Genomic DNA, 144179 nt, shown 5'->3' on the forward strand with positions numbered 1-144179 from the left:
TATTTAATTTTTATGTTATTTGGCTGTTTACTAATTTTAATTGTTATAAGAAATATTATATTTATAATTATCGACAAGCAAACGACAAAATGCATAAATGTTTTCTGAATACACACATCAGAAAAAGTTTTGCATCACCCCGGTTTCCAGAACTCCTGAAGATAGATGTTGACTGTGGATATTGTATCACAGACACAGTCCCTTTGACTGTTCAGAGACGTCACTAAACCCGCCCAAAGATTTAAACAAACACGCATGAGCAGCGCCTATTACACGGAGGGAGTCCGATAGCCGATCAGTTCCAGTCATTCCACCAGGAAGGAGGTTCACGGCTCGTGTTGTCTGTAGTTCAACCATGTCTGGACGGCCAATATCGCGTTCGATCGCGTCCGAATTGTTACTCTGTGCCAGGAAGGACTCTCAACAAGGGAAGTGTCCAGGCGTCTTCGAGTGAACCAAAGCGATGTTGTTCGGAGATATAGAGAGACAGGAACTGTCGATCACATGCCTCGCTCAGGCCGCCCAAGGGCTACCACTGCAGTGGATGACAGCTACCTACGGATTATGGCTCGGCGGAACCCTGACAGCAACCCCACCATGTTGAATAATGTTTTTTGTGCAGCCACAGGACGTCGTATTACTACTCAAACTGTGCGCAATAGGTTGCATGATGCGCAATTTCACTCCAGACGTCCATGGTGAGAGCCATCTTTGCAACCACGACACCATGCAGCGCGGTACAGATGGGCCCAACAACATGCTGAATGGACTGCTCAGGATTGGCATCATGTTCTCTTCAGCAATGAGTGTCACATATGCCTTCAACCAGACAATAGTCAAAGACGTGTTTGAAGGCAACCCGGTCAGGCTGAACCCCTTAGACACACTGCCCAGCGAGTGCAGCAAAGTGGAGGTTTCCTGCTGTTTTGGGATGGCATTATGTGGGGCCGACATACGTTGCTGGTGGTCATGGAAGGCGCCGTAACGGCTGTCCGATACGTGAAGGCCATCCTCCGACCGATAGTGCATTCATATCGGCAGCGCATCGCTCGACTAGAGTGGCCAGCATGTGCTCCAGACATGAGCCCTATAGAACATACCTGGGATAGATTGGAAAGGGCTGTTTATGGACGACGTGACCCACCAACCACTCTGAGGGATCTCAGCCGAATCGCCATTGAGGAGTGGGACAATCTGGACCAACAGTGCCTTGATGAACTTGTGCATAATAAGCCACGACGAACACAGTCATACGTCAATGCAAGAGGACGTGCTACTGGGTATTATAGGTACCGGCGTGTACAGCAATCTGGCCCACCACCTCTGAAGGTCTCGCTGTATGGTGGTACAACATGCAATGTGTGGTTTTCATGAGCAATAAAAAGTGCGGAAATGATTTTTATGTTGATCTCTAATCCCAATTTTCTGTGCAGGTTCCGGAACTCTCCGAACCTAGGTGATGCTAAACTTTTTTTGATGTGTGTATGTATGCCTGACGCGATTTACGAAATCCGTTATATCTGCAGTAGGGTACCCAGAATTGCTTTGCACCCGTACGCTTCGACTTGCAGACACAGGGACCCCCATTCGGCAGTAAACTTGCGTAGCGCTGAGATCTTGCTAATGTACCAAGAACGAATAGTATGAGTGCAAATTTTTTGAAAATCATAACTTTGTTATATTACCTTTCAAATGGCATGCATACGAAATGATATGACCAGTACTGAAAAAATATATATTTAAAAAACAAAAAACTTAATAGTACTCGATCTAGCGATCCACCGATTATGGAGCTCGAACTCTAACCACTTTTTGTGTGCGCGAGTGGTTTCCACAAAACGCAAGGGCTCGTCCGGTTTATGAACCCGAGACCTCCTGAATTCCAAGCAGGAGTCACCAATTGACCGCCGCCACCTCGTACTCAGAGTCGCAAAGCACCGGTACATGTTCGACATGAAAAACTTCTGTTGCGATTTTCTCGAAACTGCCTAAGTAGTACGGCTTACTATTTGCACATTACGCTGTATTAATGACAACTGAAAGTACACCAAGTTTGAAGTAAATCCGTGATCCGAATGTCGTGAGCTCCCCTTGTGAAATAGAAGTCCAGTTCCTCGGTACCTCATGTGTCTGAAACGTCTATCCGGGGGGAAGAACTGTCATAGCCCCAACGTGTGGACAACACATACGCATTAGTTGGCCGTAACTGTCGCAAAAATGACCTACGCGAGGTAGATAAATAAGGAATCACTGATCGCTCGTTAACGGTCAAGCATCACATAGACCAATGCGAAGCCTTTTCGGGACAACACTCGCCCTGCTTCTTAAAGATACCAACCCGGCAACACCAACCATGCACAGAGATTAGACAGGCGTCCGTGCTGTCACAAGCAACGAACAGGCACAATATGCCGGCGAGCTGAATTATTTTTATTACACAACTAATGTATGCTATTGAGCGCATCTGTGAGCTGTTGGATTTGCCCATACAGTCTTATTAACACAGTACGATATGCTGCATTAAACAATTTCAGCAATGCATTATATAACAACAAATACACTCCTACTTGTAGACATGCTTTCTCACCACTTGAATCAAATCATCAGGTTTAAAGAGTTAGACGTTACAATTTATCATGAATCCTTTTCTCCCGTTTCCTCATGTGTCGTTTTTGTATCGTTAGAGCAATAAGAGATCCAATTATATCCCGTCTATGACAGCGTCATTGAAAACGAAGCACAATTCGGCTAATATGAGAGTCAAACTCAGTAGCCCTGATGCTTATGCCTGATGCTGCTGAGAGGAGATCATTTTCTCCTTCTCTTGTAAGGTGGTAAACGCTTCACTTTTCATCTGATAGGCGCCCGTAATCCTTGCATGTGATGATTTTCTGTCGTAGTTTGCAATCGGCTGGACATTTATTTAAGTGAACACACTTTTAAGATAGGCTGCGTGATAATTATACCTCACACCACTTAGCTAGAAATCCAGCCTTACGAGAGTTTCAGTCTGATGAGCAAATCGCATAACCTGATGTATTTTAGCGTAACAGTTGACGAAAAACGCACATGAAAATCCGAAGCATATCCGAAACGTGTTACGCAGGTGATAAATAATTCCAGATTAGATCGATCATGACGATTAATCTTAGATATTTTATGGCAGCTTACTGGCATTAGGGCAGTGTGGTGGACCTCTAACACACAGGGGAAAAATTAATAACAGATCCCGAAACAAACTTAGAAGAATTCTTACCAGTACTGGAATCGATAGATCTTATACAAGACGACGCGAAAGCTGCGTTCAACAGTGGGAAATTCAGAGGGAACGAAAGAGGAAAAAAATATTTCAAGTCACGATAATCGCATAGGTCACAACAACGGTCGAAATAATGTTCTGCAGGACCGTAACAATGGAAAAGCGAATTGTGCGCAAAATTAAAGTAACGTCTTTAATAATAAAAGGGAGCAAAGACGGCACGATAACCGGTAGAACCCAGGTTATACGAATATGCTGACCGGTAGAACCCAGGTTATACGAATAACAATAACCATAAGCAGTGACAGCAACTGCCCCAAGATAGCCAAGGTAACCAAAACTGACATAATTCAACTCAAATACGAGAAGTGGAAGACAGTAGAAGTTGTCCATCTACGTCTTGACCGGTAAAGTAGTCTCGACCTGTTGAGGCTACAAACGTCGGTCGACGGATGGGATGGGGCGAGAAACCAATCAATTCAGTTGGTTAGACACAAGGATGGGCATGATATCAGGGATCAACTTTATTCGAGTGGTGGGAAATGTGACAGTCGGCACAATACCGTGCCACAATCAACAGTCACTAGGCCCTATATATGCAGGCAATGTATTAACTAAAATAGTGCTGGACACGGTTGCCACAGTGAATCCCCTACCAACGGAACAGAATTTGTGGAAGAGTGCGTGTGCCCACCTTTCTTGTTACTGATTGCAAGATTCTTGGATCGAAGGGCACCATATCTCAAAACGTCGATTGGCTGGTCTGGGTACCGCTTAGACTAAGAAATGTAGAGATATTGTGCACGTTCTTAGTAGTGGATTTTCTGGTTTCGGACTGTGCATTCGGGATGGAGTTTCTACGTGAAAGAGACGCAAGGATTGCTGCTTGAATATTGTCGATTTGGGGTAGAGGTAGAACTGCACAAGACTACTGAAATACCGAGCGGGGTGGCGCAGTGGTTAAACACTGGACTCGCATTCGGGAGGACGACGGTTCAATCCCGCGTCCGGCCATCCTGATTTAGGTTCTCCGTGACTTCCCTAAATCACTCCAGGCAAATGCCGGGTTGGTTCCTCTGAAAGGGCACGGCCGACTTCCTTCCCAATCCTTCCCTAATCCGATGAGATCGAGGACCACGCTGTCTGGTCTCCTTCCCCAAACCAACCAACCAACCAACTACTGAAATACATGGTAAATATTGCCTGGGGGTATACATCGAGATAATAAGTTGTGGAATGGATGATTCAAAAAGGTAGCTACCTGTATCAGTTTCTGTGACCGTTATTAAGGAGCATATAACCGGAAAATCAACGGAGTCCACATACTTAACGGATACATAATGCAAAGATTTGAAATGTGTGTTGCTGAAATATTAAAATGTATTTCACGGAAAACTCGATTTAATTCGAGGTATTAAATATCACCTGAATGTCATATCGATAGCTGTATCCTGCCGCATTCCACAATTAATAGTCCTGTAGCCATTAGGAGAACCATAAAACATAGTGTTACCTGACCTAAATCCTCACCTGTTAAATAAAGAGAATAAAAAGTTAAGTAAAAACAATAAAAAGTGGCAGATGTTGTACTTAGGTCCACTCTAATTAGCTAACATACTCCACGTTCGAGCATATCTACTGGTGTACCCTGCAACACATAAAATTAAGGCCCTTGACCCACACCAGGACTTAAAGAAGTGCTTCCAGTAAGGAAAGTTAAACGTTTATATCTGCACACGTTACAAAAAGCTAGAACCTAATGAAAACTAACCTCTAGACGCCTATGATGAGTGTATTTTTTTATGTATCATGAATGAAGAAATGAGAAGCGTTTTCACGGGAATATTTACTCTTCACTAGCACAAAGATGCATATAGAGAAAAGTATATACACTAGCGGGAAAAAAATTGCAACGCCAAAAATAATGTAGAGTAATGGACGTTCGGAATATGTTTGTCTAGGCGACATACTTAAGTGGTCAACGTTACAATATCACAGGGTAATTTGAGCACTAGATAAGCCGTTGCAAATGTGAAATACTGGTGCATTAATAACCGGTAAAAACAACCAGAATGTTGAATACAAGCATGCAACCGTGCATGAATTGTGTTGTACATGTGCCGGATGTCAGCTTGTGGGAGGGAGTTCCATGCTTGCTCCACTTGGTTGGTCAATACGTGGACGGTTAATGCTGTTAGTGGATAACGTTGGATTTTTCGAACCGAAGATGTCCCATACGTGCTCGATTGGAGACAGATTTGGTTATCCAGCAAGCCAAGGCCTCATGTCGACACTCTGTAGAGCATGTTTGGTTACTACAGCTTTATGTGGGTGAGAGGTATCTTGTTGGAAAACATCCAATGGAATGCTGTTTATGAATGGCAGCACAACAGGTCTAATCACCAGACTGACGTACAAATTTGCAGTTAGAGAGCTCCTGTTGTCATACGAAATCGCATCCCAGATCATAACTCCAGGTGTAGCTCGAGTATATCTAGCACACAGAGAGGTTGGTTGAAATGAATGAAATTAACCACAAAGATGTAAGAACAAGCTTACCAACTTTCATTTATGTCACACAACTTCTCCTTGGTGCTGGAATTTTTTTTCCGTCACTGGATTTGTAAGTAATAGATATTTAAGTATAGTATTAAATAATTACTTTCTGATGAATGAAATTAACCACCTAGATATAATTATAGATGTTAAACGTTATTTATGCTACTCCTTTGCATTTGGTATATGGGACAGTTAATGGGAGAAGTAAGGAAATGAGACCAAGAAGACATGAATAACCATGTGCATATGTGCGCGAGCAATAACCAAAATGGACTATGCATGAATATAGGGACACAACTGGTGGATGACACACAATTCTTCTTAATTTTAGTGTAAGATGTAATATTTCCTAGCAATGTATTAAGTGAACCAATTGATGTGCTGGAGCATGGGCCCTGGACATTATGTATGCGTATATTTTACTATTAGCAAATAAAAGTTTACAATAATAGTTATAGAACGAAAAGAAACTGAATCACATTAAAGGTTGGTTGGTTGACTTGGGGGAGGGGACCAAACAGTGAGGTCATCGGTCCCATCGAATGAGGGAAGGATGGGGAAGGAAGTCGGCCGTGCCCTTGCAAAGTAACCATCCAGGCATTTGCCTGAAGAGATTTAGGGAATCACGGAAACCTAAATCAGGATGGTCGGACGCGGGTTTGAACCGTCATCCTCCCGAATACATTCAAGGAATTAAGTTATTATACCTGTTTGTAAATAGTTAGGTAAAAAGATTTAATAGGTAATGGTTCTAAGTGCTACACAAAATATGAAGTTAAAATCAGTACTTTGTTGTGAGTTTTATTACGGAGCAAATTAATTTCTTTATTGTTTCTTGCTGCTGAGCAATATTTTCTTAGTAAGCTTGGCACAAGTGGGTGTGTTAGAAAACGCATGATCAAGGGACAAAGAGCAAAATACACACTTGGTAATTAACCACCGGCTGTTTGCATATTGAAAACCGGATAAGGACTTATACATTCCTGCCCTAGAGGAGAGGTGCTTAGTGTAAAGGTCTATTATGTGTTAAAGAATGATTATTTGCTTGATAAGGAATTATTTCGATGACCATAGTATAATACAGTCACATGATATTCGGGATAACAGTCTAAAGGAGATATATTGTGGGGATGTGATATCGTCTACTGGATCTCTATACGCAAATTGACAATATAAGCAAAAGCATTAGATAACTTAACTACACAAGCGGACACTCTGCTGCTACGCTATGGACGTAGTGGAAAATTTGCAGAGTGCATATGAACGGAAACAGACTGTGAACTGAACATACTTGTAAGTAGCGATGTCGGTGCTGAAGAACTTGCTACTGATGTACCAACGACAGAAGTAATGCAGTCCTCAATCACACATCGTGTGTGAGAAGAGTCGTTCTGCATGACGCATGCGAACTGAAGTACGGCGTCATTAGCAATGGGTAACTGTCGCGGGGCGACAATAAGGCTACGTGTTGACATTGTAAAGAAATAGCTGTGTGTGTCAGCCAATTGAAAAAACTGTCTAATCTGTCCAAATAATGATCGAACTGCAAGAGGCGAGCTACGTCGATGTCCTATATCTACGTGTATATCAGCCATGAGCAAAGATATACAATGATAGGTACAAAATCCGTGAAATGTTAACAGTGAACAGACAGCCACTGTTTAATAAACGGATAACTTAGATTATAAGAAACTAACTTATAGACTGCCCTTCCTTAGTCCACGTGATTATAAGTTCATATGAGTTATGATGTTTTAAAAGGCAGAAAAATTTTGTAGCCGAAACCGTAGGACACAATCATGATTACCAAAGAGTAATATATCCCATGTAACCGTAAAACAATAATTGTCTGCTGTTTTCAAAAGTACTGAGAAATTCTGTATGTAACAAAAGCAATTATAACGTAAGTTCGAAGGCCTCGTTCTTGGTTTTTCCCGGATATTCCAGCGAACTTGAACCGAATGGAGAGGCGGAGTTAAAATTTATCTGGGACGAACGAGAAATCAGATCTTACGGAATATAAAGTTCGTCTCCAAGGATGCACAACGCAAAAAGCGGTATCTGAAATAAAAATGCCTATAAAAATTCATTTCTGTATCAGTTCTTGCTGCTGAACAGTATTTTATTGCTAAGCTTGGCGCAAGTGGGTGTCGTGAAAAAATATATGTTCAAGGGTCAAACACTAAAATACTCACTTGGTTGTTAACCACAGGCTGATTGCATATTGAAAACCGGTGCCACTACTTCTCAGTCAAATAGCTCTTCAACTGGCCTCATAAGGGGTGAGTGCAACCCGTTTGCCAACGGTACTCGGCAGATCCGGACGGTGACCCATCCAAGTGCTAGCCAAGCACGATAGCAGTTAACTTCGGTTATCGGACGGGGACCGGTGTTGCCACTGCTGCAGCGCCGTTGGTAAATTTATGTATATGATATGTATAAAAAATAAGGATATATGAAAAGATATGGAAAACATGAAAAAATGTGAAAACTGTGGAAAAAATGGGAAAAATATGGAAAAATATTAAAAAAGTGGACACGAAACGCGAATACAGGATATTCTGTATTTATACAGAGGGAGTAATCGAAATAGGAGATGAGTGGCACCAAACATACACTTAGAAAAAGCGTTGTACAGGGGGGATAATTTGTTGTATGACTTTTAATGTAACCACTAGATAGACATAGAGCATTGATGGCACCATATATTTGTTTTAATAGAGGTAATATGTCACATTCTAGAGAGATACGGTGTTAAGACGAAACTACTGTATTCCCTTAGAAGTGGATCATACATGTTGTTCATTCTTTCATGACATATCACGCACTTGGAGCCACTGTTGAGAAAATCAAATTCTCTACCCTTGATAGTCGAGAATCTTGACGGCAGATATAATTTTGCAGTCCTTTCGATTAACCAGAACTGCTGCTCCAAATTTAGTAGTGACACGTCTTCTGCTCAATACTGGATGGCGCTGTTCTTTGTCGATATTGTTTCAGTTCGTATTGTGCTGAGGCCAAAACCGCATAATAATCAAAAATAAAATCGGTTTTTAACTGTCGTGAGACTGGCGCAAAACATGTTCAGTATGCTGTCCACCATTTCCGGCCGCAAGGAGAAATCGAGAAAAAGCATGTTCAACAAGAGATCGGAGTATCTCAGTCGCCATGTTCAGAATGTTTTACACAATGCGTGCCTTCAGTTAAGCCACGTTTGCAATCGAAGCACTGGACACAGAATCTTTCAGATAACCGCGCAGCCAGAAGTCTCTTAGAGTAATATCTAGTGATCTGGACATTCATGCTGTAGGGAAATGGCAGCTGATTATTCTAGCATTTCTAAAATGCCTCTGCGCCAGCTACTTCACTGGCTGTGCCATGTGCGGAGGATCCTCATCTGGCAAAAAAGTGATCCTACCCATACATCCACGCTGTTGAAGCCATGGCATGAAGTTGGTGTGCTAAGGACTCTCATATCGCTTAGCAGTAACGATACAGGTAACAGGAACCTCAAAAATATTGGCCTGTGATAAACGATGCCGTCAACCCGCACCACACAGTTACCTATGCGATTTGCGAGCGAATTTTAGGTTGCCCGTAATCTGCAATTTTGTGTATTGACATGTCCTTGGAGATGGAAATGATTTTCGTCTGCCCGCAGAATGTTCCACAGCCATTCATTGTCCACTCCCAAGAAATTCTAATGGCTCTAAGTACTATGGGACTTAACATCTGAGGTCATAAGTCCCCTAGACTTAGAACTACTTAAACCTAACTAACCTAAGGACATCACACACATCCATGCCCGAGGCAGGATTCGAACCTGCGACCGTAGCAGCAGCGCGGTTCCGGACTGAAGCACGTAGAACCGCTCGGCCACAACGGCTGGCTAAGAAATTCTAGAGCAAGTGTTTGTCTTACGGGCAGGTCAGCAAGTAGCAAGTCCTAACCATGGCTAATTTTTTATGGTTAGCAACGGAGGATGTTCGGTAAAATTTTATACAACATGCTCACAGGTATGTCCGAAGTTCGAGTAATTCCCCATGCAATGCATGTTTGTACACACCGCTCGACTCCTCCTGCAGTGCTGTGGCCACATCTTCTACTGACGCCGGATCAGTTGTTGTCTCCCTCTGCCACATTGCACTTACAAAGAACTTGTCTTTTCGAATTTCGAAACATTTTTTTCCAGACCCTTGGCAGATATGAGACCAACGTCTTCTTTCATACCCTTGAGTGTCAGGAACTTCTGCAGAGCTACTGGAGCACAGTCATCGCTCTTGTAAGGGAGCTTTACCAGACGCTCGCGATACAGCATTGAGACAGTCATGCCGAACGTCTTAGATGCCAGTAGAGGAACAATCGTGTATCTCTTGTCTTTTATTTTGCATATTCTGCCTCTTTCAGCGCTATCCAGCGGAAAAATTCAAATTTTACGTCATTCTGAGCTAACAACATCCTAAACCAAGAACGCATAAATATTCCTGTATGCAAAACAACCGGTTTCGACAGACTTTGCTGTCATCTTCAGTTCTTAAAATATCTTTTTAATATAAAACGCGTTCATTTTAAATTGGACCTCACGCCAAGATTTTTAAGTCCTGCAGTGACAGCGAAGTGCCGGCCGGAGTGGCCATGCGGTTCTAGGCGCTACAGTCTGGAGCCGAGCGACCGCTACCGTCGCAGGTTCGAATCCTGCCTCGGGCATGGATGTGTGTGATGTCCTTAGGTTAGTTAGGTTTAATTAGTTCTAAGTTTTAGGGGACTGATGACCTCAGAAGTTAAGTCGCATAGTGCTCAGAGCCATTTGAACCATTTGACAGCGAAGTCTGTCGAAACCGGTTGTTTTAAATAAAGAAATACTTATGCGGTCTTCGCTTTAGAATGCTTTCAGAATGTACGGTCGTAAGGTAAGAAGACGGCCACGTGTCACTACCGAGAGGGAAGACCATAGTGTTCGGCATACGGCTCTGGCGCATAATACTGCATCTGCAGCAGCAATTTGAGCAGCAGTTGGCACCAAAGTGACACAAAGAACTGATAAAAATCGGTTACTTCAAGGACAGATGCTGTGTAGCGTACATTGCTCTGACCCCAAACCATCGCCACTTGCGACTTCAGTGATGACAAACGAGAGCTCATTGGAGGGCTGGATGGAGGCCTGTCGTGCCTGATGAAAGCTTGTTCTGCCTCGGTGCCAGTGAGGGCTGTGCGTTGGTCAGGGGAGGCCAGTTTAGCCCGCATCTCGTGGTCGTGCGGTAGCGTTCTCGCTTCCCACTCCCGGGTTCGATTCCCGGCGGGGTCAGGGATTTTCTCTGCCTCGTGATGGCTGGGTGTTGTGTGATGTCCTTAGGTTAGTTAGGTTTAAGTAGTTCTAAGTTCTAGGGGACTCATGACCTAAGATGTTAAGTCCCATAGTGCTCAGAGCCATTTGAACCATTTTTGGAGGCCAGTTCAGGACGTGCAACCAGCCTCTCTGTATGCTAGACATACTGGACCTACACCTCGAGTTATTGTCAGAAATGCGATTTCGTATGACAGAAGGAACACTCTCCTGGTTATCCCACCCACTATAACTGCAAATTTGTACATCAGGCCGGCGATTCGACTTGCTGTGCTGCCATTCATAAACAGAATTCCAGGGGGTGTTTTCCAACAAGATACCTCTCGTCCACATACCGCTGTTGTAACCCAAAATGCTCTACAGAGTGTCAACATGTCCCTCGGCCTGCTTTATCATCAGAGCTGTCTACAAGCGGGCTCATGTGGGACGCCATCGGACGACATCTCCAGCGTCATCCACAACCAGCATTAACCGTCCCTGTAGAAACCTACCAAGTGGAACAGGCATGAAACTCCATACCGCAATTTGACGTCTGGTCCATGTACAACACAGTGCATGCACGGTTCCACGCTTGTACGCTTGCACGCTTGCATTCAACATTATGGCGGTTATACAGGTTATTAACGTACCAGCATTTCACATTTGCAATGACTTATTTCGTGCTTACATTAATCTGTGATCTTGCAATGTTACCTCGACAAATGTATTCCCGAAATTTCATTACTCTACATTAATTATTTTTCGGTGTTGAGATTTTTTTTTCCGTCAGTGTATTGTCCCTCTGAACACCCTGGACGCGTCGTACGCTACTGCGGGGGGAGGAAACGAGCGTTCGACGACCATTGCGCCGCAAGGCGTCCACCGTCACAACAGTCCTATTCATGCCAGGCAACTTTAGGAAATTACAGTCTACCTTTGGGCTGAGGCCCATTGTCGTACCGTGAACGAGGGCACTCCGTAACACGCCGTATCCGTTCTCTGTCACCATACAGAGCTACAGCCACTTGTCTAGCCGCCAAACTCATAACTAAGAGAGGCGACCAAATATACAGCTGAGGCCACCACGGATCAACATCTTCCATGGACAACAGTCACCAAAATGTCAGGAAATGTCATCGACGTCATCATCGACGGTCAACGTGTCCAGGCGCTAGTACACTCAGGGGCTTTCTTTTTTGTAATGTTAGATGCTTGTCGTCGTCATCTAAAGAAGACTATGTTCCGAGATACGACGGTGATTGTGCTGAAAGTCGCAAATGGGAAATACGTCCAGCTGACAGGCATTTGTATTGCAAGAATAACTGTCAATGGTAAAACACGTATTTACGAATTTGTCGTTTTTACAGAATGAAATCTTTATGTTATTTTCTGGTAGAACTTCTTGCAGGCATCACAAGCAGACATAGACTATAGAAGATCAGAATTTCAGACTAATGAAGCTAAGCGAGCAAGCGCATATAAAAAAATTGCTTCAGGTAGCTGTTTGCCGTTGAATACGTTGTTACTGCGCCATCATCAACAATAAAAATTCCATTCGTTATCTGAGATGTTCAGTTAAACTGTGAAGCTTTTATCGATTGCTAAAAAGCTATTCAGTTTTTCAAAACAAATCTACATGTCACCGACGATCATAAGCACTATACGTGGTCAAGGAGCACTTTGGATAACTGACTGTCACATGCAGCCACAACTCATATTTAAGGTTATGTTCATAGGGACAGCTGAGCCAGTTTGGGAGGGCGGCTTAGTGTCATCGACGAAGATCCGTGCTCCGCTACCACTAGCAACATATGAAAAAAAAACTACTTTCGAATTACCAATACGATGTGACCTGGCCAAGGAAGAACGTCAGGGTGTGATAGTCATTCTACGTCAATTTTCAAATCCGAAGTGGAGAAACGATAGACCAAGCGGCCCGTTGTAAAACACAGTATCAACACTGAGAATCATCTAACAATTAGCCAGAACTCATATAGAGTGTCGCCTGCTGAACAGCGGATAGTCCTGGAGGAAGCGGAGAAGATGCTGCAGGATGGCATCTTTGAACCTACAGAGAATCCTTGGTTCTCTTCTGTTGTCCATGTGAAAAAAAAACATGGTTCACTGCATTTTTGCATTGACTAATGACGACTGAACAAAATCACGAAGAAAGATGTCCATCCATTACCGCACATTGATGACATTCTATACTGCTTGAAAGGAGCAAAGCAATTCTCAACTACCAACATGGAGACAGCTACTGGCAAATCAAGTTTGTTGAGGCTGACTGGGGAAAATTGCTTTCATAAACTTCATGGCCAATATGAGTTTAAAGCTGTGCCATTTGCAGCCACATTCGAACGAATGATGGACAACCTGCTTCGACACCTTAAATGAACGACGTGTCTTTGCTATCTGGGTGACAGTCCCGCTTTTTTAAAGACATTTGAAGAACAGCTAAGCCACGTGACAACGGTGTTGAAGTGTGTTTAGACTGCAGGCCTCTGCCTGAATCCGAAAAATTTCCTCATCGTCGCACCTAGTGCATGGTGATGGAGTCTGTTCCAGTACAGAGAAAATAAGGGTGGTCACAGATTATTCGACTCCTTGGCGCTTTTGTGATGCGTGAATTGCGCGTTGAATGTGCCTGTATACCGGAGATTGGCAAAGGACTTTCTACGGAGGACGTCCCTTGCAAGAACTGTCGCTGAGTGACGCTAAATTTTCCTGGAACGAGGTGCATGATGGATCTTTACTTGTCATTAAGGAGGCGCTGATATCTTCTGCAGTCCTAGCGTTGTATGAAGAGCATGCTGAGACAAAACTTTAGACTGACGCTAGCAGTTATAGCATAGGTGCAGTCCTAGTGAAAATTCAGGAAGACGTTGAAAAGGTGATGGATCTTGTTTCCAAATACCCTCCAAGTCCGAGTTGAACTACTTTAAACTAAGAAAAAGTGTCTTTCAGTTTTTTTGGGCCATCAGTAAGTACCGGCCATATTTATTTGATAAACCATTCACTGCTGTGACAGATCACCATCCTCTATACTGGCTAAATAATCTTAAGGATCTGTGACGTTGACTGGTCAGATGGGCACTGAGGCGTCAGGAGTGTGGCATCACAGTGATATACAGAAACGGATGCAAATACAAGTATGCTCTCAGCCTTTCCAAATAGAATTCCAGTTAATAAACGGAACGTTGCATTAGAGGAAGTATCATGCAAATGGTTGCCTGTATTCCCATCTTATTTATGATCAGCAATCCAGAAATATTTACACCATGCTCCAACAGGTGATCACCTGAGATTCGTGTAGACTCTTCACAGAATCAGACGTAGGTTTTACTGGTCAGGTCCCTACCTATCCGTTAACACTATTTGATGAATGCACGTGCGGAAATAACCTCTGGGCGTCTGTCTGGCACCAAACCTGTCTGCAGCACCACTTTTAGACTGAATTGTGGAAATTCCCGAAGTCGACAACTGGGAATCGATGGATAATAGTCTGCACTGACAACCTCACCCGCTGTGCTGTCACGAAAGCTGTGCCGACTATCTGAATCTCCAGAACTAGCAAAATTTCTTGTAGAAGACTTCATTACGAAACACTGTGCACCCCATGTGACGATCTCTGATCGTGGAAAAGTTTTCCAGTCGAGACTAGTATCCCATCGCCAACACGATGACAACTACCTACCACCTACAGACGAATGGCAGCGCAGAATGCTTTAATAAGACATTTCGAGACGTGCTCTCGATGTATGTTGATGTCGGACAGAGAGACTGGTTTACAGTACTGCCAATCGTGATATTTGCATACAACACAACTAAAAACAGACACTACAATGTTCACACCATTCTTTCTCTTTCAACCAGACGAAACTCAGGATGGCTACATGAAACACCTCATCAGCAGGAGTGAAGAAGCATGGCACCTGGTTCGCATACGGACACTGGATGCCCAGGAGAAAGACCGAGATTGCTGTAACACCAAGTACCAGCCAGTGAGGTACAGTGAAGGACACGCATGGATTTTTACGCCTGTACGAAAATTGGGACTATCGGAAAACTTATTAAAGCACTACTTTGGGCCATATTGATGGATGTCACACATGCAGTCGAGGATTCGATCCTCCATGAAGAAGACAGAAGCAGAGAGAAGCTGCCCATGTCCTTCGTATGAACCTCGACTACAGCCCTGAGTGCAGATCAATGATGGGAGGTTGAAGGACACTAAAGACTCACTACATGATCCCGAAGCTTCGACGGTAGGGGTTACCTTCGACGTTCATTGCAGTGAAGAAGATGTGACAAACCGACCTGAACATGAGGCTCCGTCAGTGCCGCCATACAGAAGACCTTTGATAAGATATAGTTCCACTGTGCTGTAGTCGGCTCCAATGAGTACTTATGAAACAATGCGTCGCTGTTTCCTCAGAAGACGGAGAAATGCTGCGACTTGTGCTAAAAGTGTGGCATAGTGGTTCGCTTCGCTGGATTTCATGTTGCGGGTTCAAACTCAGCGATCACAAATTATTTGGTATTCAGTATTTATCGTTTCTGATATTTTTTCGAAATATGTTTGTAATTTTTCTATAAATAGCAGCACTCTCTATGCAGGACTTCAGTTCTGTTCCACTTTACGTTGGTCTCAGTAATAAACGTGCTAACAGTGACGTACTTCTTTGCCGACCCCACCTAGTTTTGAACTTGATCGTGGTTTATGAGATCTGTTGAAGTGAAAGGTAACTGTTCTTTTTTACTGTGAATAATGAAATCAAGATGATAGATCCTTCATAAAGTAAATTCAGAGTCAGCGATTTTGTTACAATTAGTAAACATGAACCAATGTTCAAGAAATGATACACCCTCAACTGGTCTACTAAGCCATTCAAAACATTCGAGCAGCTCAGGTGACGAATTGAATAATGTGTCTGCTGCAAGATTATATGTCACGATGTAGGATATATATGCAGCACATAACTAAAAAAGAAAAAAAACAGATATCCATCCACATATCTACTTGAAGAAATCATTCAGAAAGAGGGAAACAAAGCTTTTTCAAAATGGCTGTTTTCTGGTAAAATAGCTAAATGCTGGATAAATTTGTAAGAGAGGGAGGGATTTTCATTTGTGTAATGACTTCTGTCTCTGCAGGACTAGAAGAAGAAGTACCTGCAGTGGCTGACAACTGGACCGAGGTGTCTCTTCCTCTCCCTTTCTTTTTCTCTCTCTCTCTCTCTCTCTCTCTCTCTCTCTCTCTCTCTCTCTGTGTGTGTGTGTGTGTGTGTGTGTGTGAGTGTGAGTGTACGTGGGCTTACCCTCATCTTGGATTGTGGCGTCATTGCCCCTACTTGTAGGCCATCCACCCTAACAGCTGCATTTGATGTTAGTGGAATCACAAGGTTCAATACTACATTTAAGTGCTAAATGCACCATATTCGCTATAGATAAAGTCATTGTTTGGAATAACCGAAGATAACCACCTTACACGAATTATTAAAGCCTCCTTCAAAACAGAAAGTTTTTAGTAGAATTTGAAGGTCAGTACAGCCGATGGAGGGACCAGATTACCAGAGCAGTGTTTTTGCTCCTGTGTTATTTAATATTTATACCAACGTTCAATCTCTGCCTAAGGACACACGAAGTTTCTTCTGTGCTGATGATCTCACCCTCTCTTCCTGAAGTGAGACCTTTCAAGAGGTGGAATTAAACCATAACGCTGCTCTGGAGGAGTTAAAGAAACATTGGTGTAAGGAACAGTTACAACTAAATTTCAGCAAAACACAGATTTGCGCATTCCATCTGAGGTACGAATAGCCCTGAAGAGGAATGCAGCTGGAACGCAGTTTCCAGTCCAAGTATCTTGGGGTTACACTTAATTGTACATTGACTTTCAAGCAGCACTGTCTGACTGTAAAACAAGAAGCATCTGCAAGAAACCATCTGCGCACAATTACGGGAACTTCTAGGGGTGTAGCATAAAACAGTTGAAACTACAGCTCTATGTTTGTGGTACTCAGCAGGTGAACATGATAGCCCTGTCTGGTATAATCCTGACCATGATAAACAAGTCTATATCGATTTTAATGAGTTGTGTAGACTCGTTACTGAATGCCTGAAACCTACATCGCGAGATAAACTCCACTATCTGGCATTGCCTTTCCAGACATCATGAGTGAGGTAGCTGTATGCAGTACAGGTCACCATCCTCTTCCTTCAAGACCGGCGTGCAGGAAAAGTTTCATACAACACTGTTTCCGATAACACTGGTAAACAGGCGAGTTCCCTGTTAGCTTTGTGGAAGATGTGGTTTGAACACAATTACATGACACACTCGCAAAGTTTAGCTGCTGGTTTCACAGAGGAATGGCCGTGTGAGAAATTCTGAACAGACTCAAAACAGAAGGTCCCAGGTGAAAAGACAATTTGTATAAATGCGTTTATTCCACACCACCAACCCCTTGTACCCTTGGAGTTCAACGAACTACGGAGTACTTACACCAATTTAGGCTATATTCTGCAATATGTACCATTGATAACCTGATGTACGCATGCTCTGAAGCCGTATTGATTGTCAAATACTAGACTAAAGTTGCTTACGTTGTCATCTTTGACTTAATTTCTTTTATTTCAACAGTCCTTTAATGTATTATTTAAATTACGAATTAGCATTAGTTCATAAGCGACTGTGGCTGCGGAATTCAATGCCCTATACCGATGTTTCTCCTGAGAAACAAAACTGACGTTCTGCGGATTGGAACGCGGAATGTTGGATCCATTAATCAGGCAGGTAGGTTAGAAAATTTAAAAAGGGAAATGGAAAGGTTACAATTACATATTGTGGTCATTAGTCAAGTTCCGTGGCAAGTGGAACAGAACTTCTGGTCAGGTGAACACAGGGTTACAAATATAAAAACAAATAGTGATAATTCAGGAGTAGGTTTAATAATGAATAAGAAAACAGGAATGCGGGTAAGTTACTATGAACGACATAGTGAACGCATTATGTGCCCAAGACAGACGCGAAGCCCACACCCACCACTGCAGTACAAGCTTATATGCCAACTAACTCCGCAGATGATGAAGAGATTAAGGAAATGTATGATGAGATAAAATAAATTATCCAGATAGTTAAGAGAGACGAAAATTTAAAGTCATGGGTGACTGGAATTCGATAGCAATAAAATTGAAAGAAGGAAAAATTATAAGTGAATATGGACCGGGGGAAAGGAATGAAAGAGGAAACCGCCTGGTAGAATTTTTGCAAAGAGCGCTGTTTAATTATCGCTAACACCTGATTTAAGAATCATGAAAGAAGGTTGTACATATGGAAGAGACCTGGAGACACCAGAAGGTTTCAGATTGATTATATAATGGTAAGACAGAGATTTAGGAGCCAGGCTTTAAATTGTAAGATATTTCCAGGAACGGATGTGGACTGTGACCACAATTTGTTGGTTATGAGCTGTAGATTAAAAGTGAAGAAATTGAAAAGACGTAGGAGATTAAGATGACACCTGCATAAGTTGAAAGAACCAGAGGCTGCTGAGAGTTTCACAGCGGGCATTAGGACACGATCTCCAAGAACAGGGGAATAGAATACAGTAGAAGACGAATGGGTAGCTTTGAGAGATGAAATAGTGAAAGCATCAGACGAGCAAATAGATAAAAAGACAAATCCAAAAAGAAATCGTTGGATAAAACAGGAAATACTGAATTTAAATGATGGAAGCAGAAAACATATAAATGCAGTGAATGAAGGAGGTGAAAAGGAATACAAACGCCTAAAAATTGAGACTGACGGGAGGTACCAAATGGCTGAGCAGGAATGGCTAGAGGACAGATGTAAGGATATAGAAGTATGTGTCACTAGAGGAGAGATGGAGACAGCTTACAGGAAAGTTAGAGACCTTTGGAGAAAAGAGAAGCAGCTGCAAGAACAGCAAGAGCTCAGGTGAGAAAACTGAAAGATGGGGATATTTGGAGGGTCCATACAAGGCAGATAAACTTGCAGGCAATATTATAGAACGAGAGGAGGGCGTAGATGAAGATGAGATGGGAGACATGATACTGCGAGAAGAATTTGACAGAGCACTGAAAGACCTAAGTCGAAACAATGCACCTGGATTAGACGATATTCCGTCAGAACTGCTTATAACCTTGTGAGAACCGGCCTAAACAAAACCATTTCACCTAGTGTACAAGATGAGACAAGTGAAATACCCTCAGACTTCAAGAAGAATATAATAATTCCAAATCCAAAGAAAGCATGTGTTGACAAGTGTGAATATTACCGAATTATCAGTTTCATAAGTCACGGTTACAATGCTTTACAGAGGAATGGAAAACCTGGTAGAAGCCGACCTCAGTGAAGAACAGTTTTGATTCAGGAGAAATGAAGAACCATGTGATGACCTTACCACTTATGTTAGAAAGCAGATTAAAGAAACTCGAGCCGACGTTTATTGCGTTTGTAGACTTAGAGAAAGCTTTTGATAATGTATACTGAAATACTCTCTTTGAAATTTTGAAGGTGCCAGGAGTAAAGTACAGAGAACGGAAGGCTATTTACAACGAAAGTCTTGCACAGGATAAAGTATCATCGAGAGCTGCATCAAACCAGTCTTCGGACTGAAGACCACAACAGCAAACAAAATACCGATGCAGACTACGCCCCACAATACACTGAGGTGATAGAAGTCATAGGATAGCGATATGCACATACTCGTATACAGATGGCGGTAGCATCGCGTACACATCGTATAAAAGGGGGAGCATTGGTGGAGCTGTCATTTGTTCTTAGATGATTCACGTAAAAAGGTTTCCGATGTGATTATGGCCGCACGACGGGAATTAACAGACTGTGAACGCGGAGTGGTAGTTGGAGGTAGGCTCGTGGGACATTCCATTTCGGAAAACGTTAGGGAATTTAATACTACGAGATCCACAGTGTCAAGAGTGTGCCGAAAGTACGACATTTCAAGTATTACCTCTCACAATGGACAACGCAGTGGCCGAAGGACTTCACTTCACGAACAAGAGCAGCGGCGTTTGCCTACAGTTGTCAGTGCTAACAGACAAGCAACACTACCTGAAACAATTGATGTGGGATGTACGACGAACGTATCCGTTAGAACAGTGTGTTGAAATTTAGCGTTGGTTGGCTATGGGCAACAGACGACTGACGTGAGTGGCTTTGCTAACAGAACGACATCGCCTGCAGCTGCTCTCCTGGGCTCGCGACCACGTCGGCTATACCCTAGACGACTGGAGAATCGTGGCCTGGTCAGACGAGGCCCGATCTCGGTTGGTAAGAGCCGATGGTATTGTTAGAGTGTGGCGCAGACCTAGGAAAGCCATGGACCCAAGTTGTCAACAAGGTTCTGTGCAAGCTGATAGTGGCTCCACAATGGTGTGGACAATGTTTACATGGAATGAAATGGATCCTCTGATCCAACGGAACTGAATAGTGACTGGAAATGTTTATGTTCGACTACATTTTTAGACCATTTGAAGTAAGAAAACTATGGAATTATTATAGATGACAATGTGCCATGTCAGCGGACCGCAGTTATTCGCAATTGGTTTGGAGAGAATTTCGGTCAGGTCAAGCGAAGGATTCGACGACCCACGTAGCACGACATGAATCCCATCGAACATTTATGGGACATAATCAAGAGGTGATTATGTGCACAATATCCTGCAACGCAACACTTTTGCATGGCTTAATATTTGTGCAGGGGACTTCCAACGACTTGATGAGTCCATGCCACATACAGTTACTGCACTACGCCGGGCAAAAGGAGGTCCAACACGATACTGGGAGGTATCCAATGACTTTTGTCAACTCAGTGTGAAACTAATGAGTCATGGATTGGAAGTTTATGGGTAGTTACACGGATCTCAATACAGAATTGAGAGAAAATAAAATCGTCGTAAATGATATGGGTACAGAAAGGTTATTATGTAACACTCGCCAGACTGTCATGTAATTAACATTAAATTTCTTGCGCTGATACGGTGGTCGTCATCAACTACACCAAGAATTTCCCCCTCCAGTTGCGCTGTGCTTGCCATAACCAGTCGCAGACAGCAGTCTTAAACATTCCATAATTCATAAGGCGACGACCAACTGACCTCTCGCGGAAAGCTCTCTCGATGCACACGGTGAACGACATGTCCATTAGCGTTTCCTAATCCATACATGAAATGGGAATCTGTCACATCAGCATTTTGGTACACTTCCAGTTCTCTGTATCGGGAACTAAATCCATAATGAACTCTTATGTGATAGCTGAGACTGTAATAAACACTTTAACATTTGATATTTCGTGTAAGTAAGACAATGAACAAGTTTGTATGCCAAGAGAAGGAATGAGACATGTTAACGTTACCTTCGGTGAAACTGAACATTAAACACTCGTGGTGAACCGAAGATTTACAGTTTTGAACAAAATAGTTTTCAGTATTAGGCCACGTCATAATAAAACACGTAGTTGCGACCGATTTTGCAATGGTCCTCTTCAGGGCGGTTAACTGTTGGATAATGGTGAATCTCTCCCCGTAAGTACCGTCTATTTTGATCATATAATGGCTACCGACGTTACATATCTGGGCTGTTACTGGAAAATTTGAAGAGAGGTTGCTATGTTGGGGGCCAATGGTAATACCGGTTCCCATCAGATCACCGAAATTAAGCGCTGTCGGGTTAGTCTAGCACTTGGATGGATCACTGTACGGGTCTACCAAGTTTGATTATATAGTGGCTACCGACGTTACATATCTGGGCTGTTACTGGAAAATTTGAAGAGAGGTTGCTATGTTGGGGGCCAATGGTAATACCGGTTCCCATCAGATCACCGAAATTAAGCGCTGTCGGGTTAGTCTAGCACTTGGATGGATCACTGTACGGGTCTACCAAGTTCTGTTGGCAATCGGATGCACTCAGCCCATGTGAGGCCAATTGAGGAGCTACTAGTTGAGAAGTATCAGCGCCGGTCACGAAAACTGACGACGGTGGGGAGAGTCGGATGCTGATCACATGGCCCCCCGTATCCACATCCGGTGACGCCTAAGGGCTGAGGATGACACGGCAGCCGATCGGTAGAGTTGGGCCTTCAAGGCCTGTTAGGGCGGTGTTTGTTTCTTTGCCATGGAGAGGGATGGCCGTATGGTAGTCTGTTGCCTGTCTTAATCTAGTAAGTGACTGAAAGCCAACTCTAGTACTCCAGTAAAGGATTCGTAGGCAATATTATACTGGCCGCGGAAGTCTACGAACTTATGTGGAGATTTAATAGTTAACCAGGTGCTACCATGTGGATATTTTGAACATTTCAATTAAGAAGGAGTTTTATGTTGTATACTGGGAGTTTACGTTCTGTTGGTGTATATTTACCATGATTTGTTTATTACGAAGTAGAAAATGATATTTATCGTGGAAATGAAGCGAATCCGGACCTATTTCTATATGACAGACTTTACCCTTCTGTGCGTGAGAAAGTCTAGCAGTATCAATTTATTATACCCTTTATATTGCACCTTTGCGGCTGTCTTAGACGCTATATTCGCCACTTTCAGGAACATGTCTTCCACAAATGTTACGACGGCAAGGTGACAAAACCTTGATTTGGCGGTGAAATACTGAAGTTTGAGTAAAACATGTGCTTATTTTTCGATGTAGCACCCTTTTAGTCATCTACACTTTTCCCAACGTTTTTCTGGCTAATAGCTCCCAAGATTTTGCAGCCACAAAAAGAATAATTGAATTTTCAGCAAAAAAAAAAAAAAAAAAAAAAAAAAAAAAAAAAAAAAAAAACTTATTTTCGACGTAGTACGCTTTAAGGTCAATAACTTTTGTCGACATATTTTGTAACAACTAGTTTCCAACATTTTACAGTCACTAATTTCTGCAGTTGTGGGAGCAATTGGATGTTACAGGGTGCCACATATGGTGTACAGAATGAATGTTACAACATAGCCATGTGATGGCTGGGTGTTGTGTGCTGTCCTTAGGTTAGTTAGGTTTAAGTAGTTCTAAGTTCTAGGGGACTGATGACCATAGATGTTAAGTCCCATAGTGCTCAGAGCCATTTTTTTAGCAGGTGTCAGCAGATAAAGAACTCTGATGAACTGTTTTTTTCCATTTTGCAGTCCACGCTACCTCTAATTTTTCAACCAGTTTATCCAGAATGTTTACCGGTTGCAAGGTAGTCAGTCAATATGAATACGTATTACATCCGATAAAACAACGAAGATAACTTTATTGGCAGTTTAAATCTATGAGTGGGGATCAATATGTAATGCAACACATTTTTTCTGAAGGTTGGTCGGTTTTATTCAGGAATCCAACGCCATAATATTCCCCACCATTTTAGTTACAAAACCCTATCTTTGAATCAATGCGACAACCGAACGCCACCTTACTGGGAGGGCCTGTGTGCCCACATGGCAACACCCTACTAGTCGACGTCGGAGCCAACGTCTTGCTTCATCAATCACCTCCTCATCATCCACGTACTGCTTCCGCGGAGCGCGTCCTTCATTGGGTAAAACAGTTGGAAATCGCGAGGTACGAGATAAGGGCTGTAGGACGGATGAGGAAGAACACTACAGTGGAGTTTTATGAGCTCCTCTCAGGTGCGCAGACTTGTGTGAGGCCTTGTGTTGTCATGGAGAAGGGAAAGTTTGTTTACATTTTTGTGGCCACGATCACACTCCCGGAGTCACAGCCGTGTGCGGCTGGCCAGCACGCAAGACATCCGACATCGATGACGACAGCGTCTCGCCCAATGACTCACCGTGCTTTTGTGCACTGCCAGGTCTCCGTAAACATTCTGCAGGCGCCTACGAATATCTGCGATGCTCTGGCTTTCCGCCAAAAGAAACTCAACGACAGTCCGCCTGGAATACGACTCCGTTGCAGACGCCATTTGAAAGCTACGTATAGCGCTGTCACCTATCGGAACTTCATTTAACTATAGGGGCTGAAGTAGAAATATTACGGGATGCCCCACAAAAAACTTCGCATTGTTTCAATCGAAAGTGGCCGAGAAAAAAAACTGTTGCACTACGTATTGAACAGCCGTCCTACTCTAACTCTACTAGTGTTGCTACCACCACCATTCGAACAGTTTTTTAGTTTCTTGTCAGTCCGTTCGCCTGTAAGAGACGATCGCAGACGTATCGGAGGTACCTAAAAACTTGATCAAATTATTCATGATACTGTCGAATATGTATCATCGTAATCACGTTAAGGCCTTATGAACTGGAAATTCTACCTACGGCCAATGAGCAGAGTGTTTTCAGGAGCTTATGTAGCAAGCATAGTTGTAAGTCACAGTGAATCACAATGCGCTTAGTAGCACTTTGATGAACAAACAACAGGCGTGAAGGAGGGAATGTAACTGCATATTACCTGCGATCCCACCTGTGTCACTGTGTCTAGCGACGGAGTGCTGTAGTTAAGATAATTTCTCAGTAATTAGGAACGAAGTTCATACGCTACACTGAGCCAGGTTTTCTGCGTTTTCTTTATATCACTTCAACACAAAGTCGTTATGGATTCCTCAGCATGGCCACGGCCTAATCCTCCATTACTTGCTCTACACACTGTGGTGACAAAAGTCGTGGGATGGCGATATGCACATAGGGAACTGGAGGAGGAAATTAGTGCTTAACGCCCCGTCGATAACGAAGTCATTAGAGACGGAGCACAAGCTATGATTTGGAAAGGATGGGGAAGGAAATCGGCCGTGCTCTTTCAAAGTAACCATTCCAGTAGTCGCCCGAAACGATGTAGGGAAATCACGGAAAACCTAAATCAGGATGTCCGGACGCGGGTTTGAACCGTCGTCCTCCAAAATGCGAGTCCAGTGTGCTAACCACTGCGCCACCTCAGTGGATACACAGTAGGCTATCGTATCGCGTACACGAGGCATAACAGGGGAGTGCACTGGCGTAGCTGTTATCTGTACGCAGATGATTTATGCGAAAAGCTTTCCGACGGGAATTAACAGACTCTGAACGCGGAGTGGTAGCTGGAGAGAGACGCGTGAGACATTCCTTTTCGGAAATATTTTGGGAATTCAGTATCGGAGATCCATAGTGTCAACAGTGTGCCAAGAATACCACATTTCAGGCATTATCTCTCACCACAGACAACACAGTGGCCAACGGCCTATCACTTAACGACTGAGAGCTGCGGCGTTCGCGAAGAGTTATCAACATGGCACTGTGCAAGCTGGTGGCTGTTCCATGATGATGTGGGTTGTGTTTACATGGAATGAAATGGGTCGCCTGGACCAACTGAGCCGATCATTGATTGTACACGATTATGTTCGGCTACTTGGAGACTATTTGCAGCCATTCATTGACGTAATGACAATGTGCTCTGTCACCCGGCCACAATTGTTAGCGAATGGTATGAAGAACTTTCTGAACATTTCGAATGATTTGGCCACCCAGATCGCCCGAAATGAATCCCTTCGAACATTTATGAGACATAATCTGGAGGTCACTTCGTGTACAAAATCCTGTATTGGCAACACTTTCGTAATTATGGACGGCTATAGAGGCAGCATGGATACATATTTGTGCAGGGGACTTCCAACGGCTTGTTGAGTCCGTGTGACGTCGATTTGTTGGACTACGCTGGGAAAAAGGAAGTCCGACACGATAATAGGAACATCCAATGTCTTTTGTTACCTCAGAGTAATTGGTGAATAAAAGCAATTAGCCGTGAGTAACGACTTAGGTGTTCATGGGACAATAAATTCTAACAGAATGTTCTTAGCACAGGAATGAGTAGTCAGAATGATCTGCAGTGTCGGTATACGAACGTCATGAAGGCTTTGTTCAGGTGTCTCGGAATGCTAACTCTGCCTCACCTCTTCATATATTTCATCATAGAATTTGTCGTTGACAATACTGACTGATTCAGAGGAACATTTATCCAGTGACCACTAGAAAAAAATGATCTGCACCTGCATTAAATTTTCTTAAGCATTGCGCAGAAGGGTGTGCACTACACAGTAGCTTTCGTTTTCGATACGCTACCAGAAAAACTGAAAAAAACTGACTAATAAACTCAGATACTCAAATTCAAGTTGGAAGTTTTCCTGATGACAAACTCCTGTTCTGTATAGGAGTTCCTCGCAGTAGTTCTGAACTATTCTTTGTAATGTGTTGTTTATTCGTATAAATCCTCACTGTTTTCTTCGCTTTTACTAATTTTTGTTAATAAATTTTCTAATCAGCGTTCACAACAAGTAGCTTTGGCTCGGATGGTCACACGGAATTTCATAAATAAATAAATAAGTAAATAAATATCTCCCTTGCTCTCACCGAAACGTCTGTCATAGGGAGGTTGAAATGTTTGACAATCTACCTATCTTCACTTACCTAACAGCACTGTATTCGAAAAGGCAATGCTCGTGTTCATGTTTCCTGGAATGGTTCAAAAATGGTTCAAATGGCACTGAGGACTATGGGACTCAACTTCTAAGGTCATCAGTCCCCTAGAACTTAGAACTACTTAAACCTAACTAACCTAAGGACATCACACACATCCATGCCCGAGGCAGGATTCGAACCTGCGACCGTAGCGGTCGTATGGTTCCAGACTGTAGCACCTAGAACCGCTTGGACACTCCGGCCGGCTAATCCTGGAATGGAGTAAGTTCTCCACAGTGTAGTGAGAAGTGCTTCGTTCCTGGTGTTGTTATGACAAATTCAATAATTTCTTTACATAGACACATATAGACACATAAATTACATGGTGCTCTCGCGGTTACTTCATCGTGAAACTATTTTTACAGATATGAGGAAATTCTTATTTGTCAGTTGGGAAAGAAGGGTGTGAGAATAAATTACAAATAACATCGGACATGTATACATGTACTGCTTAGTTTGTATAAAGGAACGAAAATATACGCTAATTACCAACCACTTTTTCTTTCGTTAAATTGTACAGAGACCACACCGATAAGAAACGGTACCTGTAGTCACACCACGGGGGAAACAGACACAACACTTTTTAAAAATACTTAGTTCAGATATAATTTAATATCTTGGGAACGAAGTTATCCTCCAAGACATTATGTAATAACTCGACCTTTCGGCGACTTCCAACATTATCATCATTTTCGTCAGGAGCAAATCACTTTTGTGGCTGATATCATGTGTCGTTTTATAACCTATGGTGAGTGTGTGTGTGACTGGCGGACATACGAGGGGCGTTTAGTAGGTAATGAAAAACATTTTTTCTAAAAGAAGGTTGATTTTATTTTGGATTACAATACACCGTATTATTCCCCACTATTTTGGCTACGAAACCCCGTTTTTCAACATTATCTCCGTTCAGTGAGACGACATTACGCCACCTTATTGGGAGGACCTGACTGCCCCCACGATATCACTGTACTGGTCGACGTCGGAGCCGTCTTGCTGCATCGACAACCTACCCATCATCCACGCTCTGCTTCCCGCGGAATGCAACCTTCATTGCGCTAAACAAATACTCTATACGGTCTTGTGTTAGGTGGCGAGGAACCCAGCTGGCACATACCTTTGAGTACCCCGTCTGCAAGACGAGTGTGTCAGCACTATCAACGAGAGGTCCCTTTAAGCAGCGACATGTTTGACTGTGTGCGTCGATCACCTCGAATGAGAGTGTCCGCACGTTCAAATATTGCAGGAATCACAGTTGTGTACAGCCAGTCGGCACGAGGGAGACCGGACTGGTTTGCGCGACCTTTTTACGATGGTGACAGACACCTCCCTCAACGACTCACAGTGCTTTTGTTGACAGCCAGATCTCTCTAGACATTCTGCAGGCGCAACGGAATATATGCGATACTCTGGTTTCCCGCTAAAAGAAACTCAGCGACAGCTCTCTGGTTGGAATGCACCCCCATTAGAGACGCCATTTGGATGGCTACGTGTAGCGCCGCCAACTGTAGGAACTTATTGAAACTGCAGGGACTGAAGCAGGAATATTCCACGATGTCCTACACAAATTTTTACATTTTTTCAACCAAAATTCGCCGAGAAAAAAGGTGTAGTGGAACTTATTGAGTGCCCCTCGTACATGGGAATGTGGGAATCGCAGTTTGTGTGACACTCGCACGCTCACTAAATGCAGCACGCAGCCCTTCTTAAATCCTTTCTATATCCTCCATTAACTTAACTTGATGAAAGTCCTAGATCTTACGATAACACTGAAGTATTGGTCAGATGACTCAATAACGCTTCCTGAAGATTCTTCGAGTAAGTCTAAGTCATATAATATTTGACTTCCAGTTTGGAAGATTTTGTGGTCTTCCTACCGCTTCTGCCTAATTTCAGTGAATGTTCGCAGGTTACATAGTCAAACAGTATCAGGCCTTCAAAACTCCTTACGCGTCATATGTTACATGTTGAGGGCAGCTTTATTCTTTATACCAGACACTGATAATAGGCAAGTTCCACAGCATTTCACATTTGCTAATGATGTCACACAACTACACTACTGGCCACTAAAATTGCTACACCAAGAAGAAATGCTGACGATAAACGGGTATTCATTGGACAAATAGATTATACTAGAACTGACATGTGATTTTTACGCAATTTGGGTGCATAGATCCTGAGAAATCAGTATCCAGAAAAACCACCTCTGGCCGTAATAACGGCCTTGATACGCCTGGGCATTGAGTCAAACAGAGCTTGGATGGCGTGTACAGGTACAGCTGCCCATGCAGCTTCAACACGATACCACAGTTCATCAAGAGTAGTGACTGGCGTATTGTGACGAGCCAGTTGCTCGGCCACCATTGACCAGACGTTTTCAATTGGTGAGAGATCTGGAGAATGTGTTGGCCAGGGCAGCAGTCGAACATTTTCTGTATCCAGAAAGGCCCGTGCAGGACCTGCAACATGCGGTCGTGCATTATCCTGCTGAAATGTAGGGTTTCGCAGGAATAGAATGAAGGGTAGAGCCACGGGTCGTAACAATCTGAAATGTAACGTCCACTGTTCAAAGTGCCGTCAATGCGAACAAGAGGTGACCGAGGCGTGTAACCAATGGCACCCCATACCATCACGCCGGGTGATACGCCAGTATGGCGATGACGAATACACGCTTCCAATCTGCGTTCACCGCGATGTCGCCAAACACGGATGCGACCATCACGATGCTGTAAACAGAACCTGGATTCGTCCGAAAAAATGACGTTTTGCCGTTCGTGCACCCAGGTTCGTCGTTGAGACACCATCGCAGGCGCTCCTGTCTGTGATGCAGCGTCAAGAGTAACCGCAGGCATGGTCTCCGAGCTGATAGTCCATGCTGCTGCAAACGTCGTCGAACTGTTCGTGCTGATGGTTGTTGTCTTGCAAACATCCCCATCTGTTGACTCAGGGATCGAGACGTGGCTGCACGATCCGTTATTGCCATGCGGATAAGATGCCTGTCATCTCGACTGATAGTGATACGGGGCCGTTGGGATCCAGCACGGCGTTCGGTTTTACCCTCCGGAACCCACCGATTCCATATTCTGCTAACAGTCATTGGATCTCGACCAACGCGAGCAGCAATGTCGCGATACGATAAACCGCAATCGCGATAGGCTAAAATCCGACCTTTATCAAAGTCGGAAACGTGATGGTACGCATTTCTCCTCCTTACACGAGGAATCACAACAACGTTTCACCAGGCAACGCCGGTCAGCTGCTGTTTGTGTATGAGAAATCGATTGAAACCTTTCGTCATGTCAGCACGTTGTAGGTGTCTCCACCGGCGCCAACCTTGCGTGAATGATCTGAAAAGCTAATCATTTGCATATCACAGCAACTTCTTCCTGTCGGTTAAATTTCGCGTATGTAGCACGTCATCTTAGTGGTGTAACAATTTTAATGGCCAGTAGTGTATTAACAGTTTAAATAATTTTCTTCAATAGGCCACATTTTGTGACTACGGCTTTGTTTCCACATTGATATTTCACGTCGCTACAGTTACAAATAAAGCAAAACACTACAATCGCCGTCACTACTAGTATTAGTACTAATATATCTGTTAGATTTAAAACTCTTATTAGTACTACTGTTAATCACACAAGCTAAAGACATTTCCTGATGTGTCATGTAAATATGTCGTGAAGTTCTATGTTCTATTTGACACGAATAGATCAGTCCATTCTGCCATCGGATCTAGTTCTCTGCTGCACATATTTCGTTGTTAAATGCTGGTGCGGACTTGCATCAAAGGCTTCTTGGAAACCTAACCTCAGCCCTCCGGACCCTATGATGTAACAGATTTTGGGTTACAAATCACGGGTGCTTGCGGAAGTCTTTTTGATTACTTAGGAAGCGTTATTTGCTCTCTGGAAAAGCTTAGACAAAAAGGACTGCGTGTATTAGGCAGGTATTTTTGTAATCAAAATCGTTCAAATGGCTCTGAGCGCTATGGGACTTAACATCGGAGATCATTAGTCCCCTAGAACTTAGAACTACTTAAACCTAACTAACCTAAAGACATCACACACATCCATGCCCGAGGCAGGATTCGAACCTGCGACCGTTGCGGTCGCGCGGTTCCAAACTGAAGCGCCTAGAAACGCTCGGCTACTCCGTCCGGCTTTTATAATCAAACATGTTATTGTTTACTGTTAGAAATCTGAATATGATGTGTTATTACTAATAACCGCTGTCTACGATAATTTCTAAACAAATAAACCAACGACATAACAGAAACTATGATGGTCAGAATCTCTCAGCGTAAAGATTAGGTCTATTCGCAGCCAGTTATTCTGCATTTTTAAATGGTGCAATAGTCATAACCAAAGTACCCCATGCCAACAGAAATAACAATAAAGATATTTCAACATACCTGCGTCATGATGCAGTGGCCTGCTCGATGACGAGAACTGAAAAAGAGATGCAATATTTAAGATACTTGTTCTCTTATTAAAGAGTTAAAATAAACCACACAAACCTCTTCATTATGTATTAAAACTAGTTAAAGTTTTGTAAACGAAAGGTCTGATTTTAAAAATGTAAACATATTGCAGACTATAGAAATAAATACATTTTACGTGGTACGCCATCTATCCTGAAAGTAATAAAAGGGTATCTTAACTCGTTGACAGAAGGCAGAATGATCAATAGAATCAAAAGTTCATCGACGTATTAAAATGCAGTCAGTTTTTCTCACCGTCATTATCAATAGTCCAAAAGAAAATACATTTTTGAGATCTCCAGTTAGTAGATGATACATTAATTTTTGTCAAAACGTTATCGCCAAAGATTTGTACGAATAACTGAACCGACTTTTATGATGTTTCATCTTGTTTTGGGAAGCGTCAAAGCGTCAAAAGCGTCAAAGTATAAAACAATGCACAGTTGCTGACTTATAACATTTTGATAGTATTACCTCATGTATTTAACGAAGCATGTATGTAATTACACTGAGCAACACAATTAAAAGTATTAATTCTTCTAAACCCCGTAACCGTTTCCCATTGTGATGCAGAAGTATGAAATTTTGCTCAGAGGTACCTAAATCCTTCCTCTGTAATGGTGAAAAAGCTTGGCGCCTAATGAAGTTATTCTTGGGCTCGACGCTGCTTCAAATAGTGAGCTTTCAACACATGCGATCGAAACGCCAAAGCTCAGAAGTTTCTGTGAAGTGTACGATGGATTAACGATATCACATTGCCAACAAATTTAGCCACAATTGTTCCCAACGCCACTGTGGACGAGTCGCACCATAGGAAGGTCCTCCAACCCGCTCTTACCCAGATTTCACTCCTTCTTTTTACGCCTCCACGGTGAAGGTCAGAACCGCGACGCTCAGCATTGAAACCACACGGTTTTTGGCCTAGGAAAACATTCCTGTCACACCGCCGCTCAGAATCGACACGAAAAGGCCTCACGGGGTATCATAAACGGCGTCAACGAAATCACTCCTTTTCTTGTGGCTTCGAATACCTCACATTTCGTGGTCGAAAACGACAGTTCGCAGTGCGATGAGCAACAGGAAGAAGTTCTTGAGAACCTTGGACCCTGCTGACCATCCCCCCCCCCCCCTCCCCTACACCCCGGACGTTTTAACTCTTCTCTAAAGACATCGTGGGCCAGCAACCCCATTGACCGTGATCGCACTCCTTTCGAATGCAGTGCAACTAGAAGTTTTGCTAAGATGCTCGGGATGGGACCACATTAAAAACCATTCGACGAAATTTGAGCGTGATCCGAAACAGCAAAAAGTGCTTATGCATTTTCTACATCTACATCCATACTCTGCAAGCACCTGACGGTGTGTGGCGGAGGGTACTTTGAGTACCTCTATCGGTTCTTCCTTCTATTCCAGTCTCGTATTGTTCGTGGAAAGAAAGATTGTCGGTGTGCCTCTGTGTCGGCTCTAATCTCTCTGATTTTATCCTCATGGTCTCTTCTCGAGATATACGTAGGAGGGAGCAATATACTGCTTGACTCCTCGTTGAAGGTATGTTCTCGAAACTTCGACAAAAGCCCGTACCGAGCTACTGAGCGTCTCTCTTGCAGAGTCTTCCATTGGAGTTTATCATCTCCGTAACGCTTTCGTGATTATTAAATGATCCTGTAACGAAGCGCGCTGCTCTCCGTTGGATCTTCTCTATCTCTTCTATCAACCCTATCTGGTACGGATCACACACCGGTGAGCAGTATTCCAGCAGTGGGCGAACAAGTATACTGTTACCTACTTCCTTTGTTTTCGGATTGCATTCCCTCAGGATTCTTCCAATGAATCTCAGTCTGGCATCTGCTTTACCGACGATTAATTTTTTATGGTCATTCCATTTTAAATCACTCCTAATGCCTACTCCCAGATAATTTATGGAATTAACTGCTTCCAGTTGCTGACCTGCTATATTATAGCTAAGTGATAAAGGATCTTTCTTTCTATGTATTCGCAGCACATTACACTTGTCTACATTGAGATTCAATTACCATTCCCTGCACCGTGCGTCAATTCGTTGCAGATGCTCCTGCATTTCAGTACAAATTTCCATTGTTACAACCGCTCGATGTACTACAGCATCATCCGCAAAAAGCCTCAGTGAACTTCCGATGTTATCCACAAGGTCATTTATGTACATTGTAAATAGCAACGGTTCTACGACACTCCCCTGCGGCACACCTGAAGTCACTCTTACTTCAGAAGACTTCTCTCCATTGAGAATGACATGCTGCGTTCTGTTACTTACGAACTCTTCAATCCAATCACACAATTGGCCTGATAGTCCATATGCTCTTACTTTGTTCATTAAACGACTGTGGGGAACTGTATCGAACGCCTTGCGAATGTCAAGAAACACGGCGTCTAACTGGGAACCCGTGTCTATGGCCCTCTGAGTCCCGTGGCCGAATAGCGCGAGCTGGGTTTCACACGATCGTCTTTTTCGAAACCCATGCTGATTCCTACAGAGTAGATTTCTAGTCTCCAGAAAAGTCATTATACTCGAACATAATACGTGTTCCAAAATTCTACAACTGATCGACGTTAGAGATGTAGATCTATAGTTCTGCACATCTGTTCAACGTCCCTTCTTGAAAACCGGGATGACCTGTGTCCTTTTTCCAATCCTTTGGAACGCTACGCTCTTCTAGAGACCTACGGTGCACCGTTGCAAGAAGGGGGGCAAGTTCCTTCGCGTACTCTGTGTAAAATCGAACTGGTATCCCATCAGGTCCAGCTGCCTTTCCTCTTTTGAGCGATTTTAATTGTTTTCTATCCCTCTGTCATCTATTTCGATATCTACCACTTTGTCATCTGTGCGACAGTCTAGAGAAGTCCTCCTATTTGGGGGCCTTCTTTGGTGTGATCACGGAGGGCTGAGACAGTGACACATGCGTGTATAAAACGGAAAAGTGTCCATCTAAGGCCATCCAGTTTGGGAACACCCTCGTTGCCACCCACCCACCTTTGTTGGGAACTTTAAGAATGTTCCTATACGCAAACTGCAACGGAGTTCTATGCACCTGCAGGCAGGCTACGCTGCTGCTCTAGCTCCTGCTAGTAGCCACGATGAGTCGGAGGGGTGTCAAGCAATTGTCTGTCTGTAAGCGCCTAGGACTCTATCTGAGGTTGTCTCTGCACAGGTACATTTTTAAAAAGGTCAACAATGGTGGGCAGTTGGCACCAAGCGTGTTACACAACTGAGGGTCTTAGAGGGAATCTTTTCTGTGTTATTAACGCCTGTGTCAATGTCGCACCGCTCTGTGACTACACCAAAGGAGAACGTGAAACAGGAGGGTTGAAAAGCATTAGAACCCTTCGCTAATTCGGATCATGTTTCAAATTTCGTCGAATAGTTTTGAACAGCTAGTGGTTTCAGCCCGTGCATCAGAGCAAAAACTGTGGTCACATTGCAATCAAAAGGGGTGCCACCACATTCATTAGGGTTGCTGGCTTGCAGTGTCCTTAGAGAAGGATAGGATCGTCTGGAGAGATTCAGCAGCGTCAAAGGTTTTTAAGAATCCTGCCTTGTTGTTCATCACCTCTGCATCTACATCTAAATCTACATACCTAATCCACAAACCATTGTACGGCGCATGGCTGAGGTTACCACGTGCCAGTACTAGTCATTTCCTTTCCTGTTCTGCTAGCAGCTAGAGTGAGGGAAAAAGCCTCCATACAAACCCTAATTTCTCGAATCTTATCTTCATAGTTATTACGCGAAATGTACACTGGTGGTAGTAGAACTGTTCTGCTGTCGGCCTCAAATGGTGCTCCTCTAAATTGCAGCAATAGTGCCTCATGAAAAGAGCGTCTTCTTCCTTCCGGAGATTCGCATTTGAGTTCACGAAGCACCTCCGTAATACTCGCGTGTTGATTGAACCTACCGTCATGTAGCAAGCGAGAAATGATGCCCGTGATAATTGACGGCGTTGCGGGTTGCATAAAACCCATAGGTAGGGCAGCTGAATCACGCTGTATGTGGGAACCTAATCCGCATGCTTCGATCTACGTCAACATTCTCCACTGGGGCACCCTGTCAAACGCTTTCCGAAAATCTAGGAATATGGACTCCGTCTGTTGCCCTCCATCCTTGGTTTGTAGGATATCATGTGGGAAATGGGCAAGCTGAGTTTCGCATCAGCGACGCTTTCTAAATTCCAGCTGATTTGTGGACAAAAACTTTTCTGTCTGAAGAAAATTAATTATATTGGAACTCAGAATGTGCTCAAGAATTCTACAGCAAACCGGAGTTAAGGATACTGCTCTGTAATTATGGCAGTCCTCTCTTATACTTTTCTTATATCCAGCAGACACGTGCATTTTGTCCAGTTGCTTGGGATTTTGCGACTGACGAGAGATTATCTATAATTGAGAGCTAAGTAAGGGTCTAATGCTGCAGAATATTCTCTGTATAACCGAAATGGGCTTCTATCTGTATCTGCCGACTTGTTTTTTTTTTCTTCAACTCATTCACTTGCTGCCCTTCACCACGGATGCCTATTTCTACGTCCTCCACGCAGGAGTCTGTACGAGAGTCAAACGATGCAAAGTTTGTAGGATCCTCCTGCGTGAATGATTTCTTAAATGTGAAATTTAAAACTTCAGCTTTCCTTTTGCTGTCTTCTGTTGTCATTTCAGGCTGGTAGACGAATGAGTGTATAGAAGCCTTCAATCCCCTTATTAATTTTACGTATGACCAGACTTTTCTCGGGTTGTCGGCAAGATCTTTACCTAAGGCGCGACTGAAAGCTGTTCTATGCTCCGTACACAGATCTTTCTATGTACGAACGAATTTCTACTAAGTTTCACCTGTCAACATTTGCGTGTCCTTTTTTGAATCGAGAGTGCAACAATATCTGTTTCCTCAGCATTTTATGTATATGATTTTTAAACCACGGAGGGTCCTTTGCATCCTTAATACACTTACGCGGCACATACGTCTCCAGAGCGCGATTTACGAACGGTTTAAACTTTGCCGATAAAGTCTCAACGTCAGTTGTATTGGCGCTATACGTCTAAATGGGATGCTAACAACTGCTTACGTGCTTTTCCTAGGATAAATACTCTCCTAGTCTTCTTGGCGGATTCATTAACTTTAGTAAACATCGTCACAGTGATGACACTGTGGTCTTTGTTCTGACACTGTCGATAAAGCCAGGCCTGTTTGTATTTGCAAGGTCAAAAATATTTCCATTTCGTGGTGATTATCTATTCGTTCAAGACAGTTTCGGAAAACGCGTTCAAAACTACTTCACAAGACTGTCTGTCCGTACCAGCACCGGCGAATGTATAGATGTCCCAATCTATACTCGGTGGTAGACTTAAGTCACCACCAACTAATACTACATGATTTGGGTATTTCCGCGCCACGGAGCATAGACTTTGCTTAAATGATTCTACAACTGTTACAGCAAAATCAGGCGGCCGGTAAACTACACTACAAAGTGTATGAGAATCAAAGCCCCAACGAAAGGGGTGGTTTCATTGACCCCTTTAAGCCACCCTCTGAGGACTTATAGTATCGATTCTCAGCGGTGATGTCTGAAATTCTGAAATGTTTTCCTCGTCCAGCTATAAGGACACTCCGTGATTCCAAGACTGGGCGTCGCAGTTGTGACCTCTACCACGGAGGCGGCAAAGAGTAGGAGTCATATGTGGGTAAGAGTGACACGACCGCGGTGGCTTTGGGCAGAATTGTGGAGAAATTTGGTGCCAATGTGACACCACTACCCACCTTAAAAATCGCATAAACGTCTGAGCATTGGTCTTTTTTTCGCATGTGTCTATACCTCGCTATTTGAAGCAGCTCCGAGCCAGAGGGTGACGTCGCAGGGCGCCACACTTTTGCACCATTGCAGAGGAAGTTTGTGGGCATATTTGAGACACATTTCAAACTTATGCGTCGTAGTGGGAGAAAATCAGGGGTTTCGAAAAATTTATTTTTTAAATTGTGTTACACGGTGTATATGAGCAGGGCACTCCATGCATCCGAGTGAATCATCCCACAGGGCGTGCTATTAAAGCCCAATTACAGAATTCTTTAATCATAAATTTATACTCATCTTCAGATTAACAAGACATAGAAGAGGAGTGTGACGTTTACCTAGGCAATGTGTTGCACTTTTCAGTAATCTAAATATGCCAATTTCCTTAGCAAACAACCTCAAATATATCATTTGAAGAGAAGATCAAACTCCCATATAAAATTATTTTGATCAGCTTCACACACTGATAAGGGAACTGAATTTCTCAGACTCCCAGAAACTCTTACTGTCCCTTACACGTACAGAACAGCAGTAGTGTAACAAATTCCATAAGGCCCCAATGATTTGTGGCCCTTACGTAAACAAACATCATCCGTTTGTTTCGAGGTCACTCATATCCCTCCTCTCTCTAAGTACCCTACTTGCAGTCTTATCTTAATGGAAAACAAACAGCACACTTGTGCTCTCAAGTTACGTTTGTGTAAACTAAATGTCTTTGGCCCAGTTTTAGTGGCCGTATTTTAAGAGTCAAAATGGGCACCTCCCTCCCATCTCCTCAAATTGTTTCCCAGTATTCCTATCGATATTACATTGTCTATCTCATGCTGGAGAAATTGTAGTTTTTTGCCATTACGTCGTGTTACTCAGAAACGTGTCAGACAATTGCAGTTGACTCTAGGAGCTGAACAAGTGCACATAGCTGTTAAGATATGCACTTTAGAGCCATGTTTGCTGGACCTTTTTACTGGTGTTGGTTTAAGGAACCTGTCTCCAAATTTCTAAAACGTCATTCTGAAACAACCTGTATACATGCATATAAGGAACCGGCGCCTATGGCTTCGACGTTCTGTAGCGCCGTTGGATGACATTTGCGGACTCAGGTTCGTATCTTCATTTTCCTCCTCATACATCTTCTAAATCCGCTCGATGTTTGTTGTTGTGATTTTGAAACACACTGTACATGCAGGGCCTTTGGAAATCACTGTTACTAGCTTCTTGGTCTTGCAAAAGGGAATGAGTATATAATATTTTGAATAGAAATCCATATCCGAAAACGTACGGTTCCGTTCTTCGAAGGTTTCAGTTCCAGTGTGTATCATGTAACGCGTAACACTCTTTGTGTATGGGGAAGCTCGAGGTAAGGGAAGAGCTACTAGTCGGCAATATGACGAACGATTTCCGCAACGTAGCATGCCACCGACCAAACTTTTTGCCCAAGTTACGCCGCGGCTCCGAGAAACAGGTACCTTCTCAGTGAGGAGGCAGGACTGTGGTGCTTCGCGGCAACGCCGCAGTCTCGAATTTGAAGAAGATGTACTGCAATCGCATCGAAGAGAACCTGTCAACGATTAATCAAACAACTGCGCGAGTTTCGTTGTTTCCTTTCGAACTGTTACCTAATAATTGTACTGCGTCACGCCTAATTCAATTCCTGAAGCAGAAATCGATGAGTTACACACGTGAACTGAAACCGTCGTAGAACGGAAACGATTCGTTTCTGGACATGGGTTTCTCTTCAAAATATTATGTACTCACTCCCTTCTACAAATCATGGGAGTTTGTAACGGGTATTTCCGAACACACTGTATACAGGGCGAGGCAGCTAAGCGAGGCCACCCAAATATGTCGAGAATGAATAAATATATCGAGGTGTGGTTTTCACCAAGTTATAGCCGACAATATGGCGTGTTTCTTGACGTTCGCAAATAATTTTTACCGTTTATGGTGGCGGAATTACGACGCCGACTTAGTTTCTTTTCTGTCAGGACTACGTAGTTTTTTCTGTGACATTTGAAAGAAGCTTCGAAAGGCGCAAACACACTAGGCCAACTAAGGCTATCGAACGACAGTCAGCCACTGGCTGATACTTGTGTCAGTGTCTATGGGCGGCAACGAAGCGGTTGGCGTTGGTTGCGCTTCAGTCAACTGGCGGTAACATCAAAGCGCTGGCGTTTAGTTGGTGTTGGGGCACCTCCCCTATTGTCGACACCGGGTCGGATGTTCTTTGATTCAGTAACGATTTGCTGTGTCAGGACAGCCTCAAGTCGCATTCAGTATGTTTTATTGACCGGTTTTGCTCTTAGTTTACAAAAAGCCTCATTAAAAACTCTGGAATTTACAGTTTTAAGTACAGTAGTTGGCTGTTAAATTAAAGAGCGAAACCGTTCAATAAAAGATACTGAGTGCGACTTGTGGCTGTCCTGAAAAACTTGTTTTCGGCAGTCGCTGTTTCCACTGCAGGCAGTGCCTGCTCTCGCTAAGGACGTGTATTTATTGTGTTCAAAAGTACTGGAATATAGAGTGGAATATGGAGAGAGTTAAAGCTTGAAGAATTTGATTGTGAGCGGCAATGTTTGTGGGCCCTTACGACCTGCAATTACAAAAGCAAATTGAAAATGAGACACATGGAGGGAAATAAGTGATCCGTTAGAAAGGAATTTGCAAGATGTGGAAACGAAAATCGAGTCTTTTTTGACATCTTTTTGTCGTGAACGACGAAGAGATAAAACCAAAATTTGGAGTGGCCATTAATCTTTCTGCTGCAAGTACAGCTCTCCTAAAAGAGGTGTCATCTTTGGAAATTTTAGAGCCTACACAATTCAATAACAATTGGAAATATGTAGCTTTCATAGGAAACTGTCCATATTCAAAAAAATGGTTCAAATGGCTCTGAGCACTATGGGACTTAATATCTGAGGTCATCAGTCCCCTAGAACTTAGAACTACTTGAACCTAACTAACCTAAGGACATCACACACATCCATGCCCGAGGCAGGATTCGAACCTGCGACCGTAGCGGTCGCGCGGTTCCAGACTGAAGTGCCTAGAATCGCTCGGCCACCCCGGCCGGGTTGTCCATATTCCAATTCAGCTTTAAGGACAGACATTAATTTTGTCCAATCACACTGCTCCCTACTTTTTAAAAAAGAGGTCGACTACCACGGTCGTTTTATCTTCTTTTTCTGATGATGACCTTCTTGCAGTAAAATAACTCGTCTTCTTCCCTCACAATATCGGCTGGTGAAATTGTAATTAAAATGTTACTTCATAACAATAGCAAAACGGGCGCAACATCGGTAAGTTCTCAGAACCAACTGCGGTTCCACATGGCCGAATTCCTTGGCCCGGAGCTCTTCGTTTCGTGAGGCTGAGAAGTCGAACGCCGGTGCATTGGCAACCAACGTTCAGCCGAATCCAGTGTCTGTAGTTTGTTCGCCTAGTATGTACTCGCCTTAAGAGAATTTCAACGACATAACAAGTAGGGGACTTAATCGAGTCATATCGAGATAACAGCACCGCAAATCACTGTCGCGCCGTCGGGAGACGAGGTTCCACAAGCGTCTGTCCCATTATACTAAATGAAAGCGGACACGTAACTCAGGTATGGTTCTTGTGTGCACCTATGCGCTTGGAGACTATCAGTCTGTGTTATTCTGTTGTAACACTCAGATAATTTGTTCGTAAAGCTACTGCGACATTCAAAATACACAGGGTGTTTCAAAACTCGACGCAGAACATGAGAAATGGATTCCCAATATGTTGTTGTTGTTGTGGTCTTCAGTCCAGAGACTGGTTTGATGCAGCTCTCCATGCTACTCTATCCTGTGCAAGCTTCTTCATGTTCCAGTACCTACTGCAACCTACGTCCTTCTGAATCTGTTTAGTGTATTCATCTCTACGATTTTTACCCTCCACGCTGCCCTCCAATACTAAATTGGTGATCCCTTGATGCCTCAGAATATGTCCTACCAACCGATCCCTTCTTCTAGTCAAGTTATACCACAAAATTCTCTTCTCCGCAATTCTATTCAATACTTCCTCATTAGTTATGTGATCTACCCGAAGAAAAAAAACGCTATATCAACATGGGTCCGGAAATGCATGGTCACAGAGCTATTCGAGCACGTTACTGTTATGTAGTGCACATTGACAGATTATGTAGATGTACAGGATGCTTCCGTGGTGATATTACAAACTTTCAGGGATGATGGAGAGGATAACAGTTTCAATTTGAGGCAACGGACCTGGTCCGGAAACGACCACGACGAAAGTTATAAGCGAAAATCGTTCTGATAAGTCTGACTGTGAACCTCTTCTATAGCAAGCACTATGCTTCCCATATCTTGGGAGGAGCTAGTATGCACCAAAAAAAGAAAAAAATATATATCTCGTAAAAATAGGTTCTAAATTGCATAGCTTACTAGCTATGAGCACTTGTTCAGTAGAAGTGTTGTGTTTCACAGTATCAAAGATGAACAGGTGCTCATAACTCTTAAAGTGTACGCTTTAAAACCCATGTTTACTGGACATTTTTCTTGTTCTGGTCCATACTACCACCTCTCAATGTAGGGAAACCAAAGAGCTTGCAGTATAAGAGGTTCACAGTCACAGGAATCACAACGATATTCGTTTATAACGTACGACTCGGTCGTTTCCTGACCAGGGTCATTTGCCCCAAACTGATACATTTAACCCTTCCATCACCCCTGTAAGTTTCTAATATCATCACGGAATTATCCTGTATATCTACATCTACGTAATTTGTCAGTGTGTACTGCGTAACAGTAACATGCTCGAATAATTCGGTAACGATTCTGTGCCGGACACATGTTGACATAGCCTCTTTTCCTTCTTGTTATATTAGGAATCCATTTCTCAAATTTTGCCGTCGAGGTTTGATACAACTTGTACACGACAGTCGAAAAAAGTGAATATCATTTGTGGCTAATGTCGCCAAACTATTAGAGCAGCGGTGTGATTGTATCTGAAGAGTATCTAGTTCGTGCCAAACACTCACGATCTGTGTTTGGAAACATTATGCAAAAAGTTCTGGAAACTGGAAGCGTGAAGAAAGAAATACGCCAAGGAAAGAGAAGAGCAACTGATTAAAAGAAATAAAGCTAACATTTTAGTAGCATTAACACAGTGCAAATGTCACTAAGAAGCATCTCGGAAGTACAACAGGGATCAACTAAACGAATATTTTGCGAACACTACGTTCCATCGCATTTCATCGTCTTCATATTTCTACAGCTTCATCTCAATGACTTCCCAAATTGGTTGCAGTTCTCTGAATGTTATCTATGAAAACTGCAAAGTGGTGCGGCATACCTATGCAAAACTTTGTTTAAGCAAGAAAAACGTTCACAAACCATGAGCAAGTCAGTCTTTGCAATGTGCGCTAATAGTCAGTTGTAAATCCACGCTGAGTCAAAGAAGTGAATAGGAACAACGCTCTAAGCCTATCAGTTTTGGGACGTGTTTTTCAAGACACGCGTCATTGGTTTCTGTTTTATCGATGGGAATATAAATACACTCAAGTATCTCGAGTTCCTGAGATTTGCTGCTGCCTTAGTTATCGGGAGACGTTCCACTGGACATACGGCAATTAGTGTGGTACCAACATGATTGATATCCCACCCATTCCGCATATGTAATGACAAGACACTCTTCACAGAACATTTGGAGCCGGCCGAAGTGGCCGTGCGGTTAAAGGCGCTGCAGTCTGGAACCGCAAGACCGCTACGGTCGCAGGTTCGAATCCTGCCTCGGGCATGGATGTTTGTGATGTACTTAGGTTAGTTAGGTTTAACTAGTTCTAAGTTCTAGGGGACTAATGACCTTAGCAGTTGAGTCCCATAGTGCTCAGAGCCATTTTTGAACAGAACAGTTGGAGAGCATTGGAACGATCGTTCAGGAAATGGAAAATGGTATCACACTCAACATACTTAAAAGTCCTATAAATCCATCGGTGGAGAAAAATTAAAACAAGAGGGCTGTTACGAAACACCGACGACACCCAAAGGCATAAAATGCCGCAAAACACGGGCCTGTGCTGCCGTTAACTCCAGACGAAATTCAGCGTGCAGTATTGTTTCTCCAGAATCACTTAACAGCGTGTGGCAATGCTCAACCTCAACATTTTGAGCAACTGGTATGACAGCCGTGATAATATACACACGAGCACTACCTGAGTTATGTGTTTTCTTTCATTTGGTATAACAGGGCAGAAGTTTGTGGAACGCCTTCTTGTGACGGCGAGACAGTGGACTCTGTCGCTATTTTTTCGATAGTATTTGGTCGAGTCCCTTACATGTTATGTCGTTGAAGTTCTCTTAGAAGCTCTTTTAAATGCAACAGAAAAAGTATGCAGTTCCATTAGGAACAAATGAAGTCGGTGTCGTAATGCGGCGACAATAAACAATAAAAATTACTTCCGAACATCAGGAAATTTACCACATTGTCTGCTGTAACTTGGCGAAATCCGTACCTAAATATATGAACTTTTTCTGAATATATTTGGGGTGGCCTGTCTTAGCTGCCTCACTCTCTGTTTATTACAGTGGTATAATGGTAAGTAAAATGAATCGCACTAGAATAATTTGGGAAGACTCTATCGAATGAGTATGTAAAATTCTATTTTAAAATAATTTTGTCCGTAATGGGAAACAAAGTTTCGCTTTCCGCTGACAATGGGTACCGTATTAAAGACGCGACGACGAGTATTTATTTTGTATCGATTTCTGCTACAATTTGCAAAAACTGAATTGTCAGTATATACATAAACACGAGATGAAATGCATCTGACGACCTTGAGGTGGGACACACTGTATCTCTGGTCGCTGCGCTTGTGGAACTAAAATGAGGGGAACGCCATCTGCTGTAACTGGAATTTGGATTCCTAGAGTCAGGTGCAATTGTTTGAAATGTCACTGCAAACATGACGTCTCGGTAAAAATACCTTTTCTCGTACATGAGAGGAAAAATGTGATAACGATAGGAAAACTGAATAGCACTTCGCGAAGATATAAAAATCCTACTAAAGCCAAAAGAGGTCTTTATACGGCTAGGTGGGAGCACTGCTTGTAATATCTGAAAATGTGGGTTCCCACGCATGGCGTGGGGCGGTGGATGAACCCTTCAGAGACAAATAAATTGAAATTATAATTTTTCTTGATCCAACGAGTATTTTCGAGATATTTGAATGTCATCATTAAAATGAACAAATGGTCACCATTATATATGTATACACACACACACACACACACACACACACACACACACACACACACACACACACACACATATATATATATATATATATATATATATATATATATATATATAAAATTGAGGGTAATTTAGCTACCGCCACCGATCCGTTTTATGCAACCCGCACCACATCTATATCAGGAACGGTATCCAGGCAGGCGATATAACTTCCCTCTCAGAGCTCAGAGCTTTGGGGGACTGTCAACAAAGAATCATACTGTAAAAAATACAAGTGAGGACTGACCATTAGTTAGACGGTATTTTTGGACCAAGATATATCTTACGTCTCCCATATTTATCCAAGGGTCTCCAGTCTTTCTTTGTGTAACTAGCGGTGTAGTCAAAGAGGTTTTGAATGTATCAGCATGTTTATTACGTTGACAGTACTTAATCCTTCGTAAACGGTTCATAAACGATGCCTTATAATGTGTGTTTCACCAACAAAATTAACAGGGGATATAAAAGTGGGAAGTGTGGAAATAACCCAAAGAAAAGATTAGTATACAGGGTGATTTAGCTGCTCCTACAGCTGTCATTTTATGCTACCCCACATAACAGATCAATATTGTTAGCCAGTTGGCTCCGAAGATGTGAAGTACATTGTCAAAATGTAGCAGAATAACTGGTTAAATATACAAAGACATCTTAAAACTATTGTACAAATTTCCTTTATGAAACTACTTAAGCACATTAATACGGCGAGTCATATATTTGTCTTTTCTATGGGTTTATACAGGAAAGTTATTATTTTAACTCTTCCCATTTTGATATCTCTTCTTAATTTCGTTGTTTCCGATGGTGAAACACACTTCATAAGTTAACGTTAGTGAATCATTGACGAAAAATTTGACAACGACAGGAAAACTGAATAGCACTTCGCCAAGATATAAAAATCGTACTAAAGCCAAAAGAGGTCTTTATATGTAATATCTGAGCTCGTGTATCAAGAGTGCTAGATTACACTGTGTTTAAAAATGTACAGACATCCTCTTTATGTACACAAGAAAACGCGACGGCGTACAATGCGTGGCACGCTGCTGTAGATGATCTGTCTGCTGTCAGAGAATGACGAGCTTCAGTACATGGTACATCCAGCATAAAAAAGGTTACAGGAACAGTGACATCCAAAACCTGTATGACTGCACCGTTGATTACATAAAGTAATATCGGAGACACTTGGATAAGTATTGCAGAAGTGAAGTATACCTTGGTCTAAAAGTACCGCCTAACTGAGGGAACTCTGAGGACACAATGCTATGTCACGGCCATCCTGAATTCTCATTTGCTACCTCTCATGCGATAGTATAATGGTGCCATTTTTCAACAAGACAATGCTCTTCCATATATGGCACGTCTCCTTATGAACTGTCTGTGCGATGTTGAGGTATCCCTGACCAAATAGTTTTACAGGTCTCTCCGCGATAGAACATGACGATGATGTTGATGTTTGGATTGTGGGGCGCTCAACGGCGCGGTTATCAGCACCCGTACAAATTCCCAACCTCTGCTCAGTCCAATCTCGCCACTTGCATGAATGATGAGGACAACACAAACACGTAGTCACCACGAGGCAGGTGAAAGACCCCGACCCCGCCGGGAATCGAACCCAGGACCTCGTGATCCGAAAGCGAGAATGCGACCGCGAGATCACGAGCTGCGCACGTTAGAACATGTGCGGGACCAGCTCAGACATCAGCTCTCTCAGACATCAGCACTGTCCCGATGCCAGCATCAAAGACATCAAGGACCAGATACAACAGTTGCGGGTCCTCTTGCCTGAGGAGAAGATTCAGTCACTGAATTAACATCACCATCCCTTACGAGTACTTCTTTTCTTTTGGCAGGCAGTGTATTTTATAGGAGATTTAAACCGATATTTTATGTGTACCGCATACTTTAAGTAGAAACAACAAAAATCTAGTGGTGGTCTTTCCTCTTACGCTTCTCAGTTGTCATTATTTTGCTCATGATCGACTGAACCATTACTATCCAAGAGTGTTGTAAATTTGCAAAATATTGTGCCTTTATGTCAAGATAAATTAAAAATATTTTATATAGGTCGTATTGGACAGCTTCTATGAACTTTAAGAACTGCACTACACAATAAGCAGCTATACTACTTACTACGTATTTTGCTATCGATTTTGCTGAATGACAAAAATCACAAGGACAGCCGTGTATTGTATAATGCAGTTCCTAACACAAATTAAAAAGAATAAAATGTCTTAGCGTTATACAGAAAACTTCCATATCTCTACAAAAGATTGCGGAATGCATCAAGCAGTAAGAGGGGAAGTCAAAAAGTAAAGGGACTTCCGCAGTTTCTCACCGTAGGGCTAGGTAACACTGCTAGTATACAGGGCTGAAGTACTGTCGTCCGCAACAATTCTACACAACGTGTCATTCTTATTCCCGCGTTAGTCACTGTATTAAAGCAGACCGTAAAACATGGATGCTCCATTGTCGATCTGCACCAAGGAGTAAATGAGGACAGGGATTCGCTTTTGTTTGCAGAAGGAGTTAAACCTGCAAAAATTATTCGTAGAATACAAGCGCAGTATGATGACTGCTGTTTGTCGCGAAGCACGATCTCCCAACGGACAGGTCACTTAAAATGGAGGAAGAACTTCTCTATGTGTCGAGGAAAGATCGGGCAGGCCATCGACGTCAACAACTGAGGACAATTTGGAAGTCGTCGAAGATATGATGATGGAAAACAGACGAATCACAGTGGACGAAACCGCCAATACTTTACATTTCAGTCATGGTTCAGCGTATTCCATCTTACAGGACGGGCAAGGTGAGTACCGAAAGAATTATCAGTGCAGCATAAAGCGCAAAGTATGGGCATTTCTCGTAAACATTTGTACCGTTATCATCGCGAGGGACATGGATTTTTACAACAAATCGTTACTGTAGACGAAACATGGATGCATCATCACGAACTGGAAATTAAGGCTGCGAGCATGGTTTGGAAACGCCCATCATCACCAGAAGTTAAGGAATTTCAAAGTCAACCATCAGCTGGTGAGATTATGCTAACACTATTCTCGGGCATGGAAGGTGTGGTAGCCGCTCATTTCATCCCAAGAGGCGAAACTGTGAACAGCGAGAACGATTGGGATATGTTGCGAACTAAACTCAATCTTGCGATCAGATTCAAACCCTGCGGAAAACTGCGAAAAGGTGTCATCCTTCAGTAAGATAACGCTCGGCCACACACTGTCAAACGGATGGCTGAAACAATAGAGGAGTTGGGCTTCGAGGTGCTGGAACACCCGCCATACAGTCCAGACTTTGAGTCAAGCGATTTCCACACTTTTGGACCATTGAAGGAAACGCTCAAGAAGATTTGAAACCTACGCAGAAGTCACTGATCAGGCGCAAAATTGATTACAGGTGCAACCCAAAAACATTTTTTCCGACGGAATCAAAAAACTTGTGAAACACTGGACAACGTGTGTTGAAGTGCAGGGAGGTTATGTAAAAAAATAACGTATGTTTCAGTTTTCTATCATTAGAATAAATATTCGTTTTCTCAAAAGTCCCTTTACTTTTTGACTTCCCCTCATGTAAAGAAGGCGTTATGAACTAAGAATTAGTTCCCAGAAAGGTAAAGGTGACTAATAGTGTTTACTGACAAGAGCGCGGACTGTACAGCAAATAATATACGCCTGCCCGACATTAAAATGGAACTAGCAACGGTCAAGAAATTTGGTTGGCTGGTGATTCCACACACCATCATATTCGTCCTTTTCCCCTCATGTAGCAATCCAACAATTCATTCCTCTTTCCGCAGAAAATCGTGTTCTTAACAGGCAATTGGTATAACTGAGTTGTAAGAAAAAACTTTTGTCGATAAAACTTCCACTATTTTGCCTAAGGCGTTCAGACACTCATCGCTGTTCGTTCTGAACGTGTTAGCCACGTAAGTAATAGCGTGTAGAAACTTCATTTACTACTACAAATGCATATTTTTCTTCGAGAAAGTTTTTCCACTACCCATTTACACTGAAAACGTAATTTGCATCCATTGTGTGTATTGAATAATTGCTATATTTCTGTATTAATGTTTATAGCATGCAAGTGCTCCTCTAACTCAAGGCAGAGTGTTGGATGTGGGTTGGCTACGTGCTAGCCAGTCCACCAACTGGTTTCTGTTCAGATACTGATGAAATACTAACAGGAATGTCATTACGTTGATATTAGAACTAACTTAATGGAAACTGTATCTATAGCGTAAAATTTTATTATAAGCATCAGGATTCACGTCCCATCGACCAACAATAATGATCCGAGCCAAAATCAGGAAAACAGTAGAGACCACCATCAAATTTAATTGCCGTCATAGCAAACCTAAACATATGTGTTAAATCCATACGTATGTTTCAGATCATGTACTGTGTGACTCATCACGCTATAGAGCTCTCATTTGCTGCTCCGTATGCCAATGACGGTGTTCTGTGCATCACTTGAAATATATAGCCCATTCGTTGCTGTGGCTGCGTAATTGAATGATCACCAAAACTTAGTCACATTGCCTCTCAACAAAATGTTGTTTACTGGCTTACGTTTCTGATCAATAACGGAAGTGCCCTGGAATAGCTCAAAGTAATAGCTGACCATTAGTTTGTTCGTGCACTTTAGAGTTAGGTTGTTCCTATCGTATAACGTCCTAGACTTTCCTCTTATTTAACTCGCTTGAGAGTTTTCATAACAAATCCGCTTGACAATTACATCACCTAAACCAAATGTGTAACTACAGTGAAATATCTCCAACACAACACTCGAATTTGTGCGATACTGTAATCGTGTCGCACTGGAGCAGAACCACTTCTCCGTTGGTCGATTCTGTCACAAACCACATCTACGAGAATGACATTTTTTGGTTGCAATTACGAATTCAGGGATGCATAAAATGGAGGGCGTTCAGTGAGTTGGATAGGGGTACTGGCTCACGAAGTGCATATTCAGCAGGACTACACCACTTAATTATACTAAGAAATACAGCAACCATTCACTTTACGTATTTCAATATATTGTCTTTAAATTTTGGTATGAATAAAAATACATAAAAATGGCTGATTACTGTATTTCTTAAAGTAATATAATCCACAGCCACAGAGTCTAACATCCAGTAAAATGGATAAATCAATGTGTACATTTCTCTATGTGCAAAAAAATACGATCTGAGAAAAAATGAACATTAGACTGCTGTGGGTGAGAAATGAAAGAATGAAACGGCGAGAAGTCTTACCTGGCTGGGCGGAGACGAGCAGCGGCGGAAGGGTGCAAGCGCGACCGGCTTCTTCGACTGTCACCTCTCGACTGGCTAGCGCGCTGTGAGTCAGGAGCAGCTGTGTTGCCGATTTGCTTCAACATTCCCACGCAACACACTCTGCACCCCGCCTCGCGCAACGCTCGCCTGACTTGGGGTTTATGCCCAACGCTGAAATACCTTTGTATCTGTAAGTATTCAGTTGATAAAATACATGCGAAAATAATAAATAACTGACTCAAAAGCAGATAATAATTTATACAGCGATTGCAATTGACGTCCAGCGAGGTGAGTGGTGGGGGCCAGCCGTCAGCCAATCGCAGCTGCTTCTCGAGAGCTACGCGTTCGCTGTGTTTTCTGATTGGTCGCTACACGCAGAGCTTTGACAAGCGTGCCTGGCTGCTCCCTATGCGCCGCGCCGCCGCCCCCCCCCCCCCCCCCCTATTCTGTTTTCTCACCACCGTCCTCCACCAGACGCTGCAAATTGTCAACCACAAATATCAAAGTTATTTGATTCGAGCTGTGGCCTCAAACAGTAATTGGATAAAAGAAGAGAAACCAACTTAAGAACGTACATTGCCTTTGTTGCCTATGAAAATGTTATTGATGACCTAAATCGGGAGCAGCTATTAGGGCGTAATGGATAATATAACGGGATAGGCAACCTACACTTAAATAAGTGCAAATGACCATGTAATTAAGTGGTGACGTAAACTCGTAATGTTAAACCGAATGAACGTGTTTTAGTCAAGAGTGATTAATTCCACGTGTAGGGTTGTGAGCTGAAAATGAATGAAATTAAATATACTGTTCACCTCAAAATCAATAAATCTATACTCATATAATCGCCCTGTATCTTTACTCAAGCATACAAAAAGCAGGATTAAGAACGGTAAATAAAAGTCATTGTCTGACATTAAATACAGCTCTTACAAGTATACTCAATCACTATTGTTGAATAATAAGTGTGCATGCACCCAGAAATGTATTCTGTCATTTGAAATACACTGACGTGACTAGTCCATCAGACTTAAGTGATTTAAACAAACCAACCCCAAACACCTGCACACCGTCAGATTTAAATGCACACAGTGATAGGCTGGTGTGCACTCTCCATAATTGCGGTTTCAAAATCGGTCTACATCACAACTGAAATTGTTTATTATGAGAGAAATCAGAATCTGCAAAACATGTCAAATGCACTGAATGAATGGCAGGATGTGCGTCTACAGAAAAATTGTACCAAGGATGCTGAACAAATACTAAATTTACATGTCGGTAGAGTTGTGGCAAATCGGGCAAATCGCTACAATACTGGCGATATTGTATTCGCAGATGATCAATTTAGTCTACAGGAAGATGAAGACGAACTTCAAAGATCATTTTATCCGTTAAATTTCATTAGAAGAAATTAAAATCTGCAGATATCTAGGAAGATAACAAAAGTTAAGGGTTGGCAAGGAAATATTCTATCAGAACGAAAATAATGAAACACGTTCAACCTACAGAAAAAGTTTCCAGCTTTACTTAAAAAGGTTGTGAACTATCTTCTAATGACGGCGAAGAAGTGAAAGACTTCAGTATACGTGCAGAACAATTCGACCAACGCTGAAAGGTAAAGTAGAAGAAGAGATTCAGACTAAGTTTTACAGCACTATGACCGTACTGACTCTGCTCTGCGGAAATGAAAAGTGGGTAAATAAAATAAGTAAGAAACATGAAATGCTGGTATCTGAAAAGAGACTTCTGAGAGCACTAAATGGTAATTCCCCAAGGTATAGAAAACGGAATGAAGAAATTGAAAGGCAGTTAAAAATATTTTCTTCGAATATGTCACTCAGAATGGCGTAAACTGGAAATACGACGTATAGAAGATAGGCAGCAATGGATTCCCTAAACTTACACTGAATAACATCCTTATGGAAGAAAAAGCGTTGGTCGTCCCATGGAAAGATGTTCCAAAATCTGAGACTGGAAAAGACTACAAACCTACCCACGGAGTAAGTAAGTAAGTATTCAGCTATAATAAGAAACAGTAACATGAATGTTGAGTTTCCAGTTACTGATAATCACATTGAAACAGTTAACAAATCTTCAAATATTACAATTTCAACCCTAATATGAGTTACATTATACTAACAATGTCTCGTCCATACTACCGCTTCTTAATGCAGGATATTCATTTTCTCGAGAACCTCAATTCTTCAAGCTTCTGCTGTGCTTTCTTAGGTTATTTCAAAACTAATGGTCGAGTCCATCACTGGTATAAATAATAATACTTCAAAGTACAATGATAATAATACACGAAATTAGAAATTTTACGTATTGTTATTTGCATAGTCACTTTTTGACCGCTTCCTTTTGGCACAGAGTTCTATATGGTAGCGTTTGCATATTTGATGACACAGTTTACACTCACACATTGCGTTTGGTTCATGATATGACGTGTTGTTGCAAATAAGGTGGTGGAAACCATGCACTGGCATTCTGGTGATCACGTGTCTCATTTTGAAGTTTTCCTTTGTCCATGTTCGGTCAATCATAGCGCCTGTGCTGTAAAATTCTGGCGCTACGTCTTCTCCTTTTTCCTTCGATGTTTTAAGTAGACTTTCCAAAGCACTGGTATTGGATAGCATCAGGTTTGTCCGTAGGTCTTAAATGAGGAAGGGTTCCTTCGCCAGCAGGTATACAAGCCTGGATCGTGTTGTCTTGGACACTCCTATTGCTTTCTTTATATAGGTCACCTTCACTCTTTCTAATGTTTTTTACTATAAGATGTGGTCCGATAATTTCCTTGCCGTACGTCAGTATTGGGAAGATTTTGGCTCTGAATAGTGCCACTGCTGTCCCTAGGCTAAGGGATCTGATGTATTGCATTTCATGGATTGCCATTATTGCTTGCATTGCTTTCTCCGTGACATGTTTTGTGAAACATTTTGCAGTTGTTGGTGTTACGGCGTAAAGTCAGCGCCAGAACGTCAGTCGGGAACGATTAAGAAGAGAAATCCGTGAGAAGAGGTTAGCCAATCGTATGCTGACCGACCTCCGTTGAGGACGACAAAGCAGCAGCAGCGGCCCCTATGTGGAAAGGACATAAGCGCCGCGCCCGAGTGGTGACGGCCACTGCGATAGCAGCGTCAACGTTAGCCACTTCGTTAGGACTTCCTACGTAGCACTGACTTGCTGTTGTCTGTTCTGAAGCAGAATGATGAATTTGTGTGTCGTCCTTTGCTGGTGACACATAATCAAAGTTAAGTATCTCTGAACTCGTCTTATTGTAATAAAACTCATTAATACGAGTTGTTTGATTGTTTGTCAAGCGAACTGAGCATGCAGGATGCCTAGACACAACAGTTTGTACTGTGACCCCCAGGTACTTGAAGTCTGGGCCATTTCCAGTTTTATCTCCCGAATGAAGATCTTAGCTGACGCAGATGCTCTTCCTCCATTTCGGAGTACCATCATTTCTGTGTTCGCCACATTTATGTCGAAGCCGTGTCAGACACACCAATCTTCCATATCGTTTATCGCTTCTTGTAACTTTGCAGTGTCATTTGCGCCTATTCCAATAATGTCTGCATATGCATATGAGATTACACCCTCCCTTTGGGATATTCTTACAATTTATCGCGCTGCAAGGATAAATAACAGAGTGTTACATGAAGTACTAAGTCCTAAAATATTCTTCGCTATTAATTTTTCACTGTCATCAATATTTTCCTGGCTGTTCAATGAGTATTCAGTGAGTTATTTGGCACACTTCTCTTTAGTAGCAAATATATTTTCTCTATAATATTGAGAGTAAGTATAATTCTGAAGGAAGTAATCATACATTGGATGAACTATCAAAAAGAACAAATATCGCAATGGTAAATTTCTGAAGGACGAACAGCATACGTTACCTAAATGTTTCTAGGAGTTTCATTCGTTTCAATCTTCCATTATACCCTTCCTGTCGGTTTCTATAGTACATAAGAATATCACAATTTTTCACTGTCATCAATGTTTTCCTGGCTGTTCAATGAGTATTCAGTGAGTTATTTGGCACACTTCTCTTTAGTAGCAAATATATTTTCTCTATAATATTGAGAGTAAGTATAATTCTGAAGGAAGTAATCATACATTGGATGAACTATCAAAAAGAACAAATATCGCAATGGTAAATTTCTGAAGGACGAACAGCATACGTTACCTAAATGTTTCTAGGAGTTTCATTAGTTTCAATCTTCCATTATACCCTTCCTGTCGGTTTCTATAGTACATAAGAATATCACAAATTTCTTAAACATATCTCAATGGCTAGCTGATGCTCACGCTGTTGCTCAACAAGAGACAGTAAGGCGATTTGTGAAAAAATATTTTTGATGATTCTTAGCTAAACTTTCAGTGGTGTAGAACGGTGGTATCTTAGCCAAACCAGATAATTTTCTATGGGTTTTCCAATTTCCTCTTTCAGGATCTAGACTAACTTGGATTTTCAGTCGGTCGTTTGGTGCTCATATAAGAAGTAGTGCACAGATACAAATAGGGTTTAATGTCAAACCAAAATTTCTCTCATGCACGAACTATAGCTATGCTGTCGACTTGAAAAATCCACTAACTTAACATGTCAACACGTCCAGAAAAGGGTAAATTAAAGTTCATTAGAGCATGATGCAACAGTATTAATGTTGAGCTAATTGTTCGTGATGTAGTATGTTAAAATAAGGGGATTAATAGTAAGATCAGAATAAATTGACAATGAAATTGTAAATAAAAAGTTAGATGTTGACTTTACACGCCAAATTAAGGTTGGATAGAAACTGAAGGCTTTTCGACACTTATTTTCAGTTTCGTGAGTCAGGAGAAGCAAGTGACTATAATGATGGAAGTTAGGAGCTTCTTTAATATCAGAAGACTTATTTTAGTTTTTGCCAGTTGAACGCGAGGGAAAAACTAGAACATTTTTGTTTTTTGGATAGGACACTGCGCATGATTTAATGTAAACGGATTTTAATCGACTATTGAAAGAAATACTTATAAAAATTGGGAGTTCTGGAATAACTGCAGTGTCATGTGTCACTTAATTTTTGTCACAGGAGTAAAAAATTTCTGCAAGCATTTAGTGCAATTACCTACTTACTAACTGTACAAGAACGAACTTTAGAATAACGCGAACGCTATGTCTGGTGATTTCAGCCAAAAGAAGCATATAGTAGGTCAGAGTTTATTAGAAAATATACTCATAACTTTCTTTCTTAGTGAACAGCAGTGATTTTATGTGACCGTGTGGTCGAAATGGTTCAAATGGCTCTGAGCACTATGGGACTTAACAGCTGAGGTCATCAGTCCCCTAGAACTTAGAACTAATTAAACCTAACTAACCTAAGGACATCACACACGTCCATGCCCGAAGCAGGATTCGAAGCTGCGACCGTAGCGGTCGCGCGGTTCCAGACTGTAGCGCCTAGAACCGCTCGGCCACTCCGGCCGGCGTGTGGTCGATTAGACAGCTATTTTTCAAAAGATGCTATTGAATATTTACAAGAAAACATTCTACTCAAACCAACATTTGTCCTTGAAGGCGTTACTATCGCTTCCTGTGTTGCTGCTAGAAGGAAAGAAAGCAAGAAGAAAGGTTACGGTTTATCGAGCAGTAAACTACTGTGGTTGCTTAAGAAGGAGTACTGGTACGATTTTGCAGCAACGTATGAAGAATTCCGGTTACGGCTTTCCTGGATCAGCCATCTCGACATTCTCCTGAAGTGATTTATGGAAAGCACGTGGTAGTTAAATCAAACTGAACAAAAAGAAACTGTAATGTTATTCTTCCCGAGGAAGGACCCAGTCCCTTAACCGCTTCGATCGTCGCATGATGTTCTCTTCACTGCTGTAAACATGACGAAAGCTGTTTGACACCTTACATACTGACAATTTCCTTGTATCTACTGTTCAATGAGAAGGAGATTTTTTTCTGCTTACCACCTAAAATTTTATTCAGACCATAGTTTAAATATTTGCAACAAATATATTTTTGATCTGGAAGCTATACGCTATCAACGGTTAGCCACATTCTCTAGGTGCAGACTGTGTCATGTCCTTAGATCTCAGACACACGTTTTTCAGGAATACTTCACTGACAAAGAATCTTCGGGAATGTATATTGCTTGTTGAGAACATCCGTGTTGGACCCCAGATGACTTCTCTGGCGCAGGAGTAGGCTACCTGCAATAGCCAGACTTAGTCTTCCATGCTCACATCATGCAATTTTTTTGTATTAACAATGTAGATGCTTAAAGTTACTTTGATATTTACAGACGTTCTGCTAAACCAATCACAGTCGAATTACCAAGGAGGCAGAGAGTTCCGGAAGAATAAATATAGCTTCGGAATTAAAATATGTTAACGAGATTGAGCTTCCTGTAAATGTGTAAAAAAAATCCTTATGAAGCGTTTGCCTCAGTGCGCAAGCATTTAAGACTAAACTGCACACGGTATTTATCTCATGAACTTGAACACAACGTTTACCCCGACAGAACTATATTTCACGTCTTATAACTAGTAAAATGTGATGTAGTTTCTTCTTGAAGATGTTGGATGGAACTCAATTTGCGATATACAAGCGTGTTATATGGTTCAAACAGTAAATAGTGCGACGCAGACACCAAATACAAGTTGGTATTCGATGAAACCCCGTCATATACTTATCACGGTTCCGGAAATGTAAGAACAGCACATTTCTCTTGACAGAAACACTGACAGTGGTACGTGGCACAAACAATACACGCAGCCAAAGCGAGAGATTGCGATCGTCAGTGAAGAGGTAGCGTGTTATGCAGCGCCGTCAAGTCGTGAGTTACGGCCAATAAACGGCCCAGCGCTGGCTATACAAAGCAGTCCTCACCTCCCTCTCGTTGTCCGAACTTTACACTCGATTAGCAGTAGCACCCGCGTTGAGTTCTGTAATTCCATGGTGACTCATAAGTTTAGGTCTGACTATACTGTTATTCAAAGTTTTCTTATCTCGTGAAATTCTATTTACTCACTGAACTTCTGATGCATTAAAATACTAGCTTCATTCAAAATTGTTGCTCGTCGGTGTTTCGACATCGGAAAACTATGGTCAGCAACAATTCTACTGCTGTTACTTGATTTTCCTTGTTGATATATTCGATTAAACATAAAGCATATTTCTGTATTTTCACTTAAGTAGCACTTCAACAATCACCGAAGTCAGATCACCGAAGGTAAGCACTGTCGGGCGTGGTTGGCATATGGATGGGAGACCATTCGTGCCGCAATGCGCTGTTACCTGTCGGCGTTCATTCAGTCTCTTCATGCCATCTGAGGACTTGCTTGACCGAATAGTAGCGCCTCCAGCTCACGAGAAATGACCACGACTGGGAGAGCGGTGTGCTAAGCCGAGGCCCGTCCATATTCGTATCGAATAACGCCAGTTATTGAGGCCTGTTAGGACTGAATTTAGAGAGCTAGCATTTTTTTTCTTTCACAATTAAGCAAACGCACACGAAACACCTTCGGAGTGATTTAAACGGAAAAAAAGTCATAGGTGCACATTGACTTAGTCTTCTAAATAACGTCGAAGAGAAATCATCTATGCGAAGTATGTGAAACTAATTAAAACAAGTGTTCATGCTCTTCAGCTGATTGCTGATTTTTTAAACCGCCACTTTCTGTAGAAAGGACAATCTCTTCATGAAATCTGATCTATTTCAGGTTATCGTAGAATTCAGGTCCACCAAATAAATTTGCACACCCAGTTATAATTGTGCGTATTTCTGCCTAACAGCGGTGGGTTATTTTGCATTTCGGTAATTATTAAACAGTTTTTTGCCTTTTATTTTGCTTACGTAGTTTACCTATTGTGGTGATAAAGGATTTATTTTCTTTTTTTGCAACCACTGAAGTGTTTTCTTTGTTGTTAACAATACGCAAACAACTACGCATGCTAAAACGTAATGCCTCCGAATTTTTTATGAGAAAACTCTTAAAGCCTTTTAAATAAAACAAACGTTGTTAACATTTTATATCTTTATTCTTCATGTCTACATATTTATTTGTCAATATAGTCACTTCGGCGACGAACACTTTTCTCCCAACGAGAGACCAGTTTGTTGATACCATTACTATACTACATTTGACTTCGTTGACGGAGACACAACCTCACCTCTGCTTGCACCGCCTCATCACTATCAAAGTGAAGTCCTCGAAGGTGTTCTTTAAGTTTTGGAAACAGATGAAACTTGGATGGGACGAAATCAGGACTGTATGGGAATTCCAACCTCGGTTACAGCACGCTGTTTCTCTAGCACCGACATAGTTGTTACACGCCGCCATGTTATATACTGTAATTCAGACCCCTCTAGCGGCAGAGGGCTGCAAATATGTAGATACGAAGGATAAATACGTAGAATGATTAAAAACATTTGTTTTATTTCAAAAGGTATAACAGTTTTCATATAAAAATCTGAGGCGTTACTTTTCAGCACGCCCTCCTATCTACGAGTGGAGGGGAGGCGCTTGTAACGATTGTGCTATGTTTTTACGTTATATTTTTTCATCTGAGTTATCTAATATGGCACAATACTGTTGAATGGGATAAAGATGGGTGCCTTCTTTTACGAAACAAACAAGTACATGCGAGGGCTATTTTTTTTTCAACCTCCGATAGTTCGCGAAATTAAAACCACAGCGTAAATTCGGTGTGTCGCGCAGTGTGTCTCTAGCATGCTCCTCTATCACGTCACGTCGCACTTTTTAGTCCTGAGAGCACAGTGAGCACGTGAAGATACCGGCAGCACACTGCAGGTGCAACAAAGACGGTCCTCATGCAGTGTTTCCAACTGGAAGTGTTTGATCACCCACCATACAGGTCAGACTTAGCTCCCTCTGGTTTTCACTTGAACCGTTGAATACGAGGGCAGCATTTTGCCACAGACAACGAGCTGTAGACCATCGGAGGGAATTGGCGGAAGTCACAGGCGGCTGCCTCCTATGACAAAGGTATTGGAAAGTTAGGACCACACTGCGACAGATGGCTAAGTCGGAGGGGCGACTGTGTAGAGAAGTAGCTGGAAGGTGTAGGTAAATGTTTCAAATAAAACGTTTTTGATTTTCGCCGTGGTTTCCATTACGGGACTGATTGGAGGCTGGAACAAAGTAGCCCTCGTAGAGGGGCGATCGTCACTAAAATCAGGACAGAAGTCTGTCAGCGGTAGAAAACACGGGAGGAAAACTTAAACAGATACATTTTTTGTTATTATATAAACTTTTATATCGTTGTATTTATTATCAAATAAGATGGCAACATTTTATTTTAGCCAAAGAAAGTAAACACTAAATTTTTGTACCATTCTGAACCACCCAATGATCTAAGGTATTGACGTAAAGATGTATGTTGAAAGACGATTAATTAAAGCGTATCTTGGTGGGGGCAACGTGTGGTCGAAGAGACGCAAAACAGACTCGGGCAGAAAGCTGCCAGACGCAAAGGCGGTGTGTGCAGGTGAAACAAGGTATGGACGGTGCAGCAAGCAGGGATTCTTCAGAGAAGGAGAAGGCGAAATTCGTCTACACCTGACGCTGCCATCGCTGACGACCCTTCCGCTGCCATTTTGGAGACTTTACATCAAATTACGGGCTAATTCAGGTACACAGATTAGATGATTGCTAGTCTCGAAAGTAAAGCTGGATGCTATTTTGCTGCCCAAAATAAAGGCCTGGAGCCATCTTGTGAAACGACACCTGTGACTCCAAGGACTTGCTAGGAGAACAGTTTACTAACTGAACTTAAAAAACTATATCGATGGTTCAGAATTGCTTGTACATAAACTACCCTGTTTGCGGGGACTACATCATTCGTCAAAGACATAAAAATCAGTGATATTTTGTCTACCTAAGTTATTGTAAACTACTGACTCTTAACATCATTAACTTTCTTCCGGGAAATTTAGCGGAGAATGTTAACAGACCAACTATGGAGCTAGCTGGCATTATCTCGCCGATCTCAGTACTTCGAAGACATCGCAGTTAGGTGAACTTTTCGACAATCTCAAACTGTGACCAGCATAATTGCAAACAATATACTTAACTCCCTCAAGTACCTTTCACTTGACTAATTCTCTCACTGTTGTGGCTTGCTGCTTGAACAGTAATTACTAATTTCTTTCAGTATTGTTTCAAAAGCAAAATTAATAAGAAACTTCTATTTTTCACCTCATTCGTGTAGTCTATACAGATTGAGTCAGGAGGAATGGTGTATGCTTTGAGGGGTGACAGTATTACTGATTTTGAACAAAAAAATTCGCATGGGCGAATGCTCCATTCCGAATTATTTCCGAGATAGAACGCATTTCATGACAATTATGCACAAAAGTATTCGAAGGATACGAACTGCGTTTCGTTGATTTGTATGCAGCTCAGATAACGTAGCTATCTTGTAGCTTCTCTGCCCTCTTTTCGGCACAGTCGTTTGACTATACAAAATGGTACTTCAAGAGACCACGACAGATAACTACTAGGTATGGATATCAATCCAGATTCAAATTAGTATCACGATAAAGCCGATATCACAAAATACGTTGCTACTGCCTAATGGAGCGTAAATATTGCTTATAAGCGTGCGGTTGACGGTGACAGCGATTCCTCTGCTGTTTGATAGTTTTTCAACGTCTGTTGCGATAACTCCTTCTTTTAGTTCAAAGGTTGTCCCTAAATCCGTTCCATTGCCCGGATCGGTGATGACAGTGTATCCAGTTATTCGTTCCAGCTGAATGGCAGCTACTTCTTCTAGTAACATAATGTCTATATCTGTAGCATACAAGAAGTCTTGTAGGTTGCGAAGATGCAGATAAGATTGGATCTTATATATATTTAAAGTAGCTATTTTATAGGCTTGACGCTGGAGCATTTTGTAAGGTACATGTTGGGGGGGGGGGGGGGGAGGGTTTAATGTTCCTTACTTGGATGACAAGCCTTGGAAGGCCCACATACCAAAGTCGGTGCGTCCTTGGAACTTCCTCTTGTAGTCGTGTGCTGCTTAGTTTGGAATGACAACGGTTCTTCCACAGTTTTCAGGATTGTAGCCATGTCGATATTCATGTCCTTTTCTTCCGCCAAATTGCTTGTTTGTGTGGTCTGGTACGGAGTGTGCCTCTTTTTGTCCAGTTCATGATGATCCGACACTGGATGTTGAGACGGTCTGCAGATTATGGCACCAAGCGCCTATTGGTCTGAACCAACTGCGGAGGCGTCTGTCGAGTCAACGTCCATTTGACCTGACGCATGTTGGCAGGAATCAGGAGTTTTAGGAGTTTCTTCACTCATATGACTGCCAATCCTTTACGTTTTTTGTGGAATACTGGAGGTATTTGATTAGCACTCTGGTGTGCCAGTCATCGTTTCTTTTGGGAGGAGCTCCATTTGGAATTTTCTCGCCGGCCGGTGTGGCGCTACCGTCGCAGGTTCGAATCCTGCCTCGGGCATGGATGTTTGTGATGTCCTTAGGTTAGTTAGGTTTAAGTACTTCTAAGTTCTAGGGGACTGATGACCTCAGATGTTAAGTCCCGTAGTGCTCAGAGCCATTTCAACCATTTGGAATATTATCTTTCGTCAGCATCCGGTTTCCACTGGTTCGTTGGAATTCAATCCTTTGTAGAGGTAATGTCTGTCGCGCCCTGGGTATTGGTGGCGCGAATTTCATGGAGACTATCAGTTTGCTCTCTCTCTCCCTATTTTTTTTTTTTTTTTTTTTTTTTTTTTTTTTTTTTTTTTTTTTTTTTTTTTTTTTTTTTTAAGGGGCTCCCTTTGGGATCTTCCATCACATTAGCATTCGTTTTCGACTGGTTTGTCTAGGTTCGTTCCTCTGTACAGGCACTGTCTGTCCTGCTTGGCGGCTTGCAATTCACGAACATCAGCGCCGTGCGGGGTAGCGGCGCGGTCTCACGCGCCTTGTCACGGTCCTTGCGGCTCCCCACGTCGGAGGTTCGAGTCCTCCCTCGGGCATGGGTGTGTGTGTGTACCGTAAGTTAGTTTAAGCTAGATTAAGTAGTGTGTAGGCTTGGGGACCGATGATCTCAGCAGTTTGGTCCCATAAGACCTTACCACGAATTTCCAAAATTTTCCAAGAACATCAGTCTGCTCCCGGTGGGACACCATCGGCCCTTCGTCATCAGTCATAGCCATGGGAGTGCTTGCATTAATATCCGTAGGTAATGGGGCCTCGACAGTTGGAATCAAATGTCTGAGCCTGTGGCCACTGAAGCGTGTATCAGGGGCAGTGCTGTTGTTACAGGGGAGCTTGCGGCTTCACCAGCAGGTATCTATGCCACACGTCGTCGTGTGTACTGTTCCCGAACATGGCTTGGTGCACCACTGCCAGCGCACGTTCATGCTTGCCCATCGTAGATCACTATGCAACGATATCCAACGACATTGATATACAGAGGCACGTGTTTCTGTAGATCAATTTTGAGCTGCCTCACCCTGTTTAGTTCAGGGAATTTGCGTGCTTTCGACCACCTTTCCGCAAACTTATTGGTCACCTTGCCGTAAGGCGTTTGCACAGAATTTATTTGCTCAGCTGTAATTTGGAAGGGAAGTTCGAAAGTCTGCACTGTGCGGATGGCAAGTTCCGCGCTGATATTTCCATCTCTATGTTTAAATGTCAATATTCATCCACTAAATTCTGTTACTGTGTCACATACATTAGAGCTCGTAAGTTTAACATAAAAAGTATTGCTCACTATAGAGAAATTACTTCCCATCATGTCATCGGAGGTGATCATAGCGGTTTCCTCTAACCCCCACTCTACTTCAAATGAATTTGGTCTAGAAAAGTTCATATCAAACTGAAACTTCAATGTACCTTTTCTGTTAGTCTAAGTCATTATTCCATGTTAATCTGCAACGAGGGATGTGAGAAATACAGCTAAGCGAACGCTGTACGCTCGCGACTCAGCGCGCCGATGTAAACGCTTCCTGACACAGCGCGCTACACTCCAGGAAGTCAGCGCACCACCGCTGTCAAAGGCGGACTGCCGGTTCCTGATTCAGTCTTAAAGGAGGATACTCCACACTGAAAGAAAATTCTGACTCTCTCGAGGTTCACTACAACCCGTTCCTTGTTAGTCCACACTGATATTCACTAGCTGTCTACCCAAAGAATGTTTCTGACTTGATTTTTTAATCATTGGTATAGAATCACATGACAGCCAGCTGCACGAACTGGTAGCACGGTAGAATACGGAAATTACTGCTGGAAGTGTTGCTTTGTACTTGTGATTCTGTGCTGATGCATTTATTGAGAATAAACCTGTTAAATTTTTTGGAAAAAATTGTTTGGAGAAGCTCTTGTTCGTTAACTTAAACTTTTGCTCATGGCAAATAAACCGGGCAGGAAAATGGGAATGAGACTGAATTATTAGCACTATCAAATTCTCTCTTTCAAAACCACCCAAAAATTTATTTTATGGTTCAAATGGCTCTGAGCACTATGGGACTTAACATCTGAGGTCATCAGTCCCCTGGAACTTAGAACTACTTAAACCTAACTAACCTAAGGACGTCATACACATCCATGCCCGAGGTAGGATTCGAACCTGCGACCGTAGCGGTCGCGCGTTTCCAGACTGAAGCGCCTAGAACAGCTCGGCCACACCGGCCGGCATTTATTTTATAGCTTCTTATTTAACTACTAACATTTTTATTAATGGCATTATAATTTTACAATATCTGCCTTCATCTCACGCGACACGAGGTGGCCGTGCTCAAATATGATTCTCTAAGGTATCACGCGACGTGAAGCGTCTGCGATGCATCACAGATATGTACCTAACTTTATTATATTCATTTACTTAGTCCTAACATTAATTATGGTCTCTCTTTTTGTTTCTATTATCAAGTCAATGTGAATTTGAGATGGACTGTGCCCTCGCAACCTAAGATTGTGGCTGCTTCCAGATCCCCACAAACCGAATCATTTTCACTGGTACACCACTCACAAACGTTTCTGGACAATAAAATTACGGTCTTGCAACTAGCAACTGCTCGACTGACTACGAAATGGCCTCCTTCGGGCATATGGGAATTGTCAGTGACACAACTATATGAAACATTCTGTTACTTAAAATCTGTACACGCCAGTTCCTAGCATTTAAATTAAATTCTTAGGATCGGTAAAGCACATCGTTCAGGGAACCATGAGACCTTTAGCGGGCTGTGGATCGATGGCATACATACTCACCGTGGACTGACCCCAAGTACATATTCAAATATGTACACCCAGTTTTCTTCCATTGTGTTGCGTTCATTGACTAATTCTAACACACGTCACTGCCGACAATGTACACCATCACATTTCACTGTTATCGTGTGATTCCAGCCACGGATGGCATGGAGACGATTCCAACTTAATTTCTACACTTGCATTTCCTCAACTTATGGTGTGGCTCAAGCACGTTGTATTTTCCCTGCTGCCATGTCAGTGCAAATGTGTTACATACCCCGCAGAGGCATAGGCGCTAATACTACTCACCAGACCACGTACTTGTCCACTAAACAAAGCATCCGCTGCAAAATAAAAGAATTCTTGGATTAATGTATTGAATTTTTTTCAACTTAAAGTTAATACACGCATTTAAATATTTCAGTTGTCTCTAACACACGCTTAATTTATGAAACCTGAACAAGGGAAGTGTATTGTGACCTGAACGAAGGACCTAAGTATCGCTCAGCTCTAGTAATAGAATTAACAGCCCATCAAAAGGAAATGCCTCCCTTTCAATTAACACAAAATATTATCTGCAGAAAGAAAAATTTTGATTAGTATTCCAGCTTAAGTATTTCACATGCTGCCAGACCCCGTCTAACTAGCAGAAAGCTCACTCACAAAGACCCGACCATGCAAAAATAAAACAAAATTAAGTTATTGAATGAGAACACAACAAGGAAAATGTTACGAAATGCACGCATACATAAGAATAAAAAATGAAACGCAAACGTCATCTTCTTCTCTCAATGCTTAGGGTAGTGTCAAATGAACTTCAGATGTCATTGCGAGTATGACTCGATACAAAGTGAGTATTACATAACTTGAAATCCTTGAAAGGGAACGTACAGTACCCTTTCAGTATTTACAAAGTAGTAAAGGAGTTTTGCTATTTGGGGAGCAAAATAACTGATGATGGTCGAAGTAGAGAGGATATAAAATGTAGACTGCCGATGGCAAGGAAACCGTTTCTGAAGAAGAGAAATTGGTTAACATCGAGTATAGGTTTAAGTGTTAGGAAGTCGTTTCTGAAAGTATTTGTATGGAAGTGAAACGTGGACGATAAATAGTTTGGACAAGAAGAGAATAGAAGCTTTCGAAATGTGGTGCTACAGAAGAATGCTGACGATTAGATGGGTAGATAACATAACTAATGAGGAGGTATTGAATAGAATTGGGGAGAAGAGGAGATTGTGGCACAACTTGACTAGATGAAGGGATCGGTTGGTTGGACATGTTCTGAGGCATCAAGGGATCACCAATTTAGTACTGGATGGCAGCGTGGAGGGTAAAAATCGTAGAGGGAGACCAAGAGATGAATACACTAGGCAGATTCAGAAGGATGTAGGCTGCAGTACGTACTGGGAGATGAAGCAGCTTGCACAGGATAGAGTAGCATGGAGAGCTGCATCAAACCAGTCTCAGGACTGAAGACCACAACAACAACAACAACTAATAAATATGGAGCAGTGTAAATGCAAAGGCCATATTCGAGCGCTCTCTCATCTTTACGTTTTTAAACCACATTTCGTCTCAGTTCATTACTTAGATAAGGGCGTAGTGACCATTTCTCATGCAGCGCATTATGTGAAGAGTATTGATGTATGTAATTGGCCAGAGTAAAGTTTACCTAAAAAACCGGAGAAGTGAGAGTGGGACTCGTACTCTGAGGATTCTCTGCAAACATAATTATAATAATACTTTTTTTGTGGCTCAGTGCTTTGGGTGCAAATCTTTCTATTGGACGCCACTTCGGCGACTTGCGTGTCCCTAACCTACCCCAATTATTCAGCCAGGCAAAGGGGACCTACAGTTTAACGTGGACTCCTCAAACCGTTGAGAGGTGATGAGAGGTGATAGATAGGTTAAAACGAAGTCTCACAAATCGGTGATACGAGCGAGAATCGATCCCTCGATCTTGTCGGTTTCCAGGCGTGGGCAGTAGCATTAGACCACCAGGATCACGATGGCTCTGTATTTATTATCGTTTCATGGGTGAGTCTGCGAATATCAAAATACGTAAAAATATGTGACACATACGACCGTGTATTTTTCTCGCAGTGACTTAGAAGCTTAAATTATTTACATCGCCAAGGGACCGTAGATCTCAGTGTTTGACATAAATTTCATCTCGATATCTCTACCCGATCCTGGAAAAAAGAGAATTTAACAGATGACACACATACAAACGAGTAACAAATGGAAAAAAGTCGACTTAAGGAAATAACAGAAAGCTTACATCAGGATGGTCAGTCGGGGATTTGAACCATTGCGTATTAACTTCATAAATAAAAAGTAATATAGTGCGAGTCCTCAAAATGTAACGTTGTGCCTCTAGCGTCACAACGAAGATGTTTTGCTTTAAAAACTGCGTTCCAAAGGTGTGTCCATCGCAGTTGGCATCTGTTTCAACAAATGAGGTGCCTTACATTCTCAAGATACGGAAGCAACCAAGGAAACTGCTTTTGCTACTGTACGAGAACGCCTATCTACACTCTGCTGGTTTGGCTCTGAGCACTATGCGACTCAACTTCTGAGGTCATCAGTCGCCTAGAACTTAGAGCTAATTAAACCTAACTAACCTAAGGACATCACACACATCCATGCCCGAGGCAGGATTTGAACCTGCGACCGTAGCGGTCACGCGGTTCCAGACTGAGGCGCCTTTAACCGCATGGCCACACCGGCCGGCTCTGCTGGTTTCACAAAAGAACCTATGCAGGAGGTTGGCCAGAAAGCAATCCCTACTATATTTATTCTGGGATCATACTTAAGATAGTGAATTTAAGGTTTCCTTAATGGTTTTTGATGCTGAAGCTCGGTAAGAGAATGTATAAAAAGCAGATAAAATGTTTAGGTGTTTTAGGAGGGCTAGCACAGCGTTCCCCTTCAGAAGGCGTCGACGTTAGCACTCAGCTAACGAGCCGGTGCTGCCAACACTTCCCTCTCACTGTCATAGTGTTGATTAACAGAGAAAATTAGTAATTTTAAATATGAGACCAGTTTTTGATTCTGTGTGGAATAATGCTCCCGCATTAAAATGATAAATCTGACAGCCCAGTGTTACACTTTAAATGAGAAACTTTCGGATTGTTTATCGGAAAAGGCAACAAAATATCAAGTGCATTTAACAGGACAATTCTGAACCACACCAGGAAGTAAAACGACGGCCACGTAGATGGAAAATGTATTCTACAATGTTGCCAATACTGCATTAGACTATCGACAGGAGGAATACGTTAGCTCAGCCGACGTGTTAAGCTGGCTAGCGGTTGGGAAGATAGCCTTTCCAAGACGTGGAGACGCCAGCTGCTGCCTCGTTGATTGACAGACGAAATCTCTCAAGTACAGCCCAAAGATACGAATAATTTTCAAAACCATCGACTGTAGTTCAGACATCATAAACAAGGGGCAGGGGGCATTATTTAGACAGCCTTCCTCTTCAATAGTTGTCGTAATTACTTTTTTCCCCGTCAAACTGATAAACTCATCAGCCAGACGCGATTCACCTCATTTTATTTTCCACCATCACCATTGGTTATCCTATAAAAATTATAAGGCGATGGAACTTTCTATTCTATTGGTCATCATGAAGCTACAGATAAGTTTTCTTAAGAACAGTTTCATTGGTATGATGTAAGGTATCAAAAATGATGGAAGCGCAGTGGGCTGAAAAACTCGCAAAGAAGTGAACCTGACGAGTGTGGGCAGAGCAAAAAAAAAATGTTCAAATGTGTGTGAAAGCTTATGGGACTTAACTGCTAAGGTCATCAGTCCCTAAGCTTACACACTACTTAACCTAAATTATCCTAAGGACAAACACACATGCCCATGCCCGAGGGAGGACTCGAACTTCCGCCGGGACCAGCCGCACAGTCCATGACTGCAGCGCCCTAGACCGCTTTTTTTTTTTAAGGAACAGGGGTGTTCTTTTTCTTTTTCCGTTTTTTTTATTGATTTAGTTTTAATAAAGATCACTCTGTTAAAAGGAACATGTAGATCATTTCATGGTATAGTATGTGCGTTACATATTGAGTGGTGAGAGAAGCGTGAGGTGCATGATAAGCTGTCAAATGTGCACACCGACTGCACCCGGCACATCCCAAATGCGTGGTGGGTAGAGGAAGACTGCCTGAAGATAGTCGGCATAGGTTTTCCGATAGTGTGACCATCTATGAACCTCATTGTGGGCTTGCTGCAAGAAATACCAAAAGTCAAGTCGTGACTTGGCAGCATCCCCATAGAGGTACGCTATCGTCCAACCTTTGACCCAGATGATCGACTGTGATTTAGTCGCCGGAAAGTAGTCACTCTCTGGATGTAAGAAGGAAGCACGTGTAATATGTTGCGGAGTCACACGGAGGTAGCAAGCTACCATCTGTCTTCCTAGGAGCCAGACGTCCTCCACCGCGAGACAAGTTAAGCGGTGATGGTCGTCATCCACTTGGCGACATTTCGGGCATAGTGGAGTGTCCACTAGTCCAATTGCATGGAGCCGTTGGTTGGTGTTGAACTTGCCACAGGCGACAGAGTACCACAGTGCCCGAACGAAGGTAGGAAGTAATTTTTGGTGCACATGTCTCCAAATGGTTCAAATGGCTCTGAGCACTATGGGACTCAACTGCTGAGGTCATTAGTCCCCTAGAACTTAGAACTAGTTAAACCTAACTAACCTAAGGACATCACACACATCCATGCCCGAGGCAGGATTCGAACCTGCGACCGTAGCGGTCTCGCGGTTCCAGACTGCAGCGCCAGAACCGCGCGGCCACTTCGGCCGGCTGTCTCCAAATCTTCGGCCAATGTAACCTGGGGTGTTTGAGTTCAATGACATTACGATTTATCCTTCGTAGCAGCCAAACATAAAAATGCTTCGTGCATGGCCGTCTCGTGCGCCGACGCTCGTCTATGATATAACTAAGTTCCACGATAGATGTTGATACATGCGCAAAATGTGGCGTAATGTTGCCCACCGCCACCGGAGGTGTGAGGGACGCTGGAACCAGGAGATCCAGTAGGCGGGATGTAAGGGAATCACCCCCGCTGCGCCATTGCTTGCACATCGTGGCTAGAAGGAGCGCCGTCGCTCGGCAGTGAACATTCGTAAGTCCGAGTCCCCCCTTGTCCGTAGGGAGCGTGAGCGTTGCGTATCGCACCTTGAGGGGCGATCCAATCATCACAAAATAGCCTAGTGCTGACTGAAGTCGACGTCCGAGCGTGAGTGGTAGGGGCAGGATCTGCGAAATATGCACCATTCGAGAAACCGTGAGTGGTAGGGGCAGGATCTGCGAAATATGCACCATTCGAGAAACCACATCAGTGTTTAGATACTCGACTTGCTGCAAAGGATCGAGGCGCCGTAGGAGATGTTGTCGGATCATGGTACGTGTCGTCTGTAAAATACGTCGGTAGTTAACTGCTGCAGTATGTTTTACAGATGAGGTAAAGTCTATGCCGAGATAGCGGAATCGTTGCACATAAGGAAACAGACTGATTTCTTCCGGCGTAAGGCCCCTTCCAACCGCCATTTCCGCCGATTTGTTCATGTTGATTGCACTAGCCGCCGCCACACTGTGGTCCAACAACAGTTCAAGGACCGTCTTCACCTCTTCCTCAGAACGAACGAGCAGCAGGAGGTCGTCCGCATAGGTACAACATTTGAAGATGTAGCCCCGTAGTTCCATCCCAGAAAGAGAATTTGTTAGCCTCCCAATTAATGTTTCCAACGCTATCGCGAACAGCAGCATCGAAAGAGGGCAGCCCTGGCGAATGGATCGTCGAATTTGAATGGGCCCTGCTACACACGTCCGGCGGGACCAGCCGCACAGTCCATGACTGCAGCGCCCAAGACCGCTCGGCTAATCCCGCGCGGCCGTGGGCAGAGCAAATCAGGTTTGTGCATATGCTGACAACGAAGGAAGAAGCAGCTTGTGGTGTCACCGCCAGACACCACACTTGCTAGGTGGTAGCATTTAAATCGGCCGCGGTCCGTTAGTATACGTCGGACCCGCGTGTCGCCACTATCAGTGATTGCAGACCGAGCGCCGCCACATGGCAGGTCTAGTCTAGAGAGACTCCCTAGCACTCGCCCCAGTTGTACAGCCGACTTTGCTAGCGATGGTTCACTGCCTGCATACGCTATCATTTGCAGAGACGACAGCTTAGCATAGCCTTCAGCTACGTCATTTGCTACGACCTAGCAAGGCGCCATATTCTGTTACTATGTATCCTGAACAGATAATATTGTGAATCATGTACCGTCAAGAGCGACGTTCATCATTAATGGATTAAAGTTAAGTATCAAACTAATTTCGTCCGCTTTCTGAATTCTAATTCCGTGTCATGTTCCAGACCTCACGTCAGTATAGTCCTTCCCTCCTCACGCCAGCCTGCTCGAGCTACAACGCCTGCATTTCGGCCTCCTCTAGTAACACTGTGTTGGCTCTTCTGCCAACACTACACAGCTCTCGTCATCACATTTGAAAAGGAACATAAAACGCTTACAGTATTGTCAGTATTGCCCGAAATGTCTTAATTAAGTGACACTGCGAATTAGTCTGCAATAATCAAAATAATGAGTAGTGTCGTATACTTGTATTAATTACAGTATAATAATTGATACTACTTTGTTATGGAAGGCGAAACGGTCTGATTAGGGGCGTGTTAACATGTAGTACGCTTCAGACGGAGAGAAATCAAAATATTAGTAAGAGGCTCATTGATCTAAGTGCAGGATGACGTTTCTACGCAGGGCTTATCAGTTGGCGATGTCTGCTTTAGAGTTAGTTCCTGATTTTTCATACTAGCGAAGCCTCTGTAGTATCATAACTTCATATAAAAATTAAGATAGTGTATTGTTAAAACATACTACTACATTAAATATGATTCTCTTTGTGGCTGAATATGGCTCAGCCGGTGACCCTAATTTTAATTTCATTTCATCTTCTGATGACAAGCAGAATGGGTCAAAACTGATCTGAAAGTAATGTTCCTTGCCTTGTGAAAGGCCCGCATCTCGTGGTCGTGCGGTAGCCTTCTCGCTTCCCACGCCCGGGTTCCCGGGTTCGATTCCCGGCGGGGTTAGGGATTTTCTCTGCCTCGTGATGGCTGGGTGTTGTGTGCTGTCCTTAGGTTAGTTAGGTTTAAGTAGTTCTAAGTTCTAGGGGACTGATGACCATAGATGTTAAGTCCCATAGTGCTCAGAGCCATTTGAACCTTGTGAAAGCTCAAAGAGCGTGTTGTATCGGTTGACAGTCAGGAATGGTTGCAGACATGCGACAAAGTCTTCAGTGCTGTAGGGGATCACCTCTTCTTAGCAACTTGTTGCTTACATCCGTAATTCGTTGTTTGCTGCCTTGATTGTACTAATTCCCAAGGCAGAGTTGAGAAAACGTGTCACACAAGCGACTTAGAATTTGGCGACCCCTCTTCCCACCTGTTCCCTCGTGCATTCTTACCCATGTCAATTTTCGCTACCAACTGCGATATGCAAAGCATACAAATCTTGCAATCGGAAGCCAAGGGCACCACAAGTGGTCGCTACTGATTGTGGTAATAAGAAAAACTAAACTCCGGCCGAACAGGTCATGAAGGCCCAACTGTACTGACCGGCCGCCGTGTCATCCTCAGCCCACAGGCGTCACTGGATGTAGATATTGATGAGCACGTGGTCAGCACACAGCTCTCCCGGCCGTATGTCAGTTTACGAGACCGGATTGCGATAGTTCTGTATTGAAATGTTAGTGTTGTGGCACCTCTGGCACCCCTGTCAGCTTGGTCCTCCAAGCTGTGGCTCGTGTCGCTTGGCCTGAAACTGGCCCCTTTAATTCCGTAGATAATCTGTATAACAAATCTTATCGTCTGCTACACAAGCGAAATGATGGTCACTGCACATGTTCTATGTAGATATTATGGATAACAAATTTTATCGTCTGGTACACAAGCGAAATGATGGTCGCTGCACATAATCAGTACACTGCTACCTGTCTTTCAATGCTCAAAATTTTTCTGAAAGGTAGCACGTCCTGCACGAAAGTTTCCAAGGGTATAATAAATTTTTGTACACTCATTTCGGTGTATACCTCACTTTCCATGTGCTACCTCAACTTCAAAGTTACCGCCCCTTTACAAAATCTCAAAACAGCTGCCTGAAGCTGAGACACTGGCTGCTCCTCAATCTACATCTACATCTACATGGATACTCAGCAAATCACATTTAAGTGCCTAGCAGAGGGTTCATCGAACCACCTTCACAATTCCCTATTATTCCAATCTTGTATAGCGCGAGGAAAGAATGAACACCTATATCTTTCCGCACAAGCTCTGATTTCCCTTATTTTATAGTGGTGATCGTTTCTCCCTTTGTAGGTCGGTGTCAACAAAATATTTTTGCATTCGGAGGAGGAAGCTGGTGATTGGAATTTCGTGAGAAGATTCCGTCGCAACGAAAAACGTCTTCCTTTTAATGATTTCCAGGCCAAATCCTGTATCATTTCTGTGACACTCTCTCCCATATTTCGCGATAATACAAAACGTGTTGCCTTTCTTGGAACTTTTTCGATGTACTCCGTCAGTCCTATCTGGTAAGGATCCCACACCGCGCAGCAGTATTCTGAAAGAGGACGGACAAGCATAGTGTAGGCAGTCTCATTAGTAGGTCTGTTACATTTTCTAAGTGTCCTGCCAATAAAACGCAGTTTTGTCGTACTAGATAAATGCCTAATGCATTATAACTATTGAAATGGCTCATTCTAAAACTTTTACACACGACTTTTCACCTTTGACAACTTTTACAATTATATTTTCATTTTAAAACTTGGAAAGAAGAGAGTCAGTTCGTTTGAGGTGTGGTTCTACATGAGAGTGTTAAAAACTAAGTGCTTGACAAGAGAAGAAATGAGAAATTTCAAGGCAGGAAGGAGTAGGAAGGGAATACGTGGAAAATATTAATTACTATAGGGTGACAGAAAACGTGTTTAAGACAGCAGGAGAAAACATTCACGGCACTAGAGAGAGCTGTAGAGGGCAAAAGCTGTAGAGGAAGACAGATAATGAAAGCCACGTTCACGGAAGACTTGTGGATTGTGTTCCGACCAACAATAGCAGTAGCTGGACTCTGATAGAGCATGCCAGATGGAACATTGCATCATCCTTCTTAACAACACAGCCATTGCGATATCATATTTATCCGCCGATACCAGAGAGTTACTTTCAATTAAAATGCCCTGCCCTGTGCGGGAATCACATAATGCGTGAACGAGTACAAGAACGACGACACATGGAAGTTTGAGTCTGGTCGTGAGTCGAGCACGGATAACGAAAGTGCTTCAAGGGACTGCTCGCGCAAAGCGAGAAACCCGGGTTCGAGTCGCGTGCCGGCACAAATTTTCACTGTCGTTATTTCCTTATATATGGTTGTTCGTATTCGCAATTGCGAATACATTTCATGTGTTTCATAAAGGCTGTAGTTGCTGCAGTTCAAGGAACAGTGCACCGTTCTTCACAACACAGGCACTGCAATATCGGATTCGCATTCTGGTGTTAATAGCAGCCTTTGCTTGGAATTATACTTTCCAAGTCCGGCTACTGCTAATCTCCAACTAATGTTCTACATCTACATCTACGTTTATACTCCGCAAACCACCCAACGGTGTGTGGCGGAGAGCACTTTGCGTGCCACTGTCATTACCTCCCTTTCCTGTTCCAGTCGCGTATGGTTCGCGGGAAGAACGACTGCCGGAAAGCCTCTGTGCGCACTCGAATCTCTCTAATTTTACACTCGTGATCTCCTCGGGAGGTGTAAGTAGGGCGAAGCATTATATTCGATACCTCATCCAGAAACGGACCCTCTCGAAACCTGGACAGCAAGCTACACCTCGATGCAGAGCGCATCTCTTGCAGAGTCTGCCACTTGCGGTTGCTAAACATCTCCATAACGCTATCACGCTTATCAAATAACCCTGTGACGAAACGCGCCGCTCTTCTTTGGATCTTTTCTATCTCCTCAGTCAACCCGATCTGGTACGGATCCCACACTGATGACCAATACTCAAGTATAGGACGAACAAGTGTTTTGTAAGCCGCCTCCTTTGTTGATGGACTACATTTTCTAAGGACTCTCCCAATGAATCTCAACCTGGTACCCGCCTTACCAACAATTAATTTTATATGATCATTCCACTTCAAATCGTTCCGCACGCATACTCCCAGATATTTTACAGAAGTAACTGCTAGCAGTGTCTGTTTCGCTATCATATAATCATACAATAAAGGATCCTTCTTTCTATGCATTTGCAATACATTACATTTGTCTATGTTAAGGGTCAGTTGCCACTTCCTGCACCAAGTGCCTATCCGCTGCAGATCTTCCTGCATTTCGCTACAATTTTCTAATGCTACAACTTCTCTATATACTACAGCATAATCCGCGAAAAGCTGCATGGAACTTCTGACACTATCTACTAGGTCATTTATATATATTGTGAAAAGCAATGGTCCCATAACACTCCCCTGTGGCACTTTAATGTCTGTAAACGTCTCTCCATTGAGAACAACAGGCTGTGTTCTGTTTGCTAAAAGCTCTTCAATCGAGCCACACAGCTGGTCTGATATTCCGTAGGCTCTTACTTTGTTTATCAGGCGACAGTGCGGAGCTGTATCGAACGCCTTCCGGAAGTCAAGGGAAATGGCGTCTACCTCGGAGTCTGTATCTAACCACTTCTAGTGGTTGTAGGGGAACTTGTTAGCAGATAAAGATTTCATAAGGAACCCATGTCTGGAAACTTACAATTTGGCTATCAAATAAGCTTGAAGGTAGTATCACTCTCACATCTCCCATTTCACACTATGCACATAAACTGAGATGAACAAGTGGTCATCGGTTCCTATTGTAATTGCATCATCACACACCATTTTTGCCACACTACAACAATGGCTGCTAGAGGTGGTATGTGCTTTATGCCAGCCAGTCAAGAAATATTTACGGCACAAAGGAACGGCAGACACTGGCATGGCACAAAGGAACTGCAGATGGTGGCTGCGAGTGGGCGCTGAATTAAATCTATGAGGAATGTTGAAAATTTGTCCCAGGCAGGAATTCGAACCTGATTCTCCTGCTTACTAGGCAGATTCGCTGACTACTGCATCATCCGGACACAGCAGCAATCGCAACTGCATGGAGTACCTAAGCACGCCTCCCATCAGACCCAAATTCTCAATCCATCCACACAGAATCAATATAGCACCCCTTGCCCACTATCCTCATTACTCGTGACATTTCGCTGAGTCCCGTGAGAGTTTGAGCCTGGTGAGATCTCACCCCCACCTTATATATAAGTGGTTTCTGTCCTTATGGACATGTCCAAAAGAGCAGACACCACATATCTTTAAGACATTTAGTTTAAAAAATTTGTTTCAAACATCTCAGCAAAGTTTGCAGTTTTCCCCCAGTGTAACTTCTGCCATGCCTACATGACCCAAGCTGGCGGCCTCTCAGAACGAAGTCATTCCTGTCCTGTTAAAACTGCCGACAAGTGGCCCCTACAGCTCACTGCTGAATTTTCTGACAAATAGTGTGCATGGAAGGCAGGACACATGTGCTCACTGGAGGGTTTTGGAGAGCAGAACACAGCAGCTTCACTATAGTGAAATCCTGACTTCAGCCAAAGTAGACATCTCTTGAGCTTTCCAGACTTCAGAGCAGATGGCCTAGTGCTGTCCGTCTCTGTCGCTGTTCACTATGACTGGCCACCACCTATATTGATGTAAACCACCACCACCCTCAATTTCCTACTCCTTGACTGATGGCCACCCTGCAACTTCTCCTCCCAAGCGTGAGTTGCGGAATGACAGAATATTTCAGGGAGTCCATTACGTGTTCTCAGATTGCAGGTGCAGATGTGGTTATGATGTGCTTGGTGCACAATACGGAGATCCTCCTTTATGGAGGAACCTTGACGACGAGTACGCATTCCTTATGTTCCCAAGCAATCCATCATATAGCCACTGTCACATCCGAGTGCCCCATAAATCTGGATATTGCAAATTCGACCTGCCGGCCAAATGAATATTTACAGAGACGGGCCTTTCAAACTCTGTCAGTTGCTGATAATGCTGTCTCACTCGAGTACACAGCATCTCCGTGTCCTTCACAGTGACCATTCAATATGTGACACTATTCTCGCCCCTTATATACCCTATAAGTCCTGGTAACAACGAACAACAGTACTGCTCTCTGGTGACAGTTCTGCCTGTCACAGCGAATTGCAACTCCAATCATTTACATAACCACCGAAGGCGTACGTGAAGGAAGCTACACTGACGTACGAGCGTGTCTTCTGCATGTTTCATTTTTTTGTCAGGCAGTGTTTATTCACTTGAAACTCAACTGCAATAAGAACCTACCAATCCCACAAACTTATTCCCAAAAATATCTCCTTCTGCATATCGATCACTGCACAATTGTTTTGAAATGTCATAGTGGTTTGCAAAATTTTCATAAATGTGGCAATCCTTTAAATACTGTAACGAATTTGCGACATTATTACTTACTTTATTATAAATGCCAGTTTTCTGTTGACCGAATAAAAGTTCTTTTGAAATTTTGTTGTTGTGAATGTTTCTTCGACTGACAATGCAGCTCATCGAAATTTACCAGAGATAGGCGATAGAAATGAAAGAGAACTCGCCCCTGGTACCCCTTAGTTCTTCAAAAAGAATGCACAAATCAAGCAGATGTTTTTGATCCATCTGAACTACGACTGTCATTGCAAATAATCCAGCGGCGGCGTGTGGTTCCAATGCGTTTACATTGCGTCACGATACTATTGAATACAGACAATTTTCAGTATCTTTTCTTTTCCGAAACTTCAGCTACATTTCGTACTCTATAATTATAGTGTAAATTGCAGCGATCATTCAATCACACCTTTTCAGTGAGACATTTGTGAATAAATATGTATCGAGGTATACGGCGGTGGTAAACGTAAAATGAGTGACCAGCATGCATAGGGTGTGTACCCCTGATTCAGTAAATGTCCAAGATCTGAGTAGCTCGCCTAATGCCTCCCATCGCGACTTTTCATTAGATGTACTGTTTATTACAGTAACTTCAAAAATTTAAAAATTACTAGCTTTAATTTTCTTAGTTAATTATCAGAGTAGTACTTTAATGACTAGGCAGCGCACGAAATAGACATTTATGGATGGTTATCTTTGTTCAAAACCATTTCAGTTAATATATCTCGTAAAGTTGAAGCATTATTAGTTCAGTCACGTGTTCTGTTTCATTAATGTAACTGTACAGGGGCTAAAAAAAGCCTGATAAATGCTCAGTATGCAGCCATATTTACAAAGTAATTTGCGATGTGAATGTAAAATCACTAGTACCACATCATTATGATTTATCATGCAAATGATCCATGGAACACGAAGCTAAGAAATAACCTCCTTTATGCTACAAATAATAAAATACCAGAACAGTAAAAGCAAATTTAGTAGAAAAATCCTTTGTATGGCATCTGTACAAAACAGCCATTCAGATTTAAGCATTTATCGTATTCACTAACGACTAAATAAAGTCAAATGGCTCTGAGCACTATGAGACTTAACATCTCAGATTATCAGTCCCCTAGAACTTAGAACTACTTAAACCTAACTAACCTAAGGACATCACACACATCCATGCCCGAGGCAGGATTCGAACCTGCGACCGTAGCGGTCGCGCGGTTCCAGACTGAAGCGCCTAGAACCGCTCGGCCACCAACGGCCGGCCGACTGAATAAAGTCACTCTGCATAAAATTCTGCTGCCTTAGACTGAAGCCACCCGTGAAAGCATCTTGAAGTTATTCGTGTAAGTCAAAGCGATATGAGCGAAGTCATTTTTTAATCTGACTAGGAGGTGGAAATGACTTAGAGCCTAGTATGGACCGTAGGGCGCACGTGTAACTATAAGGATACTGATATTAGGGCCCCCATAAGATGTTGCACTTTGCCTGCCATACGTCTACTAATTACAACTAAACTTGTCAGCAAACGTAACAGGTTAGTATCGCGGGGCATGTAGCGCCGCGCTGAAGCAGTGCATTGGAGGCACGTTCTGTCGCTGCAGCTCGACGAGTTGTCGTGTACAACGCTGCTGGCGAGGACTGCTTTGGTTCCACACGTTAGTGTAAGGGAGATCGTGCATCTGAGACGCTGTGCCCAAGTCCCACTCGAGGTAGCTGAACTACTGTCCATCCGTGAGTTGCTGTGCAACCACTCAGGTACAAAATGTTTCCTGTAGAGGACGTGGATGTGTTTGCTGCAGGTGTTGTCCTTATGAAGACACACAAAGTATGGGAAAATATTCTTAGTCTTCTCTCTTCATGAATTCGACTTTCAGAAAACAAAATTTTACACAAAACATTTGGTGGGCCTATCCGACACCCACTGTCAGGGACTACAAAGCGAGACATAACTTGTTGCAGATGAGGATTCGATTTGTCCACAAACCTGTTGCGTCCCCTTGGTTGAAGAGGTTCATCTGTGGAAAAGAGGGTGTTTGACCATCGTTTGTCTGGAGCACGACATCTTATTGAAGGCCCGTATGGAACATTATCCAATAAGTAACGGGTTTTTTCACCGAGCTTTCAATATCTCCCTCGAATATTTGGAAGAAACTATTAAATGTAGTATTGTACTTCACAGTTTTGTCCGCACTCACGATGGAATAAACTCTGAATTCTACAAACTGCGTATCTATAGCAGCGAAAACACTTCACAGTAATTTAGTGGAGTGATTCTCTAATTTAAGCCTTAAAGCTGTACAGATCAAGGCAGAAAATTTGTAACTTGGTGTCGTGACTTTGCACCGAAAGGACCTCGGAAGAATGCACCAGTTACATACACTGATCAGCTAGAATGTTATTACAACCAACAAAATAACCGGTATCTTTGGCACAGATAACAGTGGCGACGCGTCGTGACATGGAAGCAATGAAGCCTTGCCGGTCGTGGTGGCCGAGCGGTTCTAGGCGCTTCAGTCTGGAACTGTACGACTGCTACGGTCGCAGGTTCGAATCCTGCCTCGGACATGGATGTGTATGACGTCCTTAGGTTAGTTAGCTTTAAGTAGTTCTAAATTCTAGGGGACTGATGACCTCAGATGTTAAGTCCCAAAGTGCTCAGAGCCATTTGAACCATTTGAATGAGGCCTTGGTAGGTCGCTGGAGGGAGTTGGTTCCACATCTGCACACACAACCACCTCTACACACACAAGTCACCTAATTCATCTAAATTCCGGGCCAGTACATCAACTGGAACTGTGTTCCTTGAACCTCTCCATCACATTTCTGGCCTTGTGGCATGGCACATTTTCTTGCTGAAGAATGCTACTGCCGTCGGGAAACATGATCGTCAAGGAAGAGTGTGCGTGGTCTGCAACCAGTGTACGATACTCCTTAGCCGTCATGGTGCCTTGCACGAGCCCCACTGGACCCATGGGTGCCTACGTGAATGTTCCCAACAGTAAAATGGAGCAGCCGCCAGCTTGCCTCGGAGTACAGGTGTCAAGGAGCTGTTCCCCTGGAAGACGACGGTTTCGCGCCCTCCCATCGGCATGACAAGGAAAGTATCGTGATTCACCTGACCATGCATAGCTCTGACACTACGCCAACGTCAGTGACGCTGGTCACGTGCCCATTTCAGTCGTAGTTATCGATTTCGTGGTATTAACATTAGCATATGCATGGGTCATCGGCTGCAGAGGTCCATCGTCAGGAGTGTAAAATCGCTCAAAAGAGGAAAGGCCGCTGGACCTGATGGGATACCAGTTCGATTTTACACAGAGTACGCGAAGGAACTTGTCCCCCTTCTTGCAACGGTGTACCGTAGGTCTCTAGAAGAGCGTAGCGTTCCAAAGGATTGGAAAAGGGCACAGGTCATCCCCGTTTTCAAGAAGGGACGTCGAACAGATGTGCAGAAATATAGACCTATATCTCTAACGTCTATCAGTTGTAGAATTTTGGAATACGTATTATGTTCGAGTATAATGACTTTTCTGGAGACTAGGAACCTACTCTGTAGGAATCAGCATGGGTTTCGAAAAAGACGGTCGTGTGAAACCCAGCTCGCGCTATTCGTCCACGAGACTCAGAGGGCATATACACGAGTTCACAGGTAGATGCCGTATTTCTTGACTTCCGCAAGGCGTTCGATACAGTTCCCCACAGTCGTTTAATGAACAAAGTAAGAGCATATGGACAATCAGACCAAGTGTGTGATTGGATTGAAGAGTTCCTAGATAACAGAACGCAGCATGTCATTCTCAATGGAGAGAAGTCTTCCGAAGTAAGAGTGATTTCAGGTGTGCCGCAGGGGAGTGTCGTAGGACCGTTGCTATTCACAATATACATAAATGACCTTGTGGATGACATAGGAAGTTCACTGAGGCTTTTTGTGGATGATTCTGTGGCATATCGAGAGGTTGTAACAATGGGAAATTGTACTGAAATGCAGGAGGATCTGCAGCGAATTGACGCATGGTGGAGGGAATGGCAATTGAATCTCAATGTAGACAAGTGTAATGTGCTGCGAATACATAGAAAGAAAGATTCCTTATCATTCAGCTACAATATAGCAGGTCAGCAACTGGAAGCGGTTACTTCCAAAAATTATCTGGGAGTAGGCATTAGGAGTGATTTAAAATGGAATGACCATATAAAGTTGATCGTCGGTAAAGCAGATGCCAGACTGAGATTCATTGGAAGAATCCTAAGGAAATGCAATCCAAAAACAAGGGAAGTAGGTTACAGTACGCTTGTTCGCCCGTTGCTTGAATTCTGCTCACCGGTGTGTGATGCGTAACAGATAGGATTGATAGAAGAGATAGAGAAGATCCAACGGGGAGCAGCGCGCTTCGTTACAGGATCATTTAGTAATCGCGAAAGCGTTACGGAGATGATAGATAAACTCCAGTGGAAGACTCTGCAGGAGAGACGCTCAGTAGCTCGGTACGGGCTTTTGTTGAAGTTTAGAGAACATACCTTAACCGAGGAGTTAAGCAGTATATTTCTCCCTCCTACGTATATCTCGAGAAGAGACCATGAGGATAAAATCAGAGAGATTACAGCCCACACAGAGGTATACCGACAACCCTTCTTTCCACGAACAATACGAGACTGTAATAGAAGGGAGAACCGATAGAGGTACTCAAGGTACCCTCCGTCACACACCGTCAGATGGCTTGCGGAATATGGATGTAGATGTAGATGTAGACTGTGTGTTCAGACACAATTGTACTCTGCCAAGCATTTAAGTCTGATGTTATCTCCGCCACAATTCGCCACCTGTCCTGTTTTACCAGTCTGCTCAGCTTACGACGTCCGACATCTGTAATAGGGGGGTGGCCGCCCAACCTCACGACGTCTGGACGTGGTTGCACGTTCTTTTCACCACGTGTTGAAGACACTCGCTACAGCTCTCCTCGAATACCAAAACGTTGTGCAATTTCAGAAATTCTCGAGCCGAACCTCAGGGTCTTCACAATCTGCCATCGGTCAAACTCAGATAGATCGTCCATCTTCCCCATTCTACACACGGACAGCACACTTACTGATAATACATGCCTCACTAGCAGTCATTTCTCGTTAGGTGACGCTGCTATCGCCTGGACGGGTTCGTATCGATAGTAGGTCATAGTGTTCTGGCTGAGCAGTGTATTTTTGCATGCTAACTACCTTGCTACAGGTTAATGCAAATTATTACAAGTATTTGCCTATCACTTTCTTCTCTTGAGGTGGCAAGATATCCTAATCCCTGTAATATAATCTATATATTTCATTGCAAGTTTTAGCTTTTTAATTTGTATGAAAGTGTCCCACACTACTGGCCTATTTTGCGTTTCCACAGTGAAACTCTCTGCGTCCAATATAGTCGCTGTTTTCTTCAACATCAGACACTCACGGAAAACCTTTAATGTACCGAAAATGCACGCGAAGAGCGAAGCAGTGACACCATGACTGACGGCAAGCGGCTCACTGCGTCCTGTCTGAAAGCTCCCATTCGAGTCTGTGTTTAACGAGTAGCGGCATTTGTCACGCTACAGGATGGCTTCAGTGAGCCGTAGACGAAGCTTCTCTCCTGTCGTGTGAAAGGTCGCATGCGTGCAAGGTAAAGCGAATCACTTTCACTCTCTGCATCCATATATACGGCCTCCCGTGTCAAAAGGATCTTACGGTGTGGATCGTGTCTTCCGACGGGCGGCTGCGGCTGTTGGCACAACGTACTGTTCCATTTGAAAGTATCGGGAGCGTTTCCTTAACAGCGTCTACGGGCTGCGGTGACAGGTGGGCCGCACCAGCCGTGCTGCTACATCGCTCGGAGAGCAGTCCAGCCGCAGCTAGCAGTACTGTGCTGTTACCCGGGAGGCCCTAGCCACAGGACATTTCATTTCACCGAAACGGCAGCTGACAAAGTCTGCTACAGAAGTGTCGTTTATAATTTATAAGACGAAAAATTAGTGGAAATGGTATTGAAGTTTCCTTGTACTTTGATGTAGACATTCTTATGTATGAAGATCAAAAAGTGGAACACAGTGCTTAGAAGGAGATAGGAGAACCTGTCCAGAGATGAAGCGTGTTCACTCCGTTCAGACTACTGAGACCAGGTTTGAACAAAGATGTGAAAATGACGTCATTGCAGATGGTTTTCTATTTGGAAAATCCTAATGACCTTCAGAATTTTCATTCAGCATGGTCAGCATTCCCAGCTATCAACACTGACTGGCATCAATACTGAATGGTACATCTTTATCACTACCAAACTGAATTTTACTAAAAGAGATGGAGCTGAACAAAACTTATTATTGTTGTGAGATATGGCTTTCGGACCAGCTTTAAAAACAATTTCGGTGTATTAGCTGCATTTAGTACCTGAAAGGGTGTCAGATTTTAGTTTGTTGTTTATTGTTTTACAGAAAAGCAGATGTTAAATAAATCACCGTAATGTGCAAAAGTATGTTGACTTTTCTTACCTCAGTGTTACGGCTAATTTTTCGTCACGTGTTACTGGATCTACATCTACATCATATTCCGCAAACCACCTAATGGTTTGTGGTGGAGGGTGCTTTTGTACCACTACCTGAGCCCTCCAACCCTGTTTCCCTCGCAAATAGCACGTGGGAAGAATGACAGTCGGTAAGTCTCAGTATTGGCTCTAATTTCTCGTATTTTCTTCTCTTGGTCATTGCGCGAGACGTATATGGGGGAAATAATATGTTGTCCGACTCTTCCCGAAAAGTACTCTTTCGAAATTTCTATAGAAAATCCCTCCGTGATGCATAACGCCTCTCTTGTAACGTCTGCCAATGGAGTTTGTTGAGTATCTCTGTAACGCTCTCGCGCTGGCTAAGCGATCCCCTGACAAATCGGCCGCTCTTCGTTGGATCTTCTCTATCTCTTCCATCAGTTCTATCTCGTAGGGATGCCAGATAGATTAACAGTACTCAAGAATAGGTCGAACAAGCGCCTTATAAGCCACTTCCTTCGTGGATGAGTTGCATTTCCTTTTGATTCTTCCTATGAACCTGATTCTGACATCTGCTTTTCCCTCTATTTGTTTTATGTGGTCATTCCACTTAAATCGCTCTGTATAGTTACTCCTAGATATATTACGGTAGATACTGTATCCAGCGGTTTGTCATCAGTAGTGTAGTTGTAGAGTAGTGGATTTCTTCTCCTATGTATGTGCAATATTGTGCATTTATCTGGAACCGCATGACCGCTATGGTCGCAGGTTCGAATCCTGCCTTCGGCATGGATGTGTGTGATGTTCTTACGTTAGTTATGTTTAAGTAGTTCTACGTTCTAGGGGACTGATGACCTTAGAAATTAAGTCCCATAGTGCTCAGAGCCTTTTTTTTTGTAGATTTATTTACGTTCAGAGTCAACTGCCAAAATCTCGACCATTCATCAATTCTCTGGAGGTCATTCTGCAAATCGTTACAATCTTCTGTTTGTTATAGACAACCACATCATCTGCGAACAACCTTAAAGAGCATTCAACACTTTCTACTAGATCTTTTATATTTCCTTGGGGTACACCGGAAATTACCTTTACATCTGTCAATTAGTTTGTATTACTAATTTATATTTTTATATTCTTCCACATTATTCTCAAAAATATGTTTATATTGACAAGAGAAGAATATTTTTATTCTATTATAATTATTATTTTTTAATTATTTTCTTTCTTTAAGTGTGAAGTTTGTTTTTTAAGAAGTTTGTTATCGAAAGTGAGGAGTCTTTCACATCGATTTCCTTAGAAATATTTTTTTTATAAATGTACTAATTAAGTAAAATCTATTCCTAACAAATTTTCTAAATATCATGTACAAGTACAATGTTTTTGTTTCTAGACACTCGTTTTAACATTGTTACACTAACAAATAAGAATTATTTCCAAGAATTGCTTTGACAAAGAAATATACATACACAAGTATTGAGATATTATCCTAACAAATGGTACAAATGTTAAAAAAAGGGAAAACATCCAACAAGATAATTTTTTTATTCTATGTTTTTATAAGGAGAAAATAAGTAAAATATAGTTATTCTATTATCTTTATGAGGAGAAAATAAGTGGCATATAGTTTTAGTGTTTATTATGCCTTACTTTTGTTCTTTATATACTGTCCATTTCAGAACTAAGGACTTATTTATATCGATAGTCTTTTTTTTTACTTAAGTCCATAGTCAATGACTTATTTTGTAGTTTATTAGCTGTCTGGTGTGCTTAACTTATTTAGTTTTTCACACATTTCTTTTGCACAATTCCTACATCACATAAATTGATTTCACACATTCACACAATCCTATCAATGTTTAAGCATGAGGTTGGCGAATGTTTTTGCACGAAGGTGATGGACTTGAGCAAGATGGATGTGGGCAAGTATTTGATGTACAACTTCGTTCGTCGTTCCTTGTTGGCTTTGCAAGTGTGTGTTGCTGTTGTGGAGGTCCCATAATGGAATGGAGGTGTGAGTGCAGAATCTCGTGGTTTACTGGCTTTGTATGCGTGAAAGTCATCGTTATGTGTCGCTGAAAGCGGTCGTTTTTTGTAGTAATACTTTGCAGACAACTAGTTTACAATAGGATAGGGATTTGGGAAGGTATGTCGTCTATTCTTCACCCACCTTCTGTCTTGGTCTCAATCTTGCGAATCTTCAACTTCTGTTCTTCCTGCTTTTTCTCTGCTTATTACTTGATTCTTGGTTCTTCTGTGGGCAGGATATGGAAATATTTATTGATAACTAGTCGCTTTGAAGTTCTCCTCTTAGTAACAGTTTGATAAATTGTTTGGGCTTGTCATTTTTACTTTGTGGAAGTTTTCTTCAGTTTCTTGCATCAGCGTGCTGTTTAATAGCAGTATTGTGAATTTTACACATTTTTTTTTTTTTTTTTTTGCCAGTGGTGGCTTGCCCAAGCGGTCTTCTCGTCCGGCCGTTTTTTGCTCGCTCCGCTGAGTCGGGGCGTCCCAAGACCCTCTTGACCTTCCGTGTTCTGTCACAGCAGGGTTCGGCTTAGCGGGCAGATTTACTGCCCACATCGGATACAAGGGCCTTCTGCTGGTCTTGCTGTCCTTTCCCTTCTCTCGACGCTTCTGCCTTGTAGGAATTGTGTCTTGCTAATTACGTCCTTTTCTTTCTTGATACTTCTCGTGTTGCAACTTGTGGATCGTTGCATCTGGTTGTTGCTGGAGTTTATACAATGGTTCTTACAAAAAGTTTTACTTATAATCATCTAACATATGTCTAGTACCTACATTGTTTTACGCCTTCTTAAAAAGCTTTACAAATTTCGGTGCCCTTTCCATGTTACAATTCTAAGATATTTTGAGTCTTAACTTCTACAAGAATCCTCAAATTCGTTTTTTATTTTTGTGTAGCGTCATAGTGTATAGCATTTTAGTATTTCATGCTGTTAGACTATCTACTCTTTATCCCTTCACCTTAATCTATGGTACTACTGGTGTTATTTTTGTTTTTGTTTTTATTGAAACTACTTTCTTTTTCCCACCTTCCTCTCTCTTCATTCTTCTTTCTCCTGACGATCTTATCTGCAACATAATCTTCAAATATTGTGATAATTATTTACCAGTAATAAAATTAATCTTCAAGCTTTTTGATATGGCTCCCATGGTGAAGTCCTAAGGTTTTGCCTGTTTTACTTCAAACTTGTACTGCAAGTGTTTAATACTGTCAGTCTTAGGTAAAAATACCTCTGCTTTATCTCGTAAAATACCCTCTAATTCTCTTTTACTGTGTTCCGAAATACCTTGAACTTCTTGCAATTTTTCGTCCATTTCTTTATGGACTTCTAACAAGAGTTGAGGCGATTCCCCTTTTTGTGCATACCATTCTAATTCTTCATCCTCTTTATCTCGCGTCATTCTTAATTGTTTGTTTATAACTGGTATTTCTTCTAATTTTAGCTTTTGCTCAAAGAAATGTGTGACATTCCCGAATGTTACGCTACCTTTCCCCATATCTATTATCGCTTGTCTCTCATTTAAAAAATCTGCACCTATAATCAAATCTACAGTTAGTTTAGGTATAATCACGACGTTGGCTTCGATCTTTTGACCTTGACATGAAAGAGTTAACTTTGTTTGTCTCGTAACTTCCGCAGCATTGTTTCTAATAGGACCTCTTACTTTAATTTTACGTGTTTCCAGAACTGACAATTCCTCCTTGGCGTTACACTGCATGAATAAATATTCTGAGATCGCAGTCAGTTCACTTCCGCTATCACTTACAATATTGACTGGGATATCCTTTATCGTGGCCTTCACAATTAGTTGAATTTGAAAGGGTTGGTTCTGTTCTTCTTCTTCTTCTTGCATCAACGAATCCTCCACTGAATCATACATGAGTCTTTTCAGGAATTTCCCTTGTGAATTCGAACTTTCTGTAGGATAAGCTTCGACTGCTGCTTCTCTCTCTTATTTTCTCTTCTCTATTTCTTCCTTCATTTACGCTTTCTTCAACATCCTCTACTTTTTCCTCATCCTCGTCTATCTTCTCCTTCTTCGTCGCTACTTCCACATAATCGCATCTAAATGCTCTAATTATCGCTTCATAACTTCCTTCATTATATACGTTGGGTTGTGTGCCCACTAGTAACTCATTTTCAACTTGTGTTGACTGCGCATTATCCTCATTGAATTCGCTTTCCCTGGTTTCCATCTCAAATAGCTCTGCAATACTCATTACTTCGTCCTTTCCTCCTACATTTGTTGTGCATGCCTCTGGTAATTCATCTTCCTCGCCAGTATTCTCCCAATTAATTTCGTCCCAACACGATATTGTTATTTTCCTGTCTTCGTTTTCATCTGGTTCCTGCGGATTTGTTTCTTCCTTCTCTTCTCGTGATAAGGTATTTACTTCTCTGTTCAAGGTGCTGCAATTGTCCTGGGTTGGTGCGTCATTCTCTTTGGCATGGGCGCTTAGCTGTCAATTCGAACGTTTATCAGGGTTTGGTGGTCTTACCTCCACCTCTTCTATCTGTATTCTCTTTTCTTGTTCAGCTTGTTGATAGTGGTTTCTTTGTTGATAATTTGTCGGTCTATTGATTCTCCAGTACCCGTTCCGGTTGTCGTTATTCCCTCTGTAATAGTTGTTGCCGTTCCTGGGTGAATTATAGTTATTGCCATATTCTCTATTGTCGTTTCTTGGTGCGAAGTTATCACGTGGTTCGTAATTATTGTTTCTTCGTACTGTGTCTTGCGGATTCCACTGCTTTTTGCTTTCGTTTTCACTTGCGCTTCGTCTTTTTCTCGCGTCATCTTCCGAAAATATGAACTCTAGTTCCCTTAGAATACCTTTAAATGCTTCGACGTCATTGCCTCCGCGACCTACTAATGATTGCTGGTATTTCAATGGTAGCTTCATCGCGCATAATTTAATCAACTCTCCGTCACTGTATGGTACACCTAAGCATCGATTTTTCTTTGCCATTAATTCGAAAAATTTCACGGGACTCTTCTTTCCTGAATTTTCAATATATTGGTAATTTAATAATTCGTACTTCACTCTGTTCTGTGCTTCGCTGGACCAATATCGTGAGAGAAACTTCTCTCTGAAATCTTCGTACGATCGGCATGTCGCTGCAACATTCTGCATGGTTTCTGTGACTGTTCCTGACATGTGTGCACATTTAAAGTCTAATTTGTGTGCTAGCGTCCAGTGTTCTGGTAATCCTACTCGGAATTGATCAATAAAAGTTCGTGGATGTAATGAGTTTCCTTCTCGAAAGTGTTGAAATTTTCTGATTGTGAGGAAATGATCGTTGTACTTCGTCATAGTTCCATATGAAATACGCGATTCTTCGCCACTTTTGTTTCTGATCATTTCTCCCGTCGTTCTTTCCGGTTGTGGTAGATCCATTGGATACTGTCCACTGTAACTTTCGCCTACCCTTGCGTAGTGTCGTTGGAGTGGTACGCAATAATTTTCTTCCATCGGTTGTGAACGTGTAGCTGAATGCATTGCACTGTACTCTTCGCGACCTAGCTTTCCATTGTCAGGTACTGGTTCGGTATCTTGTCTGGCTAACCTTGCCGCTTCATTGCACGATCGAAACTCTCTTGAAACATACATTTGTAGTTCTGCATGTGTTTGTGGTGCCGTTTGTTCATCAAGAATTTCGAAACGTGTTTGTTGCGGTGCAGGCTGTCTGATTTCACGTATGTTATTTTCCGCCTGTGATTGGAATCGAAAATGCATGATATCTTCGTTAATTGCTCGTTTTTCCGGTGCTGTTACAGATACGGATGTTGTTGCAGACTCAGTGCTTGTTCGATCCTGTTCACTACGCTCTTCAATGGTTTGCAACAACTCTGTCCGCAATTTCTGAAATTGTCGCTTCGTTTGCGCTTCTATTTTGACTATGCGGTTATCATATCTTTTCAGCGCAGCTTTTGTGATATGTTTGTGTAGCACACTGTTTTCAACAACCTGCTGCTTGTCTAGTGATTACGTTTATCTGTTTCTCTAGTTTCTTGACTTCTCCCTGGGTGTTGTTACGTAATGTTTTGATCTCGTCCTGAGTGTCATTACGCAATGTTTGTACGTCCGCTTGACCTTGTCAATCCCTGTTCTCAATTGATTGTGACCTGTTATTAAGTTTCCTATCACTTCTCGAGATTATTTTGCCTCGTCTTCAGTATGACTTAGGTGTAACTGAATTTTTTTGTTTTGTTCTTTAATCTCACGCATTTGTCTCGTGGTTTCTGCAATTTGTTTCGTCGTTTCTGCATTCTGAATTTTAATTTGGTTCGCAATTTCTTTATTTTGTCTTGTCATGGTTTCCGTCATTAATTGTAATAATTCTGCCAGATTGGTGGGTCCTATTGCGATTCCTTCCGACGTCCTACGCTCTGTGCTTTCGCCCAATTGTTTGTTTGCAACCGATTGCATTGAACTGTGCGGTGACACGTTTCTGCTCGAATTCCTTGTACTGTGGTGAGGGAGCTCTGATTACTTATACAATGGGTTCTACGTATTCAAGACCCAAGTTAGAATCCTCATCGGCTGCTCCTTTGTCGTATGCTGACCTAGGTTTTCTGTGCCTTGGCGTACATTATCCTCGTTATGGTGCGTTATCTGTCCTATCTCTCGCGATTAGGTTAGGTTTAAGTAGTTCTAAGTTCTAGGGGACTGATGACCATAGAAGTTAAGTCCCATAGTGCTCAGAGCCTTTTTTTTTGTACATTTATTTACGTTCAGAGTCAACTGCCAAAATCTCGACCATTCATCAATTCTCTGGAGGTCATTCTGCAAATCGTTACAATCTTCTGTTTGTTATAAACAACCACACCATCTGCGAACAACCTTAAAGAGAATTCGACGCTTTCTACGAGATCATTTATATTTCCTTGGGGTACACCGGAAATTACCTTTACATCTGTCGATTTTGTTCCGTTAAGAGCGACGTGCTGAGTTCTATCTGCAAGAAAGTCCTGAATCCAGTCGCAGTTCTGCTCAATACTCGATAAGCTCGTGTTTTTTTTCACTAAATGGCAGTGAGCCACAGTGTCAAATGCCTCCGTGAAGTCAAGGAACAGGGCATAACCTGAGCGCCGTTTTCTACGGCGCTGTGGATCTCATGGAATAAGAGAGCGAGCTGAGTTTCACAGGATCTCTGTTTGCGGAATCCATGTTGATTTTCATAGAGGAGACTTTCATTCTCCAAAAGAGAATTCTTGAGCATAAAGCTTGTTCCATAATTCTACAACAGACTGACGTCAACGATATAGGTCTATAATTGTGTGCATCTGTTCTACTGCCCTTCTTAAAAACTGGAATGACCTGCGCTTTCTTCCAGTCGTTAGGTGCTCTTCGTTGCTTAAGCGATTTACCATAAATTATGCTAGTACGGGAGCACCCTCTTTCGCAGAATCTTTGTAGAATCTTGTAGCCGGCCGGGGTGGCCGAGCGGTTCTAGGCGCTACAGTCTGGAACCGCGTGACCGCTACGGTCGCAGGTTCGAATCCTGCCTCGGGCATGGGTGTGTGTGATGTCCTTAGGTTAGTTAGGTTTAAGTAGTTCTAAGTTCTATGGGACTGATGACCTCAGAAGTTAAGTCCCATAGTGCTCAGAGCCATTTGAACCATTTTTTAGAATCTTGTAGGTATCTCATCTGGTCCTGAAGTCTTTCCACTACCAAGCGACTGTAATCGTTTTTCTATTCCGTGATCGGTTATCTCAATATCTACCATTCCGACGTTCGCACTACGATTGAAAGGAGGGACCGTGTAGCGATCTTCCGTGGTGAAACAATTTCAGAAGCCCGAATTCAGTATTTCGACCTTCTTTCTGTTATCTTCCGGTTCGGTATGCTTATGGTCGCTGGGTGAATGAATAGATGATTTTGACCTACTTATTGATTTTACATACGACCAAAACCTCTTAGGTTTTTTACTCAGATACGTTGACAATGTTTTACTTTTAAAATCATTGAACGCATCTGTCATTGCTCTCCTTACGCTCATTTTCGCTTCGTTCAGCTTTTGTTTGTCTGCTATGTTTTTACTTCTCTTAAATCTGACATGAAGTTCTCTTTGTTTACGTAGCAATTTTCTAACATGGCTATTAAACCATGGTGGATCTTTCCCATCCCTTAAGACCTTACTCGGGACATACTTGTCTACGGCATTTTGCACAATGCTTTTGAATTTTTTCCATTTGTACTCCACATCTTCGTCCTCATCACCGAATATTTGATGCTGATTGCTCAGATGCTCTGAAATTTTTATCCTGTCACTGAGGCTAAGCAAAAATGTCGTCCTACCTTTCTTAACATTCTTTGTAAGACCCTTTGTCATAGATGCTATCACAGCCTTATGATCTCTGATACCTTCCCCTACGTTAACCGATTTGATAAGTTCAGATCTGTTTGTTTCCAGAAGGTCTAGGACGTTACCCTCACGAGTTGGTTCTCTAACTGTCTGCTAAAAGTAATTTTGGAACAAGACATCCAGAACAATGTCACACGAATTCCTATCTCTGGCACCAATTTTGACAGCATGACGCTTCAGATCTATACCTGGCAAGTTGAAGTCACCCCCTGTAAAAACGGCATGATCAGGAAAATTGTAAACGATGTTCTGCAAGTTCTGTCTGGAGCGCTCTACTACTAGAGCTCCTGACCCAGGCTGTCTATAAAAGCATCCGATTACCATTTTCGACCGATCTTTGATACTTAACTTCACCCAATTTAATTCACAATCGGAATCCGTGATAACACCGCTAGATTTTATCAAATTCCTTACTGCAATAAACACGTCGCCTCCATTGGCGACTAACCTATCATTAAGATAAATATTCCAACCTGAACTTAGGATTTCGTTGTCATTAACGTCCGGTTTCAACCAACTTTCTGTCCGTAATGTTATCTGGGCATAGAACCTTCAGTTACCGATACTAATTCTGCAACCTTTCGTTGGATGCTCCTGGAGTTTACTAAAATCATATTAACCTTTTCTATCTCTGATCTGCGGATAAAAACATTCTCTGAGGAAATTGTGCCTAATTAATAAGGTAAATCGTCTTTGAACTCAAGGGAGAGTTTACCTTAGCTGTAAAAGCCCCATGTGCACGCCCGACCTACTCTGCTACCCTAGTAGCTGCTTCCTGCGGGTAGTGCACTCATGATCTAATAAGGGGAACTTTTCAATCCTGGACCAGATACCGGAGGTCGAAAAATTTTTCTTCCGATACCGTCGCAGACTCGCCTGATCATCTAATTTAGACCTTCCACTCTGCTCCAAACCAGAGAAGCGCGATCAACCCTGGGTACAAAGCTACAAATAGACAGCTTAGCTTGCACCCCGTGTGCGATGCTAGTTGCCTTCACCAATTCATCCATCCCCCGAAAGCAGCCGAGGATGCCCTCAGAACGCAAGCGGCAGGCGTCATTCGTGCCGACATATGCTACTATTTGCAGCCGGTTGTATTCAGTTCGCTCGATAGCCACCGGCAGGGCCTCATTCATATCACGGACGAGACCCCCCGGCAAACATACCGAGTGTACAATGACACACTTTCCCGCGTTGCCTGCTGTTTCCCTGAGGGGTTCCATCACTCGCCTAACATTGGAGCTCCCAATAACAAGCGTACCCACCCTCTGCCTTTGTTCGGACTGGGCAAGAAAATCAGCCGCTGGTCCAATAGGAAACGCATCCAGTGCTTGCTCAGAGCTACCATCAATTCTAGGTAGCACGGGATACAAATACAAGTACAAATATCTATCAGATGAATGATTCCTGAGATGTTCTTTGACCAGATCGAGGACATAGTTAAACTGAGCAATATTTAATCTGAATAACTCCAGGAATTTTTTCTCGTTGTTTGATAAATGACATTCGTCAAGGTTCGTAAGAGAACTTTCATGTAGCCTTGTCCTAAGAATTGGATGTATTTTAGTTATTCCATTACGTAACTGTTGAAAAAACAGGTCTTCTTCCTCATCAGCTTCTTCTCCTTCTTCTCCTTCTTCTTCTTCGTCATTGTCTTCCACTAGTAAGTACAACAATAAATCGGGATCACTTATTTTGAGAATCTTGTGTCTACTTCCACAAACTGCTCACGATTGAAGCTATGACCTACGCTGAGCTGCGTGCTTCTTGGTCTTGGTGGACTTAGGCATGGCGATCGATTCTAGTGTCCTCGAATAAAACACTTCAAGTTCTGTTTTCTCCATGTTGTATTGAGGTATGACAATTGTACCAACTTAAAAAACAATTTCGGTATATTTTAGTACACAGCAATGAATCACCAAAAATGAATCAGAGGCAAAGTATCCATTGACGACGTTTCTCACTGCAGACCCTTTAAGCGCTCAAAAAAACTGCAATAGGTTTACTTAATTTCCACGTATAATAATAAATTTGACCAATACCAAAAGAACAGACACCTCGTAATCAAGCTGTTATGTGAAGTTATAAAATACGAAAAAGTCAATTTAGCAATTTAGTGTGCCAACTAGTACTCTCAGAATCGAATGAAAAGTATTCTATGGTGAAGAAAATGCGCAAATATGAAAGAAATGGTTTTTAATTTTTTAATGGAGAAAGAGAGCCTCTGCCCAAAAACTAACCCCGGAAGTTGATGAAGCTTTGCTTCATTTACATACAATATTTTTTACTGGGAGAAAGTCGAAAAAGTCTTTTTTCTTCGTGCACTGGCGTCAGCCACAAGCCACATCCGCTTCGTGAGAATTGTTTCTGCAGTGAATATCAGTCGCACTGCGATCAACACAGCAGTCAGCCGCCTCAAGGGCACCGCAGGTTGGGCGACATGGCGTGCGCCTAGGTTGCGTTCACGCTGCGTGCCAAGCCGTCGTCCAGGGTGTGGGCTGTGCGCGTCCTGCCGGGATGTGCGACTGCTTGTAGAGGGAGAAATGTCTGCTTCTATTTTCACGCTGTACACACTCTTGGAGGTATATAAGACTAGATCACATCGTTTTCTGAACTTATTTTTTTGATTAAAACCTTTGCTTTCCTTGTGAAAGAAAAGTGCTTACTTTTCATTTTGTGTGACTTTATGTGTATTCTGTACGATTTCCCACTCGATTTTGAAGAGAATACGTGGCTAAAATATCTGATTTTTGCACATGTGCTATTGTAGCATCTTAGGTCTATAATAAACTACTTACTTACCTTGATTCGTAATGATCATTGCGAAATGACGCTGTTTGTCATCCACGTGTGTCTGACTTACAAATCATGTGTTGAAGACGTGTGATAGTGAGTAGTTTACCGTTTTCTACACTTAAGACCGTACATTACGGCCATTGAAAGATAAATAAAAGTGGAAGAGAGATTCTGAAATGCTAGTAACACTGACATCTGTCTTATTTCACAAGTAAATGCGAGTTATTGAACGGCATCGATGCCGCGATTGCAAGCCGGTGTATTCTGCACAGGTTGAACATCAAACACTGCGGGACATAAGAAAAGTTACTAGAGATTATTGCTGGCGTAGTGCTGGACCTTCGTGTGACATTTAGCATCCGTTTAAAGAAAATTCATAAAATATATCAATTATTCCCTCGTCGGCGACATTTTCAACTTCGTGATCTTCAGCTATGGTCTTACAGTAGGTCACACTTCACATTATAAAAAGCAGGTAATTAAGTCTTGTCCATATTCCGCGATTAAGTAGCATGTACGCAGTGTATCTGAAGTAAGGAGTGGAGAATATTCCACAAATAAATTAATGGAAGATGACACATCGTTGTGGACTGACTCTAGTAAAAACTTACGACATTCTACTTAATCGCCTTCGAGCTAGAGATGAAAACCGCAGATATCAAAAACACAATTACATTGATAGATGTCTTTACATCTACCACGTGTAAACTGACTAATAGCTAAAATACTCCTTTCTCAGATTTTCGCTTTTGCAGTTCTGGAAAAATGTGGTACCACAAGCTGTAAATAATTAATTACATACTTTAGACTGACCTATCTTAACTTTCTAATAACTATGCATAGCTTTTAAGAACAGTATTTATTTTAGGGTAATTAATTAACGAAACCAAGATAAAGTAAAAGTTGATTTTAATGAACATGTTTCTGGATCACCTGACTGGAAATTTTTTAAATTCTCTTTCTCTCTAAGGTGTTTCCACTTCGCTTTTTCTACTGCAACTTAAAGAAAAATGCGCGGGTTCAACGTAGCCTCGCAATAAAAGAACTATCTGCCGATGAAGGTTAATGTTGGACCATCATCCAGTTTAAACAAGTTTAAGCGATGGGAAGTGAGTTTCATTATTTGCTTTATTTCAATGTTTTTTATGGTCCCCACTAGCAGCGGAATTTCCACTCTTTTATAGATGACACACAAGGTTGAAGATATCACAGATACTGCCAAAACTTGTTCACCGTCATACAGTTTGAGCGATTTTACAGAACAGTTACTTGATTGTTTTATTGGTGTTGCTTTTAAATTATAGTCACTCATCGAGTTTTGAAACACAGAAGAAATAGGTGGTTATGGATCAACATTTGGGTGAATTTTTTTCCGCACATGAAGAACTATAAAACATTCGTGAAAATTTTTATTCCTATTACAGAATCAGGAACAGTGCGTTTCATAATCTTCTGGAGAACATTCAAGACCAGCTTTCCAAACAGAACTTATTTTCGCAGGACTAAAACAGCGGAAGCAAAATTGTTCGAATAAAGAACTAGTAGTGTGCTGCTTGACACAGCCACGACAATTAAATACATTCTAACAAAAAATAAAAATAAAAAACGACGCATCACGAAGGAATTATCCGAATTGGACGAAAATCGGTAGATGTGATGTACAGATACACACAAACAAATCATTACAATTCGGGAGAATTTGGATGAATTATTCAAGCGAAAAGGCTTCACAAACGGAGCAAGTCACTAACACATCGTCTAGCTCTGGCTCTTATGCAAGCAGTTATTCAGCTTGGCATTGATTGGGGTAGGGTTTGTCAAGCACGAAGACAAGCAGTAGAAACTCTCACCGTGTGCGGGTGGGCATAATCTTGCTGAAATGTAAGATCCCCTTGCATTTAGGCATTCTTGTGTTAGTCTGTGGTATTCCATTTGCTCACTCGTTAATCGTATTACTTTGGTTAATGTAATGTCTCGATTTATTCGGAGCTATGTGACATACTACTGGATTTGCTTATCATGTCAGGGTTTTCATGGAAGGTGTTGGATTTGCCTAACACCTTACACATGACATGTGTAAAACAAACTTAAAGCTAACGTTCTTTCTGTGCAAGACACACATTGTGGAACAAAAAATAACAGACCAAAAACTGAAGGAATAAGACTGGTCCTAGAAAGGCCCAATGAAGAATAATGAACTGCAGCGTCTGCAATTTCAGGAATCAATATTAAATCTCCAATCCTGACTTGCAGGGACAACGTAGAGTTACTAACAATAGAACTAGAGGCTTGCAGAATAACATCAGTCTACAAACCACCTAACGCCGTCTTCAATTTCAGTAAACGCAAGAGTTGCAGCTTGAAGAGTATCAAGATTGTATTGGGAGATTTCAATCGTAGAAGCACAAACAGGGGGTTATGTTACTACAAACAAGAACGGAGATGAGTTGGAACTCTGGGTGGAAAGGGAGAGCCTGAACTCATACTCAACGCTATGCTGAGACCATCGTTCGAAAGGGAACGTGGCGCAACGGCTATTAGTTGGAATTATCAGCACAGAAGAAGTTTTCTTTAAACGACGATTCAACTTCAAAAAGGCACGCTGGGACAGTTTCTCAAAAGAACTGGACACTGAGGTTGCAACACTAAAAGCGACTCCAAAATCACATGAGGATTTGGTAACTCTAATAAAAAATATCTCTCGGAAATACATACTTGTGGGTACAGAACTCAATACATACCTACCCTTAACAAAGACTCAGTTAGCTAACATAGGATATATCAAGAAAAATACGAAAGAGACTAACTAGTTGAAGTCACCATTCAAGCAGGTGAGGAGCTGATGTTCACCATCGTAGAAGGCAGAAGGGAAAAACGGAGAAATGGTCAGATATTTTCGTTGATCTACATACGGCCCAAAAACAGTAGAAGGGCGTGAAACTAATTGAAAATCTAAGTAATGACCACCTCAGCAACGCCAAATGAAATAGCTCATCAAGTACGTAAGAACGGTAAACAAAGAAGTGACGATTCTCTGAAGAAAATAACTTTTTGAGCTTGCCTTTTAAAACAGAGTAGGTAAGTACCATAAAGTATATGAAAAATAAGAGTGCTGCAGACCCAAATGATCAAAGAACAGAGCATCTGAAGTATTTGGGACCAGAGACTATAAAATGGTTGGGTAAATTAATGAATGAATGTGTTGAATCTGCACATATACCTAAATTTTCCAGAAAAAACGCAGGTCGTAACTATTCTCGAGCCGGGGATTAAACCTTAAGATCGAAAGAATTTTCGCCTGATCTCGCTTTTATGTCAACTGTATAAAGTGTCTGAGAGAATGATACCGACTAGGATATCATCAAGTGTAGAAGAAAAGATTATTTCAGAGCAAGCTGGCTTTAGATTGGGGAAGTCATGTTGTAGTCACGCTATGTCCTCAATCTTACCCAAAACATCGAAGATGGGTATGAGAAAGAACTAATCACTGATGCAGCTTCTATAAACCTCAGTGCTGTATATGACACGACGAAACACAAAAGGCATATCCAAAATCTATATGAGATAACAAGAAATTTCAGGCTGACAAACGTAATAAGAGGTACACTACAAAGCAGGAGAATTTATGTAACGCTGCAAGCTAAGAAGAGCTGCTGGAGAAAAAAAAAAAAAAAAGAAAAAAAAAGATTCCCTGACGGCAGTGTGTCACTGACTCTCTACGACGTTTATAAGAATTATCAGCCAACTTTTTCCCGATGCAAGGCGATTTATCTATCATACAGCTGTGACGGCCCTACGAAGGATATCTGAGTTAGTTGAAATCAAAATAAGCAACTTAATTGAAAGGTTGGGAGTGATATTATGATCTGAACCATCTCGATCCCAATACAGGAAAGACTCTAGTACGTGCTTTCCACTTAGGAGACAGAGACGCTAAAAAAAAAACTGAACATCAAATGGAGTGGATCGGAAATTCAGTACTATCATGCCATAGTATGCTGAAATTACTCTGAATCCCATCCTACGTTTTAAAACACAGTGTACGTGTCTGAAAGGAAATCTCTGCAGTAGAAACAACTTGCCAGTTTGTACGTGGGGAGCAAATGCCCAGTTTCTCCTGTCAATTGCGTTGGGACTCCGTCTTTCTATGGGAGAGTGTGGAACAACAGTTTGGGGAGCATTGCTCAACACCAGGCATGTGATCGTGGCCTTAAACAAATCAGTCCGCTTAGTTACGGGTTGCCTTGGACCGATCCCCCCCCCCCCCCCCCCAAAAAAAAAAATGGTTCAAATGGCTCTCAGCACTATGGGACTTAACATCTGAGGTCATCAGTCCCCTAGAACTTAGAACTACTTAAACCTAACTAACCTAAGGACATCACACACATCCATATCCGAGGCAGGATTCGAAATTGCGACCGTAGCGGTCGTGCGGTTCGAGACTGAAGCGCCTAGAACTGCTCGGCCACAGTGGCCGGCTGACCGACCCCACTCCCGAAGTTCTGCCCCTTGGCCAGTACTGCATCCCCATTTATAAGAAGCAGTACGGCGAGAGAAATAGAACAGCAGAAGCAGACTGAAAACCCACAACACTCGTGTACAATTATACACCTGCAGCCCGTTACCTTATGTCCAGGAGATGTTTTTTGTAGCGCACGTAACTATTAGACGTCAAGTCAGATATTAGACGTGGTTTCCTGTGGCAAGAAAGTTCTCCTAAGTAAGTAGGGTCCACTCCATGGGAAGCAATAAGCTTCGGTTATCACCTAACATGCAATCCTTGGAGTATCCTTAAAGGATTAAAAACAGAACGCTCAAGGTGCAGAAAACACCTAATCGCCCACTAATATGACACAACATAGACTAATCTTCTAATCAGGAAGATGTTTTAAATGCCGCTGTAGAGGGCACAAAGATTGCGGAATTCTGGAGAGGAAAAGAATGCCATCTTTCTCCTGGGCATGGAAAGTAATTATTTTTTCCACTAGCTTTTTTCTTTCTTCTTAATGATTCTATACGTAGTAGTGACGATGGTTCACCGACTATAGCTAATGACGACCTCTCAGAATGGTCTTCTTCATCTTGTGACCCAAGCAGATGGAAGGGCGAAAATTCCTGATACACTTCAGTTAGGCTCGCTGCTTCTGTTTCTGCTGACAGAACTGTGCATAGCTCTTGGAACTAAAATATCTTTTAAGAAATTAACCAAGAGCAAGTGGAATTGCGTCTCGGTGGACGTTTCCCTGGATCACCTGATCTCACTTTGTCAAGGTTTACAAGAGTTCTTCTCCTTAACTGTCTCTAAGATGTTTTCATTTCGATTTCGCGGTTTTAAGTGAAATAATAGTAAAAGGTTATAATGAAGTATGTTTCTTTAGTTCATTATTGCTACAGAAGTATGACTATAGGTAGACTAAGTAAATGTCTGTTATACTAACAAAACCGTAAAGAAACTTCGCATATTATCATGTTCTGGTAGCAAGTTTAACAAGTTTTCAACTTAGGTATCCCATTATTTAGAATAGGAGTGTCGATTGTATCATTGGTGGTGAAAGAGATTTGAATGACTCTTTGGAAATCACTCGCTCCAGTTCTTTGTATAACGCCAACAGGTTCTGGATAAAAAAACAGTGAAATTTATGCGAGATGTAATTTCCCAAACTGCGTATGAATACAGACACATATTCAGCTTCGTAAAAATTCTGGCATCACTTTCTACAGTTGCAAGCAATATTATTGTATTGTATTGTATTCGAAGCAGTTGCTGATGATAACTACAAATTTGTAGTCGAAGATGTTGGACTCTACAGTTAACAATCTGATGGAAGTGTGTTCAAATAAAGTGTGTTCTTCAAGAAACTTACGAATGGGAAACTGTTATTACCACCACCGACAAAATTTTAACGAATGTGTCATGAACTACCACATATCATTTTGGGAAGTGAAGCTTATTCCTTGTTACAGAATTTGATGAGAGTTTTTTCTCGCGATTCTTTGCACAACGAGAAGAGACTGTACAATAATAAGCATTACGCATCGCAGAAAAAGAAAAGTTGTTAATGTGTGTTTAGTATAATGAGAAAAAAATGGAGACTAACGAGGAAGGAAATAGAAACATCAATCGACGTAGTTGATCACATTTGTAACTGCATTTGCCTTCGTAATATTTTCAGCGCCAAGTAAGAACGCAATTTTGAAGCTTAATATTTTTGTAACAATGCTGATATGCAAATAGCTGGTACCATAATCAATATGAATTTCGCATTACATTCGTAGGCAGTCAAACTTATTTGTTGGATAGTTAATTACAAATAGAAATTAAAAAATATTCAGTCACCTGAAAAATATCTTAAAAATACTTACAAATTTACTATATACTAAATGTGCTTATCAATTCATAGTAAATCACCTAAATTACTTGTAGACGAAGATAATTTATATTTATGCTTACCATCTGAAAAGTACTCTTTTGCCACTTCATTACTTAATCTGCAAATTGCGTCACGGGTGTTGTATTTACACAGTCTCTGATCATAAATAGCTGGTCGGAGCTTAATTTCATTTATAAGTAGTTCCACAACCACGATCACAAGAAACTGTGAAGACACATCACAGACAACAGGTGATCATGATGTGCTTGCTGCCTGGCGTCGCAACCCATTACTAATTGGACGGTTGCTTAGCCCCCACTCCCCACCCTTACATGCCACAGATGCATCCCACACGTACGTAAATGTATGAAGAAGCGATAGATGTATGACAGTACACACTGTGGTTCATGCAAGGTGGACTACACTGATACATTGTAAATGGGTCAAGGTACCTCAAGAAGCTTCCCAATACACGACGCCACACAAAGGAGAAAATATGGCTAATATTAGTAATTGTTCTCTGCTGAAACGTTAAGAAACTTCTCCTTTGTTTTAAAAAGCAAGCAAGAAATGTTATTCATCCCCTCGCGAGAGATTGACGAAAAGGGTACAATGATAGAAGACTTATTAAATTTGATGTGACGCTTCTCAAAAAAACGGACATGAGATGTCTGATGCGTTTACTGCATCAAAAATATTAAACATTCTGAATTCGCCATACTGGCTCGGCCAGGTGAATAGACTTGGCTGGATATACCATTGCTGTCGATAGAAGGGTGATTGATAATCGTCCGCTGCAGATGACGTCTTAATAGACTGTTTAGTAAAGATCCTGCATCATGCCTGCCCCTGCGATTCCCCGAAGTCATTCTATTGTTGTTTCCCCAGTTACATAAAATACTAACGTTTCCCTAATTAATTCTATATCAGAAGAGCGTGTGTTATATTTAACGAAAAGAATCGAAGCTTACTGCCAGAATTCCCAAGCATGGTATTTTCTCATTTCCTAGGCACAACGTGAAAACATAAATGCTGCTGCTTCGATTTCCCCACGCTGATGCACCACGTTGGAACGTAGCAGGATTTTAAAACTACACCAGATACTGTACTGATGCTAAAATACATAAATATTACTAACATTACCGTGAGTATTTTTCCTGGCCCTTATCCCCTATCCTCACAGCGGCGGCATGTTAATTATTGGTTTTGGCAATGTCAGTGGTAGAGGTTGGCCGGATGTCTTTCTAGTCGGCACCCGGGCCGTAATTTGTGTAACCCAGCTGTCTGCGTCTACTATTATCCCGCGTAAAAGTTGTCAATCGTATTCTAAATATTTGCAGATTGTGTAACTGAGGCAGGAAATGGGTAGCAGCACGTGCGTAACCACCTAAAAACCACGTTCAGACTGGCCGGCGTACCAGCCCTCGTTATTAAGCCACTGGGAGGGTTCGATCCGGACCGGCGTGCCTCCCCGAATCTCGGAAACGGCGTGCTAACACGCGCGGCTACCCTGGGTTGGAGGGGGGAGAGGGAGTGTTAGTAACATGACTGTGATTGGTCTCACACTGTTGCTCACTGTCAGTGTCCAACGACATAGATGCTTTGGCGCCTTGCTACCTACACCAACAGAGATGGCAACGTGCCCATAGACCTACTATTGTGGTGAAAGCCCTGTGGGTGTCTTAATACTGACAAAGTTGCGTTTACCGTTAATACGGCAACCAAGGGTAGCCTCAAAGCTCCGCTGCGGCTTCGACATACTACAATCCCGAGAAAAAAACTGCAGAAGACAACCTGGTGAAGAAATGGTTAGCTGCTGGCATGATATAGCTGAGAATAACAATTAAAGTTTATTTAATTATTTTTACTGGTGCGGCTTCCAGTCCTCCCGAAATCTTTAATGTGTCGGAAATAAGAAATTGTAAGAGTTACAGGTCTGGACGCAGCTATCTCGTGAGTGCACGTGCGCGAGCCGGCTCTATCTTGAAATGCTCACGAACTGCGGTGTCAGTATAACGCCGGCCGCAGAGCGGCGCCACACACGCAGCAGTGGAGTGGCGTCGCTGGCTGCCTGTATGGGCAGAACTGTTTTCAACGCGCTTGGTTTCGACCCGGAATTTATATATGTCTCCGCTCACAATGCAGTCATGATAAATCCGTATTATTCGTGGTGGGACTTGAGACACAGTTATGACGGATCGGCATAGCGAGCGCGTTGTTATATCAGTTCTTATGGAAATAACGTGGTGATGGTTAATAACACGGTGTTCACCTATTTCTGTAACTCATACACCCAATGCCTGCATAATCCTGACAAGTATTAAGAGAGGCCCTCAGCCGAGGACGCAAAACCAGTAACCGCCTTAGAGAAGGGGTGACAGCATGGGAATCACTTATCGAAATCCTACATTCCTAAGGAGTTGCAGCGATGTGTGAACTTCGGAGAATTTCAGAGTTCCTGCCACATCGTCGTGGCAAATCCACAGCAGCAGCAGCAGCAGCAGTAGTAGCATGGACGTCATCCGACAACACGAGGTCATCCAACGCTGGAATTCAGGTCAGTCTGCTCCAGTTTGGCTACAGAAGGAAATACAGTGAAGCACTTTAAAACTTTTTTTCCAGAATGGTTTTGTTGACGTACACTAATTAGTACAGTAGATTCTTATCCGACTAACACGACCGATTTCCAAACCGTTGTAAGCGATTTGAAAAAAAAAGACAACTCTTACAGTGTTGGCGCCATAAAGAATTTCTAGTTATTGCCTGTGGTACCCGTGTTTAGCGGGAAACCCGAGGAAGACGTAGATGTGTTCTTGCGGAAACTCCAAGAAGCTGCCTTGCTGGGTTCGTGAATTGATTCAAACGCTTGCTAAATTAAGAATTCAGGAAGCCACATAAGATTTCATTAGCGCGAAGCCCACTTTTTGAAATCAGAAGATTACAATGAATCCAAAGCGACAGCTGTTCAGAGATTCAAACGCAAAAATGCTAACAAATTCTACAGAGAGCAACTTCACAGTCAACGGATGCGACGGGACAAATCAATTGAGCAGTCTGCCGACAGAATTTGGAACATTAGTGCTCAATCTAACGACCTGGTGGAAGATGAGAATGAGAATCGCATTCAGCTGTTCGAAACTGATCATAGAGCGTTAGACACATTCCTCCACCTGTTGTATGGAGAATAAGTGAGCAAAGCAGTCAGACTGGCACGATGTAAGACATTTCAGGAAGCAGCAGAAGCAGTTGTTGGCTTCGTGGAACCATTAAGACTGCCGAATACTATGTGAAAAGAAGAACGTAGCGTGTTCAACACAAATGTTGAGTGTTACAGATGTAAGCAACCTGGTCACAAACATAAACACTGTAAGGAGAAACGAATATGCTACAATTGTGGGACTCAGGCTCACGTATTGAGAGATTGCAGCAATAGAAAAAAACGTAATGCGAGCAACAGACAAATTGGGAGATCGTTAAACTAGTACAGGAACGCACGTGCCGCCAAACCGTCGGCCCCCTGCCCGAGACAGTGATTCCTGTTAGCTCCACCGAAAACCAGATTCCCAATGACTTTCTGATAGGTACTGTATATCGTGGACGACAAAGCAAGCTACTTATTGATACAGGAGCACAAACTTCACTAATGCGGTATTACATTGCCAAAAGTGATAAGTTAAGACCGCCAAAGTTAAAGGTACGTAGGTTAAATGCCGGGAAGTTACGTAACCATGGAGAAGTTTAAGTAGAATTATGTTTAGGGCAAGAGAAATACACAGGGGGAATGCAAGTAGTTCCAAACAATGAAACGCGCTATGACAGTCTACATGGATTTAATTTCTTTTCTGCTGACGGGGCAGAGATATTTGTCTCACAGAGGAGCATCAGACTAGGCTGTACAAACTACGACCTAGCAAATCATTCTTTAGATCGTACTCAAAGGAGCAGCAACACTGAAGTAATGGGACTGATCAACCCAACCGCAGCATCAGTTCAAACCTTCCGAGTCGATGTACTGGTTGATAAGCTCAAAAATGGCTCTGAGCACTATGGGACTCAACTGCTGAGGTCATTAGTCCCCTAGAACTTAGAACTAGTTAAACCTAACTAACCTAAGGACATCACAAACATCCATGCCCGAGGCAGGATTCGAACCTGCGACCGTAGCGGTCCTGCGGTTCCAGACTGCAGCGCCTTTAACCGCACGGCCACTTCGGCCGGCGGTTGATAAGCCACAGAAAATTCTCCAGGGAACAGGAAAACAATCTATGACGAAGTCAAGTCACCCCGATGCAAAGAAGGGTTCTGTTATGGACCGAACGGTCGGATAAATGTGAGTTACGGGACAGAATGCATTGTTATGACTCCAGACGTGTAGGCATAGCTACAATGGTGAGACGCAATGAAGTTCGAGTCCCAATAACTATAACGAAAATGAGCACCGAAGACTTTGTATTGCCATGAGCAATGAAAGATGAAATGTTGAGCATAAGAGAAGGTGATGTCATACAGATTCTAAATGAAGTTTCAAATGTCGCACTTACGAAGACAGTTTTTTTTAGGGATACGTAAAAATTGCAACCAGGAGTCGAAATTAATAGTGAACTAAAGAGTAAGATTTGTCAGAAGTCAGAACATTTGACAGTTGAAGAGCAGAGGATTTTATCGTATGTTTTGTTGGGGTTTGCAGATCTTAGAGAGCGTTCTAATTTATCCGTCTCTCATCACGTTAAGCATCGTATACATACTGGAAATGTGGCACCAATCATTCAGAAACCTTACAGAATATAATTCAGTCAAAGAGAGCTGGTAGAAAAAAGGTTAAAGAACAACTGGAAGCCGGAATTAGAACCAAAACATTCTGCAGATCCACCACGGTCTTCACCAACTGTTATTGTTACAAAGACATCTTCTTCTAGGGAACCACAGTTCGGTTTCTGCGTGGATTGCTGAGTTCTGGATGCAGCTCCATTACAGACATTTACCCCTCACCAAAAGTCGTAGAAACCCTCGATTACTTAGGCAGATGTCGAATTTTTTCGTTTTGTGATGTAACACGTGGATATCATCAGCTGATAGTGCATCCAGATGAAGAAGCGAAAACTTCATTTTTTACAGTGACAGGAATACTTGGGTATGCCATTTAGACTTCGCAATGCGCCAGCCACCTTTCAGCGCCTGATGGCTTTAGTTTTACGAGAGCTCATATCAACACAAGCTCTTGCATACATCGACGACTTTATAATTCTCAGTGAAAACATGAAGCAGCATGCTGGGAGACTTCAGTTTTCGAGTGTATTAGAAGTGCAAATCTATCTCTGTCAATAGATGAATGTTATTTTGTACAAAATCAAGTGACCTATCTTGACCATGTAACCAACGAAGGCTTCCGCCCTGATCCAAAATTAATTAAAGCTGTCAAGAACTTTTCTGAATCACATAATTTAAAGGAATTACAGTCATTCTTGGTATCAATGAATTTCTTTAGACGCTTCATAGGCGATTATCAAATGCAGAATGCAAAAAGGCAATGGAAGAACTTAAGACTACCCTAACCACAGCTCCAGTGTGAGCCTTTTAAGATTTCAGCAAGCCTTTCATTCTTTCAACAAATGCTTCAAATTCTGCTTTTGGTACTATTTTACCTCAAGAAACTGATGGCCATGAACACCCAATATCATTTGCTTCCAGACAATTAAATAAAGCGAAATGTAACTATACTACAACAGTAAAGCAGTTTTGTTCTTCGGTTTTTGGTATAACACATAACAGAAGCTCCTTGACAGGAGAGAATTTACAGTGACTGCAAACGGTGCGACACTCAAATGGGTATTGACCTTAAAGGACCCAAGTTCCAGACTAACAAAGTGTTGTGGACTGGCAAGAGAGCCAACCCGTTTTTGATAGGAAGCCGAAAGGCACGCGTTTTAGCTCACGCAGGCTGGCCTGAGGTCTGGAACAGGTCAAGGAAATTAGACTAGCAAAAAAGGACCTAGCTGTGGAATACTTAACTTTAATCCATAAATGGTGAACATCGCTCTTGACGGTACATGTTTTACAGCATCAATAGTAACTGGTAATGGTGCCTTGCTAGGTCGTAGCAAATGACGTAGCTGAAGGCTATGCTAACTATCGTCTCGGCAAATGAGAGCGTATTTTGTCAGTGAACCATCGCTAGCAAAGTCGGCTGTACAACTGGGCGAGTGCTAGGAAGTCTCTCTAGACCTGCCGTGTGGCGGCGCTCGGTCTGCAATCACTGATAGTGGCGACATGCGGGTCCGACGTATACTAACGGACCGCGGCCGATTTAAAGGCTACCACCTAGCAAGTGTGGTGTCTGGCGGTGACACCACACAAAGTGGGCTTTTGACTGAGCCAGTTCCAATTTAATCACCGACCTTGTAGACTACACAGTTGTAAAGCTGACGTTTTAGAGTTTGTTTCACAGTATGATTCCTGTAACATACGGGGTAATTAGGGGAAAACTAGGGCACCATTGCAAAATCTGCCAGAGACTTGTGACCCATTCGAAAGAGTAGGTTTAAATGGCTCTGAGCACTATGGGACTTAACATCTGAGGTCATCAGTCCCCTAGAACTTAGAACTACTTAAACCTAACTAACCTAAGGACATCACACACATCCATTCCCGAGGCAGTATTTGAACCTGCGACCGTAGCGGTCGCGCGGGTTCAGACTGGAGCGCCTAGAACCGCTCGGTCACACCGGCCGGCGAAAGAGTAGGACTCGATGTCGTTCAACCTTTGCTTAATATTAAGATGGGAATAAATACGTATTGGCCATGTTACATCATTTCTCCAGATATCTTCCCATGATACCAGTACCTGATCAGAGTGCCAAGACGATAGCTAAAGTCTTTGTAAGAGAGTGGTTACTAATGGTTCGATCACCATTAAGCATAATCAGTGGTCAAGAATCAAATTTCATCAGTGAATTACTTAAACAGTCTTGCAAGCTAATGCAAAAAACGCAGCTAAGAGCTACACCAGCACACCCTGAAGGAAATGGATGTGTCGAGCGAATTCACAGAAAAATCAGTAAGATGGTTCACCACTACGTAAGTAGCAAGCATTACTATTAGGATGTGTGTCTTCCATATTTCGGATTGCTTACAATGTAAAAATGCACACGTCAACCTGCCTATGTCCATATGAAATTGTATATGGAAGTAGGATTCATTCAACCTCGGAATTTGCACGATCGACCACGCCACGGTGTCGAGTCGGAGATCTTGTCTACCTGAGCAACATAGTGTTAAAAAAGAGTGCGGTCAAAAAGCTTAAGAAGTTTTGGAAAGGACCATACTCGATCCTGGAGGTGTTATCGCAAGTCATTCTTAAGCTCTAACTACCATTTCGTTCGATTGTCGTTCATATCAATCTTGTGAAGCTATTTCTGAGTAGACATCCCGTAGATCCCCGAGACGAGTACGAAGACCGACTGAGGGCACGACTAGCTGTTTCTGAATCTAGGAAACGGGCAGCACGAGGTCCCAGTCCAGACTTCGAGATCAAGGCGTCGCCATACTTCGAGCGATGCAGTCCCAGGCACCTGTGCAATCTTCGTCGACGTGTGTAGTGTGAATGAGTGTAAAGAGTGTGTCCGCAGCTCGTGGTCGTGCGGTAGAGGTCTCGCTTCCCACGCCTGGGTTCCCGGATTCGATTCCCGGCGTCGTCAGGGATTTTCTCTGCCTCGTGATGACTGGGTGTTGTGTGATGTCCTTAGGTTAGTTAGGTTTAAGTAGTTCTACGTTCTAGGGGACTGATGACCATAGATGTTAAGTCTCATAGTGCTCACAAGGGAACCTCCCCATCGCACCCCCCTCAGATTTAGTTATAAGTTGGCACAGTGGATAGGCCTTGAAAAACTGAACACAAATCAATCGAGAAAACAGGAAGAAGTTGTATAGAACTATGAAAAAATAAACAAAATATACAAACCGAGTTGTCTATTCCTTAAGATAGGTAACATCTAGGGTAATCTGAGTTCTTGAGCGCCGTGGTCCCGCGGTTAGCGTGAGCAGCTGCGGAACGAAAGGTCAGCGGATCTAGTCCGCCCTCGAGCTAATATTTTAATTTCTTATTTTCGCAAAGTTATGATCTGTCCGTTCGTTCATTGAAATCTCTGTTCACCGTAATAAGTTTAGTGTCTGTTTTGCGACCACACCGCAAAACCGTGCGATTAGTAGACGAAAGGACGTGCGTCACCAATGGGAACCGAAAACATTTCATCGCAAGGTCATAGGTCAACCGATTCCTCCACAGGAAAACACGTCTGATATATTCTATAAGACATCGGTGAAGGCATGTGCGTCACATGACAGGAATATGTTGTCGACCCACCTAACTTGTACACTTGGCAAATGGGCAAAAAGATTCTTCTACCTTGCCCGATTTAGGTTTTCTTGTGTATGTGATAATCACTCCCAAAAAAGTGATGAAAACATAAGAGTTTGTCTCATAAACTGAAAATAAAATATTAAACTTTTCACTGGAGGTGAAACACAGACACTAAACGTATTAGAGTGAACAGAGACGTCAATGAACGAATGGACAGATCATAACTTTGCGAAAATAAAGAAAGTAAATTTTTCACTCGAGGCAGGACTTGAACAAAGGACCTCTCGTTTCGCAGTTGCTCACTCTAACCACGGGCCCACTACGCTGCTGCGATCCCGCACTCCTTGATGTTGCCTATGTTGCGTATGGACTACTCAAACTGTATATTTTACTTATTTTTTCATAGTTCCACACAACTTCTTCCTGTTTTCTCGATTGATCTGTGTTCAGTTTTTCAAGGCCTATCCACTGTGCCAACTTATAACTGAATCTGAGGGGGGTGCGATGGGGAGGTTCCCTTGTCAGAGCCATTTGACCCATTTTTGTAAAGAGTGTGTTTCTTTCACCCATGTGCATCTGCAAATCTGTTATGCAAATACAGGTTGCAGGTATTACATAAAATGTGGAAGTGTAACTAAATCTTAATTAATGGGTCACCGCAAAAGGCGCGTTTGTATTACGTTAATTGCTCAGCTCTAGTGTTCAGAACTAATTAACCACTGTAACTGTAACTTTTGCTATGGGAATGTATCCGACTAACGCTATATTAATACTATCAGAGACAACAGCTATGGCCAGCCGGAGTGGCCGAGCGGTTCTAGGCGTTACAGTCTGGTTCGAATCCTGCCTCGGGCATGGATGTGTGTGATGTTCCTAGGTTAGTTAGATTTAAGAAGTTCTAGTTTCTAGGGGACTGATGACCTCAGAAGTTAAGTCCCATAGTGCTCAGAGCCATTTGAACCATTTTTGAACAACAGCTATGTTGGTTGATCCTCAGTCAGACCTGGTAGTTTCAACAAATAATGCTAAATTTGTACTTAAATACAATAGCAGCGAGAGTCAACAACAATTCAGTTCTGTTAACAAGCAAATTGATTTAATTCGTTCAGTCAAAAGCGTAAACGTGCCTTCTGCTGTTCGATTTTGGAGGAAGTATCCATCGTAGTTTATTTGGTACTTCAACCAGCCGAGATCTGTTGGACGTTAAAGACAAAATTTTAGCTCTTGAACAACAATCTAGTACGAATTAAACTAGCTTCTTTAATGAAATAATTGTATTAGCACGTTCTTTAATGACTTAACTGCTCTTGCTTCTATACCCATTGCTACATTAAAGCTTAATTTTGAAAAATGTAAAGTTTATGCTTATCCTGTCATGAAGCAACAAGCAGCCTTCATGTCATATGTCAGCTATGGAATTATTTACTAATCAGTAAAGAGCGAAGACATTTTTTATCTCTGAATGAGCATGATCTGTATACATGTAAACGTAGTTATAAGTTAATATGCCCATAATCGGCAGTATTTTTAGCCAGTTGAGTGTACAGCTGTGAGGAACAACTGTTTACAAATAATCCTCCGAGAGACGATTGCCGTAGAAGTTTAATGCATCTGTACCAGCCATTTCTTAAACGATGTTCTGAAGGTATGACGTACTCTTTCAATTCGATTCTCGATGTTACATATAGATGTACAACTCCTGGTACACCTAAACTGCCATACAACTCAAATTAAATGGTAGAGGATTAATCTTATATGCCACCCATTATGATTTATTGTTTGATCTGTTTGATATGCCTTCTGCACTACCAGTTACTTTTCATGCGGCTGGAAAGCCTTCATTAACGAGAATGTCACCAGTTTACTATAGCGAATCATACATACTAACATATACAAACCATTCCCTGTCCAGTTCTCCTAAGGATAATGATTTGATTATGGATATCCAATAAAATGTAATGACTGTTAATAGAGAGTTAAATTTCATTCAAGCAGCAAATATGATTAAGTCTTTTGAGTCTTCCAGTAATGTTAATCCGTACTTAATTGCAAGTATTATGTCGTACTTATTTTTATTAATTTATCTTGTGTACAACATACGTAATGTAACAAATTGTAATTTGGAAAGCCGGCTCGTCAGTCCCAATCGTAACTATGTTGCAAATGAGATAAACTTTGCGATACTTTCTGACGCCACAACAGGCGAAACAGATCCATGACGCCCAGGTGGTGGTCTTGAGCCACACTTGGTAGCTCATCTTCTTTACGGGGAGTGAAGTAAGGGTTACAGATTTGGATGCAGCCGTCTCGTGAGTACACGCGCGCGAGCTGGCGCTATCTTTGAATGCTCACGAACTGCGGTGTCAGCATACGTCGGCCATAGAGCGCACCACTCACACAGCAGTGGAGTCGCGTCGCTGGCTGCCTGTACGGGCAGAACTGTTTTTAACGCCCTTGGTTTCGACGAGGAATAAATATATATATATATATATATATATATATATATATATATATATTGGATCACGATGGAGCCTTGACAAATTAGTATTATTCATGGGAGGACGACAGACACAGTTACGACGGATCGACGTAGCGAGTGCGTTATTATAATAGTTCTTATGGAAATAAAGTGGTGATGTTTAATAACTCGGTTTTCACGTATTTCTGTATCTCGTATACCCAATGCCTGCATAATCCTGACAAATATCAAGGGAGGCCCTAAGCCGAGGACGCAAGACCCGTAACTACCTTACATACACTACTGGCCATTAAAATTGCTACACCACGAAGATGACGTGCTACAGACGCGAACTTTATCCGACAGGAAGAAAATGCTGTGATATGCAAATGATTAGCTTTTCAGAGCATTCACACAAGGCTGGCGCCGGTGGCGACACCTACAGCGTGCTGACATGGGGAAACTTTCCAACTGATTTCTCATACACAAACAGCAGTTGACCGGCATTGCCTGATGAAACGTTGTTGTGATGCCTCACGTGAGGAGGAGAAATACGCACCATCACGTTTCCGACTTTGATAAAGGTCGAATTGTAGCCTATCGTGATTGTGGTTTATCGTATCGCGACGTTGCTGCTCGCGTTGGTCGAGATCCAATGACTGTTAGCAGAACATGGAATCGGTGGGTTCAGGAGGGTAATACGGAACGCCGTGCTGGATCCCAACGGCCTCGTTATCACTAGCAGTCGAGATGACAGGCATCTTATCCGCATGGCCGTAACGGATCGTGCAGCCACGTCTCGATCCCTGAGTCAACAGATGGGGACGTTTGCAAGACAACAACCATCTGCACCAATAGTTCGACGACGTTTGCAGCAGCATGGACTATCAGCTCAGAGACCATGGCTGCGGTTACCCTTGACGTTGAATCACAGACAGGAGCGCCTGCGATGGTGTACTTAACGACGAACCTGGGTGCACGAATGTCAAAACGTCATTTTTTCGGATGAATCCAGGTTCTGTTTACAGCATCATGATGGTCGCATCCGTGTTTGGCGACACCGCAGTGAACGCACAATGGAAGCGTGTATTCGTCATCGCCATACTGGCGTATCACCCGGCGTGATGGTATGGGGTGCCATTGGTTACACGTCTCGGTCACCTCTTGTTCGCACTGACGGCACTTTCAACAGTGGACGTTACATTTCAGATGTGTTACGACCCGTGGCTCTACCCTTCATTCTATCCCTGCGAAACCCTACACTTCAGCACGATAATGCACGACCGCATGTTGCAGGTCCTGTACGGGCCTTTCTGGATACAGAAAATGTTCGACTGCAGCCCTGGCCAGTACATTCTCCAGATCTCTCACCAATTGAAAACGTCTGGTCAATGGTGGCCGAGCAACTGGCTCGTCACAATACGCCAGTCACTACTCTTGATGAACTGTGGTATCGTGTTGAAGCTGCATGAGCAGCTGTACCTGTACACGCAGTCCTAGCACTGTTTGACTCAATGCCCAGGCGTGTCAAGGCCGTTATTACGGCCAGAGGTGGTTGTTCTGGGTACTGTTTTCTCAGTATCTAGGCACCCAAATTGCGTGAAAATGTAATCGCATGTCAGTTCTAGTATAATATATTTGTCCCATGAATACCCGTTTATCATCTGCATTTCTTCTTGGTGTCGCAATTTTAGTGGCCAGTAGTGTAATTACAGAAATATGCGGCGCCTGACTTGCGAGAGCTAAACAACGCTAAAAACTCACGTAGAAATTACTTTCCTGTACTATAACGGTAGTATCATGATTTAGAAGCATGTACGACCGTTATTGTGAATATCATCGCAAGAGATAATTGTACTGTGTAGCCATACTATCTGTCTGACTGTCTAATGCGTTACTGCCGTGTATCAACACAGATTTGATTTCCGTAGGCACTCGAAACAAGCTTGGAACATTTATGTAGTTTGTATTCTTGAAGAAACGCAACAGTAGCCTTCAGACTCAGTCACTCAGTCGTAATTCTCGTAATTGCTCAAAGATACCCGTCAAAGGATGTACTGCCGCAGAAGTGTACATTAACACTACCAAGTCTAGAATGCTAAGAGGAGCGTTGCTCAAGACTTCCGTTAACTGTAACGCCTAGCCAAGACCAGCGAGCCGAAGCACTACCATCCGTTCACCACCCTTACTTTGAGGTACGAATACCCACCAACACTGAAACCAGAAACCACTGACATAAAATTAACTGTTAATGTGCAGATGAGCTACTAAGTCCTTTTCGACATTTCTTTACTTACTGTGAGGTTACAGAAACGTAAATTAACGTGAAGAGTTAATTGCACACGTACTACTCCTAGGTAGAGATAAGGCCACCCATAACGCTACTTTTGGTGCCCCTAGCCTGCCAAGGCCTTAAGAATTTTGCGACATTCGCGAATAGTGTGAAATCTCGATGGAGATGTGCTCACAGTATTCTCTGTTCAGAATTAAGTGCTCCTAAGCCTCATCTCCATAGCCAGACAACGTACTGAGAACGTGCCAATAGGGACTTCATGTCGGTATTGTCATTTAGCAGTCAGTCCATATATCTCTAGTTATATGACGTTGCAGTGCTCCTTGTAGTTTGAGATTTTTCTCTGTAATGTATTATTTGTTCATGCATCCTTTCACAACTTCTTCGGACTTGATTTATACTTTTGTTTATAAGTTTTTTGATCATCGTTTTGTAAACTAGGCACGGCTCATTCCTTGTCCAAGTAGCTTTTCCTCCCACAAAACTACGGAACCTGATAAATAAATAAGTAAAGTTAACAGAATATCATAAACAGTAGCAGTAACCCAAATCATAGTCCTGCACGGGCAGAAAAAATTTACGTTAATGTTACGATATGCCTCGTGTGACCAGTTTAAGAATTGTACAAATGTGAATTACGAAGTATATAACTGCGAACGCGTTGAAGTAACACTAAGTGGGTAGTTAACAAGAGGACACGTAGTCACGTTGGCACTTGTGTAACGCTACGCAGCGTAATCGTCAAAGGCAGTCCGCATGCAGGAAGCACGAGCAGTTAGCTCGTAAAGCTCGCAGTCTAGACCTCGGGCCAAGCGTTCCAGACCTACTTATGAGGTCTGAGTGTTTTCATTATACGTCAGGGCTCAGATTTGGAAGGACGCAAGAAATGTATTACTCAGAAGTTCAGTGCAAAAGTACTTCGTAATAGTTGCTCTCAAACTGACGCCTCTTTTGTCTGTAATCAACCACGTGTATTTCTCGTTGTTGCTGACTGTGGATCGGCGGCCGGAGTGGCCGACCGGTTCTAGGCGCTACAGTCTCGAACCGCGCGACCACTACGGTCGCAGGTTCGAATCCTGCCTCGGGCATGGATGTGTGTGATGTCCTTAGGTTTGTTAGGTTTAAGTAGTCCTACGTTCTAGGGGACTGATGACCTCAGAAGTTAAGTCCCATAGTACTCAGAGCCATTTGAACCATTTTTTGACTGAGGATATTTACTGGGGCTTTTTGTGCGAGAAGTGGAATTTGCACCGATAACGCGTTCCACACTTCTTTAATTGTCGTGGCCTATCAGGTTTTCTGGACGTGATTCTGGGACGGTCGTTGAAATTTGTGCAAGGTAGAGCCACTGATGAACACCTGGAAGTACACCATCAGAGAATCATGTCTATTTTTAGGACCTTGCGACGTTACAACTCTCTGTGATTTTATAGAAATAATTCTTTATGGCACTAATAGTTACGGCTATCGGGGTGCACAGAGAGGAGGTATACGCTTTTACATTCGTGCCAACCGAAATCTAGTAAAGTTATCATGTATCTGAACAGTGTTGCATTTTCTTGATAGAATACAGTGACAGTGATATGATTTAAATAAAACGGTTAATGGTATCTACTGCGTTTATTAGTTCCTCAACACATGCTTGTCGCACGTAGATTAAATGGCTACTGATCAACACATGAATTGTTCAATTTCCTGCCATGTTCCCGCTTTGTCAAAAAATATTCATTGTCTGAATTTCGACCGAAATATTTTAAAATCCCCACGACATCGAATGGGCACCAAATATTTCGTAGTCCAGTAACACTCAAAGATATATCAACTACAGTCGGGATATTGCCTAGCCCCACAACCTAGGGACTGGCAGAAATTTTCCAAGTTCAAATGCACAATCGTTTCACCGCTCATCTGCCGACACTTGTTAGCACGACCGTCCTCAACTCCAACCAGTAAAAGACAGCCCCACGAGCGACCCTCCACCCCTATTTGTAGATGATCTGACCGTTTCTCTGTGCCATTTAAATTACATGTTGCTTCACTATTTAAAAGTTTATCAGTTTGCATACGTGTTGTACATGTCAGATTACGTGAGTTTCCAGCTCGTCTCGTGATGTTTTTATAAATTCTCTGTGACTATTATTTCTCCCATTATCTGTGCGATATTGAAATCACAAGACTTACACTACTACGCTCAAAAGTAGTATGAAGTTGCAATATTATTACATGCCAACAGCCTTTCCGCAGTGTTAATACCGGTTCCCGTCAGATCACCAAAGTTAAGCGCTGTTGCGCTGGGCTACCATTTGGATGGGTGATCATCCGATCTCCCGAGCGTTGTTGGCAAGTGGGCTGCACTCAGCCCTTGTGAGAAAAACTTAGCAGCTACCTGATACAGAAGTAGCGGATTCGGTCTCGTAAAGTGACATACGGAGGGGAGAGCGGTGTGCTGACCTCAAGCCCCTCCATATCCGCATCCAGTGATTTGTGTGGTTGAGGATGACACGGCGGCTGGTCGGTACCCTTGGGCCTTCATGGCCTGCTCGGGTGGAGTTTAGTTTTTTTTAATATTATCACATGTTGAAAAAGGGCAAAGCACCAGCGAGCGGGAGCCATTTCTATGTGCTGTATTAAGGTATCACAATTGCGGTCGCGCTTTTTTGATACGCCTTAGTGCCGATTTTCTCAGCTGAGATTAAGTACACCATAGGATGCGACACCTCAGTCGACTCTTATACAGCTCTGCGTCATCATGCTGAATCTGGTCTAGTACCCTCAATTAAAATCAACAGTATTTTTTACTAAAATTACTTGCTGAGAATGAAAAAGTTATAATAACAGAAAAATAAATATTCATTACCAACTTTTGGTGCTAGATGAGCACTCTACCACGAATTACGTTTATTTTGAGCGATCGCTCAGCTCTGTACAGCAAATACAACACAAGTTCTTAATTATCATTTACTATAACTTGTGCGTCGGTATGTTGTAAAATAATTTTGTCTCAAGGTTCGACATAGTCATCTGTTTCATCTTGGCAAAACCTTTAATATGATATGCTTCACTCTTCCATAGCTATGGCGCGTAATTTTATTTATTTATTTGAACTGATCTGATTAGGACCATCAGGCCTTCTCTCATATCGAGCAAAGGTTTCACACATGCAGTATATACTCGTATTACATCATAGCTACCTAAGAAAATGAAGTCCGCAGCTCGTGGTCGTGCGGTAGCGTTCTCGTTTCCCACGCTCGGGTTCCCGGGTTCGACTCCCGGCTGGGTCAGGAATTTTCTCTGCCTCGTGATGACTGGGTGTTGTGTGATGTCCTTAGGTTAGTTAGATTTCAGTAGTTCGAAGTTCTAGGGGACTTATGACCATAGATGTTAAGTCCCATAGTGCTCAGAGCCATTTGAACCATTTTTTTAAAGAAAATAACAGTTTTAATATGACAACCAGTATTAAAATGATTTTAGTGTCTACAGTAAGAAAATTATACTGTCTATGAACTAACGAAATTAATTCTGGCATTACTTGTACTACTGCAACTGCAGCCACTAATAGTGATAAAAGAAGTAACATTAACAATTTAAAATAATATAACAATAATAATATTAATAATAATAATAATAATGACAATAATTGTATCATTAATAACAATAATCATAGTGGAAGATAAAAGAAGTATTTACGGGTCCACAAGATACATCTTTTCTGATATAGCGAGTTCTGGGAAAACTAAATTTAAGGAGACAACGTTGGCTAAGAATACTGGGAAATGAGATAAGTTTGTAAAGAGGGCTGTACAAGGGTTACGAGTGCGTACAGGGATAATGGCAATCTTATTGTTGCTTTAGTAGATATTTCATTATCTTTCTTCTGAAGCTGGAGATGTTATTTAGCTCTGTAATATAATGCGGGAGGTTGTTCCAGTGTCGCGTTCCTGCTACTGACAAGGACTTCTTACTCAAGTGTCCGAAAGCTAAGCGTATTGAAGAAATAAGAGCATACTTGCTGAATATGGTGTCTGAAAGGTTACAGTACAAAGTAAAGCTTAATTATGGCGCTTGGGAAACTCTCAGTATAACAGTGTCCAAAATATTTTGATAGATATCCTTGCCTTCTCCGAGCTAGTATTAAGTCTCTTATAACCTCACCGTAATGTGATGGTCAGTTAGGACCTCTTTCGCTTCCTTCCTTCCTTCCACAAGCAGACATGTTACTGCTTGCAGTTCTCACCCAGTGATGTGGCGGAGTGGTACACACCAGACTCGCACTCAGGAGGGTGGCAGTTCATATTACCTTCCGACCACCAAAATTTAGGTTTTCTGTGGTTGTGTTAAACCAGTTAAGGCAAATGCCAGGATGGTACCCTTGAAAAGAATCCATGAAATGTCTTTCCCTATCCTTGCTCAAATCGACCTAGCTCTCCGACTCTTAATGACCTCTTCGATGATACGTTAAACTGTTAATCTTCCTTCCTTCCACGGTCCTACTTTACGGACCAGTTACGAGTTGAGAGCACTTTGCAGCAAGAGAATAACATATACTTCCTTTAGAGCTCACAAGGAACAAAATTAACAGTATCGTTCGTTGATGAATACGGTGCATTGCTAAAAGTGAGATTCACATTTCTTATTGAAATAACTTGTGTTGTACAAAAAGTGACATATCTTGCATTTTTTCACGGTCAGTATTTGCATTCCTGGTAAATTCTGTTTTTTGAGCATTAGGCTGAAGTCCAAGGCATATTTCTGTGCCTAAAGTTTCGTCTCCTAATGTTGCAGACATCATTAGAGAATATGAAGACTCAGATACCAGTTTAAAACTTCAACAAGCTCAGAAAGCCGAAACGAACCTATGCAATAGCCTTTTCGCGGCGTCATCATACCGCCCCTAGGTTCGAGAAATTTTTTTTGAAATTTGTGGTAAGGTGTTATGGGACCAAACTGCTGAGGTCATCGGTCCCTAAGCCTACACACTACTTAATCTAACTTAAAGTAACTTACGCTATGGACAACCCACATACACATGCCCGAGGGAGGTCTCGAATCTCTGATGGGGGGAGCCGCACAGACCGTGACAAGGCGCCTCATACCGCGCGGCTAAGATACCGCAGAGACAGGCTGGACAGTGAAGGGGGAGGCGTGTTTATAGCGATAAGAAGTGCAATAGTATCGAAGGAAATTGACGGAGATCCAAAATGTGAAATGATTTGGGTGAAGGTCACGGTTAAAGCAGGCTCAGACATGGTAACTGGATGTCTCTATAGGACCCCTGGCTCAGCAGCTGTTGTGGCTGAGCACCTGAAGGATAATTTGGAAAATATTTCGAGTAGATTTCCCCACCATGTTATAGTTCTGGGTGGAGATTTTAATTTGCCGGATATAGACTGGGAGACTCAAACGTTCATAACGGGTGGCAGGGACAAAGAATCCAGGGAAATTTTTTTAAGTGCTTTATCTGATAACTACCTTGAGCAGTTAAACAGAGAACCGACTCGTGGCGATAACATATTAGACCTTCTGGTGACAAACAGACCCGAACTATTTGAAAAAGTTAACGCAGAACAGGGAATCAGCGATCATAAAGCGGTTACGGCATCGATGATTTCAGCCGTAAATAGGAATATTAAAAAGGGTAGGAAGATTTTTCTGTTTAGAAAAAGTGACAAAAAGCAGATTTCAGAGTACCTGTTGGCTCAACACAAAAGTTTTGTCTCAAGTACAGATAGTGTTGAGGATCAGTGGACAAAGTTCAAAACCGTCGTACATAATGCGTTAGATGAGTATGTGCCAAGCAAGATCGTAAGAGATGGAAAAGAGCCACCGTGGTACAACAACCAAGTTAGAAAACTGCTGCGGAAGCAAAGGGAACTTCACAGCAAACATAAACATAGCCAAAGCCTTGCAGACAAACAAAAATTACGCGGAGCGAAATGTAGTGTGAGGAGGGCTATGCGAGAGGCGTTCAATGAATTCGAAAGTAAAATTCTATGTACTGACTTGGCAGAAAATCCTAAGAAATTTTGGTCTTATGTCAAAGCGGTAGGTGGATCAAAACAAAATGTCCAGACACTCTGTGGCCAAAATGGTACTGAAACAGAGGATGACAGACTAAAGGCCGAAATACTAAATGTCTTTTTCCACAGTTGTTTCACAGAGGAAGATTGCACTGTAGTTCCTTCTCTATATTGTCGCACAGATGACAAAATGGTAGATATCGAAATAGACGACAGAGGGATTGAGAAACAATTAAAATCGCTCAAAAGAGGAAAGGCAGCTGGACCTGATGGGATACCAGTTCAATTTTACAGAGTACGCGAAGGAACTTGCCCCCCTTCTTGCAGCGGTGTACCGTAGGTCTCTAGAAGAGCGTAGCGTTCCAAAGGATTGGAAAAGGGCACAGGTCATCCCCGTTTTCAAGAAGGGACGTCGAGCAGATGTGCAGAACTATATACCTATATCTCTAACGTCGATCAGTTGTAGAATCTTGGAACACGTATTGTGTTCGAGTATAATGACTTTTCTGGAGACTAGAAATCTACTCTGTAGGAATCAGCATGGGTTTCGAAAAAGACGGTCATGTGAAACCCAGCTCGCGCTATTCGTCCACGAGACTCAGAGGGCCATAGACACGGGTTCACAGGTAGATGCCGTATTTCTTGACTTCCGCAAGGCGTTCGATACAGTTCCCCACAGTCGTTTAATGAACAAAGTAAGAGCATATGGACTATCAGACCAATTGTGTGATTGGATTGAGGAGTTCCTAGATAACAGGACGCAGCATGTCATTCTCAGTGGAGAGAAGTCTTCCGAAGTAAGAGTGATTTCAGGTGTGCCGCAGGGGACTGTCATAGGACCGTTGCTATTCACAATATACATGAATGACCTTGTGGATGACATCGGAAGTTCACTGAGGCTTTTTGCGGATGATGCTGTGGTACATCGAGAGGTTGTAACAATGGAAAATTGTACTGAAATGCAGGAGGATCTGCAGCGAATTGACGCATGGTGCGGGGAATGGCAATTGAATCTCAATGTAGACAAGTGTAATGTGCTGCGAATACACAGAAAGATAGATCCTTTATCATTTAGCTACAAAATAACAGGTCAGCAACTGGAAGCAGTTAATACCATAAATTATCTGGGAGTACGCATTAGGAGTGATTTAAAATGGAATGATCATATAATGTTGATCGTCGGTAAAGCAGATGCCAGACTGAGATTCATTGGAAGAATCCTAAGGAAATGCAATCCGAAAACAAAGGAAGTAGGTTACAGTACGCATGTTCGCCCACTGCTTGAATACTGCTCAGCAGTGTGGGATCCGTACCAGATAGGGTTGATAGAAGATATAGAGAAGATCCAACGGAGAGCAGCGCGCTTCGTTACAGGATCATTTAGTAATCGCGAAAGCGTTACGGAGATGATAGATAAACTCCAGTGGAAGAGTCTGCAGGAGAGACGCTCAGTAGCTCGGTACGGGCTTTTGTCAAAGTTTCGAGAACATACCTTCACCGAAGAGTCAAGCAGTATATTGCTCCCTCCTACGTATATCTCGCGAAGAGACCATGAGGATAAAATCAGAGAGATTAGAGCCCACACAGAGGCATACCGACAATCCTTCTTTCCACGAACAATACGAGACTGGAATAGAAGGGAGAACCGATAGAGGTACTCAAGGTACCCTCCGCCTCCGCACGCTCCTTCTATCCGCATCCTCATCTGAGGATGACACGGCGGTCGGATGGTCCCTATGGGTCACTTGTGGCCTGAGGACGGAGTACTAGTAGTGGGGGGAAGAATTCGTTGGTTGAGTGAGCCAAATCCATTAATTGCTACTGCTGACTTTCCTGTGTTTCCCAGACGACAAGTCGGCGCGACTCTGCTATCTTAGACAGCGATCTGATGACGCCACGACCCGACCATTGTGTGGTTACGCAATATAAACTCTTCTTCCTGAGCTTGTTTCGATTTGAAACTGATATCTGGGTCCCTCTAGCCTCTGAAGATATCTCCAACATTAGGAGACTAAACGTTGAGCATAGAAATATGCGTTCGACTACGACCTAATGTCCACAAAACATAATCCACCAAGTGACACACAGGGAGTAGACAGAAACATGTAAACACAAAAAACGTGACAAATTACCACGAATAGTATGTTATAGGAAAATTGTTGGCATTCAAAATAACTTCCAGTCGTCCCGGGACGGATAAATAAAGCTCCTGTATTGTTTTCAAGAGAAGTTTACATTGTTCTTCCTGTAAAATAAAAGCAAGTTCAGGTAACGATAATGGAAGTAGTTAGCGAACACACTCCTTTCTCTCCAAAGTAGACCACAAAGGCTCAATAATACTGGACCTGCTAGCTGTGGTATCCCAGGGAGATGCGACAGTCCATCCTCGTGCACACAAAACCAATCCCGACGATATGAGCTGCTCGAACAGAAGCCCTCTCGTCTTGGAACACAGCATAACCATTGCGGAGCAAACACTGACCTTGAGATGGACCTGATCAGTAAAAATCGTCACATAATCTTTGGAAGTAATGCGACCTTGCAAAGTACTGATGGGGGTCCTGGAATACCACGATATGTCTGCCCAAAGCATCACCGAACCTCCGCCTTGTTTCACTTATGGTCGTAAATTCAGCCAGAAGTCGGAAGCAGTGATCAACAAGACTCATTCGACCAAATAGATTTCTTCCACTGTGCCATGGAATAGGTTGTACGGCTTTTGCAACAAGTCTGTTACTGGCATTAGCATTATTAATGTATAGTTTTGGAATTCCAGTTCGCTCTGCAGTTCCCACCTTACGGACCTTCTTTCGTGTTGTTTTGGTGCTGACAGGGTACACGAGTGAGACATTCAATTCTGCAGTGACTGTTGCAGCTGTCGCTCTCGTATTTTACGTCACATTCGTCTTCTAAGATCGTCTGTCACGATCTCTCAACATTTATTTTCATCCACGCTGCGACTAAGCGAATGATGTTTTTCCGATTTCGCTGTATGCGGTATAAATCTTCAATATGGTGCCTCTTAAAACATCAGGCACTTCGGCTACCTTGGTTTGGGAAGCACCCACAATACAAACAACAACAATTTGCCAGTATTCGAATTCACTTAGTTCCAACACAATGCAATCACATCTACACACAACACTGTTCTGACCACGACTGAACTTTGAGAGCCTACAAGCTGTGGGGTGAGATTAGAGCAGTAGTTTCCCGCCGTAGAGCACGTGGCTGGCGGTTGCTACGGGGCCGTGGCAAGCAGCTAGCGTGTACGCGGCGTTGCAAAAACCCAAGTGGACGCTTGGCAGGGGAGCATATGGCCGTGTTGGCGCTCTTGGAGAAATTTGCATGCCAGAAAAAAATTGTTAAAAACAGAACTAAGAGTGACACGGAGGTGCGAGTTGGCACTCATCGGCAGAAAAATAGTAAAGCTAAATTATCTAGACGGGCCACAAAAATATATAATAGTTTAAAAGTTATTGTCTTAAAAATTGTAAATTTATGAAAGTTCAAAAGCTAATATCGCGGCAATGCTTTGGCCGATTAATATGAACAAAGTGTCTACGGATGCGGCTAGTAGAGCTGCATCGAGTAATCATAGCCGATTTAGCAGATTACGTACCGTATTTGAATGAGAGGTCGGAATATGGGATTCGATAGAGAGAAACTATGTTTTTGTAATAAATAAATTTAGAGAGACGAAGCTAGCGGCAGCATTCTAAAGTTAGAGAGATAGATGAGTAATTAAGTATGTCTTTTTATTTGTTTATTTATGTTTAGTATCAAAAATCTGGGAAAAGCAAAATCACGCCACAAGAACATTATTTGTGAAAAAACTGTGGCAGATACAAAAAACTGGACTTTAAATTGTTATTTCCTGGATAATTTCCATATTTTTTAATATATCATATGTGTTTTTGTGTTTAGTTTTAGAATATTCTTAATTCCTTTTGTCGAACATTGTTTTGAGTTAGGCAGTCGATTCGAGGGTGCATAGGACGGTTGGTTTTGAGAGACGCTAAGAGCCGGACGTGCCGCGCATCTGGGAGAAGTAGTGGGTTGGTAGCCACGTTCGGGGACTAGTATGTTAGTAGCGACGTTCGAAAGCGATCAAGTGGCGAGCAATATAGTAGTTTAGGACAGCAGAAAAGAGTGTATTTCGTGAATTGTGAACAGACTGCCGAGTGCCGTGATTGCGACATATGAATTTTATAGTGAAGTGTAGTAGCATCAGTTATTAACGGCCGCCCTTACGTAAAAGCCCCTCAGACTGCATTTTTAGTGTTTAGTGAATATATTGAAGAAAAATAAATTGCTTGTTCAAATTATAAATCCACATGAGTGACTCAATATTTTAAATTTCATCGCAATACGTGCCTGCATTGATTTGTTGTATTTTATTTCAGCTTCAAAACTGAGTTTACGACAGGTGCGAGCTGGCACCCTAGGACGAAAAACGTAGCCAAACATTGAGACCAGCCACACCTCTGGGCCACTCAATTAAGCAGACTTTAACAAATGTATATATGTTTTCGTGCCATAGCACGTGGGGGCTCGAGCTAGTCTATTCAAACTTCAATGTGTAGTGGCCAGTACAGTCGCAACTTGCAACCTATTGAGGACGTTTCACAGATGCAGTCCGTGCTCAAATACAACAGCGGAACCTGCAGGCTTAGCTAATATCTACTTTTACATTCAAGCATACATTTCTCGCTCTATTTTCATGTATTTTTCCCAACATCTGTATGTCTTGTTCATTTCAAAGTATACTATGTTTGACGTAAATTTTTTTGTCGAATTACATTCCAATGTTATTTTATAAGGTGGTGAGTGTTCTACACATTGATAAGTCTGAAAATGTTCTAAAAATTCGCCACTAGCATTACCATTACTTTTGATGTGTTTACTTCGATACATGGAAAATGTAGTATTCTGGGATTTTTAATATTGCGTGCTAAGAGAAGTATCTTATTTGCCTGTTTCTGTTCGTAAAGAGCAGACTACACTGAAAGTTTGCACTGGACGTTGGTGCAGTGGCAGAGCCTTACACCTCTGACCCTTATGCAAGCAGTTATTATGCTGCCTTGGCATTGATTGACAGAGTTGTTGTATGTTCTCCAGAGAGATATCGTGCCAAATTCTGTCCTGCCTACAAAGGTCCAAATGTTTTCAATTGGGGAGACAACCGGCAACCTTGCTGGTCAAGATAGATCTTGGTAAGCACGAAGACAAGCAGAAGAAACTCTTGACGTGTGTGGGCAGGCATCATATAGTTGAAATGTAAACCCAGGATGACTTACAATGAAGGGCAAGAAAATGGGACGTAGAATATCGTCGGCGTAGCGCTGTGCTGTAAGGGTGCAGTAGATGACAACCAGAGGGATCCTGCTATGAAAAGAAATAGCACCCCAGACCATCACTCTTGGTTGTTGGGCCATATGGCGGTCTACAGACAGGTCGGTATCCAACTGCTGTTCAGTGCGTCTGCAGACGCGCCTTCAGCCTGGAATCTCATTGATTGCAGTAGAAGAGTCTTCAGTGATGAGTCCCACATCGAACTGAGCCCCGATGATGCTTTCTGGAAGATGCTCTGCTAATCTGTCCTTCCACCTCCTATTCAGCACAGATATAATATTTTATTTCAGTCAACGCAATTTTCTCAGCTGTGGCTGACAGTTGTGTTAAGCCATGGCTAGTCATGGCGCTGCAAACCATACGAGTGTGTGCAGTTGCTGCTCCTATTTCCTCCAGGTCACCTTTAATCCTGCACTCGTAGTTGCTAATCGAATTGATTCCTGCTCCCCCTACTGTAACTACCTGATCTTCAGCAAAATCTCTGTACAAAGCACCTGTGTTTTCTGCTATTTGGCTAAGCTTGGCACTAGGTTTCACGATTCTTGTGATCTGGTATTCTACACATAGCTTTTCCTATAGCACCTGCCCTGCATCCCTCCCGTGACTGCTATCTAGCAAAAGGAATCTCTTCTTCCTATTTGAATTTTCTACAGACCTAGTCTTAAAGCTGATCCCTATGAGTCTGCTGCACTCCACTTTGTTCAAAAACTGATTGAATCCCTTTCCAAATTCCACGTAACGAGTCAAACTGATTTCTAACTGGAATTTAAAATGTGATTTCTGGGGTTTTCTCCTTTAGTTTATTACAGATTACCTTCTCCCAGTTCGCATTATCTGTTTTCTCCTTCAAGTTGTCTAATTCAAAACATGCCATTTCAAGCTCTGCCTGAAGGACACAAATCTTTCTTTCCTGCTCATAGGAGTTTCTTTTCTTGGCTGCATAGTATACAGCTGCATGGGAGAACGTAATCTAATACTTTACTAGTCTCCTCGCTACAATCACTCCGATGAAACACCAACCCACAGTCCTGACATTTTTTTCACATGCTATATAACCTAAGGCAATATCCATGTTTATTACAAATGACGCAACTTTTATAGTAAACTAAAAAACACTGACACACGTACGAACTGCATGAAAGTTAGAACTAGTGAAAACTTACCTTCTGATGACCGTCACAGCAAACTTCCAGACAGCGAGCTGAAGTAAACATGAGAATATAAACACCGCACTGATGTTCACTCAACATAAGTTTCAGATCGGAAAGACACGAAATGAACGAAAACTAAAATAGCACAATATTTTAACAGAAGTATTAAACAGACGTTATCTGGAAATAAGGAACAATCATTGTAATACATTCAGAACAACACGTATCATTCCGCTCTGTTAGTGTGACATCAGAGCGCTTAGAGCGTGCGATCAGCCGCCACGACTGTCAACTGCCAATTACAAGAATAACTCCCAAATCATCATGAACATTGTAAGAACTTTGTAAAGTAATATCGTTCGTTGAAAAACCTAAATAGAAGAATGGAGGTTGGAGTTTAATGTGTCATTGAAGTTGGGATCATCAGTGCAGATCTTTGACAGGGCACCAAATGTTGTAATGTTTGTCCTATGTACACTACTTGACACAATTTCTATGAATTCCCATTTTCTTAAGTAGAGTACAATGGTCATATGAACTTATAGGGATATGTCCAAGTTATTCAGAAAATAAATAGACGGAGACAGGACCTGTTGCCGTATTCCGCGCACTACCTTGCGATAAAATTCTTATTACTTCGCCCACGCCAGTGGATCAATAAAGGGGATATGTACCACTCGAGCAAATATTTGATCAACCAGTATCTGAGCAGTTAACTTCGTGGCTATTGAGATACTCCACACATATGTTTTCCCATTTCCGCGTGAGTGGGACTTTTCTGGCCTTGTAGGTTTGGACTGATGGCATACTCGGCACATCTCGCAAGACTGGTTTATAGACTTCAGACCTAATGATTAAGTATCCTACTCCATTCACGAGACAGACGACGTAATTTGAATTCTGACAGCAACAGGGGGAAGTCAATCACATACTTTAGCAACGCAGTATTCTACTGTTCCACTTTCCTCCAACTTCGTGTACGAACATATTATCGTGATCCTAAACTGATCTTAAAATGTGCTCAGACTATGTCCGCATGTCCACTGGTATCATAACTTTCCATCAGATTTTTCGTACGGAAATGTGCTCAGCGTTCTTTCAAACACCAGTCTGTGTCCTGAATAGCTCATTGCACTGAACCGGGAGTCTTCTGAGGTCGTTGGCTAGATCTAATTTTTTTGGTCCTCTTCACGATATTCAACATACCACATCAAGATTATCGACACACCACTACGTTCTCTCGTCGCCATTTTCTTTAAACTACGCAGTTGAATGCCTTATCGAGACATCTGCATCTGAACTGTTTCGCTTCGGACGCTCTAAATCGCATTATCACGCATTGTTCCTGTTATCTTTCATACCGTTTTCCAATTATATTTTTTCAAGTGTGACTAGTAGTAGTATGTTTTGGAGGAGCCTCAGTGAAATGTGAGTACGGTGTTGTGACTACAGTCTTGTACCTGTCTTCACAGACAATGCCATTCACCCACTAGGATCCCGCCATCCTTCATTTGAAAGTTTCCTATCTCAATTCTCATGCTAGGATTAATTTTTCCCTTCAGAATGTCGAGCGAAGAACGCATGTATGATATAGTTCGACATCAGTATATTGTTTGAAACGCTTAGCGCTCTTTACTGTGGAATAAAGGTGACGGTAATCCTCCTTATCAACAGAATTACCGTTCCGTGTCACTCCACTCTGTTTGTAGCTTAACGTGAGACAAATCTGGGATATAAATTAGGTGTTCAAAACATTCTGTTTTCATCAACGCAACATTTCTTGTCCTAGACGGACAGATTGTGGAAAAACATTACACCGGTAAGCAAAAATCCGTGATGCTTCTTTTAAATGGTTCTTTTCAGTATTTTGCAAAGATGTCGATCTCTTCATGTTCGTGATCAGTTATTGTGCTCCCAACGCTTTAACTAAGACGAAATATTTCAAGGCGCTATCATGAAGGGCTCGTGGCGATCTCAGACGACCAAATTTTATGAAGCGATATGAGAAACGCTTAGATAAGAATGCTAATTATGTAGAAAAGTAATAAAAAGGCGTAATACTTCCTTTATAGATTCAGAAGGCATCTATCAAACGAAACTCAGCTTGCACTCTGTGTAGACGACAGCCTAATTGCCGTGGTAGATAACGAAATCGATTTGGCATTCGAAGAGTTCCAAAAAGCCTTTCATTCAGTACCAAATCAACATTTACAAAAATATCTTCGTATGAGATATCCAGTCGGGCTTACGATTGGACTGAACTTTCCCGAAAGCTAAATACAAGCACATTATCCTAGGTAGTGTCCTACGCACAGAAATTGTATCTCGTGTATGTGTGGAGGTGCAAGAGGAATATAAATGTTAATATAATACATTAATAATCTAACGAATAATGTTAGCTGCAGCCTCAGATTTTTACAGATGACGCAGTTATCTACAATAATCCGATGAAATTACAATTATATTTAGTTAAATTCTGATAAAATGCGAAAACAAGCAAGTAGTCTTAATTTGCAGAAATAAATGTTGTACTCCATCAAAAGTACACAAGTAGACTAACTACCCGAAGATTGAATAGTAATTTGACTGTCTCACATCCACCAATTAACTGGTAGTACAAATTCGTCCGACTGTCATTAGTAACGATAAAATAGGGTCAGTTTTAGATTAAGCAAGTTGTAGGTTTCAGTTAATTGGTAGAATACAAAGAATCTGTACACAAAAGTGATTGCTTACACAAAGCTTATAAAATAAGGGACCCTAAAGCCGTCACTGCTTCTAATTTGATCGCCATAGGAGTACACAGTTGTTAACAAATGTTTAGCTGTTCGTGCATGCGTGACCTGAGCCCCTCGTTTTGTTGACAGGGTCTGTTGAGTGCAGAGTATTTAGTTTCCGTGTACGGGGAGATTAATCATTTTATGCTGCGGTGAGTTAGTGCAGTAGTCAAATTAACAGGCTGCTATTCCAAGTGTGAGAACTGTTGTCTATTCAAATATTGGGCTATATTACAGTTGTGTCTTGTGGCCAGCGTGTAATTTCAATAGTCAAGTGCTGATATAGCGGCCACTATAATAAATCTGAAGATGTTTGTAATTTTGTCCCCCTTGCACTTCCTATTTACGTCCCGCGGACGAAATTTGGACTTGTTACTAAAATTGATTTTGTTTGCTGTTTGTAAATATTATTTCACACTTTTCATATGGGAAACGGCAAGTGGGGAGAAACGAATTCGTTGCACTAAATGCTTCGTTTCTTATCAAGAAACATGCTCTTCATATGCACAGACATACAAATTTATATGTGACACGTGTTTAGAAGGCTGAAAATAACTTAAAAACATTGTTAATTCATAACCTTCAAGTGACGTATAACAGTGAAAGTGTTTGCAGATGTTAGGATGGAAGAATACATTTAAATTAATTGTAATTTTTGATGTGGGGGACGAAATTACGAACACTTTTTTGTATTTGTGTTTTTGCAGTGCTAACTTTTATGTCAAATACTATCTTTAGTATGTTATAACAATTTAATGTAACTTGCCTGCACGTGGAGAATAAATTCAGGAAAATATGAATCAATTTGTAGCCTTCTCCAGAACCTTTCAGGGCTTATACAGGTCCTAACGTACTAAGGTGACGAAATTTGGCCCCCTACATTCTGGTCTACATTTTAATACTGCGCGAGTATATGAACTCTATGTCAGGTCGGCATAACAGGAGTCAGAGAATATAAAAAAAGGGTAGCGTTTATTTGACAAGCTAGAGTGAGCAACAAAAGTACCAAAAATATATTAACGACCAGGTACACGAAGAAATATGTCGACCATGTCATGAAAGTCTGTTTAGAAAATATTAAGAATCGGCAGAGAATTAATATATTCTTCAGCCCCCTACGTATCAGTCCTGTAGAGGTTTTGAAGATAAAGTTAGGCTATTAACGAATTCTCAGAGAGATTCACAAGCGATAATTTTAGCCACGCACTATCCTAAAATGGAACGCGAAGAAACATTAACATACGACGTCACACACATTACTGTGATTTACTGAATGTCGGTGAAGATATAGATCAACTGTCTTGTCCAGTGGTAACACCGGTTCCCGTCAAATCACTGTAGTGAAGGGCTGTCAGGCTTGGCTAGCACTAGGATGGGAGACCGTTCGGATCTGTCGAGCGTTGTTGGCAAGCGGGGTGCACTCAGCCCTTGTGAAGCAACTTGAGCAGCCACCTCGGTCACGAAAACTGACAACGACAGCAAGAGCCGTGTGCTGACCACATGACCCTCCATACCCGCATCCAGTGACGCCTGTCGGCTGAGGATAACATGGTGCCGTTCGAACTTCCGATACGTGTTCGGACGGAGTTTGGTATAGGTGAGATTAGTTTAGATGAAGATACAGAAGTTTCAGGTAGACCTACTTGTTCGAGTTTCTGACGGGTATGATGTGCTGAGAAACTGTTTCCGTCCCTAGTCCTTCAATTTCATAGCCGGCCGCAGTGGCCGAGCGGTTCTAGGCGCCTCAGTCCGGAACCGCGTGACTGCTAGGGTCGCAGGTTAGAATCCTGCCCCGGACATGGATGTGTGTGACGTCCTTAGGTTAGTTACGTTTAAGTAGTTCCAAGTTCTAGGGGACTGGTGACCTCAGATGTTAAGTCTCATAGTGCTCAGAGCCATTTGAATCATTTCTTTCAATCTCATAATCATATACGAAGGCATTAACACTAAATACACCACCCAAGTACTGCACAGATTCCACTGCACAAACAAAAGTCTTAAATTCTGAATCACGAACTACTTCCAATAAATCTCGGACGTAATTATTACAAAAGTATTACTGAATCGGTCTATCGAACTGACACGTCATTGGTTCAGAAAGATGATAACTTTGGTTCAGACGGATGATAACTTATTAATTCCGTCAGGCTTGTACAAGTCATCTCAAAGTTCCTTATTGGAAATGTCGTGTGGCTAGGGCCTCTCGTCGGGTAGACCGTTCGCCTGGTGCAGGTCTTTCGATTTGACGCCACTTCGGCGACCTGCGCGTCTATGGGGATGAAATGATGATGATTAGGACAACACAACACCCAGTCCCTGAGCGGAGAAAATCTCCGACCCAGCCGGGAACCGAACCCGGGCCCTTAGGATTGACAGTCTGTCACGCTGACCACTCAGCTACCGGGGCGGACAGTTCCTTATTGATAGTTTTATATTGTTTACTACAAAAAATTATGTGCGTAATAAGAGTAACAAACTGTCACTATATGTGAAATTATATACTGACCGATGCAAAACGAACATAGCGACACGGCAGTTTTCCGAAGAAGTAGGAAAAGGAAATCTCGAAGTAGCTTTCACTATTTTGATTATCAATATACACTGATGAGCCGAAACATTATGACCACCCACTAAAAAGCGTGTTGATCCACTTCTGGAACGCAATTCAGCAGTGATTCTGCTTGCCATGGATTCGACAAGTACTTGATAGTTTTTCAGAGATTTGTGGCACCAGATGCCTACGCACAGGTCACACAATTCCCTTAATTTAGTGACGGTTGGCACCCGATAGCGTCCTAGTCGGGTTTCATCGGATTCAGATAAGCCGAATTTGATGCCCAAGGCATCAACGTGAGTTCATTATCATACTCCTCATACCATTGCAGCACGATTCTGGCCATGTGACACGGACAGTTATCCTACTGGAAGACATCAACGACAAGGGGTTCCAGGTGTTTCCTAATAATTTTCACGTGGTCCACTGCTATCATGGTACCTCCGATTTACTACCGCAGGTCCCATGGCACCCCAGGTGAATGTGCCCCATAACACAATACTGCTTCCAGCGGCCTGTGTCCGTGGCGCACAGCATGTTCCGAGCAGCTGTTCGCATGGATGACGGCGTATCTGGACACGACCATAGACTTGGTTTAACAATAAACGGGATTCATCCTACTAGGCCGGCCGGAGTGGCCGTGCGGTTCTAGGCGCTACTGTCTGGAGCTGAGCGACCGCTACGGTCGCAGGTTCGAGTCCTGCCTCGGGCATGGATGTGTGTAATGTCCTTAGGTTAGTTAGGTTTAAGTAGTTCTAAGTATTAGGGGACTGATGACCTCAGAAGTTAAGTCGCATAGTGCTCAGAGCCATTTGAACCATCCGACTAGACGACACGATTCCATTGATCTGTGATCCAATCTTAATGAACCCGTGCCCACTGGAATCATAATTGACGATATTGTAGGGTCAACACGGGAGCAAGTTGGTGCCCTCTGCTACGGAACACCATGTTCAACATTGTACGCTGAACGGTGTTCTCCAAAACACTTGTGCCTGCACCGGCACTGTACTCTGTCTTCATATCTTTCACAGAACGTCGCCTATTCTGCTTTAGACAGCGGGCAAGCCTTCGATCCCTATGCTCTATGATGAGATATGGACTCCTTGTATCCTACTCGTGGCTCCAGCGTTCTTCAACCACTTTCCATAGATAGTCACGACAGTAGCACGCGAACGGTCGACCAGCTTCACCGTTTCCGAGCTGCTCGCTCCCAGCCACTGGGCCACAAGAACATGGCTTTTGTTAAATTCACTTAGGTGGGCGGATTTCTGCATTTGCGCCACTTATCGTCTCTAGAGTGATTTCCCATTGGTTTCTACTCCTCTCATATACTTCTGTTGCCAAGTCACGTGTCCTCAGCGCCATCAAGCAGCATACAACCTCGCGGTGGGCAGTGGTTATAATATTTTGGCTCATCAGTGTATAGATCTAGAGTATGAAGAAACACACTCGATGCGCACTGCACTTATTTTGTGCGATAACGTAACTCACAGTTATAGCAGTCACGGCTAAAAGCAAGACGCATAACCAAATTTACCTTCAAAATTGCGTTAAAAAGTTACTAACCGAAGCCTCATATCCGCTCTCATATGTCTCTTATGCCCTCATACAATGGCTACTAATTAAATGAAACCAAAATGTACACAACCAAAGCACACACATTCTAGACCCGTGTACTCAGAGCTACTAACCATTTTATCATCACTACTACTACTCAAAGTAAGAGAGGAAGTGGTAAATTAAACACTTTGATCACGAAGCTAATAAAAAGACTGGCCAGGAGCGAGTAGGATTCGCGCTCTGAAGATTCTGTACGAAATTAATTGTGTATGTAAACAGCTCATCCATCCAGGGAATCAAGAATCTCGACGATTTTTGCCTGGTATCGACACTAATATTGGCAATATGTCGGTCCCAGGAGTTCCAACACTTCCGAGAATGTTTTAATTAACAGTTTGAAGTCGGATAATAACTGACAAAAGAAATACTTTTTGTGTGATATAATTACAAGTTAACAATTTCCTCATTTTTTCCTTTACTTGCACTATGAGACCACCCTTTCTGCCAAATTTAATGATCCTAGGTCAATGGAAAGTAGTTTATAGTTTTTAATGAGTGAGTTTCCGGCGATCAAAAGATGTGACATAAACGGCCGTATTTTATGATTACATCGATTTAGAAGCTTACATTTATGACAGCGCCCAGAGACCGTAACCTTAGAATGTGACATAAGTTTCAACCTGATATGTCTACTCGTTCTGGAGGAACAGTGGCCTTAACAGACTGACGGACAGAGAGACAATCGCATAACAAATGACAAAAAATTAGTTTTTGTGTGATATAACCACAAATTAACAATTTTCGGACTTTTTCCTTTGCTTGTACTGTGAAACCTTGCTTCTTGCCAAATTTCATGATGCTAAGTCCACAGAAAGTACTTTTCTGGTTTTAATGAGTGAGTTTACGAGTATCAAAATACGTGACATAAATGGCCGTATCTTTTGAGTGAATTGACTTAGAAGATTTCATTTTTTACAACTCGAAGGAATCGCAGACCTTAGTATGTGGCATAAATTTCAACTTCACACGTTAGCTCGTGAGACAAAGGATTTTCAACAGTTGGCCAGACAGAAAACCGGACAACAATGTGGTCCTATAAGGGTTACGTTTTTACTGACTAAGATGTGGAACCCTAAAAACCATCACAATGCGGGAAAAGTCAGTTTTTAGAGTCGCATAGAATGAGATAGGCGTTAAATGTGTCCTTTAGAAAATGCATTCGCGATAGATTCTGTTAAGAAAGTTACACTAGTAATTTATTTATGACGGCTGTAGAGCAACATGAGAGCGACAGAATGACTGCTTCATGTCACCTTTGAAAGTAGATGGAACATCATATATTTCGCAGTCTTAAGCTAGCTTAATAACAGATGTAAACATTAGTTTCTTTCAGTCGTATAATTACGTAAACCACCTGAAAGAAGAATATATCGAGCATTCAAGGAACGAATATGAGACACACATTGTTTACGCCTGCACTTAAGTGTTGGTGGGATTAAGAACAACTGTTGACAATGGAGTAATGTGGCACGGTCTTTGAGAAGGGCTGTATGTCTTAACGAAAATTGTGAGCTGCGAATGACGCAGTAACTTACCAAAATAAACGTTATATTCATAGCTACTGAAGAACAGAAGTCATTATCAATCCTTTCGATAGCTCTAGGCGCAGGAAACGTGGCATTACTCATAACCGAGACATTCTGTCATCGACGATGAGTAATACGTAGTGTTGTGCTCTGAAGATGAACGCAGTCAGCTCTGATAAGACGGCAGGCGGGCGTAAACCGTGCAGTCGTCATAGATGGCATTCCTTACACACCCCGTACTACTGATTACGTAGCTGTTACTCATCGACGCACTGATACCACTTGCAGCCGACTGTGGAGACGCTAATACGATAAAATAATGTGATGACTCTCATTATACCTTATACATTTTGTTACAAAGCGTTCTTATACAATTTATAATCAGCGTATTTCAGTGTTATAAACTCAAAGCTGCGCTGACGAACATGAAAATACGATGGCATGTGTTAATAGGGGCCAACCTATTCACATACAGACAAACGATAGTGCAACACTGAGTGAAGTGCGCATCTTAACGTGCTACAAGTGTCGTAATCCCCCATGAGCTTAGACAGTAGCGACATACTGGGGATCCTTTCTGGTAACAAAACTGTAAAGTTAAATTCAGCGTTAAGCGAAATTTATTTGCTACTATCCGACCACGCCACAGTTCTCGCGTTTTCGTTTGCTTCGGAAAGTAAACCGATTTTGTGACATATTACAAGTTCCTAATCAGGGGCGAATTATTTAGTTTCACCTGAGTACTTCGGTAGTTAAGTTTTTGAATATCTGCGTATTATTAGACACAGTTCCTTCGTTTTCGTCAGGGTCTACAGAAGAGTTGCGCAGCGCGTGCCGATAGCCCATTTATCTGCGTAGTTTAGTTTTCCACGGTCTTTGGTATGGACAGGGACTGCGATTGTTGTGTGCGAATGCGAGCCGAGTTGGTGATACTTCACTCTCAGCTTCAGACTGTGATGGCTTTGGTTACATAGCTTGAGGCTGCAGTGGATGGGCACCACTGTTGTCCGAGTTCTCCGATCGGTCCTCACCGGCGGCCCGCCCAGTCGCTGCTCGCACAGAGGTTGACCCCTCACCTGGGATCGAGTGCGAGGTCGCCCCGGGGCGGAGGAGGCGGCGAGAAACTTCCCAGGCGGCCGCACGTAAGGCCTCCCCGGTTTGTCTGACAAAGAGGTTCCAGGTGCTGGCTGTGGCTGACACTGTCGCTGAGCCAGATGCTTTCGCCTGTCCTGTTTCAGAGGAAACCACTCATCCTGCAAGATCCGGGCAATCACAGAGAGTTGGAGCTCCAACGTTGGGTGCGTTATGGGGCCCCTTAGGGACTTGGCTGACAAGAAGGGAAAGAAAATCAATGTGCACTCTGTGAGCATACCGGGTGGAGTCATACCAGATGTGGAAAGGGTCCTCCAGGATAGCATGAAGAGCACAGGGTGCAGCCAACTGCAGGTGGTTGCTCACGTCGGTACCAATGATGTGTGTCACTTTGGATGAGAAGAGATTCTTTCTGGTTTCGAGCGGCTAACAGAAATGGTAAAAGCTGCCAGTCTTGCTTGCAAGATGAAAGCAGAGCTGACCATTTGCAGCATAGTCGACAGGACCGACTGCGGACCTATGGTAGAGACTGGAGGGTCTGGATCAGAGGCTCTGACGGTTCTGCGACCGTGTAGGCTACAGATTCTTCGACTTGCGCCAAAGGGTGGTTGGGTTTTGGGTTCCGCTGAATAGGTCAGGTGTCCACTGTACGCAGGAGGCGGCTACACGGGTACCAGGGGCTGTGTGGTGTGGAATGGGCGGTTTTTTAGGTTAGAGGGTCTCGGGAAAACACAAGAAGGGCTTCGGTCACAAAGGGTGCAGGCCGAACACAGGAAGAACGTAGATACAGGAACCATTGGTATAACAGCTATAAATTGTCGTAGCCGTGTTGGAAAGTACCGGAGCTCGAAGCGCTAATAGAAAGCACTGATGCTCAAATAGTTATAGGCACTGAAAGCTGGCTAAAGCCGAATATAAACCCAACCGAAATTTTTGCGAAGAACCTAACGGTGTTCCGAAAGGATAGGCTAAACACGGTTGGCGGTGGCGTGTTTGTTGCTGTTAGAGGTAGTTTAACTTGTCGCGAAATTGAAGTAGATACTTCCTGTGAGTTAGTATGTGCAGAGGTCCTTGTTGGCAACCGGAATAAAATAATAATAGGATCCTTTTTCCGACCTCCCAATTCAGATGATACAGTTGCTGAAAGGTTCAAAGAAAACTTGAGTCTGATTTCAAACACGTACCCGACTCATACGATATTAGTTGGTGGTGACTTTAATTTACCCTCGATATGTTGGCGAAAATACATTTTTAATTCCGGAGGTACCCATAAAATATCATCTCTAAACATTATTTCGAGAAGTTAGTTCATGAGCCCACGCGAATAGTAAACGGTTGTGAAAACACACTTGACCTCTCAGCTACAAATAATCCTGAGTCAATAACGTGCATCAAACCGGATGCAGGGATTAGTGAACGCAGGCTTGTCGTAGCGAGATTGAATACTGTAACCCCCAAATCCTCCAAAAATAAGCGAAATATATATCTATTCAAAAAAGCAGATAAAAATTCACTTGACGCCTTCCTGAGAGACAATCTCCACTCATTCCAAATTAGTAATATAAGTGTAGACTAGATGTGGCTTGAATTCAAAGAAATAGTATCGGCAGCAATTGAGAGATTTATACCAAATAAATTAACAAACGACGGAGCTGATCCTACTTGGTACTCAAAACGGGTTAGAACACTGTTGCAGAAACAACGAAACAAAAATGCCAAATTTAAACAGACGCAAAATCCCCAAGATTGGCGATCTTTTACAGAAGCTCTAAATTTAGCGCGGACTTCAATGCGAGATGCTTATAACAGTTTCCACAACGAAACTTTGTCTCGAAACCTGGCAGAAAATCCATAGAGATTCTGCTCGTATGCGAAGTGCCTTCTCTGCGCGATAGCAATGGAGTTACTATCGACGACAGTGTTGCCAAAGCAGAGTTACTAAACACAGCCTTCCGAAATGCCTTCAAAAAAGAAGGCGAAGTAAATATTCCAGAAATCGAATCGAGTACAGCTGCCAACGTGAGTAACGTAGAAGAAAATATCCTCGTAGTAGTGAAGCAACTTAAATCACTTAATAAAAGCAAGACTTCTGGTCCAGACTGTATGCCAATTAGGTTGCTTTCGGAGTATGCTGATGCATTAGCTCCATACTTAACAATCATATACAACCGTTCCCTCGACGAAAGATCCGTACCCAAAGACTGGAAATTTGCACGAGTCACACCAATATTCAAGAAACGTAGTAGGAGTAATCCACTAATTTACAGGCCCATATCGTTAACGTCGATATGCAGCAGGATTTTGGAACATATACTGTTTTCAAACATTATGATTTACCTCGAAGAAAACTGTCTATTGACACACAGTCAACATTTATCTAGAAAACATCGTTCCTGTGATACACAACTCGTTCTTTATTCATATGAAGTGTTGAGTGCTATTGACAAGGGAATTCAGATCGATTCCGTATTTCTGGATTTCCGGAAGGCTTTTGACACTGTACCACACAAGCGGCTTGTAGTGAAATTGCGTGCTTATGGAATATCGTCTCAGTTATGTGACTGGATTTGTGATTTACTGTCAGAGAGGTCACAGTTCGTAGTAATTGACGGAAAGTCATCGAGTAAAACAGAAGTGATTTCTGGCGCTCCCCAAGGTACTGTTATAGGCCCTTTGCTGTTCCTTACCTATATAAACGATTTGGGAAGCAATCTGAGCAGCCGTCTTCGGTTGTTTGCAGATGACGCAGTCGTTTATCGACTAAGAAAATCATCAGAAGATCAAAACAAATTGCAGAACGATTTAGAAAAGATATGAATGGTGCGAAAATTGGCAGTTGACCCAAAATAACGAAAAGTGTAAGGTCATCCATATGAGTGCTAAAAGGAATTCGTTAAACTTCCGTTACAAGATAAATCAACCTAATCTAACAGCCGAAAATTCAACTAAATACCTAGGTATTACAATTACGAACAACTTAAATTGGAAGGAGCATATAGAAAATGTTGTGGGGAAGGCTAACCAAAGACTGCGTTTTATTGGCAGGTCACTTAGAAAATTTAACAGATCTACTAAGGAGACTGCCTACACTACACTTGTCCGTCCTCTTTTAGAATACTGCTACGCGGTGTGGGATCCTTACTAGATAGGGCTGACGGAGTACATCGAAAAAGTTGAAATAAGAGCAGCACGTTTTGTATTATCGCGAAATATGGGAGTGTCACAGTAATGATACAGGATTTGGGCTGGACATCATTAAAAGAAAGGCGCTTTTCGTTGCGACGGAATCTTCTCACGAAATTCCAGTCACCAACTTTCTCCTCCGAATGCGAAAATACTTTTTTGACACCGACCTACATAGGGAGAAACGATCACCACGATAAAATAAGGGAAATCAGAGCTCGTACGGAAAGATATAGGTGTTCGTTCCTTCCACACCCTATACGAGATTGGAATAATAGAGAATTGTGAAGGTGGTTCGATGAACCCTCTGCCAGTCATTTAAATGTTATTTGCAGAGTATCCATGTAGATGTAGATGTAGAATTTTATTTACTTCTAGCTAACAAAATGGTTCAAATGGCTCTGAGCACTATGGGACTTAACTTCTGAGGTCATCAGTCCCCTAGAACTTAGAACTACTTGAACCTAACTAACCTAAGAACATCACACACATCCATGCCCGAGGCAGGATTCGAACCTGCGACCGTAGTGGTCGCGCAGTTCAGGACTGTAACGCCTAGAACCGCTCGGCCACCCCGGCCGGCTCTAGCTAACATATACAGAATTTCTACTCGGTGTAACAAATACAATTTGAAATAGCAATGCATTCAGGACAAGCAGAGCGTACACAGGCCACGTTTAACATGTGCCAACGGCATCGTGCAGTGCACCAAGATGTTATTCTGAAAAAAAAATCCCCGCTTTATATAGTTCACCCAATCTTTTTGAAGGTCAGTTCATCGATAAGAACATTTGGTCTCAAAAGTCTGAATTAAATCACAATAAACACACATCATCAGATTGGAGACTGATGCCCTGATTGACTATGTTCCACGTAGCTGCATACCACACAAGCGGTCCGTAGGCTACACAAGACCTTACGACTTCCCGACCGTGGGAAGTCACCCAAAGGTCTCGATATCCCTCTGCATGCTCACTCTACAGCTATGTCACTTGACTAACCTCTCTGAACAAAAGATTTATTTCATGACCTTTTAAAATCTAATTCTTAAGCGTTTATTAAATTTCTGTGACGATGTCAATATACATTGTAATGACCGTATCATGAGGGGTTGCCGGAAAAAAAAAGAAAAATCACCTAAGCATGAATCTTATCTAAAACACTTACAGTGCAAGCCGCTTTCATCAGACTAATAAGAGGTCATATGCACTGAGAAACCGCCGATTTAACGCTCACTAGTTGTGAATTGGAGGTAAAAAGCGATCCAGTCACGCACCAGCCGTAGCAAGTAGCACCAGAAGTCGTATAGAGAGGCCCTCAAGCGTCGAGCGAGGCCGAGTCTAGCGAGCTGAAGCGTTCCAGCCAACAGCAGAGTTCCAGACCGAGAAGAGTTACTGAGCATTCGGTCTCGGATGTCCTACAGCCCACAGCAAATCCCATACACGTGAGCATTATCTGAGATTATGCGTTTAGTCTAAGAAGTACTTGCAAAGCTTATCTGTACGTACTTCTGGACTAGGGATTATTGGTTTCCAGCTTACATTTGGCTACAGTACCTATGTCTGTACACTGAGGAGACAAAAGTCGTTGGATAGCGATATGCACGTATACATTGCGGGAATGAAAAGAATTTAAACGCGGAATGGTAGTTGGAACTAGACGCATGTGACATTACATTTCAGAAATCGTTAGAGAATTCGTTATACCTAGATCAGCAATGTCAAGAGTGTGTCAAGACTACCCAATTTCAGGGATTACCTCTCACGACGGGCAACGCAGTGGCCGACAGCGTTCACTTACCGACAGCGATTACGCAGAGTTGTAGTAAGTGGTAATAGACGAGCAACGGTGCGCGAAATATTCCCAGAATCAATGTGGGACGTACGACGAATATATCGGTCAGGAAACTGCAGAGAAATCTGGCGTTAATGGGCTATGGCAGCAGACGACGGAAGCGAGTGCCTCTCCTAATAGCACGACATCGCCTGCAGCGTTTCTCCTGGGCTAGTGACCATGTCGGTTGGACCCAAGACGACTGGAAAACCGTGGCCCGGTCATGGTAAGAGCAGATGGTAGGGTTCGAGTGTGGGGCAGATTCCGCGAAGCCATAGAGCCAGGTTGTCAAAAAGGCACTGTACAAGCAGGTGGTGGCTCCATAATTGTGTGGGCTGTGTTTATATGGAATGGACTGGATCCTCTGGTCTGTTCGGCGACTTGGAGACCATTTGGAGCCATTCACGGACTCCATGTTACGAAACAACGATGGAATTTTTATGGATGACAATACGCCATGTCACTGGGCCACAATTGTTCTTAATTCGTTTGAAGAACATTCTGGACAATTCGAGAAAATGGTTTGGCCATCCAGATCGGCCGACACGAATCCCATTGAACATTTAGGGGACATAATCGGCAGATCAGTTCGTACACAAAATCCTGCACCGGCTACACTTTCCCAATTATGGACGGCTACAGAGGCAGCTGGCTTAATATTTCCGCAGGGGACTTCCAGTGACTTGTTGAGTTCAGACCACGTCGAGTAGCTGCACTACGCCGGGCAGAAGGAAGTCCGACACATTATTAGGAGCTGTCCCATGACTTCTCACGTGTGTGTCACTTGCATTGTGACAAGTTCTTGAACCTAAGCTCGCGACCAGAGCGACATCATCTGGCACTCCGTGGTTCGTGGTCTGTGGTACCGTGCGTTTCTATGTATACCCGAATCTTAATAAAGTTATAGGTCGGGGGGGTCATTTGTGCTGGTGATTGGTTTTCTGATTTAGTAAGCCCCTTATGAGCTTTACATTTACTGAAATTGTAAAGTAGTATCTGTGCTCTTCTGCACGTTTATTGCAAACATGTGAAGCATCATTAAAAAGCAGACTAGCAAGCAAACCCAGAGTCTCATTTCCCCACCATCACCATCATCTCCTTCTCTTAACCCTCCAGGTCTTTCTGACTGTACAACCACAGAGACCTGAAAAATCTCAGCTTGACCACGTCACCGTTCTGCTCTTGTACTTAGCCGCTCGTGTTCCGAGACACGGGTCAACAAACATCTTGAGTCACCTCTGAAGCTAACGTAAGCTTCTAAGGGAGCACATTGCGACCCTCGTCGGTTTACAATGTATAAACAAGTGCCAGATGTGTGTCCAGGCGTTGATTCTTGGCTGAGTACCTTCACTAAGAAGTAATGTGCCTTAGCGCACGGAATATAGGATTTTCTCTTACGACGATCTGCCTTGAGCTTTCGAGGTAGGTCAGGAACAGTGAACAACGAGAGCAATCCCTTTTGTGTACTTCAGGAGAGAAGCAAGAAAGAAGAAAGAAGAAAAAGTCACAATCCCGTTTAATTCTTAATTTCTTTGCGTGTTTTTGGGTACTTGCACAGTTTAATTCACAAATTTCGGGCGTATTATAGTATTTGATAGTTGTAGAATCGCTTTTTAGTACCTGAAATCGCGTAATCTCCTTCTGCCGCCGAGCAGTGTGTCAGCAGTGCACAAGTTGTAGCATTACTGCATTTACTAGGCAATCTTGTATTTTAATAACCGTTTAAATTTTGTGTCGAATTGTTTGTGCTCTCTGTAGATTAGGTCAGACGTTCTTTGCACAACAGTAATTAGCATGGATAGGGACTACGACTGCTGTGTTCGGATGTGGGCTGAGTTGGCATCCCTTCGCTCCCAGCTTCAGGCAGTAACGGCTTCGGTCACACAGCTTGAGGGTGTTGCCAATGGGCATCACTGTGGGGGTCCGGACAGGGGTTTGTCGGGGACGGCCAGCTCGTCCCACACATCCCCCGATCGGACTACGGCTGTGGCTGCCCAGCATACTGCCCACATTTAGGCTGACCCCTCACCCGTGGTAGAGTGGGAGGTCGTCTCGAGGTGTGGCAGGAGGCGAAAGACATTCCGGAGGGCTCAACAGAAGGCCTCTCCAATTTGTGCGACGAACTGGTTTCAGCCTCTGTCTCCGGCTGATACTGATCCTCGGCCGGACATAGCTGCTTGTCCTGTTCCAGAGGTTGCCCCTCAATCTGCAAGATCCAGGCAGTCGCAGAGGGTGGGCTTACTGGTACTTGGGAGCTCCAACGTCTGGCGCGTAATGGGGCCCCTTAGGGATATGGCTGCAAGGGAGAGGAAGAAAACTAATGTGCACTCCGTGTGCATACCGGGGGGAGTCATTCCAGATGTGGAAAGGGTCCTTCCGGATGCCATGAAGGGTACAGGGTGCACCAATCTGCAGGTGGTCACTCATGTCCGCACCGATAATGTGTGTCGTTATGGATCGGAGGAAATCTTCTTTGGTTTCCGGCGACTATCTGATTTGGTGAAGAATGCCAGTCTCGCTAGAAGGATGAAAGTAGACCTCACCATCTGCAGCATCGTCGACAGGACTGATTGCAGACATTTGGTACAGAGCCGAGTGGAGGGTCTGAATCAGAGGCTGAGACGGTTCTGAGACCGTGTGGGCTGCAGATTCCTCGACTTGCGGCATAGGGTGGTGGTGTTTCGGGTTCCGCTGGGTGAGTCAGGAGTCCACTACACGCAACAAGCGGCTACACGGGTAGCAGGGGTTGTGTGGCGTGGACTGGGCGGTTTTTCTAGGGTAGATGGCCTCGGGCAAGTACAGAATGGGCAACAGCCTCAAAGGGTGTGGGGCAAAGTCAGGACATGCGGGGACCAAGCAGCAGTCGGTATTGTAATTGTAAACTGTCGAAGCTGCGTTGGTAAAGTACCAGAACTTCAAGCGCTGATAGAAAGAACCGAAGCTGAAATCGTTATAGGTACGGAAAACTGGTTGAAGACAGAGATAAATTCTGCCGAAATTTTTACAAAGCCACAAAGGGGGTTTAGAAAGGATTTATTGCATGCAACCGGTGGTGGCGTGTTTGTCGCAGTTAGTAGTGGTTTATCCTCTGATGAAATAGGAGTTGATAGTTCCTGTGAATTATTATGGGTGGAGGTTATACTCAACAACCTAGCTAGGTTAATAATTGGCTCCTTTTACCCACCTCCCGACTCAGCAGCATTAGTGGCAGAACAACTGAGAGAAAATCTGGAATACATTTCACATAAATTTTCTCAGCATGTTATAGTCTTAGGTGGAGATTTCAATTTACCAGATATAGACTGGGACACTCAAATGTTTAGGACGGCTTGTAGGGACAGAGCATCGAGTGGCATTATAGTGAGTGCTCTATCCGGAAATTACCTCGAGCAATTAAACAGAGAACCGATTCGTGGAGATAACATCTTGGACCTACTGATAACAAACAGACCCGAACTTTTCGACTCTGTAAGCGCAGAACAGGGAATCAGTGATCATAAGGCCTTGCAGCATCCATGAATATGGAAGTAAATAGGATTATAAAAAAAGGGAGGAAGGTTTATCTGTTTAGCAAGACTAATAGGAGGCAGATTTCTAACTACCTAACTGATCAAAACGGAACTTTCTCTTCCGACACTGACAATGTTGAGCGTTTATGGAAGAAGTTCAAGGCAATCGTGAAATGCGTTTTAGAGAGGTACTT

Source organism: Schistocerca americana, chromosome X (assembly GCF_021461395.2).
Source record: "Schistocerca americana isolate TAMUIC-IGC-003095 chromosome X, iqSchAmer2.1, whole genome shotgun sequence".
Classification (NCBI taxonomy): Eukaryota; Metazoa; Arthropoda; class Insecta; order Orthoptera; family Acrididae; genus Schistocerca; species Schistocerca americana.